This window comes from Sarcophilus harrisii, chromosome X, assembly GCF_902635505.1.
Source record: "Sarcophilus harrisii chromosome X, mSarHar1.11, whole genome shotgun sequence".
Classification (NCBI taxonomy): domain Eukaryota; kingdom Metazoa; phylum Chordata; class Mammalia; order Dasyuromorphia; family Dasyuridae; genus Sarcophilus; species Sarcophilus harrisii.
The window spans coordinates 78,269,739-78,399,016 of NC_045432.1; the positions used below are offsets into that span (position 1 = coordinate 78,269,739).

General features: G+C 48.1%; 1 protein-coding gene across 1 annotated transcript; it reads left to right on the forward strand.

Moving 5' to 3' along the window:
- The first annotated feature begins 42,914 nt into the window (after positions 1–42,914).
- On the forward strand, positions 42,915–121,633 carry CLCN5 (chloride voltage-gated channel 5). Its single transcript, XM_031944624.1, is given in 24 exon segments — positions 42,915–43,086; positions 52,853–52,917; positions 80,533–80,691; positions 97,375–97,526; positions 104,121–104,220; positions 105,154–105,341; positions 106,627–106,749; positions 107,973–108,002; positions 108,004–108,090; positions 108,092–108,181; positions 109,706–109,707; positions 114,478–114,574; positions 114,788–114,881; positions 114,884–115,006; positions 115,009–115,203; positions 115,206–115,235; positions 115,238–115,320; positions 116,738–116,771; positions 116,774–116,920; positions 117,960–118,187; positions 118,190–118,357; positions 119,607–119,690; positions 119,693–119,822; positions 120,422–121,633. Coding segments are annotated over 24 exon segments (2,529 nt in total). The 5' UTR covers positions 42,915–43,054; the 3' UTR covers positions 120,510–121,633.
- Positions 121,634–129,278: the final 7,645 nt, after the last annotated feature.

Sequence of the window (129,278 nt, forward strand, 5' to 3'; positions counted from 1 at the left end):
ATTGTACACTCTTTCAAAGTCCGACTCTTTTTCTCCAGCAAAATAACTGTTTGAACATGTACACATATATTGTATTTAACTTATACTTCAACATATTTAACATGTATTGGTCAACCTGCCATCTTGGGGAGGGGGTGGGGGGAAGGAGGGGAAAAATTGGAGCCAAAGGTTTGGCAATTGTCAATGCTGAAAAATTACCCCTGCATATGACTTGTAAATAAAAAAACTATAATAAAAAATGCTTAAAAAAAAAGAGATGCTCTTCTTCTAACTGTGGGCTAGCCACATCAACATCCTTTAATCCTCCCAGTGAAGCAGTTCATTGATTTCCTGACTGCACTGGCTGCCAAGGAGGTAAGAATTTTAGGAAGTTGCTTCTCTAAATAATAATTCCCATTTCTATAAATAGAAAATAATGACTCCCATTTCCATGGCATACTTTGAAACTTACAGAATGTTCTCAAAATCACAAGAACTTTGTTTATATATAATGAAGCTGAGACTCAGATGGGCATAAACTGAATGACTTCTTCAAGGTCACACAGCTAGTGGGTGGGAAAGCCAGGATTCATCCCCTGAGTTTCTATTTTTGATTAAGTCTCTTTCCACAGAAGGAATTGGACTTAACTCTGGGATCTGGGGGCCCTGAGTATAGTCCTTAACACCTACAGAACTGGGCATCTACCTTTAGGAAACCCATACTGGTAAATTCAAAGGTTCCAACTTCTTTCATTTACTTTTCAGCCATTTGTTTTAATCAAATTTGCCTATTTTAAATGTTGTCACCTTTCTATCGTGTGATTCTTCGACCCGTATCCTAACATACAAAACATACAAAAGTCTCACTCTTTCGAGCCAATCAATAAACATTTATTAAGCACTTACTATATGCCAGGTACTATGCTAAGTACTGGGAATACAGAAAGAAGCAAAAGAGTCCTTGCCCTTAAGAAGCTTAAAATCTAATGTGATCTATTGGATTTAACATATACTTTAACATATTTAACATGTATGGGACAACCTGCCATCTAGGGGAGGGGATGGGGAAGAGGGGAAAAGTTGGAACAGAAGTTTTCACAAGGGTCAGTGTTGGGAAAATTACCCATGTGTATGCTCTGCAAATAAAAAGCTATAATAATAAAAAAAAGAGAAAAAAATTTAATGCTAACATGCAAAGAAATATGTACAAAACAAACTACATAGAGTATAAATAGGAAATAATTAAGAAGTGCTTGTTATTGTCTCTAAATAATGTTCCTGAATTAAACTGAGTTCTCTGACTATGACTAAGGAAGAAAGTCCTAGTTAATTTAGACTGAACCTGTTAGCTAGTTAATGTTGTTTTCTTGGCTCTGAGTGTGTGTATGTGTGTGTGTGTGATTGTGTACACACAACACACAATGACACACCCTCACATCAGACTCCTTATGATGGAAAAGATGGATCAGCTTTTTACAATGCTGTCCTAGACAGAGGAAATCAAGTTAAATGGGCTAGACATTATCAAGTGTCTATTTTTAGGAACTATTACATCATAATCACAAGGGAGTATGCTTTTGCTTACTCCTGTCTCCACGCCCGAAATGTCCTCCCTTGCCCCGTTCTCCAGAAAGTTGTAATCGGGAGGAAAAGCCGTAAATTAGAGGTAAGAGGCCTGGCCTTGAATTCTGGCTCTAACACTTGGGAATAATGGGACTATGGGAAATCATTTGCCTCTTCTGAGCCTTAGATGCCTTATCTGTAAAAAGTGTTCCTGGTGCCTTTAGTAACTTCCCAGGGCTACAGATTTAGAGCTGGGAGGGACCATGGAAGTCATTTGTTTTAATGCTTACACAGACTCACAGGATTATTGGGTTCAGACTAGTCTCAAGACTTCCAGAAAGGGCTGCAGAAATCGAAGCTACTGGGCCATCCTTCAATGCCCAGATGAGTTCATCTCTTCTCTGAAATCTTTCCTATGAGCACCGCAGTCCACACTGAGATGCTGGTGGGACCGATCGCTGCCATTTACTTGACATTAGCCATGAACTCATAGTGTTGGTTTCCCACGTGCATCTATCTTCTTCCATCAACCAGACCTAATGACTTTAGGAGCTGCTTCTTAGCCAAACTAAATCCTTAGCTGAATTATAGCCAGATGATTATATTCACGTTGACAGGCAGGAGAGTGTCCGGAGGAGCACTACCAGTACAGTGAAAGGTCCCAAGACTGTGCCTTTGGAGGATCAGTAGAAGGAAACGGGTAAGTTGGCCTAAACAAGAGCAGAGTCTGGAAGACCATGAGAGCTGTCTTCAGATAGTTGGCAGACTGTTGTGGCTTATTCTGACTTATTTGGTCCCAAAGGGAAAAACCAGGAGCAGGTTTGTAATGAAATTGCAAAGGGACTGGTGGAGGCATGAGGTCAGATGAAACTTTCCAGGAGAGCTAGCTGTCCCATGAGAGAATGGGAGGACTTGTGAGGTAGTGAGCTCCCTGAACCTCCAGAACTTCATTTAGAAGCTGGCTAACCATCAGAGATGTTGTTGAGGAGATTCTTCTTCAAATGCGGGCAGAACTAATTAGCCTCTGATCGAACCTATGTAGCCTATCTACCTTCGGCCTTCTGGGACCGTATCTTACCCACTGTTGTCTCCTTTCCTCATAGTCTCACGGATGTCTACCGTGGAACGGGCACTCAATAAAGATCATGTCGTTGGTTGAAACGATCACTGCGTTGGCTTTGGCCATCGATTTCATTGTCTTTGGCCATCAGTCAGCATCCTGGTGAAAGTCATTACTAGGAGCTAACCTGAGATGGATTTGGAACAATCTTCTGAAGACTCCCCAATTCTAAAGATCTCAGCCTTCTCTTAAAGCACCATTTATTCCTTGACTCTGGCCAGAATTGCCCTTCTGTAGGAGACAGACTTATTGATGCCCTGTGTCCCAGCTATAGAACAGGCAGGGTCTAAGGGGACACACACACACACACACAAGTGAGCCCATGGAAGCCATGGTTTTAAATAAAGTGAAGGAGTAGCTCAGTATTCATGAGGAAAGATGTCTGCACTTTTATTTCAAACATTACAGACCTGGCAAGAAGGCCCAGAGCCTTCTGAACTCCATCCTTCATCTTTTACTTGTGAAGTTGATTTTTTGGACCCAAGTCTCAGATTTTACATTCGGGAGAGCTGGGGCCTTTCTTCTGGGTCAACATGCTTTCAGCTACGGAGCTCATCAGCAAAGTATTCAATTGATGTCATGCATGGAATTCTTTGGATCAAAATACTGTAATCTTCTTCTTCCTCCTCCTCCTCCTCCTCCTCCTCCTCTTCCTCTTCTTCCTCCTCCTCCTCCTCCTCATTCTCCTTTCTTGCCCTGTACCCACAGTTTCTTTAATGCTTTGTGGATACACAGGCCTTCTTGCTCTGGCTTCCTGCTCCTCACATCACCCCTAGAAAGATCCCTTCCTCTGTTGGAGATCTTTAAGTGAGACAGGAGACCCCTTTGTCCAGGGTGTTAAATCCCCTCTCAGGCTTTCAACCAGCTCCAATCCTTGCCAGCTCTAACTGTGGCTTTTCTTACTTGAATTACTCTCCGATCCTATTAGTCACTGAAGCCTCAGTTGCTTTTTCTGTAAAATATGGATGCTTGTTTTACATAACTTCACATGTGGTTTCCTAACTGCGGGCGGGGACAAGGGAGAGAACCTAGAACTCAAAAATCTTAAAAACAAATGAAAAAATTGCTTTGAATATAACATATATTATATTAAACAAATATTAAATTTTAATTTAATTAAATATTTAAATGTATTAATATTAAATATTAAACAAATAAATATTTGGAAAATAGTAAACAAATAAAATTAGAATTGTAAAACGTGGATCCTAATGCCCATTGTGAGGCTCAGATGAGGAAATGTATGTAAAGCCACAAATGAATGTCAGCTCTGACCCTAGAACTGCCATCAAGAAGAGCTGGGCTTGAGTCCAGTCCTACCTGTGACCCAAACTGGCTCTGGGACCCTCTTGATGGCCCAGGCCAACCCTCTAAAGACCAGAAATTACAGACGAGGAGCATCTGTACACGGATGAAGTCGTCATTATGATTCACAGAAGCAGAACAAACATTACACTACAGTGATCACAGTAACGACTCTAATGTACTCTGGGCAGCTTTGGTGTGTGATCAAAATGGGGGGCCTGAAATTTGTGGGTGGGGGCTGAGTTAGAAGAGGATTTCGGGGCTCTTCCACCCGCCAGCAGCATTTACATTGGGGTCGGATGCCGGGCCCGCCATCGAACGCCCATGGGATCGTGAGCAAGGACCTTTAGCTGTCTCCACTCCAGTTTTCTTGGCTCTAAAGGGATTGACCTTCGAGACCCTCCCAGTTCCACCTCCAGAAGCCAGTGGCCTTGATCCCCCACCAGGAGCAGAGTTTCAGAAATAGATTCAGAAGAAAAAGCTTCGCCCGGAGGAAGATGTTTCCTTTGAATAATATAGATGTGCAGGAAACAGAGAACAAAAGCATTTTGAACTTGTTTCTACAAAAGCAGCTGGACTAAAGTACAAAGAACACTGCCTTGGGGTCGGAATACTCGCTTCCAAGTCCCCAGCTCTGGGGGACTCTGGCCAAATGAGCCTCAGTCTCCTTCTCTTCGCCCATAAAGTGGGGCTAGTAACCTCTGTCTATTTCACAAGATCACAATGAGGATCCAATCAGATCAGTTGCTAGAAAGTGATACCCGGATGGTTTGGTTTAAAGTCCCTTCATCATCCCCTTTGGGATGTGCTCTAGCTTGCCAAAGTCCTTCCCAAACGGTGGCCCAGGAACTGAACATAGCCCCCAGAAGTGATTGCAGCAGGGGCAGAGAATCATGGGCCGATCCCAGGAACTGAACAGAGCCCCCCAGAAGTGATTGGAGCGGGGCAGAGAATCATGGGCCGATCCCCTACTCCGTCTTGGACACCATGATGCAGTCTTTTTTTAAAATCCTATATATGCATATGTATTTCTAAAATTATCTTGCTGTACAAGAAAAATCAGAACAAAAAGGAAAAAAAATGAGAAAGAAAATAAAATTCAAGCAAACCCCAACAAAAAGAGTGAAAACCCGCTCTGTTGTGATCCACAGTCTGTTCCCACAGTCCTCTGTCTGGGTGGGGATGGCTCTCTTCATCACAAGATCATTGGGGGCCAGCTAGGTGACACACAGTGTTTAGAGCACCAGCCCTGAAGTCAGGAGGACCAGAGTTCAAATCTGACCTCAGACTCTTAACACTTCCTAGCGGTGTGACCCTGGGCAAGTCACTTAATCCCAATTGCCTCAGGCCCAACTGCCTCAGAATACCAGAGAGGGGGGTGTCTGAAATTATAAGGCGAGTCATTAGCAGAGCCAGAATTGGAACTCAGCGTACGAAGCCCCTGCTCTGCCGGCAAACACTATTTCTCCTCTTTGCCCACCTTCTGTGCCATTGGAGCAAAGGCTCAGGCCAGAGGCCTGCCAAGCCCAGAGTGTCAGCATCCCCGCCCTCGTCTGATTGGCCAGGAGATAGCTTGCTCGGGACCAGAGCAAGGCTCAAGGTGCTAACAACTGAGGCAGAGCAACGGGAGCAGGCCCGAGGGGAGCTGAGCCTCCAAGGAGGAGAAGGATGCTGAGAAGTGGGACTGCACCTCTTGGCAACAATTCAGCCTTGTCTCCTGGAGCCCCAGAACCCTCCTGCTGCCCACTGAGATGGGCTTAGAGCTCCTCTTGCTCTTCAAATGCTCTATGGGTGTGTCTCTCTGTCTCTGTCTCTATCTGTGTCTGTCTCTGTCTCTATCTCTCTGTCTCTCTGTCTTTATCTGTCTTTCTGTCTCTCTGTCTCTGTCTCTGTCTGTCTTTATCTCTCTCTGTGTCTCTCTGTCTCTGTCTCTCTCCAGCCTTTCTCTTTCTGTCTCTGTTTTTCTCTCTTGTCTCCCAAGATCTTCAGGTCGCCAAGTCCATTTCCCTGTTCACCCCCTTGGTTTTCCTATAGCTTCTGACTCCATTGTGGAGCTCCCTGTTCTCCTCCCCCAGCCTCCTGTTTTCCTTCCCCCATTTCTGACTGCTCCTTCTCTGTCCTTGTGACTGGCTCTTCCTCCTCTTCCCGACTCCCCCCAGGGCCCCCCCCCAGTCATGTCTCAGTGCCCACTGTAGCTGCTGAGTACCTACCTCTAAGCCTGCAGCCCCCGGCCCTTCCCTGAGGACCCCCCTCCATCTCCAACCCTCTACGACAGCTGGCAAACACGGAGCTGGGAGGCGGGAGGGACACAGCGGCCCAAGACTCTCCCGGGGCCCCCACAGTCACATTCAGATGACGTCCCTATTGGAGTCCAATGTGTTGATGTATTAATAGTAATAATATTTTTATATATACATGACTTCTAAGTCAACAGACAGCCCGCAGGGGTCCGCACGTAAGCTTCCCGGCCTGTTTCTACCTGACTTGGACACTGTGTTCTTTGCCCAAACCAAATTTTCCTCATCACCTGCACCCTCAGAACAAACAGTTTGTTCTTCCCAGGTCTTCCTGCCTCCACTCTCTGTGCCGCGTCCATTCCCCCACTTCATCCTCCTGCTAGAATTCTCTCCAACAAACAGAGAATTTAGAACGCTATCCATCCTGCACTCAACAATCCTCAGTGGCTCCCTATTGCCCACCAAGACAAATTTGAAGCTTTCTCCCTGACCATCCTCTGGGGCCTTCCCAGCTTTCTAGTCTTAGCCAGGATCACTCCCCTGCACCGAGTCTAAACCACAGCCAAAATGGAGCTGCTGTGCTCTGAACGTGGTATGTGTTTTCTGGCCTCCACACTTCTGTGGGGCTGCCTTCCTCCTCCCTCAGTTTAGAAGGATTCAGAATTGGTGAATCGTCTTCCCGGCTTTGGCAAATGGCATTTCCAGGCCATCTCCCCCTGGGGACTCTTCCCAGGTACCCTCGGTTAGGGATGACCTTTCGGTCCCTACCCAGAGAACTCTGTTGGGCCCCCTCTGGGCACTTGTTAGGTACCCACAACTGAGTTAAAAGCAGTTCCTCCTTATTTTCCCCCGGGGAACAGCTTTCCCTGCCCTCCCATGGATCTCTGACCAGTAGAATAGGAGGTGGGAGCTCCCTCCCTTCCTCCAATCCCTTCCTCCCCCTTAGGCTCCGGCTAAGGGGGGAAGGAGGAGGGGTTACTGCCCCACCTTAAGCCCAGCCGGTCTTTGCATCCCAAGGCCGACGAATTCCGAGACAACCCTAAATTCCGAGCCTGGTTATCTGGAGATTTGGTTCTGGGAGCGAGTGGGGGGCTGGAGCGTGCTCAAAGGCCGCCTCTGGGGTTTATTCGTTGTTTTTGTTTCAGGCTCAAATGTAAAGGCCTCTGCCCGTCCTCAAGGCCTGCAGGAGGCCCAGCTGTGATGGTCTCAATGAGTCCTGCTACTGAGGCCACAGGGAGACTTCCGAAGGCCTCTAAAAAGTTCCCACTGATCCTTGGGCATCCCGAGGTGCGAGCCTGCGGTCACACAGATCCAGGCTCAAATGTGGCCTGGGACGCTCACTTAGCTGTGGGACTGGGCCAATCACTTCGCTACTCAGTTTCCTCAATTGTAAAATGGGGACGATGGCGACTGCCCCCCACTGGTTGCCAGGATTAAGTGACAGAATATTAAAGCGCTTGGTACATAGTGGGCTCTCGGTCACTGTTCCTCAGTGGCCCTGCTCCGACCCGGGCCGCTTGGCCCCCAGTCCCCCTTCCCAGAGCCCCCAGCGGCAATCCAGCCTGTCAAATGAGGGGGCAGCTTCTTCCCTTCCCCTCCCACCCGTTCGGAAGTTTGTCTTTCCATCAAGGCCAGAGTCTGGCCAGAGTCTGACACTGGACATCCCCTCATTGTTCCTAGGCCCGCCCTGCCCAGCAGGCCCGCACCTTGGAGCCCCCTTCCAGGGGCTGGGCCCCGGAGCCCCGGGGGCTTTCGGGAGTTTGCATTCAAACGCCTATTTTGTTATTGTAAGGAGAGCCAGGCCTGGGGTCAGCCCCCACACAGGGGGCTCCTTTTCAGCTTCTCCCCACCTCAGGAGACTGGCAGACACCCAACGGGAAAAACGAAAACCCTTTGCTTGCGCTGCTTCCCCCCAGCGTTCCCTGGGGAAATAAGAAGGCAGGTCAAGCTTGGGATATCCTTCCGCCAAAGGAAACCAAGGGGGAGACTTTATGTTCTATTTATTTCGTTCAAGAGCCACAAGTAGCAGCAGCAAGGGGCTGACGGGCTTCCTAGTCCGGACTGTGACATGCTGTGTGTGCGTGTATGCGCATGTGTGTGTGTGCATGTGCACACGCGCGTGTGAGAGCTCTGGTGGTGTGCTCCTGCACTCGGGGGTGCCGGGCCGTGTGCACGGGGGAGCCTGTGTCACCACCTTCATGCGCACACGTGTGAGTGGGGGGACTGTGTGAGTGAGTGTGACAGGCCACACGAAAGCCCAGCACGCCCAGAGAGTGGAGAACGGGGCGCCCTCCCAGGGAACAGGAAGCCCCCGGAAAGAAGGAGGTCAGAGGTTAGAACAATCACCAGGAGCCTAGAGCTAGAAGGGTTCCCAGAGGCCTTTGAGGCCCTCGTGTCACAGAGGGGGAGACTGAGGCTTTGAGTGTGTAAAGGACCTCACAGGATGGGACCTTTCATGACGTTCCCTGCTCTAGCGAAGCCCAACCAACCGATCGGGCGAGGGGAGGCGGGCAGTGCCAGCCGGGGCCATGTTCTGCAGGGACGTCCTGTGCCCGACATCCTGAGGTCAGTGGGACGGGCTCAGGCGGCACCACAGATCGGGTCCTCACTGCGGCCTACGGCACCGGGGGGGTCCTGTGGCTCAAGGGGGGAACGGAGACAGCCTCGGCTCATCGGGGTAAATGGTGTCATGCACTGGGAAGCAGAGTGAGTGGCTCCCTTTTTCTATAAGAACCCGTATTCCATCTCCTTATCCCTGAAGCTCCCATTGCCGGAGTGTTTCCAAAGCCATATGTGATGACGCAGAAAGACAGTACTGCTATTATCCTTACTTTACAGATGAGGAAACTGAGGCTCAAAGAATGACTTTGCCCAGGCCTCCCGACTCCAAGCACTCTACCCACTACACCACCTCGCCTCCTTATTTCACAGCCACTGAAATAATGAAGGAGCGGCAAGGTCCCTGGGCTTGCAAGCTATTATCTGCTTCCTAGAAATGCACCCCATGCTCAGAGAGGAGATCCAGGGCACAGTCCAAGGCACAGTGGGATTCCCTAGAGAGCTCAGGGGACCCAATATCTTTATATTATAGATATATATCATTGCTGAGGCAATTGAGGTTAAGTGACTTGCCCAGGATGACACAGTAGGAAGTGTTAAGTGTCTGAGACCAGATTTGAACTCAGGTCCTCCTGACTTCAGGGCTGGGGCTCTAACCACTGCGCCACCCAGCTGCCCCCCCCAAATGCATCCTTTTAATGGAGAATTCCCTAAGGCACTCGCATGGCTGCTGCTCAGAGCTGGCCAGGGACTCCAAAGCAGCAGAAGCACTGGTCACTCCCAGGACTCCGAAGGGACAACGGGACGTCTATCATTCTGACGCAGCTGCCTTGTGATCTGCACCCACAGGGACTTAGATCTCCTGCAGCAGCAACAACCCCCCCCCCCCCACTGAGAGCCGGTGGGCCGGTCATTGCACCTTTGCTGAAGGATGCTCAGAACGTGGTCCAAAAGCAAAGCCAAAAGCTCCCATGTGTGTTCCCATGGCCCCATTCGCAAGCATGGGCCGTTTTGGACAGCAGGGGCTGTTGCTGAATCCTACCACCAGGGGGCAGTAAAAGCACGTGCTGCTAGCGTGAGTGTTCTCAAGCTCAGCAGCCCCGGGGTGGACTGGGAGAGCTCAGGAATCGCTCAACAGGGACCAAGTGAAAGGCTGGAAGGGCCTGAGAAAAGATCTGGTCCAAGGCCTCAGTTTCCAGACACCCATAGAAGGAAAGGGGATTGTCCAAAGTCCCACGGGCATGGAAGGGGAGGCCCAGAGAACCGACGGCCTCTGGCTCCAAGTCCTTGCCTAATTCTGGACTGCGCCATGGCAGTTTTTTTTTGTTTGTTTGTTTTTTTTAAGAGCAGTTCACCCCCTGGTGGCCAACACCCAGTCTGCCATGTCCAGTTCGACTTGGTAGGACTTGGGGGAGGCAGCTTTGAAGACTCTGGTACCTTTCAGCCCATAATAAGCCTTGACTGACAGGACCCAGAGGCTGGTGAAGGCCCCTGGAGCTGGAGGAGGTCCTAGTGGCCAAGAGACCCAGCAAGGGGGGAGGCAAGATGAGATTGCAGTGTGTTGCTCCTCCATTGGGAGTCAACAAACATGACTGAAAGTATTTCTTTTTTTTTTTTGGCTGAGGCAATTGGGGTTAAGTGACTTGCCCAGGGTCACACAGCTAAGTGTCTGAGGCCTGATTTGAACCCAGGTCCTTCTGACTGCACTTCACTGAAAGTAATTTCTACAGGGACGGGCTGTGTACCACAAGGGGACAAACCGAGACCCACGATCCCGGCCTTCAGAGGCTCAAACTTCAGCAAAATGGAGGCTTGGATGGAGTTGGCTGCGAGTTCCTGCCCAGACCAAGCTCCGGGGCAGGAGGGCCGGCTTTCAGCCCGCTTGTAGCTGGGATAAGGAGCCCCTCCTGAGTCAGGAGAGAAGATCCGGGGGCTTTCTTGGCCAAGGCCGGGGCTCCATCAGCCCAAGGGGATGGAGACGTTTGGGGAAACGTGGCTCCTTTAGATCCGGAAGCTGCCGTGGGGACCGTCGAGCTGAGCCCCTGACCTGGGATCCGAGGAAAGTTTGTGGAGGAGGAACCTGGAGCCAGGAAACTAGGCCCACTTTTCCCAAAGCCAGTGGTCCTGGGGAGGGCGCCTTCAGGGTCTTGTCCCAGCGTGCGCTGTAATGGACACAGGCCGCCACTAGGGGGCAGGAGACCCTTTGAGTTGCCATGCCCAAGGGCCTGTCTAAACTGCACAAGTTTCTTGGGGGGGGCGGGGGGATTGTCCCGGAAGGTTCAAACTGGGCCTGGAAGGCCGGGGAAGGCTGCCGGAGATGGCCAAGATGGAGAGACTATAGGATGGCAGGAAGGGCAGCCGACTTCAAGCATGGGACGGTTTCTTGTGTTCCCCGTGGCTCTTTCCTAGGCCCACTCCTCTTAATACAAGCAACAAGTAACTGGGGAGTTCTCCCGGCCTCTGGGGGGCGCTCCTCTGGCAAACACCCAGAATGGCTCCCATTGGCTCGCCCATGACTTTGAACTCCCAGATTCATTGTCTGGACCTCTTGAAAAGGCAATTCAGTGGTGATACAGTAGCTAGAATACTGGGCCTGGAGTCAGGAAGCCCTGAGTTCAAATGTGACCTCAGACACTAGCTATATGACCCTGGGCAAGTCACTTGACTCTCTTTACCTCAGTTTCCCCCTGTGTCAAATGAACTGGAGAAGGAACTGGCAAAACCATGCCAGTATCTCTGCTGAGAAAACTCCAAATTGGGTCATGGAGAGTTGGACACGACTCATCCTCGAAAAATAATCTGGTTCCTTTTTTTTTTTTAATTTCTTAAAATTAAAAAAATATTTTTTAATGAAATTTCTCTCAGTGATGAATCATTATTGTCACAGTCGGTTCTCAGGCTGGATTCGGGAAGACCCCTAAGCTGTGTGACCCTGAACAAGTCACTTCCTCAGCTGTAAAAGGGGGATCCAATAATACCCACCTCCCAAGGTAGTTGCGTAGTGTCTTTCCCCTTTCCTTCTTCCCCTGCCTCAAGCGTCAGGCATCTAGTCCACTTTCCTGCCCCCATTTATCAGGGCAGGGATGATTACGGCCCTGTGCATATGAAGCAAAAGACTTACCCAGAAGCACACAGCTAGGCCGCATTTCCAGTAGGACTGGCCCCCAAGGCCTTCCCGATCCCCAGTCCAGCTCTAAGGCCCCCAGTCACCGAGAGCGAAATGCTACTGCAAAAAGAACTCAAAGTAGCCTCGGGATCAGCCAGGAGAGCCTCATTCTCCATCCTTCCCATGAACCTCCTCGCCAACCCCCCTCCCCCCAGCTGCTCTTATCTTCCTCTCCTCCTCCTCCACCTCCAAGGAGCTGTCCAGCCTAGTAAGGAGCTCAGGCTCCCTTCTCACTTTCTAATGGAGGCCCTCAGCCCCTTGGGGGCTTCAGGGATCGTCTCAGAACCGGCCTCTCCTCTCTCCAACCCTCTCGCCAGCGTTGGTTTTGCCACTTCCACGTAAAGCTAGTTTTCCACATTCATTTGGGGCCCTTTTATTTTTTCCTCCCTCCCTCCCCACCCAAAGAGTCTCCCTGCGGAGTGATTCTGATTTATTCCACTCCTCCGCTCAAGGAGTTTCAGTGGCTCCCTATTGTCCACAGGATAAACTACAAACTTTTCAGTTTACTATTTCAAGCCCTCTGCTCCGCCTGCCCTCCAGCCCTCTTTCATCACACCCTACATTCCCACCCGGCTGCTTTTAGGAGTTGTGCAAAATCATCGAAATGTATGGCACTTAGCCCTCTTCCAGCACCCTTTTTTTCCCCTGAGGCAATGGGGGTTAAATGACTTGCCCAGGGTCACACAGTTAGGCAGTGTTAAGTGTCAGAGGTCACATTAGAACTCAGGTCCTCCTGACTTCAGGCCTGGTGCTCTATCCCCTGTGCCCCCGGCTGCCTTCTGGGAGTAGTCTTACTATCTTCATGTGCTAATTCCTCTGAAGCCTCCTGCCTTCCTAGCTTACCGCCTCTCCCCCTTCCGTTTTCTTAGCCTTTCCCTACAGCCCTTGGGCCCCCTCCCGGACTTGTCTGTCTCCGTATCATTTCTTCAGGCCTCACAAATAACAGGCCAAATTAATCAACAGCTTTTAGATTTAAATAGAACCCAGAAAGAAAAGAGAAAATCTCCATGAGGGAAAACTACACTATGCTCAGCTCCAGAGCTTTCAAGACTGGATTTCCAAATATTAAATCTGGTCTTTCCACCCTGACTCCCACATCATTTCTCTCTTTTTTTATTATTATTATAGCTTTTTATTGACAAAACAAAGAAACGGGTAATTTTTCAACATTGACCCTTGCAAAACCTTCTGTTCCAACTTTTCCCTCCTCCCCCCCACCCCCTCCTCAGATGGCATCCGTGTTAAAGTATTCACGTGGCATTTCTCAAGCAGTCTCCAAACTTGTGTAACTAGTCATAATCAGGGCAGGGCAGTCAGGGCTTTGACCCAGGGTGGCAAAATTTAGAGGGCACTGAAAGTTCCATCCCGGCCTATACTTCCACAGTGGCTGTACCCAAGTTGAACTTCCTGTCCCAGGTACAAAAACTATTAATTAAAACTTTGTGTCAAGGTGGGGGGACGAGGGGAAAAGTTGGAACAAAAAGATTTGCAACTGTCAATGCTGAAAAATTACATATGCATATAACTTGTAAATAAAAAGCTATAATAATAATAATAATAATAATAATAATAAAATTAAAAAAAAAACCTCTATGTGACTGGATCCTTCATCAAAATAGGCTCCCTGATGGAATACAAAGTTTTCCAGGCAGCCTTGGATAAAGTGATCACAGGGAATCACGTTTTACCTGGGCAGGCTCATCTTTCCTAAGTGCAGAAAGACTTGAGAAGTTGCCATCTTGCAAAACTTGTTCCCAAGATCAAGGGGAGATATTACCGTACTCCCCGAGCCCCCCTGAGCCCGTGGAAGCAGACCAAGGAGGAGAATGACTACAAAATCAAAAAAAAAAAAAAAAGCTGGAAACAAGCCCCCTCGCTCCTCCCTAGCCCTTTACACTTGGTTCCACTGGGAACTCTGATTTCACCTGGCGCTGGATCATACTGGATTTTTTTCAGTTCCCATCTTGGAATATGCTTCTTTTCCTGGGTCTGCCTGGACAATAGCCCTCGATTCACTAGCGTGGCTTCCCCGCCCCCCCTAAGCCGCTTCTGTCTGAGACTCTTACCCAGGAGCAACCAGTTTCTTCCACTGTCAGCTGATAAATCAGGGTTTTCCATCTCCCCCCCCCCCACTTAAGACAGTTGAATCATTCCTTTTTCTTTGAGTTTTTCAAAGATACAGACATACAGACACATACATATGTCTGTCTATATGTCTATATCTGTAGATCACAGAGCTACTTAAAATGTATTATGCACTATACCACAATGTAGAGTTCTAAAATTATATATATATAAAATATATTTTATATATATATGTAAAAAATAAATATATTATAATTTTTAGATAACATAATTATATTGTTAATTTAATTAATTATATAATATTATTAATAATTAATTTAATAACATAATTATAATTTATATATAAATATATATATTTTTTATATCTATTTGCTGAGGCAATTGGGGTTAAGTGACTGGCCCAGGGTCACACAGCCAGGAAGCGTTAAGTGTCTGGGACCAGATTGGAACTCAGGTCCTCCTGACTTCAAAGCTGGTGCTTTATCCACTGCACCACATAGCTGCCCCTAAAATCATTTTTCAGGGTGCAGCCACCTACGTTCCTGGAAGGTTCCAGGTATTTTCCTCCTGGCTTTCTCCTCATTTTTCTCTCCCGGTTTTCTGTTGTCCCTTACCACAGTGGCCATCCATTACCTGAGATTCAATAGCGATTATTTTCAAATCTACTTGGAGATCCGGGCAGGCAAAATCCCCTTTTTCAATTTTCTTTTTTCACTCCCTGCCAATATTCTCCGTCTTTTCATCCATTTGGATTTTCTTCCGAGATTCGCTGATTCTGTGTTAAAACCCAGCAGCATTAAATTAAATCGAGAAAATAAATTGGAGCGGATTGGCGTTTTACTCTACTTTAATGCACAGAAAATCTTCCTTTTGCTCAGTGGAACAGAAGATCCTTGAGGGGGAGGAACAGCAGGGACTGTTCTTTAATCACTGTCTCCTCAGTGAAGAGCACAGAACCTGGCCCACATTAAACACGTTCAAGTCAACTCAATAATTATTTATGAAGCGCCTACTCTTAGGCGCAGGAGAAATACTCCCAGGTAAATTGAATGGATTTATTCCTCAAGAGTTCCCAAGCTAACCAAAGCTGTCTATGAAAATCTTCTGTGAGCCTTGGGAGGATATTACCCCAACATCTGATGACCTTTGACAGAATTGCAAACGGCCTTTCTCGATCCTTTTCTCTAGAATTTTGCCAATGGCATATAAAAACGTAGATGATTTGTGTGGTTTTTGCTTATATTCTTCCATTTGAATAAAGAAATCTAATGCCCCAATTAATGTTTTTGCTCCCTGTCCTAGGTTTTCTAGCAAGAAAGTCCTAGCATCCGCAGCTAGCTAGATTGTCGCTTCTTTGTAACCGACAATTATTCCTTTAATCTCTTTTTTTATTCCTTTAATTTCTTAATTTTCATGCCGGATCAAATAGAGGCACAGAGATGGCATGGGGGTAGTGGAGAGTGTTGGGTTCGTGGTAGAAAAGACCTGGGATCAGTTCTCTACTCCGACTCTTATTATTTGGATGATTTCTGCCAAGTCACTCTCTTTGTGAACTTCAAGTGACTCCTAAGACTTAACAAATAAGTCATAAATGAGTTGAGATCCGCGGTAGGAGAGAGTGATCTTAAACTAAGATCTGGTGGACAGTCTTGAGTGAGGAGCAATAAGAAGGTTCGTTTACCTGGAGTATAGAGTGCCCGGAGAAGGGCCATATCGGAGAAGACGAGAGGGCGGGAGGATTTTAAACGGCAGACACAGGAATTTGTGTTTCATCCCGGGAGTAATAGGGAACCACTAGAGTTTATTGAGCAAAGGAGTGACCCTTAGGAAAACTCCCTTTGGCAGCCACACGGAGGATGGCTTAGAGAAGGAAGAGATTGGAGGCAGGAGACTGCCTGAGGTGGTGAAGACATGGATCCGGATGATGGCTCTGTGAGTAAAGGAAGAGTGAGGAACATCATGCAGATAGAAATGTCAAGACTCAGTAACTGATCTGGTATGTGGGGAGACGACTTAGACAGGAATGGAGGATGACTCAGATATGACAAACCTCAGGAACTGGAAGGAGGGCAGTGCCTCCTACAGAGACGAGAAACTTTGGAAGGCGGCTTATTTGGGGGGGTAAAGATAATAAGTTTTGTTTTGGACACACGGAATTTGAGACGTGAAACGTCCCATAGGTAGTTGGTGATGGGGGACCGAAGCTCAACAGAGCTCAAAAGAGAGAGAGATTGGAGTCTGATGTATAGATCTGGGCTCTCTAGAGATACATGTGCATAGTTAGTGGGTTTGATATAAAGCTCAGGCAAAGGAAGGAACCATCCAGACCCATAGGAAAAAAAACAAAACAAAACAGGAGAGAATAGTGTCCTAGAGATGAGAGTGTTCAAGGCTACTCAGAGGTCAAGAAGGTTGAAGATCGAGGAAAGCCCATTCAACTTGGCGATCAAGAGATCGTTGGTAACTTTGGAGAGAGCAGTTTCAGTGGAAGCATGAGGTCAGAAGCCGGCTTGCAGATTTAAGGAGAGAGAAATGAAAGGAAGTGGAGGCAGCACTTGTGGAAGCTTTTAGCAGAAAAGGGAGATAATAGGTAGTAGGGATGGTCGTCTCAAATTGAGGGTATTTTGTTTTTTAGGATACAGGAGACTTGACCGTATCTGTAGTCTGACACCTGGCAAGGGGAGAGCTGGGATAATTTTCACTGGTCATGGGTTTAGAGCCCTCAGACACCGGGGAATCCAGCTCTTGGTCGTCACATCTGTCCCAATGAGGAAGAAGAGGAGATAACAGAGAACACTTGAAGTTTGCCCCTGGGGCCTGTTAGTTGGAGCGGCCTGTAGATTTGAGCATTTATTTTGACATCCACGTTGTCATTGTTATTGCTATAACTTGAATCTGTTTTTAGACTATGACGATTTCCCTTTGCACCCCGACCTTCTTTAACGAGTTGACTTGAACTTGTTGATCAACACCATTCACTCACACCATCATTGTTCACCTCTCCTTTTATCCCACTGGGTCTGCCCATTTCTGCTTTTGGACATTCAGTTTCGTGATGACCCAACGCATGGTCCACGTTTCTAAGTGAACTTGAAAAAAATATACCCAATGCCGACCGGTTTCTGTCCTAGCAGGGAAGGTCAAGGGGCTGGAGGATCACGGTCAGCTTCTCTCCTTTCAAAAATGGCAGAAAGACTTCAAGACAACAAAGATGTAAAAGGACATAAGAGCCATTTGGGCAAGCTGACCTGTGCTGGGATCCAGGAGGCTGGAAGATAATGGGGGAGCTCCAGAATATTCAGAACTAAGCTGCAAAAGACACAAGGCCAAGAGCATTTTATCCCATGGCACCATGATTCAGAAGGAGTCCTCCTTTCTCCTTGGGAAGGCTTCCTCCTAAGATATCCCTCTGCCTGACCTTGGAGGGCCTATTTTAGGCACTTGCCCTGGGCCATAGTTCTCCAGGGCTTTCTGATGATGAGCTGCCCTCTCCTAGTGTGACTGCATCTGTTGTAGGACTCTCTTCTATGCTGCCATCTTCAGCTGCCCTCGTCAACTAGACCTGCCGCCATCTTTGAGCTATTTCTACTTCTGGATATAGGCTCCTCTCTAGAAGGATGTCGGTTCCTGGAGGGCAGGCACTGGCTTATGTTTATTTATGCCCAGCATTAGCACTGGTCCTGACACAGAGTAGGCACTTAAGAAACGCTTGGTGATCGAATCAGTCATTGGCAAAGGGGCAGCTAGGTGTGGCACTGGATAGAGCTGATAGAATACTGAGTCTTGCGACAAGAAGACTCCCTGAGTTCAAATCTGGCCTCAGACACTTATTAGCAGCGTGAGCCTGGGGAAGTCAATTTACCCTGTTTGCCTCAGTTTCTGAATCTGTAAGACGAGCTGGAGACGGAAATGGCAAATAATTCAAAATCATTCAAATCACGGAGGGTCAGACACGATTGAAAAATGGCTCAAGAGCAACAATCGTTGGCAAAGAGGAGGGGTCTCCTCTTGGAGGAGGAGGAAGAGGAGGAAACAGTGGTAGGTGCTGGTCCTTCCAGAAATGAGGTTGCCAGTCCACCACTAGTGTGGTGACATCTTTTTGTTGACCTGATAATAATAGAGAGATTTGGTGTTTTGCTGGGGACCGTGTCAGCGCCATGAGGGAGAACGTCCCCAGACCTGTCAAACCACATGCCTACCACCCACTTCTGGTGATTCATAGGGGCAACAAGGACACAGCCAGAAGGAATCTCAAAAGTGTTGCTCAGGAATTGTGAACGGATCCAGTCGTTCTGGAGAACAATTTGGAACTCGGCCCAAAGGACTCTCAAATTGTCCATACCCTTTGATCCAGCAGTCTCACTACTGGCTCTGTATCCCAAAGAGATCAGGGAGGAGGGAAAGGGACCCACACGTTCAAAACTGTTTAGAGCACCACAAGAATGCTGGCAAAGATTTGGAAATCGAAGGGACGCCCATCGATTGGGGAACGGCCGCACAAGTTTTGGTACGTGAACTTGATGGAATATTGTTGTGCTATGAGAAAAGACGAGCAAGCTGATTTGGGGAAAGCCTGGTAAGACTCAGATGAACTGATGCTGAACAAAGTGAAAAGAACCAGGAGATCGCTGTATGTAGTAACAGCCACATTACACAGTGATAACCTCTGACTGACTTAGCTCTTCTCCGTAAAACAATGATCCAAGACAATTCTTGAGAAAGAACTGATGTAATCTGAACGCAAACCAAAGCACACTATTTTTACTTTATTTTTTTTCTTTTGGTATGTTTCTTCTTTCACAACCGGACTGATACGGAAATCTGTTTTGCATGATCGCACATGTATAAACTATTTAAAATTCTGACTTTTTTTGGAAGGGGGAAGGAAAGGAAGGAGGGAGAAAATTTGAAACTCATTTTTTTAATGAATGTTAAAAATTGTACTGACATGTAATTGGAAGAAATAAAATACTATTTTTTAAAAAAGAAAAAAAGTGTTGCTAAAGCTTGTCAGGCCTTGGACAAACACGCGAAGCCCTTAGTTTCACAGGTGGGAATAATTAACTAACATTATAAATAAATATAAAACTATAATATAAATTATAATACAATATAAAAATAAATATAAAATTAGAAATAACTAACATTATTGCTGCCCATCAAAGACAAGGGTTTCAGAAGTATGAGATTTCCTCCAACAGGAGGAGTCGGATGAATTGGGTGCCAGTCCTAGCCCAACTACTTGCTTGCTGTGTGATCTTGGGCGAGACATCCTTCCTCTCTGGACTTCAGTTTCTTTATTTGTAAAATGAAGACTAGTCCCCTAGGCTAATGAAATCACAGGCCTCTACCAAAACATTTCAAATACTCATGGACCCAGAGGCCAGATAGGAGAAGCCCAATAAAGGGCATTTAGACCAAGCTCAATGGAGACAGAAACAGAAGGGATATTGTCATCAGAGTATACTACAGACCACCTGGTCAGAAAGATGAAATAGATGCTAAGGCTGCTGCCGTGATACAGTAATGATGGGGTACTTTGAATATCTGCACATTTGTGGGAGTGTTCTCTGCTTCTGTCTGTCTCTTTCTCTCCTCCCTCCCCCCCAAAATCAGAGCATTTGTCAATTTCTTGAGTTGCCTTAATGAGAAGTTCATTCTTTAAAGTATGGAGGAATAAATGAGGGGACCGGCCACTCTGGATGTAATTATCATCTACCAGGGACAACCGAGTTCTGAGGACAGAATCCATGGCAGCTTTGGTAAGAAGTAGCACAAGGGAGCTCTTGGGCCACAAAAGCTAGACTGACAAGTAACCCAGATTTACAGGAACAGATTTCAAAGGCTTCTTCTCTGAAAGGAGAAGTCGGATCCCATGGCCTAAAATTCACCAGGGCAAGTCAGCCTAGGAGGAACGGGAAGTTTGCAGGAAGGACATTCTGAGGACACCAAAGGAAATAATTCAAACCAACAGATAAAAAGAGTAGAGTGGCCCACTGGAGACTGTTCCTTGCTTTGCCTGATGGCTGGTGGTAGGAGTTATTCCTGTCTCATCCCGGAATCCCTTTCCTAGGCCCCATAAAATAGAAGGAGCAGAGCCCCCCAGGGGATACATGCCAATAGCTAGTTCTATTATTAGTGCCCTGGAAAGGCCCGTTGCCATTTGGTTTCCAGAGCTGGTCTCTGTCTCCCAGGCAGTAGGAGCCCTGGATCTGCCACTAACTGGGGGAACCCTTGGGAGAAGCTCCCCGCCACTTTCATGCTAGTACGATGTCAAGACTGGAGGAACCTAACTCCAGGCCAGCCGTTGCTAAAGCTACCTTTCCTCAGCTCCCTCCCGAGGCCTCTTTTATCCTCAAAAACCTCCGGTCTCCCTCAGACAGAGCGTGGACAGTTGGGCACAGATCAGCAGTCGGGAAATCCTGCTTTGTGTGTTTGGATCAGCAGAGGAAGGAAGTGAGGGGGCAAAGGTTTTCGATTCATGGCATGGAGAAACCCTTGCAAGTGCAGTTTGGAGGCTGAGCCTGGTGGTTTTTCTGCCTCCCATGTGCTAGTTTGGAGAACAGCTATCAGCCCAGCTAGATGCATACTCATTTTGCTTACCCTTAGGAGTTCCATGGAGCCTCACTTACCCGACAGAGTTGGAAGTTCCCTTCTCCCAAACTTTCCCTATTCTGATTGCCCTCCCCGGACCCTCTCCAGACAATAATAATAATAATAATAATAATAAATATTTAGATGGTACTTAATATGTGCCAGGCACTCTGCTAAGTACTTAACCTCATTTGAGCTGAATAACAACCCTGAGAAGTAGGTGTTTTCATTACCTCCATTTTACAGTTAAGGAAACAGACAGAAATGAAATGATTTGCCCAGAGTCCCACAGCTAGGAAGAATCTGGGGCTGGTTTTGAATTCAGGTCTTCCTGACTCCAGGCCCAGCCACCTCATCACCTCAATGTCCATATTATATGGTCAGGCCCAGAACTGAGTACACTATCCCAGGTGTGCTAGTCTAAGCAGAGCAAAGGACAGTGGGCCCATCATCTCCTTATTCCAGGAACTCAGTCTCTCCTAATGCTACAAGAAGCCTCACTCCCGGCTCCCATCCTGACTGCCAAGGCCATGCCCCTTCCTAGAACTTCTAACAATTGTCCTTCTGGTATTCCTGTCTTTTTAAAAAATACATTTATATTGTTATCTTTTGCATCTCTCCCTCCCTGGGCTGTCTCCCAGAGAGCCATTCCTTAAGACAACGGCTTAAAAAAATAAATAAATAAAACAGGAAAAAGCAAAAAAAAAAAAAAAAAAAAAATTGCCATATAATCAACACGTTAAAAAAAATTGGACATTAGATGCAATGCTCTACACCCCTAGATTTTCTGCCTTTGTAGAGAAAGATGAGGGGTCTTCTTCAATCTCCACTCTAGGGTCACCTCTGTTCTTTGGAATTTCGCACCATATACTTTCCATTGTTTGGTGCTGGTCTTTCCAATGACGTCGTAGTCGTTGTATAAATTGTTTTCTCGGCTCCGTGTGTTTTATTTTTGTATCGGTTTGCGGAAATCTTCCCAGGCTTCTCTGCATTCCTCATATTTGTAGTTTCTCACAGGGCAGTAAAATTCCCTGTCCAATATCCATGTGCCTTCACTTCTTTAGGTATTCCCCGATGGATGGGGATCTCCTTTGTTTCCAATTCATAGCTTAAGTTTCCAGAACTTAGCCAAAAACATACTACAGAAAAAGCGCATGGAAACTTCTTTTTTATTTCTTTTTTTTAAATCAGTGACCTCCTTGGAGGATGTGCCTAGCAGAAAAATCTCTGTTCCCAAAGATCTGGACATTTTAACCACTTTCTTGGAATCATTTCAAATGGTTTTCCAGAAGCCATTTCCGGAAATGGCTTCCATTTCCATTTCTATTTCAATTCACCCCACAGCTGCCTCAGTACGAGCATTCTTGTCTCAGTCGGACTAGGAAAAACTCTCAGCGAGTCTTTCTTCCAATCTTCACAGACCGACAAGAGAAAATCTACAGAAATCTGGATGTGAAACCCAACTCAGCTCGGTTCTCCAAAGAGCAATTCTAGGTGAAACATGAGGAAGACGCCAAACAAAAGGAACGGATCTGAGAGCATTTCTCTGATCTCCATGACGGCAAAACCTTCGTGTTTGGACTATAAAACCAAAATCACCAATGGGCTTCTGTTAGGATTCTTATGAGGTACTAAGTCAGTTATGTAATTTTGCCTGGTATTAACAGTTCTCTAGTTCACTAATGTTCTTAGTACTTACTAGAGTTCCACAAGATTCACACCTTTAAGAGAGCGTATATAAGGAGGAGCCTCAATCAGGATTGACTCCGGGACATTCAGAAGTCGTTCCTTCTTCCACCTTTGTGCTGGCTGGAGACATTCGAAGAGAGCTAGAGGCAGAAGCTGGAGAGGCAAAGGACTAGGGGTAGGAGCTCTTGAAACCAAGGACAGAGATAGGCCTCTAAGAAAGCGAACCAGGCCCAAGGAAGGAGACAAGACTTGGAAAGAGACAATAAAGGATTTGGACTTTAACTCCTGGCTGCATTTGAGGTGATTATTATTTTGAGCTGAAACTAAGGCTGCTCCCAGAAGCCCCCCAAGAAACCTGCTCCCAGAGAACTATATTTTAGAGAAGAACATGACAGGCTTCATCTGAAGCAGTGGATATGCACCAGGAAAGTGGGCTGCTACGGGGTGCTGCTGTGCAGCCGGTCAGGAAGATGGGTTCAAATCCAGCCTCAGACCCTTCCTAGCTGTGTGACCCTGGGCAAGTCATATCATTCTGTTTGCCTCAGTTTCCTCATCTGTTAAATCAGTTAGGGAAGGAAATGGCCGACTACCTCAGGATCTAAGAAACCTTAAATAGGGTCATGGATGGTGAAACATGACTGAAATGCCTACACAGAAGAAACCTGGGTTGGCAGGAATACTATTTGATCAGCATGGAGATTGTTTTGAAGCTATCTGAAAGGGGGGAAGAGATAAAAGCATTGGACCAAAAAACTACCCCAGTGTCACTCCAGATGACTGACCGTTACCCCCTGTGCCTTTTGTCCCGTTTCAGAGATCTAAGGGTGTTCTCCACCCACGCGAAGGGGCCTTTGATGTCAGCATGAGCCGGGAACAGGTAAACTTGGGAAATGATTTTGTCGGGCAGCCTCCCCGTTTCCTTCCCCCCTAGGGTGCACCTGGAAGAGGAAGGAGGGGCCTCTGACCAGGGTTTCTCCTTTTGACTCTCGGATGACGATAATCTTTAGTCACTAAATACCAGTCAGACGCCCTTTGTGGGTCACCCTGGAGCCAGGGCCAAGTCCCTTGGCAGGGGGCCTGAGAATATGAGCAGCTCCATGGAAAGGGTCCCAGTTCTGCAAATCTGGGGGTATTCTTAGCACACTTGCTATAGGAGACAGAAACTTGAGGAGGGAAGTTAAAAACTGAGAGGAGATCTGGAGAAGTTTGGGGGGGGGCACTTGGGCAGAGCCTTGAAGGGAGCAGAGGGGAGGAGGAAGGGCATCCTTGGCAGCGCACGGGGATGGCCTGTTCTACACACATCAGACAGGGAAGGCCAAGCTGGAGGAAACGCTAAAGCTTGTTTGCCGGAATGGAGGTTCCATGAAAGGGAGTGAAGACCCGGATTGCTGGGGTGATAGTTTATTTTATGCAGAGGTGCTAGGGAGCCACCCAAGCTACTTGAGTAGGGGAGTGAAACATCTGGGGAACACTTGCTTAGCTGGCTGCTAAGTTCCCCATTGAATTTGATGCTCCAAAAGAGGCCACGCTGTCCATGTCCCAATATGTGCACGCCCCCCCCCCCCAATATGTGCGTCCTCCCAAGAGCCAGGCACTAAATTGGCACCGCGGACCCAACTGGGGGGACAGGGGCAGGAGCTCCAGGCTGGGGGGGGCCTGGCCTCAGGAGCTCCTCCTGGTGGCCGCTCAAGTAGGGGAAGCTTAGGCCCCGCCCAATCCGCCTGCAAAATGGCCGCGGGGGGGTGGGGTGGGGGTGAGGAAAATGTGTGCGCGTGCGCGACCTGGATCTGTGCCGGCGGAGCCTCGCGGGCGCGCGCGGGGGCGTGCGAGTCCTCGGCGGCGGCGCGCGAGCCCGCGGCGGCGGCGCGCGAGCCTCCCTCCTTCCCTCGTTCCCTCCCTCCCTCCCTCCCTCGCAGGCAGCGGCAGCGCCTGTCACATGAGGCGGGCGGGCGGGCGGGCGGCCGGCGGCCCGGGAGCCCGTGGGAGCCGCGTGCCCCCCCCCCCCCCCCTTCCCCCCCCCCCCTGCCCCCCCCCCCCCCCCCCCCCCTCCCTCCTCCTCAGGGGACGCCCGGGGTGGATGGAGGGGCGCCGCTGCCGGGGCCGCTGCCGGGGTCGGGGTCCGGGCTTGTAGCCGCCACGGCTCCAGGCCGGCCGGGCGAGCCGAAGCTGCCGTCACCGCCGCCGCCGCCGCCGCCGCGCTCCAGGTAACTCCCGGCGGAGTTGGCGTCGCCTCCCTCCGAGCGCGGCCGCTGCAGTGGCGGCCCCCGGGGGCGCCGGATGGGGGTCGGGCGGGGGCTGCTGCGGCTGTCGGGCCTGGCGGGCTCGGCGGGGAGGCCCGAGGCCCCCTCTTCCTGCTGCCTGTCCTGCGCCGCCTGCTCCCCGCTTCTCCTCCTCCTCTTGGGGGGCCGGCGAGGGGGGAGGGGGGCGCCTCCTCGGGCAGCTCAGTTCCCAGGCCGATGCGGCTGAGAGCTCTCCCGGGAAGAGGCCCAGCCGCGATCCTGGGGGACTTCCTGCCCTGGAAGCTGGGACTAATTAGGGGCGGCCAAGCCGGGGAGGAGGGGAAGAGTCAGCGCTCCGAGTGGCCCCGCCGCTTGGCCCCGTTTGAATGATTCCAGAAGCTTTCCATTTGCTTTCCCCATGGGCGAAACGGGCAGGAGCGAAAGGCGCAGAGAGACCCTGCCGTGCAGATCCCCAGAGACGGAGAGACAACCGAGAAGTTCTCTCTGGGCTCTGCCTTTGCCTTGGTTCAGGGAATAGCTCTCTTGTCTGCTGTTTCTCCGTCTCTTCCTTTCTTTTTTCTCTCTTTCTTTCTCTATGTCTGTCTCCCTCTTGATCTCTGTCTCTCTCTTCTCTTCTCTTCTTTCTGTTTATGTCTCCCCTTTTCTGTCTCTGTCTCTCTCTTTATCTCTCTCCCTTTCTTTTCTGTCTTCATCTCGTAACTCTTTCCTTTTCTCTTAATCTCGGTCTCTCTCTTCTTTTCTCTATATTCCTCTTTCTTTATCTGTCTCCTCCTTTTCCGTTTTCATCTCTTTCTTTATCTCTGTCTCTCTCTTCCCTTCTTTTCTGTCTTTCCCTCTGTCTCTTCCCTTTTTTCTCTTTATCACTCTCTTCTCTTTCTGTCTTTCTCTCTCTCTCTCCCCTTTTCTCTGTCCTTATCTCTGTTTCTCTTCCCTTCTTTTCTCTCTCTCTCTCTGTCTCTCTTCCCTTCTTTTTTCTCTGTCTCCTTACCTCTTTCTCTTCCCTTCTTTTCTCTCTCTTTATCTGTCTCTTCCTTTCTTTTCTCTCTGTTTCTCTTTATTTCTCTCTTTATGTCTCCCCTTCTTTTCTGTTTCTCTCTCTCTGTCTTTCTCTTCCCTTCTTTCTTCTCTTTATCTCTCCCTCCCTCCCCCTCTTTCTTCCCTTCTTTTCTGTCTTTCTATCTCTTTCTTTCTCTTCCCTCTCTACCCCTGTCTCTTTCTCTTCCCTTCTTTTCTCTGTCTCCCCTTTTTTGTCTTTTTCTATCTCTATCTCTCTTTATCTGTCTCTCCCCTTTTCTCTCTGTCTCTTTCTTCCTTTCTGTTATCTCTCTCTTCCTTTTCTGTTTCTTTTCCCCCTCCTTTTCTCTCTTCCTTTCTTTTTGCTCTCTCTCTTCTTTTTCTCTCTTTTTCTCTTCATTTCCTCTCTCCCTTTCTTTTCTGTCTCTCTCTCTCGCTTCCGTTTTCGCTATCTCTTTTCCCTTTTCTCTGTTTCTTTTTTTCTTTCTCTCTTCCTTTCTATTGTCTCTTTCTCTTCCTTTTCTCTCTGTATCTCTTTTTCTTTCTCTCTTCCTTCCTTTTGTCTTTTTCCCTTTCTTTTCTGGCTGTCTCTTCCTTTCTTTTCTCTGTCCCTCTCCCTCCTGTCTTTTTCTTCCTTTCTTTTCTCTGTTTCTCCTGCTCTCTCCCTTTCTTTATCTGTCTCTCTTCCTTTCTTTGTCCCTCTCCCTCCTCTTTCTTCCTTTCTTTTCTCTGTCTCTCCTTCTGGTCTCCTCTCTTCCTTTCTTTTTTTATGACTCTCTTCTTTTTCCGTCTTTTCCCTCTCTCTTCCTTTCTTTTCTGTCTGTATCCCTTTCTTTTCTCTCTCTGCCCTTTTGCTCTGTTTTTCTTCTCTCTTCCTTTCTTTTCTCTGTCTCTCCTGCTCTCTCTCTCCCTGTCTCTCTTCTTTTCTCTCTCTCTGTCGCTCCCGCTGTCTATGTGTTTCTGTCCCTCTCCCTCCCATCTCTTTCTTCCTTTCTTTTCTCTGTCTCTCCTGCTCTCTCTCTCCCTGTCTCTGTCCTTTTCCCTATCTCTGTCTCTCCCGCTCTCTGTGTGTGTTTCTGTCCCTCTCCCTCCCATCTCTTTCTTCCTTTCTTTTCTCTGTCTCTCCATCTGCTCTGTCTCTCCTCTTTTTTGCTTTCTTTCTCTGTCTCCCTTCTCCTCCTACATCTTTCATCTCTCTTTTAAAAAAGAGCTTCTGAATGGCAGTCTTCCCCCAAGATCCTGAGGCTTTGCAGTACCCTTTAAGGAGCGAGATCACGTATAGACTCTAGACTCATCCACCCCGGTTTGGTGCCCAGACTCCAGAGAGTCTCTGGCTCAGCACCCGGCTGCAGAGCTAGCCAGTTGTCCCACTGGTGCCGGTGGGCTGCTTTGCCCGCGTGCTTGCCCTCCGTGACCCAGAGCGAGCCTCCCCATCAGTGACTCGGTTCTGGAAATCGCGGACCCTAGACTAACCAAGCCTTCGTCCCTTTCTCTAGAGCAGCATCGCTCTTGGTGCGGGTGTTAAGTGTAGCCCCAGAAGCAGCGTTATTAAGTTCAGGAACTCCAGAGTCAAACACGGGAATAAGCCAGAGTCAGAGGAGCCGAGATCTGTAGCAGCCAAAGGGAGTGCCTCCATCCACAGAAAGGCTCTCCAGAGCGTTTCACGTTAGCTCAACAAACACTTTGACAACCTTATTGAACTGGGTGCTTTTTTAGCTCTAGCCACTCACTTGCAGGCACTGAACCACAACTTGAACAGAAATGAAAAAACCCAAAGCCCGTTTGCCACCCCCCCCCCCCTCCACAAACACACTGCTCGTTATCCCTGCTGGTGGAGGGCAGGATGGAGGGTCTCCACCACCCTCCTGAGCCTTGTGGGAGCTCCCGCCACCCTCAAGAGCCTCTCAAAAGCTGAGACTCGCATCCCCCTTGACTAAAGGGATCGGGACTCCGGAGCAAAATCCCTGGGACCAGCATTCAAAGGCTTCTTGCTTTGCTTAAAACAGCAAGAGGAGGCTCTGAGGGTTTGTGAGAAAGCTACTTAAGAGAGGGAGAAAGAGCTTTTGCAAGTGGGAAAAATAGCGGAGTTACCTTTTTGGAATTTCTTGCTTGGAAGTTTCAGTTTTTCCACATCTGTCTTCCAGGGAAGAAGGACCAGACAGCTGTGCTCTAGCACCAGGCAATGTACATAGCCCAGCTTTTCCCCAAGACTAGAGGTGCATTTTTTTTGGAGGGGGAGGGGAGCAAAAGAACTGTAACCCCCAGCCCAGGGAAGGTAGGAGGGGAGGATCTGGAGCTGGGGGAGGGGAAGGGAGAGGGAGGGGACCAGAAGAGGAGTGACTGCTGGCTAGCTCTCCTTCCACCCCCACCCCCCCAGCCAGTGACAAGCAGCCAGCTGCTTCTTAAACTTAACCCTTTGACCATATGGCAAGGACAAAGTGTATTCCACGTAGAGGAGCCTCTTCTGGCCTTGATCTTGTGGTGTTTCACAACAGGAACCCAAATGACACTGGGGGAATGAAATAGGGAAAACGGTTTTCTTGATTTTTTTCTTCAAAAAATCTGTGCGTGTGAAAATGTGAGTAATACTGTATTTTTTCTTTTCCTTTGTTTCGAACCCTTAATTGAAATCTCTAGCGACACGAGACGTAAACTCTGAATAGGGTTTTTAATGAATTTCAGCTCCTTTCCATCACTTCCCGCTCTGGTGACTGTGTTGCTTGAAAATATTCCGGTCCCTCTCCCGTCTTCCCCATTGAACTCCGCTTTGATCGGTTGCCCAGAATGCAGAAAGATTTTTCACATTAACTTTTAGCTCATCAGACTCGACTCTGCTAATGCTTGAACTCGGCAGTGGAAGGCTTTTTGCCCTGGATGGAGCAGAGTGATGTGGTCCGTGTTCCGGTTAGCCCAGATAGGGGACACGTGGGCTGATGGGGCTTGCTTGGTCCTGAGCTTGGGCTCTGGTGACTTTCACCTTTGCCCGGGGTTAAAGGTCAGAATTGAAGCCTAGTTCTGGACGTTTTCCCTTGGTGTGTTTCCCGTTCCCGTATTTCTGTAAATCCTCGAAGGGCCGTGTCAGACGTGCCGGTGGCAGGGAGGGTGGGGTTGGGAAACTGCTCAGGTGCCGCCTCTTCCACATAGCCTTTGCCAGGGCCACCAGTGGCTGAGGATGTCCACGTTCTTTTCTCCTCGAGTCACCTGTGGCTTTCCAGGTCGCATCCTGTAGTAGAACAGGAGCTGGCTGGCTTTACAGAATGGTTTTTCTTTTTCCTTCTTTCTTTTGGCTCCCCAGCACCTTGCATAGAGGAGACCACCAGATGTTTATAAAATTAAGTGCCACCCTTTATCTCACTGTTTTCCTATTGGGGGGAGGTATTTGGGAAACAGACTCTTTCAGAGGCTTTGGTTGTCTGGGCCTCAACTATTCCTTTTTGTAACTATTTGGCTGCAACTCAAGAAGTCTGTCGGTCGAACAGGAAATGTCATTGTAACACTGTCAGAATGAGCTCGGAACCACGTAGTGGGAATTCTTCTGCATGGCTCTTGAGACCATTGCTCGAATTGTAAGGTCCAGAGATACCCAAGATCTGTTTCTAGAATGGCTGCTCTTTGCCCAAACTTGGCATTCAGAGCTGCTGAGTTGTGATTAAAAATTCTCTAGATTTAAAGCCAGATGGATACTTCGCAGTCATCTGGCCTTTATCTAACAGATCAGGAACCTGGGGCCCAGACTTATGAAGTGGCGCTACCCCATGGCCTCTGAATTTATCGCTTCTAATCTGTCAGGAACCAGATAACTAAGTATAGAAACTGGATCCTGACTTCAAATCCAAGGTTCTTTCCATGTGACGGTTAGATTATGATGAAGTCCTCTATCTTACTCTTTTCTCAAATATTTGGGGAAGTGAAAAAAGAATAGCTCAAGTTCTTTTGTTGTCTGAGCCCATTTGGCCGCAGTTCAGTCGTTTGTTGGTTAAGAAAACTTCAGCAGTCGGGAGAGCGGCACCCTTTTGCTATCTACCAGCCGTCCTTGGTGGGCATCAGTGGAAAAGGGGCTCTTCCTATGGAATCGAAGCTTCGTCCTTTTAAGCACAAACGCATCCCAAGATATTAGGCGTTGACGTCCCTGCCTTCTTAAAAGAGTCTACGCTCATCACCCACCCACATTTGTGCTAATTCCTGGTTATCAGAGCTGAGTGCCAAGGCCTCCTTGGGGCAGGCCTCCGGTGGCGATGCCCTCGCCGCCCCCGTCCTGGGGTCTTTGGACTCAGTGCCCGCTTTTAACACTTTCTTTTGTTGCCTTGTTAGGGTTAGCCATCTCCTTTGCCCTCGCTGTCGGTGTCTCTCCCTGCCTCCTGCCTTTACTGTCCAGCTTCTCCTGAGCTAGGAAGCTCGATTTGTTAGAGCTGTGGATTATTCTGGGGAGGTTCTGTGGGAGGGCCTCTACCCATCTGTCTGAGGGCCCCTGGTTTTCCTTCCCCTTTCCCTCCAGGTTGGGGCCTGCGTTCCACAGAGCTGAGCTTTCTGTGATCCTGACTTCCAGATAAGGAATATCTCTGGACTTGAGATAGCGTTGATTCCTTTCAACCACACTCGCCTTCTTTCCCTGCATTTTCTCTTCCAGCCTTCCTGAGAGGTGACAGGTGCCCTTCTCTTAAAGGACAATCTCTCTCCTATCTTTCTGCCCGGGCCTCTACTCAGTTTTCACAGCAAGGTTTTGGGGGCTCCCCCTTTCTACACAGATTCTCTTTTCTTCCCCTCAGGCACGACATCTGCTCAGACTGATGGGACTGGACTAGTTTAGGTGGGTATCATTCTCTTTGTGGTGGAGGCCAGGAGCAGAAATCCTTGGTCTCCCCTGGCCATCGAGGCTGACTCGGGTTATTATCTCCCGGCCTTGACCTTTAGTTCCTCCCAGTTAGCCCTTCGCCGAAGACATCGGAGCCTCTGCCACTCACCGGGCAGCCCACCGAAGGAATAATGGAATGGGGGGAGATCGCACGTTTCCTTAAAGTGGGAGGTAGGGCTTGGGGGGGGGGGAGGGTCAGAATTGTAAGGCAGCCAGATGTTAGAGAGAAAAATCACTCCATTACAAACGTCCGATGTCTAGGCTGCAGGGGGGTTAGAATCGGCAGATTTTTTTTCACACATCATGATGCCTGTTGACAAAAGTAACACTGATCTTGCTGAGCTGGTGGTACGGGAGGAGAGCAGGGATCCCGAGGAGGAGGCCTAGAGCAGGCGCTGTGCTGGCAGCCTCGCTCACGGCCGTGTCTGTGGGCGAAAGAGAGCCAACCGGGAGCTCTGTCTGTGGGCACTCGGGCCACACGTGTGAGGAGAAATGAGAATTTATCTAAGCCCCTACCAAAAAAAGTGTGCGTGTGTGAGTACATGTACACGATTGTATATGAACACGTGTGTCTGTGTATGTGCCCGCACATGTGTGTGTATTTTTCCTCAATAGGATTAGATTGCGATGGATGAGTAGCCTTTTGGCAAAGAAATCCTTCATGTGGTCGTTCTTTCAGAAGTTGGTACCCTTTCCCAAATCCACGTGATGGGTTGTAGTGGGTTTGTGGTCCTAGCAGAGAAAATAAAGGCAGGCCCGCTCTTAGCTGGGGAATGAGATCATAGTGTGGGATTTGGGAGCTGGAAGGGCTCCTAGACATGGAGCATAACCCTGTCCTGCTCCAGATAAGGAAACTGAGACCTGTGAAAGAGGGTGTGTCGAGGCAGAGAGTGAGCTTGCCTCCTCGGGTCTGGCTGGCTCCTTCATCCCGTACCACGCTGTCGCTCTGCTTTGGGCTGCCGGCCCCCGCCAAGGACTGGCCGACGCTTTGTCGGTCGGGGCCGGGGAGCTGCACCGTGAGGGGAGGCTCTCGTTACTCTCAAAGCAAGCTGAAGCTGTTTTTCTAAAGAAAATCTCCACTGAGGTTTCGAGGTTCTCTTTTAGACTTGTTACTGAGTATTTTACCATTAAAAAAATAAGCTATGGGATCTCAGGTTTTAACCAGAATTATGATTCAAAACTTCCTGTTTCTATTTTTTCTACATCAGCAGTGCACGAAAATTTCACTGTGGGTGGCAGAGCTGTCAGATTTTTTTCCTTGTTCTTCCTATCGGGTACGAACACTGCAAAGCATGTCAGTGTCGTGGTCACGGGGCAGCCATTGGTACTTAGTTAGGGACAGGAGGCGACTTCCTCGGAAGTCTCACAAGTTCTGGTGTCCTTAACCGTGAATATAGCAAATAGCATTTCACTTTTGCCTCCTTAGAACTCCTGCCCTTACTTCCAGAAGGCTCTGAGGCCGGCAACAGGCCGCAGTGATATGAGGTAGGGGTGGCCCCGCCAAGAGACCCAGACTTTAGCCAGCGGGGAAGGTGGACTGCTTTCCAAAGGCCGGGGAAAGGGAGCCGGCCCCGGGAGCTCCCTCCCGGGCACCTGAGACAAGCTGATTGGGTGACCGGTCTGGCCTGAGGTTTGCTGGCTGTGGCAAGCCGACAAGGGCAAGACACTGGGTTATATAACGTTAACTTTCTGATCAAAGAAAGCATACATACTTGCTGGCAGACACCAGCTTTTTCCTGGAACTTAGCTCAAGGAGAAATTCATCATATGGCTGGGTCCTTGTGTTACTTGGGGGATAATCGCTTCGGTTGAGGTTTTGCAAAAGACTCAGAAATGTCGTTAGACCAGATTCTTGGATCGAGACCCTCCAACGTCAGAGGGTATAGCATTAAATCCTAATTTAGTGTAGACATTTTTGTGGGGTCCTGGGCTGTTTGGTCCGGGAGTTTGTTTTCTGATCTTTCCACTTAGTGCGTAGTTGGAGAAGCTGGAGGAACCGGTGAGCGACACGTCCATTACATGATCGTTCTTAAATATTAGGTGCCTGAAAGAAGCCAGAGCAAGTCGTGGGTTACAGTGGATTACTGACTGAGTTCTGGGAATACCCCGGCTCGGGCGAGTATTCCATGATGTTGCTTGAAGGGATATTAAGCATGAACAGGGCAGGGTCTTGCAAAAAACCAGGAGCCATCCCTGCATTTTTTTCCTAGGCAAGAAGCCAAGCCCTCCCCGAAGTAGGTCGTGGGAATACCTAGAAGGAGCATCCCTGGGGGGGTCTCCTCAACTGCCATGAAACCAAACTTCGGAGTTTCCCAAAAAGTATTTGTAGAAGTACTTGGTTGAGACCTCCGAGTTTTGAGCCATACGGTGTGGAAGACATGACTTTAGCTTGAGAAACGTGTCATGTAAGTGTCAGTGGCCCCATCTATAACGAACTGAACCTCTCCGTCTAGCCCCACAGAGTGTGTCTGGTTTTCCAAACTGCTGCGGGCTGATGGCTCCATCAGGGTAAGGGAGCCACAAAAGACCTTCCCAAAGAGCCGAGTGGCTTGACTTGTTGGATTAGGTGATATCTGCTGGGTGGCTTCTTGAAATACTGTTGATGGAGGCCCCGAATATTGGGTTCGTGGACGGGATTCCAGGCAGCTCTTTTTAGCACTCACTTAGCCCCCTGAGTCCACTGCTTTCCTGACTATCCTACAGGTCAGAGGCTAAGAGCGCCCCATAAGCAGAAAAGCTCTCATTTCTTTACCTGGTGGCAAGATTTCCAAGTAGGTCACTGACCTGTTATGTCCAGGCTCTTTCCATGGTACCGGAGTGGCCGTGCTATGGCTTGTCAAGAAAAGAGCCGGCATATACTTTGGAAGAACAGGTCGGTAAGCCAACAGATTTACCTTCCCCTTTCGTTGACTTGATGCTCCCTTTTCCCCCATGAAAATAAGGTGGATAAAACCAGATACCATCTCATGATAACCCTGGAGCCCTCGAATAGATCTCTAGAGATCTGTTTTATATCCATCTATCTCTGGTGTGTGTGTGTGTGTGTGTGTGTGTGTGTGTGTGTGTGTATGTATGTGTGTGTAAATATACACATAAGAACTTCATTTTTTCCCCTCAATAGTATTTGCTTTTTCTTTTTTTTTTAATTAAAGCTTTTTATTTTCAAAATATATCCATGGATAATTTTCATCACTCACCCTCCCAAAACCTTGTGTTCTGATTTTTCCCCCTCCCTTCCCCTCCCCTCCTTCCCCTGGAAGGCGAGTGATCCAATATCCCTTAAACATACACATAAGAATTTAAGAGAATTGATCATCTCGGGAAGCTGGATCAAATGGGTGCAATATGTTCTCATTTATAGGAGTCAGATATCTCAAAGGCTAAAAAGTCAGAGTGGCTAGCCCACCCTTGAGTTTATATGGCCACCCAGCAAAGGAGCTTTTTCTGGCCTGGTGGTGTGGAGAGACTTGGGGAGGGGAAGTCCGGAAACCTCAGATAGGAGGGAATTAAATTTCTAATAACCAAGTCTCTGGTGTGAGTGGAAAAGCATTTAAGTGCGCACTATATTCCGGGCACTACTACGCTGAGCGCTTCAGATATAAAGGGGAAAGCAGAGCCGGGTCCTGCCTCAGGCACCCCTGACCTCATGTAGCTCACTTCCCATGGAGGGGGGAGACAGGTTAGGGAGCAGGCTTCCATCAGGGCGAATGGCAAGGCCAACCCAGGTGAGAAGACCGAGTCTGAATTCCCATCTTCTATTCCCAGTTCTACTGGGGAAGGATATGACATTGAAACAGATGAATAGCATTTGAGGAGGTAGAAATCCCTAAGGCTAGGGGTATTAGGAAAGGCTTTCCACAGGCACTACCATTTGATCTCAGTCTTGAAGGAAACTGAGGCTTTTGAGAGGCAGAGGGGAGAAGAAAGGCCATTTCAGACATGGAGAAAGGCCTGGGCAAAGGCTCAAGAGATGGATGTTCGAATACTGAATTTGAGGAAGACCTAGGAAACGAGTTTGGTTGGAATGGAGAATGTGTGAAAGGGAATAAGGAGAAATCAACCAGGAAAGATAGGTCAGAACCCTACCCTGAGAGGCCGTCAATGCCGGTTTGCATGGGCTTCCCCATTGCACTGCATTATGGGACAGCCTGTTTAGCCATTAGAAGATGTGATTGAGAGTGATTGACAGAAGATACCTCCATCTCCCTTGTATACCTTCTCCAGTGTGTGCTTGCATCCAAGGCAGTTAACCGCCTTGGGACCCAGCTCCTCTTGGCCAGAGTGCGGTATGGCAGGGCAACTCCTTGGGGGAGGGAGAAGGGCTCGACCTGGAGCAGGGGGAGGGTTGGGGTCATTCCACCCAAGAAGGAGTCAAAGATTGCTCCTGAGTTTTGGCTAGAGAGGCTTCGCCCTGTGGAGAAGAGCACTTAACTGGGTGGGGAACTGAGAGGGAACCAGGACACCTTGTGTTATTGGATGATGGATACCCCAAATGGGGCAAGCTTGCCAGTGGCTCAGACGGTCAGGGAAACACCGGTCAGAAGGACTGGGTGGTTGGAGCTCTGGCAAGACTGTGGCGTAAAGAGGATCCTGGTCAGACAGGCCCCACTATGATGGGGGTTTCCAGCCCCCCCCCCCCCCAAAGGCAGGTTCTCCCTGTTCTTGAGCTCATTCCGTTAGTTCGGAAGCGCGTGTGTCTGTGTATGTGGGGGGTCTTTCTTCACATGGGAGTTTTGAAAAGCTGGTTATTTTTGCTCATCTTACGTTCTGGGGTCCAGAGAGCTGACCAATCAGTGAAAGTCTCCTGGGGCTCCCTCGCCGGAGGAATATGCTCAGTGGTGGTCCCAGCAGAAAGGGGCAAGGCTGTCCCGGCCTTGGAGGCCAGCCTCTCTTTGTGGGATTTGACACCGCCCGGAGCAGTCCCTTAGCTTCCAGGCCCTTCAGGGGGAGGTGTTGCTCCCTGGGGACCAACTGCCTCAGAGTAGAGTCTGAGGCCTCTGTTGTAGACTCGGGCCCCACACCCAGGGGAGGAGGGCTCCCGCCTTGCTTAGGTCCTCTGCCTTTGGAGGCCGGGCTCCATCTGACCCGAGGCTCCTTGACTTTGTCTATGCTGTGAACTCTGAGCAGTCTGGGTAAGCCCGGGGATCCCTTCTCACAATAAGGTAGTAAGTGCTTCAAATAAGATACAAAGGAAGTCTGTTCTGTTGAAATACTGAGCAAAATACTCATGCCCCACTCCACCCATGCTCCCCAACTTTACAGAGTCTAGGTTAAGGTTGAACCCCGGCTTTAGGGAGTCACCTACTCAGGCATTGGGAAGAATGCTGGGAGGCCAGTCTAACCCGTGTCCTCCAGCCCTCCCCTCTCCCCTCTCCAGAGCCCAAAAGCAGCTTTGCTCGCTCCTTTGGGTTAATATATTGTCTCTAGAAGGCACTGAGTTAACTACTGTTAACCCGGGGGCTTAGTAACACCAGCCTGAGCACAGGGTCCAAGCGCACATGTGACAGGCCAGTTTGGATAGGCAGGGAGGTGGGGAACTCTGGGTGATCAGGAGGGGATGGAGGCCTGCAGGGGGCCCCAGAAGGAGGACCAGCTAGGGGCAGCTGGCGTTGCTGTGAAAGGCGGGCTTGGTTACGGGGAGATGGAGTTCTACCTTGGCCCCCCAGGTGGGCCAGGCCCCAAACGGTCCCGAGAGCTCGCTGGGCCGCAGCCAGAGCCTGAAGGAGGGGCGGTGTGCTCCCAATCCTATCTAACCTTTTCACTGAACTGTTTGGGGGCCCTGAGAGGGGAAATCGTGTCCCCACGGTCACATACTTAACCGTTAAAGCGCTGTTCCCTTGCTTTTCACAGAGAAGGGAAATAACAGCATAGGGTTGCCACTTGTGTCAGCCAGCAAGCATTTATTAAGCACCTACTGTGTGCCAGACACTATGTTAAGCACTGGGGACACAAAGAAAGGCACAAGACAGTCCTTGCCCCCGAGGAGCTTACAGTCTAATGGGAGAGAGAACAGGCAAACACATGTGACCAGGAGAACAGGAAGTAAGCAGAAGGCACGAGAGCTTCCTGTAAAGCTGAGATGTTAGCTGCGACTTCAGGGAAACCAGGAGGATGAGGGAGAAGAGTGCAGGCCGGGGCAGGGGGCGGTCAGCAGCTTGAGGGGCATATTCGGGGCATAGCCTGGAGGCTGGATGGAAGAGTTCCAGGTGGGGTGAGTACATGAGGGCTAGGAAGGTTGCAGGGTGCTGCCAGAGGCTTTTACGTGTGGTCCTGGAGGTGATAGGGAGCCACCGGAGTTGACTGAGTAGAGGGAGGGTGACAAAGACCCAGGCTTCAGGAAGGGCAGTTTGGCAGCTGAGTGGGAAGGGCCTCAAGGCCCCCCCGGTGTCAGGCTATGGTGCTCGTCCAGGGGTGGGACGAGGAAGGCGTGCCAGGGGCATGTCCGAGGAGAGAAAGATGCCGCAGGTATGACTGCCTAGCCTGGGCTGCCGGCTTCAGTTTGGGTGGTGAGAGACGGGCAGGGGTCCGGGCACCTCCGAGGTGAGAGCCTGAGGGACGGGAGGATGGGGTTGAATGTCACTTGGCTGGTGGGAGCCCTTCATCGTCATCAGCACCATCATCAGTGACAGCTCCCGAACTGCCAGTTTGCCTCCTGAGCTGAGTGCCTTACAAATACCAGCTCACTGGCTCATACCAGGGAGGTCCTACCCCAAGCCCATTTTCCAGATGAGGATGCTGAGGTGACTTATCCAGGATCACACAGCTACTTAGTGTCTGAGCCAGGCCCACGCTCTACTGACCGTGTTGTGACCTAGCTGCCCATATTTGGCCCACACCAACAGTCTCAACACAGAGTAATGTGGGGGTACCAGAGGGGCCCAGAAAGTGCCCTGAGAGGTCCAGGTGGGATCTCAGGAGCTGTCATCACTCTTCACTTGGGAGGAAAGCAGCCTCAAGAGACTTTAGTGACTCATCCAAGCTCACTCAGTCACCAAGCATCCGCTCAATACCAGTTATTGCGCTAAGCCCTGGGCTCGTACAGATGGGTCAGACCCGGGCTTTGAACTCGATTCTTCTTGGGCCCCAATGTTCTTGGGCCCCAGTCTTGGATTTGGGTTGGAAAGGATGTGGAGGAAGTGAGCAGCTGAGCCAGGGGCAGGTATAATCCTGCACTTGGGGAGGCCAGGCAGTCTGAACAGAGGGGCTGGAAGCAGAGATGGGGAGCAACAGTGGGTAAGAGAAGGCCTTGAATGACAGAGGCAGGAGTTTGCCTCTACCTTGGGCAGAAGCACAGATTTTTGAGTAGAAGGGTGGCCTCCATATGGATGTGGCGGGGGGGGGGGGATTGTCTGGGGTGATGTGCATGTTCTTTGGGGAAGGGGTCACCGGGCTTCTTGGCTTCTGCTTGCTAGCCTTCACTGAGGAAGATCCGGGGCAGAGGATCCGGGTTCCGATTCTGCCGATGGTGCCGTGACCGGGCGAGTCATCTGTGTCGGCTGCGGTTTCCTCATTTGGCCCAAAGATCTCTAAGGTCCTTGCTGGCTTCAGATTTATGATCCAGTCAGTTTGATGGGGATGGCCAGGTGGTGCGGTAGGCAGAGCATGGGGCCTGCAGTCAGGAGGATCTGAATTCAAATGTGGCCTCAGACACCGTGGCTGTGTGACCCCAGGCAAGCCACTTTGCCCTGTTTGGCTCAGTTTCCTCCTCTGTAAAATGAGCTGGAGAAGGAGCCAACTGCTCCAATGTCTCTGCCAAGAAAACCCATGGTCATGGAGAATGGGACGCAACTCAAAGACCAGACAGCAGTGATAAGCTGATAGGGCCGCTGCGGGCATGGTGGTCCTGAGGGCCGGCTCTACAGCGGGCACAGCCACGGAGCCAGAGAGTGCATAGGGAGACACGTAGGGAGGCCTGGGGGTCAGGGTTGCTAATGTTCCAATCGTTGCTCTGACGTCTTGGGTGGCCATGGCCCCGGTGCCCCCCTCCCTCTGGCCTTGAGTTCCCTCCTCCGTACAGATGGTGGAGAGGGCCGGTTGGACTGTGATTGCTCAGATTCCCTCCTCTGCTCTCCTTTTGAGGGGTCAAGGGAAAAAGAAGTGGCTCTTTGCCTGGTTGGGCGTGGGCCATTTCATTTGCTCACTCCCCGTCCAGGGCCCTGTTTTACTCTTCTCATGAGAGCGAACCTCCGGGACGGGGACAGAGCTGTGACTGCTGCCCACCCCCAGCATGGCATCCGCCCTCCATGTCTGTTACGTGAACCCCGTACTTCTGAGAAGGGCGCCGGGAGCCCTGGAGATGGGGTCTGAGTGAGAGCCGTTCCCCCCGGCACAGTGGGATGCGCTCGAAGCTGCTTTTTCCCTTTTTGGGGGAAAGGTTCTGGGCGAGGGCCCCATGTGAATGTGCTTCACTGATGGGAAGCTTTGGCTGGCCGATCGAACGGCCCACCAGCCGGTGGAACTTTTGGCTGCTTCCAACAATTTTTTATTATTCGAATCTTAGCCATCAGTAAAGACAAACAAACAAACATTCCAAATGAGGAGCAGAGGCTCACGTTTCAGAAAGGAGACCCAAGCAGCCCGACCCTGACACGGCAGCTCTGGGGCCGGCCCGGCTGGTTCTGCTGGGGCCGAGGCCGTGCGCACCAGGGCCCGGGCTCTGCCCCTCCTTGCTGGGCGTCGCTCCCTAGCACTCTTTCCATATTTCTTGGCTTCCACTTTGTTGTCTTTGCACCGCCATAATATTCCATCCCATAATTTATTCAGCCTTTCTCCAGCAGTCGCACATGGACGTTTTCAGGTTTTTGCTTTTACAAATAGCTCTGCTGCTCTCGTACAGAGAGCTTTTTTCCCCGTTTGTGATTTTTTTTTTTTAAGGACCAAGTCCTAGCGGTCAGCTTTCTGGGTCACAGTTTGTCTCTGATCCGGGGTCAGTCTGACAACGCCGATTGTGCGGGGTGTCCCTTCTCCCCTTTCTCCCATTTCCTCCTATGCTTCTCTCCCTCCCTCTGCTTCTTCCCTCTTCTCCCTTTCAGTCTGTCTCCAGTCTCTGGTGCAGTGTAGATAGAGAATGCTTCCTTTGTACCTGTTTCCCTATATCCCCCACTACTGTTGAAGCCCATCTTCTTGTGGGTGCTGTTCTCACCACTCTAGCGGGTGCTAGGTGGCTGTCTGAAGGCAGCTCGTTCTACATCGATAATTACTATGAAGCAAACAGGAGCATGGGAGGTGCTAATAACCTTCCAACTGGGGGCCACCCCAAAGGAGGTGAGGAAGTAGGCCATACATAGTCTGCAGGGGGCACTAGCCCCGACCCTCTGATTCCCCCAGACCCACGTGAAGCCCTTCTTCTCAATTTGGGGTCCAAAAAAATCTGGTGTCCAAGGGAGCCGGCCCCCCCTTTCTGGAGGAGCGGCCGCAAGCTTGCTGGGTCACCAGCAGAGTTCCCAAAGAGTCAGTGGATCCAGAATGAGGACAGTGACCGGCCCACTGAGGCCACAACTGGGGTATTAGGTCAAGTTTTAGACTTCCTGATTTGAGATGTCCAGAGGAGGGGTGACCAGGGTGGGGAGGGGACCTTGAGGCCACACTCTGGGGGTGGACGGGGCCGGGGGGGGGGAACTGGAGGCTGACACAGACAGGCCGTGGCAGGGAGGGATCATGATGATCACCATAAAATATTTGAATATTTGAAGGGTTGTCATGGGGAAAGACGGATGAGAATCATGTTGCTCAGCCCCTGGGCCCCCCGACGGATGGAAGCTGGAGGCCGATTTTGGCTCCATAGGAGGAAAATGTTCCTAACAATTAGAGCTGTCTAGCGATGGAATGGGCTGCTTGGGGAGGGAGAGTTCCGTCCCTGGAAGTCTTCAAGAGCCGAGATGGCTGGCTGGCTGGCTGGCTGAGCTCTGGCTGGGGCTCCGGGCCTGGCTTGGCGGAGGGCCCCAACTTAGGGGAGGGGTTCTGGAAGCAGGTGTTGGTGACGCTTTCCTGATCCCTAGCTTGGTGAGGAGGGGACAGGCTGAAGCTGGCCCACCCTGCCCTATCCACAGGAGCTAGGTGTTCTCTAATGGGGCACCACCAAATTGGCTCCATTTCTGCTTGCAAATATGGCACTCTGTGTGTGTGTGTGTGTGTGTGTGCGCACGTGTGTGTGAGATGTGGCCGATTTTTCCAAAGAAATACAATGAGCCTAAACAGAGGTAGTGACTTCAGGGGAATTTGTAACCCTGCTTCCAAGAATTTGCCTGGAGAATTAGGGATGGGGAGTGAATCTGGGTCAGTTTGTTAAATGGTGAAAAAAACATCCTTTCTCTTGTAACTAATCAGATTTCCCCCCTCCTCCACAGATATTGCTCCCATCTCAGTTGGCCTGTGCTTGCTTTGTACTTGGGGCTCCTGGCAGAAAATACCGTTTGTGTGTTTGATATGCTGGGTAGGAATAGTAACTAGCCAGGGCTATGAGCCCTGTGGCCGGAAAGGTGTTTCTAGAAAGTGAGACAGTTGGGCCAGAGGGGCTGGATTTTAGCCATCCCCTTGGATTTTCTGATCCTATTTGCTTGGGGACAGTGAGGCAGGGCTGTTTGTTTTGGGGTCATGTTCTCCCAAGCAGTGTTCTGCAGCCCTTCCCAGAGGGCTCCAGAAGAGGGGAAGCTCTCGATGCTAATCCGAAGTCCACATTTTATATTTATCAGATCCTTCTTAAGTATAGCCGTGAGAAGGATATTTTTTTCTCTTTTGTTCTCCATGTGGTCTCCCTTTTTGCTGGGGCTGCTCTGTGTGTCCCCGAATTTTGTCCCCCTTTTTGCTGGGAGTGCTCCGTGTATCCCCGAATGTTTCCCTTTTTGCTAGGGGTGCTCCATGTATCCCTGAATGTTTCCCTTTTTGCTAGGGGTGCTCCGTGTATCCCCGAGACATCTCCAGGTGGGCTGACAGTTGTCTCACTATATTACAAGTCCAAATTCGCTTTGGAACCCTATTCTAGGTCACTTCACATAAATAGCCCATTGCCGGGGAGAAGCCTGTTGTCCGAAGACTTAATAAGTGGACTTTGGCTAGAACAGTTTAGCCTGTTCTCCTTTGACCTTTTGATACTGACGTATCCAAACTATATCGTCTAAAATGGCTGGAAATCTGACATTCTCAAAACAAATGCTTGCTGTGGGGAGGCTTGGCCGGGCTGGGCTGGACCGGACCAGCCCCGGCTGGCCTCCTGGAAACTTGGTGTACTCAAATGAACTGAGGCTCCAAGGCTGGAAAAACCTGCTGGGAGCCCATTCAGATGTGGACATTTCCAGTCCCTCTTGGCAGCCACATTTTCATTAGGAAAACGAGGCAGGCAATTAATAATGGTGATTCATGGCCTTTACTTGGAATTGGGAAAGAAAAACAGAATTTTGTTTTAATCTTTATTTCATATGTTAAGGAGTAGGTGTTCACCATAGCATTCTCCGTTAGCCTTGGATTCTGGGTAGTAGGCCGGACTGGGGGCGGCAAGGGTAGGGCCCCCTTGCTTTTCCTCTCGTTAGAAGCAGATGGGGCTGCCCCCCACCTGAAGGAAGATGGGCTAGTGGGGAGGGAACTGGGAGCAGGGAAGCTCTAAGTTGGGGTCTTGCCTCTCACACCTACTGACTGCAAGTCCCTTTACTTTGTGCTCAACGGCTCAGTTGATGGTGCCGCCCCACCTTGGTAGAGGGAGTTTCCACTCCTGGGAGTTCCCTCTCCTAAAGAAATCCCATCTAAATCCCATCTCTGGTGGAGGTGAGGTTCCCTCCAGGGCAAGTACAGAAGAATGACTTGGGAGTCACAGTGAGGGGCTTGGCTGAAACCCCAGGGTTGTCTTCATTCTCTAGGGCTTTTGGCTTTTAAAGCGGCCTTTCTGCTGAGGCTTCTGGTCCCCTGCTCAGAATCAGGTTGTTAAGTAATTTAAGCTAGAAGTGAATGAAAATGACAATGGCATTTCCCCCATCTGACTTCACAGAAGTCTGAAATCTTTCCACGGAGCCTAAGGGGCTGCGCACTTGGGCCCACAGCGGGAGACTCTTGCCATGGCAAAGACGCTCAGATTTTTGGGTTTCCTTGCATGCATGTCTTGCAAGCATTCCTTGGGACCTTATGTCTTGGGACCTAGCACTATGGGCCACCCGTGGTAAAGGGAGCTGGGAGCTGTATGGTGCCTCCAGACAAGACAATGAGGCGGCAGCAGCCATAGTGCCAAGGACCAAGCAGGGCTGGGGGTGAACCTCACCTGTGTCCCTGTGTCATCCCCTGCAGCCCAGATGTTCCTTCAGCCCCATTCCTGCCCTTGGCACACAGTACCCACTGCCTGCTTGGGCTTAGCCACCCCGATTCCCTCTTCCCAACATCCCTCTTTCGGTTGAGGCTACCGGCATCGTCCAGGTCGCTCTGGTAGTGACTGCCTAGTGCCCTGGAACTTCCTTCTCTCACACTTGGGTAAGGCTGAGCAGTTGCCATGGCCGCGGGTTCTGTTAGGCTCCTTCAGTTCTATTCCCTAGGCCTTTGTCCTGGGGCATACTCTCCTGACTTCTTGTCCAGATGAAGGGGATAGCTTCCTAGAATGGATCAGATGTACTTAGCGGCTGGAAGAGCCACATTCAAATCCCACTGTGACCCTGATTAACTTGGGGACCTTGAATGAGGCAGAAGCCACTTCCTTCCTTTTTCAGGTAAGGCTGTGAAGGCCCTTCCAGCTCAGATTTCTTGTCCTAGGAACTTTCCAGGGCACGGCCGACCCGACCACTTTTACTGATCACTAGCCCACAACTCGAACCCTCACGGTCGGGGAATTTCCGTGGGCCCGGAGCCTTACCAGGTTTCCTACGGGCTAAGATCTGTGTGGAATCTTGACTTCCTTTTATTGTCTTCCTTTTGCCACCGAGGCCCCTCCCCTCATACTTGTTTCTGCCAGGCTGGACCAGAATTCAAATCCTGCCATAGACACAGGTTCGCTCTGTGACTCTGGGTAACTCATTAAACCTGGCTTCCCCATTGTGATGAGGCTCAAATGAGGTCATCTTGTAAATGTTTTGTGACCCTTGAAAATACAAGCTGCTCCTACCCCACCCTTTCTTCCCCTCTCTGTGTCTCTCTCTCACATGCTACCTCCATTATCATTCTTCTCCTTTTTGCTGTCATCCTCTGGCCTACCTGACTTGTCAGTTCCTGTGGGTGGTAAGGTCACCAGTTCATTCATCTGGGGGGTCAGAGGCCCGCTAGCCTTCCCATCTGCCCCATCTGGCTATACCCTGAGGCCATGCGCTCTTAGGACCTAGAGCTGGCTGGTTTTTGTTTCCTTCTCCCTCACTTTGATCACGGGCTCCTTGAGAGGAGAAATAATCTTGGTTTTTCTCTTTGGTTCTCAGATGCTTGCTTAGCACATCGCTTGGCACAGAAGAAGGAAATCAATTTTCATTCATTCATTATTGGAAAATGTTACAGAAGAGTCTGACTGGTACTCCTCCTCCCACCCCACCCCCCACCTTGGTTAGCCCCTGCCTCAGCATTTTGTTCTTTCTTGGGCTCTGTAAGAACAGTCCCCTAGGCCTTAGCAGCATCCCTTGCTGGTGTCGGACTTCCCGGACCCACTTGGCCAGTCTGCTCTGGAGTTGCTTGGGGGGAATGGGGCTGGGGGGGCTGTGATTCCCCGGCTCACTCTCGGCCTATGGGGAAGCCTCCTGATTTCATGGCCAGTTTGGGCCTGTTCTGTCCACATTCCAAGCTAATCCCTCGCCAGCTGCCCCCCTTCTAAGCCCCTTGACAAAGGGAAAGACAAGGAGGGCCAGTGTTCCCAGGTCCCTGAGCCCACCCTAGCTTACCCTCAGCTCGGCCTCCGACTTTGCCAGTCGACCCTTTCTTCTCCGAGCCCCTTGTAGATGGCTGCAGTATTTCTCTCTGGGTCTGGCTACAAGTACACACCACACACGAAGCTTTGAAAGCCCTTGTTGTCTGCCTTCGAAGGTTTTCTGAGCCTCGGGTCACGTGCGCCTTGAGGCTCCTGTTTCTTCTGGGCCCTAGCCATTCTTTTGTTGTACTCCTGGCTAGCTGGGTGCCCCCTTTCTACTTTTTGGAAGCTGTGTCCCATTGAGAGCTGAGCTCTCTGAGCAGCAGAACTTCCTGGCCTGGGTGGTGGAGGCTGCAGATGCTTTGGGTGTCTCCCTCTCATTTGTTGATGGGGCTGGAATTGTGTTCTCAGTTTCCCCACTAAAGCCTCGTGTTTCGCTTGGGCCAGCTCTCCCTTTTTGACCCTCAGGCCAGGGGACTGGATCTTGCTATTCAGTACTTTCCCTGAGCTCTAACAGACTTCTTTTCCTAAAGTCTAGAGTTTGTGGCCAAAGTGAGTGGGTTTGGAGCCAAAAGTCTTGGGTTCAGATCCTTAATCTGCTACTACTTACTGTCCTGATGACTGTGGGCTGCTCCCTTAATTTCTTGAGACTTGGTTTCTCTATCTATAAAATGGCAAAGTTGGATGGAATCAGGAAGCCTTAATCTGGGCTCCAGGAACTTTTTTTTTCTCCTATTTTGATAGCTGGCTTAATAGAATAGGTTTCCCTTGTGATCCTGTTTTCTGCATTGATGTATTTTACTCCTGACCTCTGACTCAAATTGAGCATTTCCTCCCACTGTGAATACAGGCGCTTAACCTTGATTAGGAGGAGGGATCTAGAGGCTCCGTGATGCAACCAAGGCCTTCCAGGAGGCCTCTGAGCTCGCAACCCTGGCAAGGCCGGGATGGGGTCTCTGCCAACCCTGTTCCCAAGGCCTCCGGGAAGGCCTCAAAGAGTGCTGACCAAGGTATCCCAGGACCTGTTGGATGTTGGGCAGATCAGTTGACCTCGCTAGGCCTTAGTTTGCTCATCTCTGAACTGCATGGCTTGGACTAGGCCTCTGGCATCCCTCTTAACTGTAGATCTGTGATCCTCTGTGCCTAGGGAAAGAACAGCAGCTTTCCTCATTGCTTCCTCTGCCTCCCCAAAGTTGAAATTAGCACCCGATGTAGACAATGTAAATCAACACATGCTGTGTTCACTTTTTTCCCTTTTTCTTATGTTTTTTTTCCTTCATGGTTTTTCCCCTTGGTTCTGATCTTTCTCTTCTAACATGATTCATAAAGAAATATATATTAAAAAAATTAATGTACATGTATAACCAGAAAAAAAGAAAGCAATAAAAAGGAGGCGGGGGAGACATGAATGCCCCAGAGAATTCGGGGATTTCTCAGGTGCCCTGCTTCTAGCAGAACGAGCCCCTCACACACACCTGGCTAATTCAAGTTCCCTCACATCGCTGGTCCCCCCTTCTGGGCCAGCGTTGTGCTCTTCAGGGAAAGCAGAGTCCGGTCCCTTCGTTTGGTTTTTCTGTCTGTAGCATGTTCCTGTAACCATTATTTAGCAGTAACCTAACTGCTCTCCACCGTGATTGTACCCGCTGTTTGAGGGTTTTTGTTTGGGCACCTACTGTCTTGACAGTCCTAGCCCCGTGACCCTTTGATTTGGGCCATTTCTATTGAACAAAGTGTCTCCTGTTCTCGCCACATGTCCAATCCGCCCAAGTCCCCGAGACACTGCCGCTGTTGGTACGGTGTTGAACCCGGCCTTACGCTTCATTTGCTTATCCTCAGCAGGTCAGGGTGCCATGTGATACCAGCAGGCTCCATGGCGCCCCCCCCCCACCCCTGTTTCTTTCTGCCTGAATGCCAAGGTGGCCCTTTCCTTGAGCTGCTTTCTGACTGTAGTATCGTCATTTCACCGATTTTTGCAGATATTCTTCTTTCTTGCTCCAATTTCAGCTTCAGTCCCTCAGTGAGCTCAGTCTTCCATCTCCTACCAGACGCACTCTTTGTGTCCTCCGGGCCTGCCAGGAGCCCCTCTGCCCGCCTGTCGGCGATGGGGCAGAGTCTGCCCTTCCCTTCTCCTGGGCTCTCTCTGCTTCTTGCCCTGCAGAGAGCTCCTGGTGACACACGTGGCGTGGGTCCTACCCTCGGAGAGCTTACATCCTCTTGGGGAAACGACTCATGTCCACGTGAGCAGCCCCACGGAAGAGTGGGGATGAGGCTGGACGCTCCACTGACCTGCTTCCTGGGTACTTGGCAAGCTTCACACAAAGCAGCGTATGGCAGAGGTGGAATTGGAATCCGGGACTTCTGCCTCCCAAAGCAGCTCTGCTCACTGTTTCATGTCATCTGTCATGGGTGTCCGCTCTGCCACGCTAGAGCTCTGGGGGAGGGAGGCGCTAGGGGAAGAGAGGTTCCGCAAAAGCCTTGTGGAGGGAACAGTGGTGCTTGCTGAGCTGGAAGAAGTCTACAAAGGTGGCTTGGCACCCCATTGTGAAAGGCTTGAAAATGCTCTTTAATATATGTTAAAGGTTCCTACTGGAAGCCACTGGGCTGGAGCCGCCTGAACAGGGGAGTGGTTTGGTCACATGGGTGCCTTAGAGCTGTCACTTTGGTAGCTGGTTGGAGGATGGATTAGAGGCCCCCAAAGAGGAGGCTGTTGGCTTAGTCCGGTGAGAGGTGACCGCCTGTACCAGTGATGGGGTGCTGGCCATAGGGCTGGGAAGGGATGGAAGAGATCCTGCCCAGGTGAATCAGCCAGACTTGGGAACTGGGTTTCTGGGAGAGCAAGAAGTGGGGCGGGCAGGGGAGGATGAGGAGTTGGGAGCCTGGCAGGGTGATGGCCCCCGACAGTTAGGCAGCAGGGTGGACCCAGGAGGAAAGGTGAGATTTGTTTGGGGCATATTGGCCATGATGTATTTACGGGACATCTCATTGGAAACACAGCAGTTGGTGATGTGGGCCTTGAGCTCAGGAGAGAGCGGAGGGCCCTACGTAGAGATCTAGAAGCCGTCTGTGTAGGGGGTCCGAGGGAGAAGAAAGCAAAGAGGGCCTAGGATGGAGCTTGCCATTCAGGCTTCCTGGCTTGGCCTGGAGGGATTAAAGATGGGATGATTCGGGTAGCCTGGAGGTGGCAGGGGCCACAAGCCAGTGCTCAAGCTTGTGTGGCTAAGGAAGCCACTCTAGTATGGTCCTGGCAGGGAAATGCTAAGTTCTGCCAAAGGCTTTGAACAGAAAGAAGCTGATTTGATTGGTGGGGAGGAGGGAGTCTGGCTGCCCATGGGAAAGAAACTAAAGCAACATCCTGGGGTGGGAAGAGCTATGACTGGCCAGGGCAGAGCTGAGACTCCTCAGGGCTTGTGGCCTATTTAGTGGACCGCCTGCCTGCCTCCTGTGAAGCTGTAGCCCCGCAGTTTGTGGATGTGGCCATCCGTGTATCCTAGGCCCAAGCAGCCTGCCCCAAGAGCAAAAGGATGTTCCTCAGGCCTGTCTGGACCCTTGGGGGCATTTAGTGAACCAGGGTCCCAGGAATCTCTGCTGACTCCCACTCGGGGGTATGGTGGTCACTGAAACCAGGAAGTACCCAATCCCTTGTGTGCTCTCCCCTTTCTTATCAGATAGCAACTCATTGGGTCATTATGCCTCATGTGTCCAGGGAGAGCATCTGGCTACAACACTGAGCTTGTAGTTGGTTTTCCTGCACTTGATGGTATTTTGGAAGCCAGAACAGGGTGAGACCCCTTTGGGCAATGGGGCAAGCGGGGTGATTGCACTGCCCGAACATTGGAACTGTTTATTTCACTACTTTTGTCTCCCATTGGCTGCTGGCTTATCTTGGGTAAAACTCAGTGAAGTTGATTAACCGGTTTGGTGACACAGAGCTGGCAGAATTCTGGGATCTGTTTCCTTGCTAGGCCGCGTGGCATGACTGGCTTGACTTTCTGGAAATTTGCCTTTTTTCTTTCTTTTGTTCTCACTCTTTTTCTCTTTCTTTCCCTTTCTTTTTCTTCTTTCCTTCCTTTCCTTTCCTTTCTTTTTCTTCCTTTCTCTCTTTCCTTTCCTTTCTTTTCCCTCCCTCCCTCCCTCCTTCCCTTCCTTCCTTCCTTCCTCTCTCTTTCTTTCTCATTCTCTTTTTTCTCTCTCTTTCTTTTTCTCTCTTTCCCTTTCTTTTTTCTTTTCTTCCTTTACTTTCCTTTCTTTCTCTTCCTTTCTTCCTTTCCTTTCTTTTCCCTCCCTCCCTCCCTTCCTTCCTTCCTTTTTCTTTCTTTCTTCCTTCCCCTCTCTCTCTCTCTCTCTCTCTTTTTCTTCCTCTTTCTCTCTCTGTCTTTCTTTTTCCCTTCTTGCTTCCTTTCTCTTTCTCTTTTCCTTCCTTTCTTTTTTCTGTCTCTCTTTCTGTCTTTGTCTTTTTTCATTCCTTTTTCTTTCTCCTTTTCTTTCTTTTTGTCTTTCTTCTTCTTTCTCTCTCCTTTCTTTCTCTCTTCTCTTTCCCTCCCTCCTTCCTTTCTCCCTCCTTCCCTCCTTCCTTCCTTCCTTTTTATTTTTTGTCTACCACAGTCCTCAAAGCCTGAGGATACGTAGCTTCCCGTTAAGTAGATGGTAAATTATTCCTTAAACTAAATGAGAATTCTCTTCAGTAGAGCCTGCCTGGAGCAACCGAGCTGCTTCTCTTAAAATCAAATTAACTTTCTTTTTGAGGTGGCTGCCACTGGAGGCACTATGGGGGGGGGGGGGGGGAATCACTTCTGACAAGGAAACCTCATTAGTTTCAAATCGGTGCTAAGGGAGGGCTCTCCACTCTGGAGGAGCCTTCAGGATAATCGGGCTTCCCTCTCTTAGTGTGCAGCTTTACTTAAGCTCCACTTTGGGAACAAGGACTGGCTTTTGCCTCTTTCTGTATCTACAATACTCAGTATACTGAGGAGCTTAAGAAATACTTAATAACTGACTATCCAGGAAAAAAGCTTCCTAATGAGGGGAGCTGGAACCGAACGACAGGGATTCTGGGAGTCTGGGATGAGGAGGGAAGGAAGAAGGGCCTGCCTGGCCAGAGGTCCAGTGTAGGGACTAGCTCAAGGCCGGTGTGCTTTTATCATATGCCTATGATGCGGCTGGAATAGAGAACATATAAAGGGAAGTTCTGGCCACGTGCTTTGAGTTGAGCTTGCTATGGGACATCCAGGAGAAGATGTTCAGCTTCCACTTGGTGATGGAAGATTGGAGTTGAGGTGAGACAGTCGAGCTGTACATCGAGATTTGAACAGAGATGCTACTTGAACCCGCAAGAGCTGACTAATTCTCTAAAAGAGAGAGGAGGGCCCAGGCTGAGCCTTGGGAAATACCCATGCTGAGGCAGGTCATGGATGATTATCAATCCAGTCATCATCCATCAACAAATTTGACCATGGGCAACTTGGTGGTAAAATGAGAGGATTGAACTTCTGACCTCTAAGGCCCTGTTCAGCTCTACAGCTATAATCCTGTGATCTTATGAAGAAGCCTTTGTTAAACACCTGCCAGAGTAGGTGCTAGGTGCCAGGGCCCCAAAAACAAAGATCAGGAAAGGTCTCATGAGATTCTGCGAGGTGGAGGTGAGGAGGGAGGACCTGCCAGTGCAAAGGCAGGGAGATGGGAAATAGAGTCTGGAGGGATGCTAAAAGTACCAGCTTCTTCCCTGACGCTCCATCCCTCTTAGGTCCCTTAGCACCAGAAGTTCAGCCCGAATGTGATTATTTGACTTCGGGAGGGGTCACCTCTCAGTCCCAAGAGTCTTGGTGTGACTGAGTGTGCTTGGCTTCCTACAGGCATCCATTTAGCTGTGATTAGCTCGTGGCAGGGCGGGGAGCTTGTCCCAAGACCGGCAGCTGTGTTGGCATTGTCAAGCTCCCATTGGTTCAAAACTAGAATGAGCCTGTGACCTCACAGCAAGGACCGCTTCATTTTTGCCCTTGTTGCTCTAGCAATTGTGGGCTCTTAAACACATGTTGAGTGTTTAGAGCTGGAAGGACCTTTAGGGGTCATCAAGTCTGTTCCTTCAATTTACTGAACATGGAACTGAGGCCCAGAATGGGCCCAAGATTTCAGAGATTGCAAATTGCCAAGGTGAGATTTAAACCAGGGGCTTCTGTCCCCACATCTAGTGCTTCTCGCTCACGTCAACTGAGGTATTCCCAACATAGTGTGTACCTCCACGCTAAGCTCCCACTTAATGAGCAGGGAGAGAACTGGGGAAACTGTTGCGAATTCTTGTTCGGGATCCAGAAATGTGAGCCAAGGATTTAGAGATGGCCTCTTCTGAAAACTCCCATCTGCACACATCTGGACACATTCATAGATCATGAGGACTTTTCTCAAGAAGTTGCTCTCTTGGCCCTCGGAGCAGGCCGGAGAATTCAGCCCTTGCCGAGGGAAGGTTCCCCCCAGTGTATAGACAGATGTTCTTAAGCTGCTTATGAATTGCTCCAGCGTGGACACAATGGATTTTTCTTGTTCTTAAAAAGAGTCAGCCATTTTCATTAATACTGTGGTCCTCGGTTCTCTTTGTGAGCTTGAATTGGTGAAGGCCACGGGAATTTCCACAGCGTACTTCGGTCCCATTAGAGCTTGAAGGCCTTTTGTGGGCTAGCCTGGGAACCTCTCCACAACAATATGGTGTTTGAGAGGAAATGGCTCATGCCAATTGAACAAGCAGTTGACTCACATGTGAACTGCAATGGGACTAATTGGTGAATTGGAAATTTCCTGTACATTTAAATTCTCCCTTTCCAAATCCATTTTCATCACGTGAGCTCAATAAGAAATTATCTGGGACATTTATTTGCGACCTTTCCCTCAAAATGACCCGATGTTGCACGTGGTGAATGGTGAATCATTCACCTCAGAAAAATGAAATCGGTTTGATCTTAAGAGGCAAGAGGTGACGGGTTCTGGATGTGGCGGTCGCCCGCAAAATCTGCAGAAATATCAGGGAGAAAAAGGAGGAGATGCTGAGGGGGTGAAAGCAGCTCTAGCTTCGCTTGGAAAAATGGGGACTGGACAAAAGGAAAGATTTGCAAGTATCGTGCTTTCCCTGAGAAGGGCTATCACTTCACAGTAGCCTCCCTGGTTGAGAGGCCCAGAAATTGCCTTGCATCAGAAACAGCCTCCTTATCTTATGCTTGGCGTGCTCCCCCTCCTCCTTCTCCTCTCCCAATCATGGCTCCAGCCTTGTGGGCCTTTCCAGGGCTCAGCAGGCCGAGCTGCCAGGGCTTCCCATCAATGCTGAATGCATTTTGGGGATGTGTGCCCACCCCATAGGTGCCAGCCCCCCTCCCCAATACTTCTGCTCTTTTAAGGACCCCTCTTGTCTTCCTTTATACCCTAGAATAGATGGGCTCCTCTCTCGGAGGGAGATGAGGGCATGGGTATGTGTGTGTGTGCCCTAAGTCCAGCACATTCAACTCCCCTTGTTCTCCATATTACCTGGAGAGAAGTTCCTTTGGCCTCTCGTTCATGGTTCTGGCCTCCTGCCTCCATTTGGGCCTTCATTCAAGGCCCCGTCCAGTTACTCATCTCCAGCAGACTTGCCCCCTTTCCCTGAGCTCCATCTTGCCTCAGTCGCTCAGATTGCGCCCTATAGCTGCCATTGGGGGCAGCTCTTTGGCTGGGAAGGGTGTCTGGTGTTGATCCAGCACCCCCTCCCACACTGTGGGTGCTGAAGCTCTCTCCTTCCCCACCCTCTTCCCTTCTTCCCTCTGGCCCTTTGTTCCTTTTGGGTGGATTAGGAGCTCTCGGGAGGTTATTACTGACTTGCCCTCAGGCATAAAGACTTTTCTGGGGTGGGGGGGCCAGGGAGGTCAGGCTTCCCAGGTCCTCCCTAATGTGATGCTAACTTTTTAAGTGGGAATCCTGAGAAATGAATGAAAAAATCTTCATTTGAACTGCAACGAGACTTCATTCTCATCAAGCAGAAAAAAACCCTTGACTTCCATTTGGCCCCGAGACTGGACCAAACTGCATTCAAGTGCTGGGGCTTGCTGCTCTGGGGGAGGCTGGGAGATCTGGGAGATTGGGACAGTTAGCCTCCGGTTATCTGCTGATCACCAGGGGAGGGGAGCTCGAGGTCTGGGGCTCTTGGGAGGGAGTTGAGAATGATTGGAGGAGGGAGGGGGATAACTGCAGGGAAGAGAGCTGATCCTTAGGATTACCACAGATTTCCTTGAGCTTCCTTCCCAAACGGATTCCCTTTACCTAGCCTTAAAGGAATGGCGACTGGGACCCGGGATCTCAGGTGGAAAGGGCCCCCCAGGGGTGGAGGGAGCCCAAGCTCATTCAGTTCTGTTGTGAAGTCCTGGGGGAGGGGCAGGGGAACCAGGACCCTCCCAGGAGTAGGAGTGGGAATGGCTCCTCTTCCCAAACAATTGGGCCTAATGACCTCCTGGAGCCATTTGCGTTCCTAAGTGGATCTTTCTTCCCCTTTTTGCCTGGGGCTCTGTGCTCCCTGCCCTCTTTTAAAAGGTTGGGAAAACCCTCGGCTTCCCTCGGGCTCTTTGACCTGCCGAGAAGCTCTAGGGGGGCTAGCTAATGGACTACCCCACCTCCCAACTGAGCTTGTGCTTTCTTTCCAGGAGTTCCGGGTCCTCATGCTACCCCCTGGTCGTTCAGAGACACACCTGGACTGGTGACTCCCAAGGTAAGCGGAGGGACAGAGGGGCCAGGGAGCTGCACTAGGTTGACTGGGGGCAGCCACCCGCTGTGAAGCTTGGGGACTGTGGGCTGGGTGGGCGGATCTACGGAGATCGTGGAAAATGGTGCTGACCCGGACAGTCCCCCAGCCTTTGGGTGTATGATGGGGGCGAGGACCGGCCTTGGGATTTCTTAGGCTTTGGTAACTCCCAGGAGGAGAAGTCCCTTCCCCAAAGCCCTTTGTGGCCCTCTTTGGCCGGTTAGTCATCTCCAGTCAGGTCCTTTACTCTTTGCAGTTTGAGTCAGCTTGTCATCTGCCCTCACACATAGAGGCCGATGACAGGGCAAATCAGCAAGCATTTATTAGGTACTTACTGTATACTGTGTATATCGGAAGGAAGGCAAAAGACGGTTTCCGCCCAGTCTACAGGGGGTGAACAGCTCTATAGATACAGAAGGGATATGTTGAAGGAATGCTCCAGGGAAAATCTGCCAGGAATCTTAGGCAGGCTTCTTGGGGAAGACCTGAAGAAAGGCTCTGGGAGGTCAGGGGGCGGAGAGCATTCCAGGCCTAGGTCGGAGCCATGGAAAAATTCCTGAGTCACTAGATGGAGTATTTGGTGAGCAGGAGAGTCAGGAGCTCAGTGGCCCTGGGTCTTTCAGTACAGTGGAGGGGCAGAAGGTATAAGAAGACTGGAAAGGTAGGAAAGGATACGGCTGGGAAATTTGCATTTGGTCCTAGAGGTGCTAGGGAGCCCCTGGGAGTTCTTGAGTAAGGGAGTGACACGGTCTGCCTGATGTTTCCAGAAGGTCAATTTGATAAGTGGGTGGGAAGAAGCTAGAGGTAGCTCCACCCCCACCCCCAGCAGCTCTTGCTACAGACTGGGTGTGGCCAGGGCAGTCTACACCAACACTGTCCGGAGGGAACTAAGGGGCTTTGATGATGATGGCTGGGCTGGTCTCTGGTCTGGGAAACCTTCATTTTTGTGTACTTAAGAACCCGGCCCTTGATTCGAGTCATCCTTGTGTCCTAGGAGGTGAGGGAGACAGATGGTGATTGGGTGGGTACCCCGTACTGTGCTGGCAAGAGCGGCCTCTTGGCCGGGCTCTACCTCCTCATACTTGCTGACACCCTTGGGGGCTGTTCTAGGAGGAAGGGTTCCGGGTGTCCGCTGTGGCTTTGGGGGTGGAATCGCACCTTTGGCCTTTTCTTCCTTTACTCCCTGTCAAGAATGATTTTCCTCTGGGCCTGGGTTCCTCAGCTGGAAAATGGTTGGCTGGCCTGGAGCAGAACGGCCAATTTCCTCCCTGGGGCTGGGGCTTTGGTGGACAAGCTAGAGGTTCTCATAACCAGACGCTAGATTTTGCTTCCTTGACAATCTCCCGCACCTTATTTTGTGCGTTTGAGAAGCCGATTCTGAGCAGAAAGACTCCCGGAAGGGGCCGGGGCGCCTCCACAGTGAAGGTTCCTGCCTCTCTGTTGGGAGTCTGTGGCTGAACAGAGACTGCTGAGTGGAGAAGGGTTCAAGGCTCCTGCCTCTGTTCTGAGGCTGTGCTTGCTGGTTTCATGCTTTTCCTAGCAAACGGGCCCCCAGGCGGGGCCATCTTGCTTTTGTGTCCTGTTCCCCCCACCCCACCCCCGCTCCGAGCTGCCAGGAGTTGATGGTCAGTGAAGAGTAGGGGATTTCTTGGACCACAGCAGAGCTGACACATTTGTTCCCTTTTAGCTTCTAGGGACTAGATGATTAAGATGAATTGGAGAGAGAATGTGCATTGTGGTCAATTTAAAAGGCAAGGAGTAGGGCCTGAGCATCCAGTGGAAGTCCACTGGTTATTCCAGCCACTTTCTGGGCTTTCCACTGAGAACAGGCCAGGGGCAGCTTCCTGCCCTGGGAGGCCTTCTCTTTTGCTGCTCCTGCCTTCTCCAGGGTTTCTGGCTTGGCCCCAGCCACGTTGGGGCCGAGAAGCAGCAGGAGCCTCAGTTTGAACCCCATCCCCTTCTCTACCTAAATGTCCACATCCCGTGCCCTCTGATCGATTAGTCGCTGTTCTAGCAGACTTTGGCAACTGGCCTGACGCACCCGCAGAGAATCAGGTTGCTTTCCCCTTCCCGGGCTATGCTATTTTAGGAGAGATGTTAGCGTCAGGCCCCGTTATTTATTTTTTTTTTTTAAATTTCTTTTTTTTTTTAATTAAATCTTTTTATTTACAGAGCATATGCATGGGTAATTTTCCCAACATTGACCCTCGAATAATCTTTTGTTGCAAATTTTCCCTTTCTTCCCCCCCCCCCCCCCCAATCTCCCGATCTAAGCCTCGTTATTTCAAGAGCCGTCCTGTGGTCCCAGCGTGAAGAAGTCCTTTTCTGTTATTAGTGGTCACAGTAAGAGCTGGGAGCCTTTGAAGAAACTGGAAAGTGTATAGGGAAATTTGACCTTCTTGTGTTGGCCCACATGAAACAAGGATTGATGAAAACTTTCTCCGGATTTGAATTTGACTTGACCAAAAGCACTCTGGGCAATTTACTTAACCTCTGAACCTCTCAAGAGTTCCAGGCAGCTCTCAAAGCCTAGGAATTTTAGAAAAGGTCCCTACTTCCTTGGTAGACTTTGTACATTGGAGGGCCTTCTGCCTGGGAGATAGGAGGTATTGACTTCCACATCCTGGGAATTATCACAGGCCGGCAGATTGTTGTTGTTCCCAAATCCTTTGTGATAGAATGAATTCCTTGGCACTGGCAGTGTTCCAGCTGATCACACACCAGCAGCATTACCTAGAACTATGGGAAGGTGTGTAAGGTGCCCTCCAAGATTCTGTGGCTCCCTATCTCTGTCGGCGTCACACTGTCCACCTGCAACTTATAAAAGGCACGTGGTCCCAACTGTTGTATTAAGGGTATTTCAAGCAAAGACTATCTACCCCTCCTCCCCCCATTGTGCAATTTCCCTTTTTGTCTGAGCCTTTTTGATTTTGTGGGCAAAACCTTTTTTTAAAAATGTTGTTATCAAAATACCTTCTTTTATCTTTGTGATCGTCTCTGTCCTTCGATTCAGAATTTTCTACCTAGCTAGCCATAGTTGTCAAAGGTAGTTCCTTTCAATGTCCTCCAGCTTTAAAACTTGCATTCTGGTCATTTGGTGCTTATTATGGCATATAGTATAAAATGCTGCTCTAAGTCTGTTTTCTGCTGAGCAGCTTTGTGATAATTCTCATTTAGAAGAGAGCCCTTCTCCCAGAGTTTGTGTTTTTGAATTTAACAAACTACTACACACTGTTCTACCTAAAAGACATTTCTGGCTTTTAAGCAGTACTGGAAAATGTTGATGATTCTTGTCTGATGGGATAATCTGACCTCTAGTATAGCTGTGCTGTCTTCATTCTTGCTTCTCCTCTCCCCCATCATTTCCCCTGTAATTTCCAAGGAATTTTAGAGGTCCTCTGGCCCAGCCTCTCTTCATTTTACAGATGGACAAACTGAGGCCAGAGTGAGTGAAACTCCTTGACCCCGGTCACAGGCTGGAGTCATTAGTGGCTGAGCCAGGACTCAAACCCAGGCCTCCTGATTCCAAAGCCACTTTTCTTTCTATGGCTGCATGTGCTTCTAGATCTTTTATTTCTTAGGTGAATTTGGCCCACTGTAGTTTGTGTTGGCACAGGCTTTGCCCTGGTGATCTAATATTGGTAGTCTTAGTTTGTTGAGGAAGCTACTTGTTCTTTATCCTCTTTTTATGAAGCGCCAGGGTGTAGGTAATGAGCTTAAAGTAGGATATATGTTTTGCAAAACCAAACTCGTCCTCTCGCTTTAATAATTTAAAAGCATACCCAGCACCTCCCTGTAGGGAGTACAGTGGGAGATGGGTGGGAAGGATTTTGAAGTTCCAAACTCTGGTTTAATGGAAAGTACCGGATTTAGGGTCCAGAGAGCTGGCCTGATGCCCTGCGTCTGCTTCCTACTCTCTGTCTAATGCTGCCCAACGTAACTGTTTCCTTATGTGTGTAGTGGGTACGATAGTTGCATGACTGTTTCTCACAGGGCTAGAATGGTTAAATAAGTCCCTGTGCCAAATGCCATGGCATCGTAGGCCCCTAGTCTGCTCTCATCTTCTGACAGCAGCCCGTGGGGATGCTGGTGGGACCCGAGCTTGATTGGGGTCCTACTCTGCTCTGGGCTCTTATCATCAGAGGGCCTCTGGAGACAGGCTGGCCTGCGGGTGCTCTGGGTGGGGTTTTTGGCCACAGTCATTCTGGAAGACTGTTTAGCCTGGGCAGAGAAAGGTAGAGATTGGCATCAGTGAGGGGATGGCCAACACTGATAAAACCCTGGCTCTTTGTTGGGAATCACTGACTGGAACTACCTTTTACAGGGTGACCCAGTCGACTCGGTGTTCACTTTGGCAATCAGACATTTGCCGTAGGTTCCTAGAATCCCGTTCTAGAGCCAGAAGGGACTCTGGAGGCCGTGGAGTCCTACCAGTCCTTGGACAGGTGAGGAAACTGAGCCTGTGGCTCTTCTTGCAAGTCATGAGCCCGTCACCCCGCTCCCAACAGTCCCATTTGCTCATCCAAACCTGCAAGGCCAGTCCCGGGGCTAATCACACCTTCCTGTGGGGCCCTCTTCTCCTAAGTAACCTAGTTTTCCTTGAGGCCTGAAGGATGGTGTGTCACTTGCTGGGGAATTTCCTTGACTTTCTTACACAACCTCTGTAGTAGTTCCTGGACGATCTGGCCTTTATGGGTGTGTGGACTGCGAAGTGTAAATAATAACCCATTTGCAAAAGAGGTGTTTGGGCGGATGAATTAAGTCTTTGACTCCTCTTGTTTGCTTGAGGGCTCTGCCTCCATCTGCCTGGCAGCAGGAGCTCTGAAAACTCTGGAAATCTATAGGGTCTTTCAATTCATTTTAAAAAAACCGAAACCCCAGGTGTTTTAGAGCTACATTTAGCCATGGTTAGCAGTCAATTTATGAATCACCTTGATACAACTTGCTAATTGTGGTGCCCGGAGAAGCTGCAAAGGGACTATTCCCCCTCCTCCCCCCCTTACAAAGTTTTTTCTGCCTCCCAACTTCAGCTTGGAAAAATTACAGACATTTTCCCATCTCCTCACTTTTTCTCTTGTTCCTGTTTTCTTTAAACTTTCAGAAGATGGATTCAGACTTCAAATTGTTCTATGTGGTCCTGCCCAAGGATTAGGCACAAGCCTCATAAAGTGAGGTTGGGAAACATGCCCGTTTTCTTCTTAAAGGCACTGTGTGGTTTGCAAAGTTGGCATTTTTGAATCCATGCCCGAAGTAAGATTCCCAACCGAATCTGCTCTCCAGGTGCACGGCGTTAGGATCGGTCCGCCACCTCAGGGAAATGCCCACCGCCTTTGTCCATCTTGAACACTTCCTAAGGTGGCAGTGGTCCCCAGTGACCCGACCCAAAAGGACCTTGGTGCTTGAGCCAGTTAAGTGCTGTCTCTGTCGGTGATTCAGCTATTGCAAGCGAATCTACTATTTACAGTTGTAGATTTAGCATGCCAAAGGGACTGCCTGAAAGAGGGAACGATCTCATTTTATAGGGTAAGAAACTGAGGCCCGCAGAGGTCCTCTTAGGCTCAGTTCCTTTATTTGGAGAAGACAACCTGCCAGATGGCTCTTCAGCTGCTTGTTTGCTAGTTTGCAAAGTGCTTCATCTCAGTTGGCCTTCCCAATGGTCCTGTGAGGAAGTGACTGCTGCACATTCGATTATTGTTCCCATTTTGCAGAGAAAAAAACTGAGGTAGAGAAGGAATTTCAGTGACTTGTCTAAGATCACAAAGCTGCTAAGTGTCAGTGGAGGCATTTGAATTCAGTGTGCTTTTCAATAAATCATAAACTCAGCCCTGAAGTCAGGAGGACTGAGTTGAAATCTGGTCTCAGATACTTAATACTTCCTTGCTATGTGACCCTGGGCAAGTCACTTAACCCCAATTGCCTCAGCAAAAAACAAACAAAAAACTAAATAAATAAAAGAAATCATAGACTTTGATGAGCAGAAACCCGAGTCCTTGAAATCATTCCAGAGAATCCCAGGATGTCACAGCTCGAAGGGAAGTCATCATCTAACCAATTTTATATTCACTTTCTGAATGAAGAAACCCCCATTTCCCCCAAAGTGACACAAATTGCCCAAGATCAGATGGTAACAAAGGGTCCTAGCAGAGATGGGAAATTATATCCTCTAACTCCTCTTCGTGCTGTGCCACTTACAGATGAGGAAACTGAGGCGGATGCCCAGGTCCCACAAGTAGGCAATAACTGAGCTAGGATCCCAACCCTGCTCCTCTCTCACTCCACATAGAATGTTCTTTACACTGCATCAAAGCTTCTCTAAAGTCTAAGATGGCAAACAAAATTATTGTTAATTAAATGTTTAATTCATGCTTATTAGCACAGGCTGTTTAGCTTGAGGTTTAATTGCTTACTGGCGCCCTGACTTTCAGGCTACATCTCCCACTTCAGAATTAATTCATGGAAGCTTTTCCCCATTTCTTGGGATCGCTCATTTTCTTCATTCTTTACGGCACAGGGAATATTCCATTGCGTTCATATGCCATAATTGAGTCGGCCATTCCCCAGGTATTGGCCACGTGGTTTTCTAGTGCGGGAACATTTTATACGCCAACAGGTATTATTGTCTGTTGATGATATCCCGGGACCCGGGCGTCACCTGGGCTCCCTGGGCCATTTTCACGGTCTCATTTTCTTGTCAATTTTATGTAAGTCTCGTCTATGTGTGTCTTGGCAGGCCAACCAACTCTCAGATCGTCGAATACATTTTTTTTGTTCTTCTCAGATCAAATTTTCTTTTGTACAAAGGGCTATATCATCATCCTGATGATTTTTGTGGGTTAGCGATCGTCTTTGACCCCCCCCAGAATGACTTTTGGCCATCGCTCCTTCCCTTCCCTTCCCTTTCCCCGAGTATAGAAACACTGGCCCCCCTCAGGCGCTCTCAGAATAATGTGGGTAACTGGCATCCTGGCTTCACCCCTGTTTTTATTGGAAAAACTTCTAATGTTTCTCAATTACAAGTAACGTGAGCTCTTGGTTTCAGTTACATTTTTCCTTCGCCGTGTGAGAGAGCGGTCTATTTCTCGGCTAAAGTGTTTTGACCGTGAACGAGTATTTGTATTTTATTGAAGGCTTTTCCTGCACCCATTGATACAAGCATGTGTTTTAAATTGCTCTTGTTACCGATATGATTTAGTCTATTCGTTGTCTTCCTGTTAGACTACCTTCCATGCCTGGTATAAATTCTTCTTGGCCATGATGAATCCGTTTGGCGGGAAGGCCGGGGGAAGGACTGTGAGGGGGGAGTGCACGGCTGAACTCGCTTTTCCAGCACTTTGCTTAATAATTTTTACATCTATATTTCTAACCGATACGGGTTTGGAACGCTTTTTTTTTTTTTTTTTTTTTTTTTAAATTCCTTTTGTTCCCCAGGCTAGGTCTTAGGACCAGATTTGTTTTGTAGAATAAATGAGTAGAATGCTCCCTTGCCTGTTTTCCAAAACAGTTTTCTATAGCATAGGGATTCTTTGTTCTTGAACTTTTGGATAGAATTTTCTTGTGAAACGTCTAATCCCCGTGTTGGAGGTTTTTCTAGTGGCAGTTCATTTGTAGTAGTGAGTTTCTCTTTCCGAGGTTCCCTATTTCCTGTTGGATGAAGTTGAATATTTTATATTATTGCAGATATTCATCCATTACGTGGACATTTTCGGTTTTGCCTCGAACTAAGTGTACGTAATAGTTTGGGATCATTTTCTTCTCCCTTGTGATACCTCCTTTGGAATTTCTCATTTTGCTAATGTACTTTGCTCTTGGATGAGTCAGTTAGCAAGCTGAAGGGGTAGCAACTTATTTATTTATTATTTATTTTGTCATTTTGTCATTTTCCAGTTTCTTCCTTTCACCTTTTCCATTTTTATTCTTGTTTTTCGTCCTTGTTTTGGGTTCGTCTGTTTTTTAAATCGCCCTCGCTGCTCATTGAGCTTTGCTTTTTTCCCCTTGATTAATATTAACATTAATATAGAGTTGCCTCCTTGAACACCTCTTCTCCTGTGTCCTAAACATTTTGAAATATCATAGAATTATTTGTTGGAGATACTTGTGTGTATTCATACATCTACACATAAGTGTTAGAACAGTTGTAGAGTAACATTGTATGACATTATATATAATGACATATGTATCAAATACTTGTCTTTTTTTTTTTTTTTTTTTTAACAAAAATGTTTGTTTCTATAATTTTGTCTTGATCCTGCACATTACTTAGCCATCTGTTTTGGGTCTGTTTTGGTCAGTATCTTTGTTTGTATCAGCTTTCCCTGATGATTTTCATCACTTCATGATCTCCAAACCAAATGTTTGACACTCCTGCTTCTCTGCATCTCTAGGTCTGTTCTTTATGCCCTAGAGCCGGACCAACATTTGTGACAGCCCCGGGAATGTTGGAAAGCTCAGATGTGCTCTCCAGAAAGCTTCTCCATGAAAGTCCAGTTTTGTCTGAATCCAGGCAGGGTCTCTAACTACTTTTTGTATCTTTCTGTTTGATTTGTAAATTTTCTGAGAGTGGAATATTAGTTTCCTCCTGTTGATTTCTTGCTGCCTCAGCTTTTTTACCCTATAGGAAAATTATCCTTTACATATTTATTTGTTAAGTTGTTTGTTATATGTATATTCGAGGCTGATTGTGTTTTCCCCGGGATGGGGATGGGCCGGGGCCTGGAAAGGAAGCTGCATTTAATGGGAACCTGTGGACTCAGTCCTGCCTCAGACCCTGCTCTCACTGAGTGACTCAGTTTTCCTTTTTTAGAAAATATACTTAATAATGCTTCTGCTCCCTAAGGCAATGGGTCAGTGAGCTTGTGGTAAACAGTGCATTAATCACTTCAGGCTACAGAGGCAAAAATGAAATGACCCCTTCAAGGAGCATGTTTTGTGACAACAGGGATTTGTCCCCCATTCAGGGTCCTGGACTCCTTTTTTTGGCAGTCTGGTGAAGTAGCTTGTGGCTAGACCTCTGCTCAGAATTGTTTAATATAATTTATAAATGAAGCATGAGAAAAAAATTGTCTCAGTAAATATTTATTAAGCACCCACTGTGTACAAGCACTGTGCTAAACACTGGGAATACAGAGAAAGGCACAAGATAGTTTGTGCTCTCCAGGAGTTCATACAACATATAGACAACTATAGACAAATAAGCAAGGGAGAGACAGGCTATGTTAGAGCTAGTCAGCAGAGGGAAGTAAGGCATTCAGACTAAGAGAGACTAGGAAAGGTAGGATTTTAACTGGACCTTGATGGAAACCAGAGGAGCCAGGAAACTATATAAGATTATAAAGAAAAAGGTTATGTTGAAATAAAATGTAAATTTCCCCCCATCCCAGTTCATACACACCTTCTCTCCTAAAGTCTATTCATAGACCCAGGTTAAACTCTCCTGTACTATGGGAAATTGTGTTTGTGTGGGTGTGTTTATAAAAGGTATGTACAAAATACTCCCATTTGGGGTGGAGAAGTGGGGGAGAGGGAGCAAGGAGAGGCCCTACTGGGCAGTGATCAGGAACAGCTTGTCAGAGGATAGACATGTGCTTAAATTGAGCCTTGAAGGAAGCAAGAATTCTAAGAGACGGAGAGGAGGTGGCCTGGGGTGATGTGGGGGAACAGCCAAAGCAAAGGCACCGAGGTGGGAGATCTGTGATAAACCTGGAAAGGGAGATTATCAAATAGAGGAGTTTATATTTGACCCTTGCTTGAGTCAGGAGGAAGGTACTGGAACTTACTCAACTAGAGAACGACCTGGGCAGATCTGTGCTCATGGCATTGAGCCTTGGATTGGAGAGAACCACGGATGGAGGCAGGGAGACCCATAGGAGAGAGTGGCAATTGTGTAGGCTAGGGAGGCTGAGGTTCCAAACTAGGGGAGTCTGATAGTGGTGTGAGGATAATATATTTTAAATGTTATTTATTGGTGGGAGGTGGGGGAGAGTTCTTATGGAAAATGTTATGGATAAAAAAAAATGAAACTTCTATTTTTTCTATTTCTATGATTATTATTCTCTTTCTCACCAGTTCCTTAGTTTTGGCATTCTCAAGTTTGGAAATAGAAGTCACTGATTTGGGACTTGATATTGGCCCCTCGCTGACTGTCTTTCTAGTTGGTCCTGCTGCCCTACTCGGCTCATCCTCACGCTCCAGTGGTGTGAAATCAAGACTTACTCAGGCCTGTTAGTGAAGCCGAGGGCCCAGCTTGGGGTTTGTTGTCTTTCAGTTGTGTCTGAAAGTTGGGATTTTCTTGGCAGAGATATTGGAGTGGTTTGCCATTTGCTTCTCTAGCTTATTTTATAGATGAGGAAACTGAGGCAGATAGGGTGAAGTGAGTTGGCCAGGATCACATAGCTAGGAAGTGACTCAGGCTAGATTTAAGCTTGGGTCTTCCTGGCTCCAGGCCCAGTACTCTATTCACTGAGATGCCTGGCTGCCCCAGCCTAGCTTTAACAGTAGTGATACTTAAATGTGAAATGTAAAACAGTTTCCCTATTTCTCTTAATATTTTCTATTGTGACTTTAGCTTTGGCTTTGGCTAAAGAACACTACATCGTATTCGAACCTCTTAGTCTAAGTTTGTTTTCTTCTTTTTGGGTATTTCTTACTGGCTATATATTATTGGGGCTTGCTTTTTAAAAAACATCTATTGAAACTATTTTCCTTTTCTATGGGAAAAGATTAATCCAGTTAAATTCAGGGATATAATGAAATCTAATTTTTTTTTTTAACAATTGTGCATCTTGATACATAGTTTTCTCAGCACAAATTACAATCTATTCATTCTAAGGACCCAGTCCAAGAGTTTGTAAACTCAAGCATAAGCACTCTTAGGCCTTTGCCCTTCTTCTTCTAATCCCAGATATAAGTATTATTCGGAATTACCTGTTCTACCCTCTTTAAGATTCCCTGTTTCCTTATTTTCCTTCTCTGGATTTTCCCAATCAAGTATTAGTCATTATTTTGTTAATGTTTCTTTGATTGCCGATTTTGAGTCACCATTTATTCATTAGTCATTTACAGTTGCCTTACCCCACTGTGTTTCTTCCTTCTGGTAGATTTGACTATCAGTGGCCCTTGCTAGGGCCTATTTCCTTCAGTAGGGATGCCTGGAAGGTCTGAAAGTTAAAAACAAAAACACTAAGCTTTTATTAGAAAAAAGTCTGCTCTGCTTTGCTCCATAGCTACTTTGGGGATAAAGGTTGGCTTTTCTTTTCTTTTAAACTATATTGCATTCCAGTTTCTTTTGTCTTTTATTATCTTGGACGACAAATCTTGTACATTTTGAAATGGTGTTTTGGGGCATATGTTTTTTTGTCTTTCTGGCCATTTGTGATATCCTCTCTTGCTGAGATTTTAGCTTTTGCTGACAATATTTCTGGGTGACTTGAACTTGGGATTCATTCGCATCGGTGTCTTGTACCTTCTGTTGATTTGCACTCTTTCTTCACCTCTGTACTTCTGATAATGATGTGGGAAAGATTCCAATCTTTGATTCCCAACACCCCTAGTTAATGTAAATTACCCTTTGACTCACAAATCCTGGTCCCTTTGAATTCCAATAGAAGGTCCGCACCTGTCCCAGCCCCACCCAGATCTGAGCCAACTTTGGGGCTACACCCCAAAGCCCCTCGAGCTAAGTCTCTGACTTAAAAGGACCACACTGGGAACCCCTCTTTGCAGAGATTCCAAACATGGTCGCCATGTGAGGACCCTCTGTCCACTGCACCCTCTGTCCAGTGCCCTCCTTATCTCTACCTTTACCTATCTCCTACTTCTAAACTCAGTAATAAACCTCTTTTATTAATCTAGCTCTCTGGGCCAATAATTGCTTTTATTGGGAATTCCGCACCGCTACTAGACCTCATATACCTCCGTATCCTTGCGCCGAATCCAAGGGGGTTGCAGGGGAACTCTGTTTGACTCCCTGTACCCCAAACCTGCCACTAGACCTTAACTAAACCCTAATTTCATTTAGGTACCCCAAATGTAGACCTCAACACGTGGTCTACACCTCAACATTTGGTTCCTGACTTCAACAATAAGTGTTTCTTTCATGTGTAAAATTATCCAAAGGGGAAAAAGGGAGGAACCTGAATGAAGTAAAGGAACATATAATTGAGCTGTCCTGTATGTAGACTGTAGAAACATGCTAGTAGTGTAGTTTGTCAGAAGTCGGGGTTAGAGTGACTGACCTGGAAGTTATATATGCATTGAGATGACAGTTGAGACTCAAGGGAAAAGATAAACTTTCTGAGGGAGAAAGTATATATATGTATGTATATGTATATATATATGTATATAAAGAAAATCCAGTGATTCAAGTCTTCTGGTACATCCAGAGTTAAAAGTTGGGGAGCGTAGAGAGGAGGAAGAGGTACAGTCAAGGATACAGAGAAGGAGTTAGGGGTAGAGTAGGAGGAGGAGTGTCCGGATTAGGTAATGGCATATAAACCAAGAAAGGAAAGAGTGTCATAAAATAGGAGGTGGTTGGGGGCAGCTAGATGGCGCAGTAGATAGAGCACTAGCTCTGAAGTCAGGAGGACCTAAGTTCAAATGTGGTCCCAGACACTTAACGCTTTCTTCCTAGCTGTGTGAACCTGTGCAAGTCATATAACCCCAACTGCCTCAAAAAAAAAAAAAAAAAAAAAAAGAGGTGGCTGGCCAAAGAAGATTGGAATCGTTTCCCCAAATTCCGGGACCTCTAGAGGCAATGCATTGGGGCTGTGCTCCAACCCTACCCACATGACATACAATCTATCTTATTGGAGGAAGCTATGGAATATCATCCTGTCCGTCGCGTAGTCCTTCCTCATAGGAGGGTGCTTGAGGCTCGGCTGTAATTCTCCTTAAGTCTGGTTTCCAGACAGAGCTTCTACATTTTAGTAACAATTCATCCACCCCAAAGGATCCAGAGTTGTGCTCCTGTGTTCTTCCCCCCTTTTCTACTTCTTTTCACTTGGGCATCAAGGACAGGACTAGGAAAAGAATCCCATTCCCCTGATTGCTTTGCTTTGAATGTGCATCCACCCCTCCCCCTTTTGTTTTTGCCTCCCCTCTAGCAGAAGCCTTTGCCTTTAGTCCCCCATCAGCCTCCACCAGAGCCGGTCTGTCAGACCTGGCTCCCAGCTGCCCCTTGCTCTGATGTAAATAAGCACACATTCTCGAATTAAGGCCGAAGGTGTAGGTGGTATTTGTCATGGCACCAGACTGAAGGACCAGTCTGCCTCGTTCCACACAACACACCCTAAAATGTCTCCCTGAATTATTCAATGGCTCTATTCATGTTTCCTTGCCAAGGAAAGGGGGAGGAGACATTTTTAGTGGTTGTTTTTAATGTTTTTATTCCCCTTAAAATGACTTTGCCTTGTAAAAAGAGAATGAAAATAGTGTACTTTACTTGCAAGTCAGTATATATTCAGTAAATATTTCTTACGCACCCACTGTGTGCTGGGCACTCTGCCCTATGAACAGACCCCGGAGCAGCTCAGTCCAGTGGAGAGAAAAGACACAAATAAGTCTATTAGGAGCCGAGGCAGGGAACAGTGTAGTAAATGCTCTAAGCATTCAGAGAAAGGGGATGTCTTCTTGGCCGGGGAAACTAGAAGAAACTCAAAATGTGGAGGCTTTGGCTCCACTTGGTTAAAATAATATGCCCCAAATGAGATGAGGATTTGAGATATAAACTTCTTCATTGAAAATTAGTGTCCCAAGTTAGAAGGAGCATCACATTTATGTCTGGAGGAGTTTCTCTCTATTTCGAGAGGTGGCTTTGGTTCAAACACTCATTTTCATTTAAACGTTTGGAGCCGAGGGGAAAAAAAAAATCACTCGTGGCCTGGCTCCGGAGCTCTGGCAGTTGGGAAATCCAGGAAGCTATTAGTTTCATGTTCAAACACTAACATAGGAAAGGCAACTTGCCAGTAAAGTCCCTGGGCCTCAGTTTCCTCATCTGTCACAGGAGATAGTTGGACCAGATTAGCGTTTCCCACACCCTGTGGTAGGGTGTGTGTGGTACGTCTCTGAGAGTTTCATAGTTAGGGCTATTTTGCCCTTGAAAAATTAAACGTCGAATTATGCAAGTATCAAAAATATTTGTCTGGAAATTTTGGGGTATGGAAATAGGCTTGTTTTCTTGCAGCGTTTCTCTGAGCACCTCTCCCTGTTATACTAGAGAAGTCTTCTCAAATGATCCCCAGCTTCCTCGGACTCACATTTGTGCAGACTCTCTCTGTATATTTCAATCCTCAAAGTGTTGTCAGGGCAACTTAGTTCTGTGATCCTCCAGCTTTGACATTTGGGTTGCCCGGGACAGGGAGGGCCCCTGGGATGGGGAACCTTGGCACACAGTGGGTAGCATGAACATCTAAGGAGGAAAGAAAAAGAAATCTCTTGGGGAAGAAATCTGAAAAATGGTTGTTTTTATTCTAACATTAACAAACACCAACTAAAACAAACACTTTCATACACTTAGGAGGCCAGAGAAAAGCAGAATTCTGCACAGTTCTGTGACTCTCTGGGCTTTACTCGGGACTGCTTATGTGCCTTTGGAAGCTGAGCTGCTTGTCTGGGATTCTTTCTGACTTTCTTTTCTCTTTTGTGCATTTAAAAAATGCTTTAAAGATTCCCTTTCCCCCTTCCCCTTCCCCCTTTTCCTCTTTCCCCCTTTTCCCCTTTTTCTTCTTTCCCCTTTCTCCTTTCCCCCTTTTCCCCTTCCTCTTCCCCTTCCACTTTTCCCTTTCTCCCTTTCTCCTTCCTTTTCCTCTTTCTCCTTCACCATTTTCCCTTCTCCCTTGCCCCTTTTCCCTTCCCTCTTCCCCCCTTTCCCCTTCCCTCTTCCCCCCTTTCCCCTTTCCCCTTTCTCCTTTCCCCTTTTTCTCCCTTTCTCCTTTCCCCTTTTTCTCCCTTTCTCCTTTCCCCTTTCCCCATCCCCCTTTCTCCTCTCCCATTTCCTCTTTACCCCCTTTTTTCTCATTCTCCTTTTTTCCTTTTCCCCCTTTTCCCTTCCCCCTTTCCCCTTCTCCCTTTCTCCTTTCCTCTTTCTCCCTTTTTCTCCATTCCCCTTTGTTTTTTCCTTTTTTCTGTTTCCCTTTTTCCCCTTCCCTTCTCTTTCTTTTCTCCTTTCCTTTTTTTTTCCACTTGTGATCCTAGAGCCCCTCTCCTTTTAACTTCCTCCACCACATTAAAAAAAGAAAACAAAAAGAAAACAGCCAACATAACAACAAATACATATTGAGGGGCAAACCCAGTTCCTGCCCTGGCTGTGTCTGCGGCTGTCCGGAGCTCCTTGCCTCGCAGTCAGGTGGTCCTCCACAGTGGCCCGCAATCCCTGTGTCTATAAGATGCAGTGGTTTTATTGAAATTGTTCTGTTATTGCTCACTTCACTCACGTCAGTTCTTCAAACTTGCCCAGGGTTCTCAGAAACCAGCCCTTTCATCATCTTATGTTGCAACGATATTCCATTACATTCGTATACCATCATTTGTAGAGCTGTTCCCAAGTTGGTTCTTTGCCCCATCAGAAAAAGAAGTGCCGGAACTCTGTACATCTGGGTCCTTTTGCTCTTTCTTTGATCTCTTTGAAGTCTAGACCTGCTAGTGGTACGGCTGGATCAAAGGGTCCCTACAGTTTAGGAACTTGATGGGATTCAGAACCGGCTATGCCGTTCCAGGTGTGATCTGGCCAGTGTAGTTTGAAGAGATTGTTGTTTTCCTTTTCCTGAATGCCATATTCCACTTAACGAAAGCTATGGTATTTGTTAGCCAATTACTGGGGACCTTTCAGGATTCATGGGGAACAAATATTCTAGTGCTTTCGTTCACAGTCCCACCACTCCCAGGCCCATTTTTCAGTTCCCTTTTAGTTCACAACTGAATTCACCCAATAGCTTCCTAAGTGTCTTCCCAGCCCCAGTCTTCCCTTTCTCTAATCCATGGTCCCCAACCATTGCCAGATTACTCTTCCCCAAGTGTTTTCATCACACCATTCCCTCGCTTGATCAGCCCACCTTTGGTTTCCCATTGTCTTCTAAAACCAAGGCCAACAAAACCTCCCCTAATCAAGTCAATGTCTTCCTTGTCCCCAGTAAAAGGCCTCTGCTCATCCCCTTCTGTTTCACTTCCTGGAATGCCCTTCTCCTTCCTCTTCCTCTCTGCCCATGCAGGTCTCCTTCAGCTCAGACCTTCTTTCATCGAGCTTTCTCAACCTTGTCTTGGACTGCCGAGTTATACTGAGTTTGCGGGCCATTAAAACCTTTAGATCTTTTCATGTCAACTCTTAGCAAACACTCTGTCCTTGTGAAATCGATGTTTTGAACCCAATTGTAAGAGCTATGTTTCATCCCTTTATATTTGGCCAGTGTTCTAGCTTGACGAGATTTCAGGGTCTCAGGCCAATCATTCTACCATGGTAACAAGCTATCCCTTCTAATTTTCTGTCTTTTGCAAATTTTTAAAAATATTTGAACCATTGATTAAAACAGAAGTTAGCCCTGGACAGATCCTGGGGCACTCCACTAGAATCCTCCTTCTGAATTCACATGAAACCATTGATGCTTACTTGTTGGGTCTACCCATTTGACCAGTTCCCCCAAACCCTGACTAGCCTATTTTCTCCACATCAGAGGAGTAACACGAGAAATTTTATCCGAGATTTTGATAGCTAGGAGAATTCTACGGGTCGCATTATCCTAACCTGCCAGTCTCAATCACTCTGTCAAAAACAAAAATCAGGTTAGTCTGATAGGATCTTTTTCTGGAGGAGGCCCTGCTGTTTTTCTATGACTGCCACACCCTTTTCTGGATGTTCACAAGCTGTCCCTCTATGGATAGTCAGGATAGACAGGAGTCCTCAAACTTTTTAAATAAGGGGCCAGTTCACTGTCCCTCAGACTGTTGGAGGGCTGGACTATAGTAAAAACACAAACTTTATTTTCTGGGCCTTTAAATAAAGAAACTTCATAGCCCTGGGTAAGGGGGATAAACATCCTCAGCTGCCGCATCTGGCCCGTGGCCGTAGTTTGAGGACCCCTGGTCTAGAACTTTGCCAGAATTCAAAATCAAACTCATTGCCCAGAGCTTCCAAACTATACCCTTCTTCCGTTAAAACAAAATGAAGACATCCCTTTCCCTACTTCAATCCTGAGGCAGATCTGTTCCCTCTAATCATTCCCTGCGATCATTTGCTGTGATCACAGAGAGTGACTCATCAGCCAAAGGCTCCCGTATCTTTAGTCCCAGGGGATGAAGCTCATCTGGCCCTACTGACTTGAACTCATTCACAGCGACCTTATTATCTTAGTCACCTCCTAGTACCCGCTTTTGTTCCTTCCTTTCCCGTACAAAGATAATTTTTCCTTAGCAGAGAAAGCAGAAAGCAAAACCATTTAGGGAGCTAATTGTGATGGTCTAGGCCAGGTACATTATAGCTATAGGGCTCGATCTCTTCTGCTGATTCTTCTGGTACAGCCTGAGCTAAGAATGGTTTTTATATGTTTGAATAAAGTTTTATTGTGTGTAAAAACCATTCTGTACAGCTCAGGCAATGACTTGCTGATACCTGGTCTAGGCAAGGGAAGATGGCGGCCTGAAATAGCCTTGTGAGCGAAGGAAACAGCTGAGAGACTGTTGTGAAGAAACAATCCACAAACCTTGGCAAGTGATGTGAATGGGAAGGGAAGGGAAAGCATCAAGTAGGTGACTGAGCTTGTGAATCTGGGCAATTAGAGAATTGGGAACCTTTGGGAGAAAGAGCAAAATTCCAGGAAGGGTGGGTTGGGGGGGTGGGGTATGTGGTTCTGCTTTGGACATAATGAGTTGGAGACGTGTGTGGTTCATCCAAGTGGAGAATGTCCACTGGGCAGTTGGTAATATGGGATTGGAGCATGGGAGAGAGGTGGGGGAGAACGTGGAGAAAGGAGAGAAAATTGAGTCTAGAAATTGGACCTTGCAAGCTGTTGGTTTAAGCCAGTTCTCCCCCAAACTGTTTTCCATTTTGCCCAGTAGTTCTTGTTGAAGAAGAAACCCCTGACTTCAGAGTTTGTGTTCTTGGGTCACTAAACTATATTCATGAATTCTTCTTGTTCTAATCTTGTTTCTCTGGTCTTTTCTCCCGATCTCATCTCCTGTATTTTAAATGACTTTTGTTTTATGACACACTTTGAGAACTGGTCCCCCGTCATTGTTTTTCAAAAGTATTCTCCCTTGGTAGATCCCTGGAAGCCTCTGATGGACGTTAGGCTGCCTTTCCCGTACCCCCCAGCACTCTAGCTTGAGCTCACCAGATGCACGCTGACTTCCTGGAAGTCTTGGACCCCTACCCCACCCCGCCAACCACCTGGCGCATCAGAAGTTCCTGAGCGATGACTTGGTGCCTCCAGACTGGGCAGCTGGGACGCCGCTGCTGGCCCTTTGTTACTCTGGCTGACTTGTTGAGCCTCCAGGCCCTGCTCGTTGTGCTTAGAGCTTCTAAATTGCAATTTGCACGTGACATAAAAATGTCAGGGGAGCAAAATTTAGACCTTGACTAGAAACAAACCTGGCTCAAATTAGTTTCCCAGATTATGTGAACATGTCAGTATTGTTCAGGTAGAGGAAATGCAGACCTTTGCATGTGTACAGCTCAACGGTTCCCTCGAATCCCCACTGGGCTCCGAAGTCTGGGAGGGAGAGCCTGCCTTGCTTCATGCTTGAGCCCGATGGAAGTTTGTGGTTGGTCGCCAGTCACACGTTGTGAGTTGGAAGGGCCCTCTGCAGCCACAGGGGAGCCAAAGACCAACGCCATGTCTTTCTTTTTGTTGGGAATCATGGGCTAAGTCAAGCCTGTGTGACCGAGTTCAGTCGTTCGCTCTCTGAGAGCCTCCCCCCCCCCCCCCCAGATCCAGTGGGACACTAGACAGAACAAAGACCACCTGGGCCCATGTCACCCCGTGTCGTTTTAATTCTCCTACAAGAACTGATCACAGAGGAATGTCCTTGAGAGACAAAGTAGTGCTTCAAACCCTTCTACTTCACATTGTAGCGCTCAAGAAATATCTTGTATGTTTTTGAATTCAGATACGAATTTCCTTCCTCCATTTGATCCGGTCAGGCGCTGATGAAGTTCTGTTTCTTTCATCTTGAAGGAAGTCTCCACCACTCCCCCCCGCCTCCCCAGACAAGCGTCAAGCTTTTTGAAATTAAATATTGTTAGAAGGCAGTCAGAGCGGTCATCTCATTTCAAGCCAAGGTATATGTTGGTGAGATCTTCTAAATAGAAGCAAAATCCATTTTTAATGAGCTTGAAGGGAAATCACGTGTTGTAGCCAAACCTCATTTAAAAAGGGAGCTTCTGTGCTCCACCATCCAGAGGAAGAACACTGTTGCATTCAGTTATTTTTGAAAAGAACTTGGTGACACTGGATTATAGAAAGCTCAGATCCGTGTTGAAAGAGCGGCCAGAGGGCCCATATCTAGGCCAAGCCACACATGACCAAGGTCCTCCGCAACCAGCCTGACCATTTGGGGGCCTGGGGCCCAATCAGCAAACTAGATGGCGGGCCCCTCCCCGAGAGCTCATTGGCCAGGCCGCCTTCGGACTTAGAGGGCAATAAAAGCTGCCTCTTTGACAGTCTTGTTTTTCCTTTCCTTGACATCTCAAACATTTATCTGTTTCTTAATCTTGGGGTCCGGCTCCCAGATCCAAAGTCACTTTATCGAGCTCTATGCAAATAACGCATACGAGTGGCTATCTGGGGAGTCTGAGCTGGGAGGCATTGGCCTAGGAGAAGCCTGGAAGGCCCCACAGAGGAGGCGGCATTGGTGCTGGGACTGTCTTGAAGGGATGAATGGCAGGATTACTGTTCTTTTTCTTGGTTGGGGGAGATAGGGTTAAGATTGCGCTGCACGGTCAGCATATGCCTGTATAAAATATATTTCCTACCATCACAAAGCTTATAATTTGGTTGGGGTGATGAGCTAAATAATCAAAAGTGATAATTGCCAAGTAATAGAACTCCCTCTTTGGGGAGGCTTGGTGTGGGCCAATAGCGATCCGTGATTGAGGCCTGGAGAGTTGAATTGCTAGAGAGCGGGTAACAGACCGGGAGAGGGGAGTGATGTGAATGGGGGCCAGAGAGGGGAGGCCATTTTAGGGAGACAGGCTGCGAGTTTGTGGAACAGTGGAGTGGGATGCAAGGCTAGAAATATGGGCCAGGAGGGATCTGACCAGACGGTCACATGCCAGCTTGGGTCTGGACCCGATTCTACACACTATTTTTGGAGAGGGCCAGCAAGAGCTGATCTCAGTAATGCTTTCAGGAAGGTTATGATCGTTTGGGGCTGGGGACGGGGAAGAGAAGGAAGGGACCAAAGAGGTAGCTGTGCTGTGCTCAGCGTGAGGTAATTAGGATCTGCACTAGTACCGGGCCAAGGAGACTCGTGTTCTAACTTGGCTTTTTTTCCGGTGCTGAAACTCTCTAGATATGTGACTTTTTCAGTCTCCATAATTTGACTGTTCACATCGTGGGGGTTGCGCAGCTCAGACAGACAGGGCACTGCTTGTAAAGGCCTCTTACACCAACATGAATTGGCCTCTGTTGTCTTAATGATCTGGAGGAGAAAATATGAGCCGAGGCTCCCGACTGCTTTATTTCTGCCTCCTTAATTAGGTGTTCAGTGTGTCCAGTGTCCAGTACTGGGGACAGAGGGGAGGGGGGGTGAGAGCGTGTGTGCAGCAGCAAACTGCTCTCATAAAGAATATTGTGAACCTTCCCTGAGGATCTGGACGTCAGTTACAGGAAATCCGTACACGTGCCTCCCTCTTCCCCCCCATTCCCCTGGCCCCTGGTGCCCAGACAGTGCTCTCTCCATGCTCATCTTAGGTATTGGATCAGAGAGGCAGGTTTTAAGCTGGGAGAGACCTTAGATGTCACATGGTCCAATGCTTGCATTTAACAGAGAAGGAAACTGAGGCTCCGAGAGCATCTGGAGTCCATGCGTGCTCTGAGATTGGAACCAGGATTTCAGGGGAAGGTGTTGAGCTAGAATCCCTCTCAAAACAGTCTGAGTATATTCATTTTTTATTATTTAAATGGATTTAAACTTAAATACAAAATAGAAAAAACAGAAAAAAAAAATTGTCACGTGCACAGCAGAACATATGAGAAGAGTCAAAACATGTTTACAATAGATGGGACATTTCAAGTCAGCATAGATAATAATGGAGCGCATTGTGTTCAGAGCTGTCCATCTTTGCTTCCTGCAGGCTTTCCTCTGTTCTCTGTTGTGCACTTTTTCCCTTATTCTTTTTCCCCCTTCTCCCCCCACCTCTCCCAAGCAGACTTCAGTCGAGCACAGATAGATTTCTGTATCTATCTGCCTAGATAGACACACATACGTAGCTGCCTATAATCACTACCGCACAGCCCCAGGGATGTGTACTCATTCTGTAGTGGGCTTGTTCTGGGCCCTTCTCTGAAGGTCCAAGTCTTGGGTCTCTTAGGACCAAGTCTTTCCACATTTTTCCAAATCCACTAAGTCGTTTCCTGAGCCCCAGCAGTGTTCCAGCCTTAAACTGTCTAGTGTTTTGAGTAGTCTCAAACAGTATTAATATGGCTGACATGCAGTGTAGTTTCCCTCCTTTTTTTCCTCCATTTGAACTTTAACTTTTTCTGAAGTCTGAATATATCCTGCTGAATTTCGCCATTGGAGTCGTGACGTCCCTGGCAGCTGTCTTCTGTGACCTGGGTGATTGTTACCCTGTGAGCGGCAGAGGGAGTTACTGGCTTTGAGAAGAGCTAAGAACAGGAGATACTGTGGGGAATGGTCTTCCTCCGACCTCCGAGGCCCCTCGTCCTGGAGCAGCTGTGGTGACGTGACACTAAGGCTTTGGCAGTTTGGTTTGGTATTGGAATGGGTGGTTGCCCTCATCCCTGCTCACTCACTGCTCCCCTAGATGGGGCTGGAAGCAGCATCAGGAGCACCTCAGACAGCTTGGAAGAAAGTTTGCTTAAAATAGCATGAGTCCTTGTTTTGTCGATCGTTATGGACCTTAGTAGACGCACTAGAGGGCCTCACCTACGCTAGATCACCCCACACGTGTCTCCACTGCTGATGCTGGGGGACTGCTCGGCGTCTGGGGGGTTCATCCTTGAATTCAGCCCATTGAGCCACCCTAGGGGCTGAGGGAAATACCAAGAAATGGCCTTGTATAAGTTTTTGTTCTTTGTTTCTTTCTCCACAACATCTCTTGGACACATTCTGTTTTCTCCTCTGACTCAGGCACCCCCTTGGTACAGACCCTTATCTTCTCACTCCTGGACTATTGCAGTGGCTGCTGGGAAAGGGGGAGGTCTCCCCACCTCCAGTCTCTCTCCACTCCGATCCCTCCTCTATTCAGTCACCAAGTGATTTTCGATCGGGTCACCCCCCTCCCCCCTCCAGTGGTTCCATGTGATCTCCAGGAGCAAATACAAACTCTTCTGCTTGATATTTGCAGCCCATTCGTGCCTTCCCAGTTCTTATACTTTCCTTGCTTTCCCCTACTCTTTGGCCCATACCAGCCTCCATGTCTTTGCCCTGGCCACTTCCCATGCTGGGGGTGGTCCTCCTCCTCCTCCTCTTCCTTCTCTCCTCCTCCTCCTCTTCCTTCTCTCCTCCTCCTCCTCCTCCTTCTCACCTCTGCCCCTTGCAATCCCTGACTTCCTTCAGAGCTCAGGGTGAGCCTCAGCCCCTGTGTATGTGAGTTATCTCTCAGTCCCCTTCTCCTCTGAACTTCAGGTCTGTTTGTATTCTGGAAGGACAGTCATTGATAGCTCGGGTCCCCTATTAGAGGGCAGAGAAGGGCCTTCTCCCTGCTCTGGCGACCCCTCTATTTGGCTTCTTCACTCCATCCTTTCCCAACCATCCCTTCTCTTTCCCTAATTTTTAGTCTCTGTCTATCCATTGGCTCCTGCTTATTAATTCTCCCTGATCCCCCCCCATCCTCGAGAGAGGAAGAGACAGACAGAGGCAGGCAGACGGAGAGAGACACAGACAGAGAGACACAAAAACAGAGACCGAGAGATATAGAGAGACAGAGGGAGGGAGGGAGAGGAAAGACAGAGGAAAGAGAGAGAAAGAGTGAGTGTGAGGAGGGAGGGAGAAGAGAAACAGAGGAAAGAGAGAAAGAGAAGGGAAGGAAGGAGGAAAGAAAAAACCTCTTGCTTGGCCCTGTTCTTTTCTCAGGCTATCATTTTGTATCTCTTCCCTCACACTCCTAGTTTTTTTTTCAAAAGTTCTCCAGGCTTTTTGCTCGCACTTTTTCAAACACCCACTCACTTCTCAGCCCGCCTCACAATCTGGTTTCCACCTGGCTGCAGCTAAAATTGCTCTCTCCAAGGTCTCTTTGTTGATAAAGCCAACTGTTCTCAGTCCTCGTTTTTTTTGGCCTCTGTGAGGCCTTGAACACTACCTCCATGAAGCCTTGAACACTGCTTCCCCGGATGCTTGTGGTCTCACGTGGGCTGCTTTTTCTTCCCTGCTTTTCCTGATACTGCTCCCTCGGTCCTCCTGCCTATTCTTCACTCTCTCTTCTGCAGGATTATCTGCTGTGTTCTTCCCTTCTCCCCCTCGTTGGGGTTTGGGAGTTGGGAAACACTAGCCTCTGCCTTCTTTTCTGTCTCCGTCCCTCTCTGTCTTTGTCTCTGTGTCTCTCTGTGTGTGTGTGTATCTCTGTCTCTCAGTGTCTCTGTCTCTCGCTCTCCCTACCTTTTCTCTTGGTGAACTCCTCAGCTCCCACCAGTTCCCAGAGGCACCTCCAATTTACCTGCACTGAAACAGCTGATGAGCAGAGGCTGACTCGTTGATGGCTCCGGTTTACTTATGGTTGGTCTTGTTCAAAGGGGAGAAAACCAAGGTATTTAGAAAGAGAAGCTGGCTAGACCGTCTGAAAATGCTGTTTGGGGTGTGCTGTGCCTGCCCTTGTTTGGAGATTTGAGCTGCTCCCCGTTGGCCAGCGGATCAGGTTCAAACTTCATATTCTGTTTAAGGCAAGAGGAAGGAAGGAAGGAAAGAGAGAAAGAAAGAGAGAGACAGAGAGAACGCGAATGCTTCTTTTGGCTCGGTGATTTGCCACAGTGGGTTTCAGGAAGGCCTTGTGCACGTTCCCTAGTGGAGAAGCTAGCCAGGTTCCCGAGTCCTTGGAGTCGGGCCTTCACTTCCCCAGCTAGCACGATGACTTATCTCACACGTAAGCATTAAGGACACTTTCCAGGGCCAAATGACCACAAAATGGGAATGATTACAGTTTCAACTTTCCCTCCATTTCCACAGATCATATGGCCCAGGCTTGGCCAGAACGGTTTCCTGAAGGGAACACGTGGCCACTGGGTTCTGACTTCTTGCACAAAATTCTGACTTCAGCCTTTGTATTTGCCCTTGGAAAAAGCCCTCTATTTTGACCTTGATCAATATCAACAAATGGGAGCTTTCGTCATATAAAGAACAAGGATAACAGGATTGATTGCTCATAAACTCAGGAATAGCTTTTTTTGTCCTGATCAGTCTGCTCGGGCAGCAGGTCCCAGTGCCACCCTGCCCATCGGCAGCATCTTTTGATCTCTCTTGAAGGGGAGTGCCAAGACTTTCTGCCTTGATTGGTTCCGGGGGGGCTCCCTTGGGCCGTTTCAGCAGGCTGAATTCTCCTAAGGCAAATCTGCATGCCCCCAGAGAAGCCAATACAGGAGGAAGGGGGTGTTAACAGTTGGGGGGATTCCTGGAGGAAGAAGCTGAGGTAAGGGAGGTCCATATATTAGAGCAAGGAGGGAACAGCCTGTGGAGGGGAGGATTGTGAAAGGGAGCCACTGAGGGATGAGGATGTGGTGGAGCTCTATTGAGGAAGGCCGTAAATGCCAGCAGGAGACATTGCTGTTGTATCTTAGAGGTCCTAAGGAGTCAGCGGAGATTTTTGAGCAGGGAGTGACAAGGGCAAGCCATGATTTTTAGCTGTTGTATTGATTTGTGTCCAGTAACGACAAGCATTTGTTGAGTGCTTACTATGTACCAGTCACAGCCTGATCAAACCCACCCTGGCCGGTAACAGAAGGCCCCTCTTCCTGAGTGAGCCTGGCCAGCGGTGCACATCTGGAGCTGGCTGCCTTCTTCCAGGTCCCCCAGAACCCAGTGGGGCCGTGCCTTGCATTTCCCTGAATGCCCGTGTTGTGCATTTGCTTGTTTCCCCCAGCTTCTGCTTTTGTACGTGGCATCAGTCAGGTCAGCTAAATCGTCCTTCCGTGTTCCTTTGAATTTCTCTCTTCCCTGTTCCCCGGCCTTCACATTCATAAACCACAGTTTATTCCCTTGATCTTGGTGTGAGAAGTGCAAATGGCTTTAATTCTCCATGCAAATGGCTGGCAGACACGGCTGTTTATGGAAGATGGTGTTCTTGTTAAGTGCCCATCTCCTGCCCTATGTGTGTTTGGGCTTCTGGTTTTCTTTGATTGTCTCTGGTTCTCTTTGAAAACTGGGCCATACTCCTCAGTGAGCGGTTTCCAGGCCTGCTTCTGGCAGCGGGTGAAACGTCTGGCACTTGGCACCGGAACCTCGCCGTTGGGCCAGGCTGGGCCGTGTTTGACGTTCTCGAGCAGGGTCTTTGGGAACCTTTCCCTTGGTATCTGGCTGTTTGTTTTTTCTAACTCCGGGAGGTTTTTCCTGGCCATTTTCAGGATTGTTGTCCTCCTGTTGTCTTCCTTCATGATTTATCTGGGATGTCCAGAGGAGGTGCCACAGTCAAGAGAACACTTGACCTGGAATCAGGAGTGGAGCTTTCGCATTGACTAGCTTGGAGACTGTAACCTCCTTTTGCCTCAGTTTCCTCAGCTGTAGAATGGGAATCCTAATAGCACCTAGTTTCCAGGGTTGTCAAAAGGATTGAATAAGATCATATTTGTCAAGTGCCCAGTGGCCTGCACGTAGTAAGCACTTAATCAATGCTCATTCCCCTCTCTTCCGATTATTTCAATAATTCTGTGACTGGCGGAGAGATACAGAGTCTCAGCTCTTGCTGTGCCCAACTCTGTTGTCCGTATGCCTGCCCGGTTGGTGCGCCTGTTCTTGTCTGTGGCTTCTCTGCCTGTGCCAGAGTGTTGGGGACCGTGTCCTACTTATTCTTCCCATTACGTGTGTACATTTGGTGTCTGCTGGCCAGGGGAGATCCCTCCTTCTTAGTAACACGGCTCCGTGACCAGCCTGTTGGGGAGGCTAGATTTGTCTTCTCCAGCACCAGCCCCGATCTTGCAGCCAGCTCACACCTACCATGTGGCCCTGCACTGCCCACTGGGCGGTCCTCACCCACAGCTCTGTAAAGACTGGCATTTTATGATTGCTAGCCATGTAAAATCACCTGAAGAATATTGGCTTAAAAAAAAAAAGCCGAGGTAGCTAGTTGGCTCAGTGGATAGAGCACCAACCCTGAAGTCAGGAGGACCCGAGTTCAAATCTGGCCTCAGATACTTAACACTGCCTAGCTGTGTGACCCTGGGCAAATCACTTTAATCCCAATTGCTTCAGCAAAGAAAAAAAAAGCCTTTAGTTCATGGAAAAGTTTGGGATCTTTGCCCCAGAAAACCATGTAATTTTGCCAAGTATTTGTTCATCTCCTCTTCTTTTCCTGTGCAAATCCGAACCTGGTTCAAGGTCCTTTTGAAGGGTGCTCCAAGTTGCCATGCTGATGGATCAGCTCTCTGAGCCGAGTTGAGCCTGGACAATAGCTCTTTTTCATCCACTTGGTTTTGCTGTGTGGATAGTAAGGCTGAGCTCTGGATGGTTTGTGGTGCTGGCTCCACTCCTTTGGGCTCGGGTGCTCCTGGCATGATGCCATCTGGAGGCAGACTTTTGGGAAGGTCTTTTATTCTAGCTTTAAGTCCCTTAACCCAAGCCACTCCCGCTTCAGACTCTCCTTTTATTATTTGTGCTCAGATTCTTCTGGGGTGCCAACAGTCTCCCCATCGCTAATTTTCCCAGACATGTTGCTGTTTCGTTTTCTGCTCTGGCCGTTGGGGAGCCTCTTCGGCCTTTCTTCTCCCCAGCAGTGGTGATTGCAAGGGCTTCCCAAGGTGGCTGTGAGGAGATCCAGCCCAGTCAGCACGGCTGTGTCCCGACTCTGCCTCGGCTCCCTGGCTTCCCCAGCTTTTTTACCGGTCTCCAGTGCATCCTCCCAATCCCTTTCACATGTTACCTTGTGTCAGTGAGTGTTGGTGCCTGCAAGGAACATTGGCCCTTCTAGAATATGGTGGCAGTGCTTGGCCTTGATGACTTTGGCTTCAGCTGTTCATCTTCAGTTCTGACGTCAGGATGTCTGGGAAGGTCGGGGTCCAAGCAGAACCTTGGCTGGTGTCCCTGTACGTTGCCACCCCCGGTCTTGAGGTCTGCCTGTTAACCCAGCCGGATCACTTGGGGCCACCCGGGGGCTTCGCTCGCCGGAGGCCCAGCCTTGTCCTTGTCATTGGTGTGGGCCCGCTGAGAAGGGGGAGGGTGGTGCCCGAGACCCTGTCAGTCACCGTCTTGTCTTGTCTTGTCTCTGCCGCCCTCCAGATTCCGAGAGTGACGCCATGGACAATCCGGGCTTTCGGAGAGGGAGCTTCAACAGCTTCCGCAGCAGCAGCAGTGATGAAGATATGGTGGAGATTTCGGGGACCACCTTGGACTTCTCCATGACAGATGACGTCCCTCCGCTTGACAGAGACCTGGGAGGTACGCCGCCTGCTGGGGCCTCAATTCAGTTCCAGGTTCCCCTTCTTGCTCATTTGTGTATCTTCCCCTTCCCTCCCCTCCGGCAGACCACCTGCTTCTTGCAAGCAGGGCCTTGCAGTGGGATTGCTCCCTTTCTTTTTGGCCCAGCACTTCAGACAGTACGGGCTGCAGAAACTTAGTTCTCATTGGCTGACTTCATCTATGGGTGAGTGGCCAGTGAGTGCTCCTTGTGAGCTTCCTGTGTGCCAGGCACTGTGTGAAATGCTGGGGCTACAAAGAGGGAGAAACGCAGGCCCTGGAGCTCATAGGGTCACAGAGCCCATCGGGCCAGACCAGGAAGGGCCTCCCTGGAAGCCGCAGAGCCTGGGATGCCGGTGTTGGCCCTGAGCTTCTTCCAGTCAGGATGCTCACCCCTCCACCTGCTCCCCTGCCCTGGCCTCTGGCTCGAGTCCACTCTTCCCTTCCTTCTTCTCTGGAGGCTGTTAGGGGGCACCTCAGTGCACAGAGCACCAGGCCTGGAGTCAAGGAGGCCTGAGTGCAAGTGCAGCCTCAGCTGCTTACTGCTTTTGTGATCCTGGTGAGTCACTTTACTTCTGTCTGCCTCTGTTGCCTCATCTGTAAAGTGGAGAGGATAGCAGTCAGATAAGAGAATTTTTCTAAAGTGCAGAGCGTAGCGTCTGGCATGTAATAGGTGCTTTATAAATGTTTATTCCCTTTCTTGATTCCCTCTCTAAGTGATCCCGTTCTATTCCCATGGGTTCGGTGATCACTGAAGCCTGTGTGGGACTCCCAGATGCATCTTTCTAGCTCTTTTCCCTCCATTTATGTTCCCCCCGTCCAAACAGAGTGGACTCTCCATCCCCCTCTGCTTCCTCCAAGCTTTCTTATTTTGGACCAACACGGGTCCCATCACTTGGGCCCAAGGGACTTAGTGAATCCTCCTTGGCTTCCTCCTGCACTTCCCTCCGGCCCCCTGTTTTATCACTTACCAAAGCCGGTGGCTTCTAGCCTCCCTGGACCTGGGATTTCCATCACTTTGTCTCCTTTCCAAAACCACCACTCGGATTGAGGCCCTTCCCAACTTCCCCTTAATCTGTCACAGCAGCCTCCTCACTGACTTCCCTGCCTTCATTTTCCTTTCTCTTTCTAACCCTTTCTCCCTCTGACTGCCAAAATCACCTTTCTGAGACCCAGGGATGAGGCATTCTCTCCCCTGGGCTCAGAAACCTATCATGGCTTCCCAGGGCCTCTGGGAAAAAGTCCAGACTTCTTACCCCTCCTGACCTTTCCTGCCCCCTTCACAGACTCTGCAGGCCAGACTCACATTCCTGCCTCCATGTACTTACATAATCCATCTCCCTCTTAGGGCTGCCATTTTTGTCCTCCTGTGCTTTCACCTGTGCTTTCAAATATCCTCACTTCTCTTAATGGCTCAGCTGAGTTGTCATCTCCTCCAGGAGGCCTTCCTACATCCTTCCCTCCCCACTCTGACAACCAGGATTCTCTTCCTCCTAAGTGACCTCATCTTTGCACAAGTTGCCCAACTGAGGGACAGTTTTCTCCCTGTCCTTGTGTCCCCAGCACCTTCTGTGCAGTATGTGCTTGAGAAGTATTTACTCAGGAAGGGTAAAAGACCTATTGAAGAGGGCAGAAAAACCCCATAGTGCTGGCGGGACTGGGGGGCAGGACACTGACCACTTGGATAATGGGTCCCACGCATATGGCAGAGGTAAATGCTTTCTTCTTGCCAGAAACAATGACATCAACAGTATTCTGTTGGAAGTGACCAGGCCCCAGGGACCGCCGGCTCCGTCTGAGAACCGTTTGGATGACGCTAGGGGCCAGAGGTGTGTGTTGGGGTCAGCCTTGGAGAGCAAGAGAAAAGTAGAGTCGGGGTGGGGAGCCGGGGAGAGCCGGCGGGCTGAACCCTGTCCTTTCTTTTCTTAGGAAAGGAAACTTTATGGCAGTGTTATATTAATATATGATTTAATAGCTCGAGTGAGTCCATCATAAGTGTTTCCTGTTCCTTGTCAAAGGCACTTATCGAGGTCCCCCACAGCACGTCCGGGGCCTCTCCTGGAAGCCGTTGGCCCACGTGGAGAGCCACGGCATCTCGGCCGCTCGTTCTCACCTCTGTGCGTCTTTTGGAGAGAGATTGGGTCGGACAGGAATCATCGCCTTTCCATGCCAGGAAACTGATGCCCGGGGGAAGGAAGGTGTGCACCTTGAGGCCGGCTAGTGACTTCCTGCTTCTCGCGGGATTTCCTCCAGCTAACAGAGCCCCCAGTCTTTGCAGTCAGTCAGTAGCCCCAGCGCCAGACCAGGTAGCAGAAGCACGTCCAGACAATCCGGCCCCACCGTAGGCAGGGCCAATAAAGCGGCTCTTGTTTGCCGGCTGGCCCGGCGAGGTTGGCGCCTGAAGAAGGGAGAGAGCCATCACACCGAGCCTGATTAGAAATGCGTCCGAGGTGGCGCATCTGGCTCCAGACTGGCAAGAACAGAAGCTAAAAGAGCTGGGAAGATGGGGAGAAATCAGGCAGGCAGCCTCAGGAGGTGGCTCTGGACAAAGGGGTAGCAGTTCAGGGTTTGGGGCCAAAGCCGGTGCCTGTTGCCCGTGCCCTCAGTCTGTCACTTAGGTGTGGAACACCACTGCTGTCAAGAGATTACTGGATTTTCTTGCCATACTGGGGGCAGAAACAGGGGAGGGGGAAACAGGGCACGCCATTTGGCTCTGCCTGGTTTGGGCTCTTTAGGGAATAATGAAACAGCACATGGAGCCCATGCTGGCCCACTTAGGACACACACCTTGGAACTTTCCATGCCTGATCCTCCCTGGGCTGAGCACTAGAGGGCGCCGCCGCCCCTGCCTGCTGTTCCTGCTAGGAAGCCTGCTGGCCCCAGGCTTCTCAGGTTCTAGAGCTGCCCACTTTCGTGAATTCTGGGAATCAAGCAAAGCGTGAACTTCCATCTCGGTGCAAGAGATGGGAACGGGACACTGTCCAGCCTGCTGTTTTACACTAGCCATCCTCTCAACCTTCCCTTGGTTTTTCAGTTATTGAAACCATTCTCGGGGGTCTTCCCCTTAAGGGGAGGGCCCATGGTCTTTCATCTGTGTACCCCCACCTGGCACAAGGTCTAAGTGCTTACCAAGAGGCCGTTGGGCCTCCTAGTGGCCCTGGGATGAGCCCATGTGAGCCCTGCACTATTCTGCTGCTCCTGGGCCACTTCCCAGAGGATGGTCAAGGGAGGGGTGGGAGTGTCAAGGAGGACGGCGTCAGTCTGTCTATGATGAGTCCTTGTTTTGTGGAGGGAGAGAGTTTACACTGACCCCATATCTTCCAGGCTTCTGGGGCTGCAGAGATGTCCAGGCAATGCATCAGCTGGCAGAGGAAAGACAGCTGCTGGGTTCACCAGGAGATGGCGGGTCCAGGTGTTGCTGCTCAGTTGGGCAGCTTTGCCGATGCCCCGTGGCCTACTTGCTGCTCACTCTGTTGTTTCACTTAAGCCCAACTCGAAGAATCATTACTTTTCCAAGTCATTGGAAGGCCCCTGAACCTTCTCGGGTAACCTGGGGGGGGGGTGTCTGTTGACTGGACTGCGTCGCCATCAGAATGCCCCCGGGATTCCTTCCAGGGTGACTGGTGCCATGCCCGAGCACTCACGCCTGTCTGAGATTACCGTTTGCTGATCTTGTTCACACCATGGACGTGCTGTCTTTCCAGGACTTTTCCCTGAAAGCAGAACACCCTCAGATTTCCTGCTCGTTCCAAGTACTTTGTGTAGACCGCAGCAGCAAGCTCAGAGCTGACCCTATTGGAGTGACATTTCAGGGGCTCAGAGACAGGTGCCAGGCGAATAACTGTGCTCCCTTGGCATATGGCTAAGAAGATGCCAGTAGAAGCTGGCACCCAGGAAGGGGACCTGGGATGGCAATTCTGGAGAATGTCCGATGGACCTCGGAAGCAGAGATGCTTGTGGGAGGGAGGCCCAGGAGTGAAAACGGAAATGTTGCTTAGGCAACGTGTATTCTGCCAGAGTTAGAATGCTCCGAGGAGCTTGAAGGCACTTCCAAAGCCATCTAGTCCAACCCCCTTTTATATAGAAGGGAAAATTGAGCAGCCAAGATGGTAAAGCATTTGCTAAGGGGCATGGACTTTGTGGTCCGCTGCCTGGTTTTAGTAGGAACAGTCCCTTCAGGACACCAGGGCCATCTGAAAAATCCTGAATGCCCTAAATGAGCCACCGTTCCTACTGTACCAGAACGGCCCATCCCTCTACCTGAGGTAGGGAGGCCTGGCATTTGAGTTGGCTCATGCTGAATAAAGAAAATGGCCCAGAGAGTCCTGCGGGCCCCTTGCGCGATCGCATTTTGAGACTGGGCCTGTGCTTTGTTGTGTTGCACCGAAGCTGGGCCTCTGAGCCCCTGGCCTAGGTACTCTTGGCCTTTTGGGCAGAACCAGTGCTGGCTCTCCCTCTGCCTAGTTGGGGTCATGGCTCCCTTGGGCAGTCTGGGGAAGAAGCCCGGGGACAGAGCCTTCTGAGAGTAGAGGCAGAGCATTTTGAAATCATCAAAAGAAACATTAAGTTTCAGGCAGAAATTAGGAAAAACCAAGATGGGATTTTTTTTCCCCAATCTATGTTCATGGACTCCCAGAAATCTACCCATACACCCCGGCTCAAGAACCTCCAATCTCTAGTGAAGTCAGAAGCCTTCCTTCTGTCCAGTTAGAAGCTAATTAACAGAAATAAGTGTAGGAAGGACCCTGGTAAGAGCACAGTGGGTAAAGCACCAACTCTGAATTAAAATCTGGTCTCAGATACTTCCTAGCTGTGTGACTCTGGACAAGGCATTTCACTCCATTTGCCTCAGTTTCCTGCTCTGTAAAGTGAGCTGGAGACGGAAATGACTAACCCCTGCAGGATCTCTGCCAAGAAAGCCCCACGTGGGATCAGCAAGAGTCATACTTGCCTGAAATGACAGCACTGAGCCCCTGCTAAATAGCCTAGATGAAGTAAGAAGCGAATGGGGGCCTCTGGGCCACTGGCTGAGAAGGCTGGGGCTCCTGGATAGCCACCAAGTACACTTGTTAGACATCGAGGTAGGGCAGTGTGGTGGGAAGAGCCTTGGAGCTTTGAGTCTGACTTTTGCTTTTGGTTCCCTGAGCAAGTGACTTGCCCTTTCTGAGACTCAGTTTCCTCCCCTATAAAAATGAGGGACTTGGTCCAGGTGATCTTTCAGGGGTTGCCGGTCTGGGATTCAGTGTTCTCAGATCTGCTGGGGTCTAAGCTGAGCCTGGTGCTCTGAGCAGCCAGACTTCTGCAGACTGATCTGTCCCCCTGCCTTGAACTCACTGCCCGCCTGGGCAATGGCTGCCCGCGAGTCCCTTTGTTTAGCTCCCTGTCCCTCCCCTGCTCTTGCCATGTCATCGCTTGCCTTGCTGGCCTCCGGCCTGACCTCCTGGAGTTTGGGGGGCTGAGATGTGAGTCCCTTCATCCAGCTCCCCATCCCCTCCCCTGCCCTTGCCGTGTCATCGCTTGTCTTGCTGGCCTCCGGCCCGACCTCCTGGAGTTTGGGGGGGGGGGCGGGGCTGAGACGAACCTTCTCTCCTTCGGCCCAGTCGGCTGCAGATGGTTGATTTTTGCAGAACCCGTGACTGTGGAGGGCCGTTAAAGGGCTGTTAGCAGAATGAGAAATGGGTTCGATGCCTTGTCATTTGAGCCATTGGAAAGTCTTTGGACCTGAATGGAGCCTTCTGGTCAAGTTGTTCCAATATTGATTTTTCCTGGCCCCTCACCGTATATTTTTCCTGGATTCAGTGAATGCAAATGAGCCTTTTCTGGTTTTGATTCCATCCTTCAAACTGAGATCCAAAAGTTGCTTAAATGAAAGCATCTTTCTCTTGAGAGCTTCGAGTCATTTCCTATGCAAGCCCATGAAACCTTTGCAACCCCCCTCCCTTGGGCAGCTTCCTTCCCCCCTCTCCCACCACAAACACTTTTCCTCTTTTCATGGAGACAAGGCGAGGGGCTCCTCAAAGTTCTCTCCGGGAGATGTGGTTCTAGGGGCCTAAAGGGCCTGTGTCTTCCCTGGGAAGCCCTCAACACTGTACCACAACAGAGCTTCTTCAATGATGGTAGGTGGCCCGAAGTGGCTAGACTGTGTCCACACCGGCGTCCTTATCTGGATTTCATAATGCTAAAAGTTGGGGGGGGTCCTGTGGGGTGTTCTGCATCTCGCCCCCCCACCCAAGGACACTGACGTGGCTAAGTCTGGGGAGGGGCTCGCTCCCAGCTTTTCAGTGCATCGCTGGCCAAGACCTTCAGTGGGGGAGGTGGCCACCCCCGTACACCTGGACAGCCTCTTCTCCATAATGGTAACTGCTTGTGCCTGAGCTGTACACTCTGTGTTCCTCCACCCAGGACAAGCACAGTGCATGTCCGTTAATTGATGAAAACAGAATCGTAGGTTTATTCTTGGCAGAAGGGGTGAGGGTTTCTACGTATGTCTCTGAGCCCTTCCTGCCTAGAGTGGGCCATCAGCTGGCCTGTCTGAGCTGGGACTTTTTTTTTCCTTCATGCAAATTTGGGCTCTAACCTATATTCCCTGTATAGGGAGCCTGCCTTCCCACAGTTGTTCCCAGTAGCTGCCAATGGGTGGAGATCACCCTCGCCTCCGGGGACTGCCTCCCTGTGACTACTGAACCAAGGTCAGTTCAGTGTACCATAGTAGACGGGAGCATCTTGTTTTACTGAACTTCGCGGTCCTTGATTGAGTTGGCAGCCTGTCGCCACAGGGTACACAGTAGTTAAAAGCAGTAACAAATTGGAGAGGGGAGCAGAAGGAGCCGTCATTGTGGCCAAGGTATGCAGACGCCACTCGCTAAAGCCTGTTTCAGTAAGATAGAAAATATTCTTGAAATTGGATGTTCCTGTGAGATGGGGGCGGAGGGGCGAGGTGGCTTTGGGGTTTGACTGGGGAGGGGTGGCTGGTTTTGTGGATCTTTTTTGTTACCGAGCCCTCCCCGTGGCAACCAGAGGGTTGGTCGGGATGCTTGCCCCCAGATGTGGTCCTTGGATAGCTAGGGAGCCGCTTCTGATGCCCAGGAAGGCATTGGAATGGGTTGTGTGGCTCACGGGCATTGGCAAGAGAAGGGTCTAGAGAAGGTATGGAAGCACTCAGCCAGGTGTCCCAGGGCGGACACTGTTCCGTGGTCTTCCTTGCAGCCGGCTTGGCCTCCCGGGCCTCGGGTGAGGGCCGCGGTGCAGTCCTGACCGTCCCATAGATCGGGTTTCTCCCCATTGCGTGCTTACTGTTTCTCTTCCATCTCTTGGATGGTCTCATTTCTTCCTCCCTCCTTAGACCCTGTGCCCTCCCAGACCCCAGGATTCTCTCCAAAATGGCACAGCTGAACTTGTACCCTCGGCACCAGCACGCCGTCTGGCACACAGGACGGACTTTGAAAGGAGCAAGCCCGCCAGATGGTAACATTTTCAAAACGCATTGTGTTTGATTAAGGACATTTACCTTTGCCCAAGGGTTCCCATCAAGTCAGACTTCTTAGAGCCAGACCCCAAGGAGCCCTGGTGAGGGTCTGGGAAGTACTGTTCTCGTTGCCAGCTGCTGCCGGGCAAGTCGGCCACTATGGGGGGGGGGGGCAGGGAGCATACTCATTCCATGTGGCTGATGTAGCATTTTCCGGTAAGGGGGGACATGAGCTTGGCATGTTGAGGGAACGGTTCTGAGGAATCTCAGAACTCCTGAGGGAGTGTCTCCATTTTGGCGCGTTCCTCCCTGCTGGGAAATACAGACGGTTTTGTAAAACAGCCATCTTGTCACACAGAGTGAGCCCAGCCGGGCCCTGAAGCTCTCCGGCTCTGTCCGGGATTAAAAGCCAAGGCCACCAAAGATGGGGTGCCGTTGAGCAGCTCCTCAGTGACCTAGATTATCTTCTGGGGGACTGCACCGAGCTTAATGCTCGCACATCGGTGTCCCTGCCACGTTTAGCTGGTAGGTGATCAGACTGAGATGACTCTGGGAAGCTGATAGCTCACTGGCCAGGGCACAGAGTACTCTTTTTTTTCTCAAGAGCTAAGCTACTAACTAGTTGGGTGGCCAAGCCTCAGTTTCCCCAACTGTAAAATGAAAGGGCTCACCTAGGAGGGCCCTTTTCCACTCCAGTCACCTGAATCGAGGAGTGTCAGCTTTGCAATAATAATACATAGAGCCGCTGTTGGGCTCCCAGCCCTCCAAATGTTGCTTTGGGCCAATGAGGGACAGCCCCCTGTCCTGCTTCCCCTTCCCCCCCTCAGGCAGCGAGCCTAATCATTAGCACAAGCCACGAATAGGTTAATATGTGGCAGCAGCTCTTGCTGATGTAGTCGTCGGGGAAGGGGGAGCAGACCGCGGGCTTGACCTTAAGTCATGCAGAACAAGCTGGGACAGATGGGTCCAGCCTCCGGCTATCCAGGGTTTGTTCTTGCTGGAAGGACCTAGTCAGGTATGAAATGAAATGCTCTGGCTGGGCCCTTCCTCACCCCTTGCCGTCCCCTCCTGGATTCTGGCCTCCAGGTCCTTCCAGATTCCAGGAACGTTGTCCTCTGCGGTGGCAAAGGCTGGTGAGCCTCCTGTGCCATGTGAACACAGTTTGAGAAGTTGTCACAGGGCACTGAGAGCCAAGGTTGGTGAGGGAGGGAGGCAGATACATGTTCCTAGGGGTGAAAGCAAGCTGCTTGATTGGTGCTGGCCAACCCCAGAGAGGTCCGGCACACTTCCGAAAAGCCTGACCCCAGCCCTCTTCCTGAGGTGAGCCTGGAAACGTCCAAGTCTCCTGGTTCAAAACCATCTCCTTACTTTGGAATCAGATCTGGCATTTAATGAAGCCCTATTTTACCCAGACGTGGATTTCCTCTTGGATCTGTACAGAAGGTCATATGCCCTCCTTTCTCCCCCTGGGCCTCGGTTTCCTCATCTGGACTTGATGACCTTGAAGACCCCTTGGAACATGAAATCCTCAAACCCTTCGACTCCGGCTCTCTGTTTTCAGTGTTTTGGTTTTGCTTTGCTGTGAGAGAAGGGACGGTCCCCAAGGCCCCGAGAGTTAATGTGTAAACCTGCCCCTTCACAGACTCAGGGACGCATTCCAGCCCCGGCCACTTAGAGGGAAATCTGCTTTGTTGCCCGGCCTCCTTTTGTCCCATAAATAAATGCCTCCTGCTTTCAGGAGTCTAGCTGTCCCTGGGCTGGGTCACTGCTTCCTCTGCCCATGTGACCTTTGCCAGCTCTGAGGAGGCCTATGGGCACCATTAAGAATATTGTCCGTTCAGGTACAGATCCAGCAGAACTTCTCTTCCCTGAGTGTTAAATCCTTTTTCTGTGGAAGCCCATTGAGAATAGTGAGATCAACAAGGCGCAGAATGCTTCCCGCATAGGGATGACTTCCCCCCGGTGCTTCTCGGCGGGCAGTTGGCACCCTGTCATTTCAGGCCCAAATGAGGCCAGTTGGTATCTTGTTCTGTGGGCCCTCTGGATTTGGGCCGACTTGTTCAGAGCCATGAACTCAGCCTCTTCTTTCTTGCCCCGGCTTTCTATAGAACAGCCTTGGTAGAGGAGCTTCCCAGGGAGCCGGTGCCCTTCCTTGATATAGCGGCCATCGGGGAACACGGCAGCTGCCTGCCTCCTCTCCCTGGCCCTGGCTTTGCGACTGGTCCGCCGTTTTGTTTAGGCATCTGTGGGCCCGGCTAGCTTTCCCCTTGTGGTGATGGCGGTGGCAGATGGTCCACTGCCCCCTCACACCCACATGTGCTTTGGTTGTTGCTTCTGATTGAATGAAATAACCATTTAAACGATAACAGGGGAATTGGGAATGGCCGTCTAGGTGGAGCTCCGGGGGCTCCTGTCCCTCACTCTCTTCTACGGCTTACAGAATCCTTTAGGAGCTGATAGTTCCCCCATTATCTGCGGCCCTCTCCAATTTGCAGAGCCAGGCTTTGGTTCGGCCTGGCCGATTGAAGGCTGCCTGATTTTGTCATCAGTGGCTGCTCCCTCCAGTAGTAAACATTGGCTCTCCTCTTTACGAGCTTGCCTGTGGCTCATGTTACTTCCCCCCTGGTTTCTCGGGGCCTAATGTTTAAATGGGAATCGGCAGCCTGAGTTGACTGGGAGCCACTGCTTGGTTCTCTGTGGCTCTGGCTCTGCCAGCATCTAACGGAGACTATATCTTTAAGGTTTCCCTCCTCAGTAACAAGCCTCCTTTTCCCCGGGCTGGTCCAAGGGGGTCTGGTCTGTTCACGTGAGCCAGCCAGTGACATCACATTGGAGTGCTGGGGCTCTGGAGGGTGGCTGGCTCCTGGGAGACAGGGCTGATTGCAAGTGCTCCCCTCCCCGATCCTCCCCGGGCGGGCGGGTGCACGGCCGGCCGCCCGCCTGCCCAGCGGCCACATGCAGCCTGCTGTGTTGGCTTCCCACATGAAGCAGGACCCGTAAAGGTAAGCGGATGTTGCTGCCCCTGCCCACCGCTCCCGGGAGCCCAGCGTGGGGTGGGGGCCTGGAGGGATGCGTGTTCAGTAGGCAGCGGGAGCTCCGACTCGGTCGCGGGGATTGAATGGCAGGAGGGACGGTGCCGGGCTCAAGTTACTGAATGAAGTCATGTTGTCTTTGGGCGGGGGGCTGCCGCTGCTGCGGCTGCAGATACAAGTTGGGGCGAGGGGGGAGCCTTCCTTCTGTCTTGAGTCATTCAGAGATCAAGTGCCTTGTACCTTTGTCTGCTACATCCCGAGGACCATAGGGAGCTGCTGACGCTTTGAAAAAAAAAATCAATTTCTCAGGCTTCTTTGCCTGGGAAATGCAGGCTGAAATGCGGAATCTGGGTTTCTGGGTGTGTTGGCTTGCATGTGAATGGAGAGCCAGACCTGGGAGCCTCCATCCTGCCGGCTGTCCTCCTCCCTCCTCCCCACCCCACAGCCTTTGTTTTTATCTCAGGAATCTAGCTTATCGCTCTCTCTGGGGCCTGCCAGGACTCCTTCCCTGCTCCCTGGCTCTCGGCCTTGCTCTCAGTCAGGTGCTCGGCAAGACGCTGCAAGGACTTTGCTTTGGGGATTTAAGATTAACTTCTCCTTGGCAGGCCTGTGAGATTTGGCCTTTGGCCCCTTCCTCTCAGATGTAGGCTGGTTTTACTGCCACCAGCTCACTGGGGACACTGAGCCGCAGAGAGCAGGTATGGCTTTGGCCGGGAAAGGCAACTTTTGTCCTTCCTCTAAGAGAATGAGGGCCCAGAGCCGGGAGTGAGCTCAGCCGCCCTTCGCGCTCAGATCCGCAGAGTGACCACAGTGCCAGCTAGGCGACATTGTTTCCTGCCCCTGCCAGGGCCAGTGCCGCATCAAGCTAGGAACAGGGAGTGTGGCGTCTGCCAGGCCCACGCCCTCTGCTGCTCGTGAGAGCCGGCCGCCCTCTCTCTGGACCTGGAGGGGCTTCTCCGGCCCCTCCCCCAACCACCTGCCTTTGACTCAACTGGCACTCTGCTCCAGCTCCTTGCAGCCACCACCAAACCGAGACAGGGGAAAGCTTTGGTTTTTGGACTGGGCCCAGCCTAGGACCAGGTAGCAACCCCCCTTCCCCCCCCCCCCCCCATGCTGCCCCTCTTGCCTTGGGTACTTCATCTCCAGCAAGGGCTTGTGAAGGCAGGCCCAGTCTCCCTTCTTTGACCTGAGATTGCCTCCTGCCATCCCGGGACTTCTGAGAGTGGGAGGCTGGGCCAAAAGGTGCGCTACCTCTGTCCTAAAGCTAGTAAACTCCTCTTCTCCTAATTCCCCCCCCACCCCCCCACTTTCCATTCTTTCCTTTCCATCCACCTCCAACTGCCGCCCCCTCCCCCTCACAGAGTTAGGCTTGCTCCTTCTGTTGTTCAGGATCTTCCTTCTCTTTCGCCCTCTTGCTCTTCTGCCCCTTGGCTACTCCCTCTAGAACTAGAGAAAGGGCACCTTTCTCTCCTGGTGCCCAACACATTGCAGCAGGGTTAGTGCTGTAGCACCTGGTGCTGCCTCTGCCTTTGAGGCTGCTGCTCCTACTCCCTCCCACCCAAGGAGGTGTGTGTCCGGGCTCACACCCGGAACCCCAGACAAAGCCGGTCACACCCTTGAGCTCACCGTCCCTCTGATCTCAATCAAGCAATTGGAAATTCTTCTTTTGCTGTAGCCCTCTGCTCTTCCGTTCCCCCCATCCCCAACTCTCTTTCCTCCTAAACCAGCCCCGAGATGCCACACTCATTCTCCATCGTTGTTTTGAGATCGCCGGCCACGATGCACTTTCTTTCAGGCTGATGGCACGCAGTCTGTCCGGGCCCGGCGAGTGCAGGTCCTGCAGAGGTTACCTGGCTGGGTCATCTCAGCTGCGCGCCTTGGCTCCCATCCACGTCTGCCCATAGCCAGAGGGGCACAGACAGAGATGAGGAACTGTGGCCGGAGCCCATCTGCTCAGCCCAGGGGGCACAGAGACAAGGAACTTTAGTCAGAGCCCATCTGCTCGGCCCAGGTCCCGGCTCATCCCTTCTTTGATCCATCTTTTCCCCAGGAGAGCGCTGAGAAAAGTCTTGTTGTGGTCCGTTCTGAGCGGCTCTGTGGGTCTGTGGCGTGCTTTTACGCTCATCCTCTGTTACCTGACCTGGCTTCCATCTTTGGTGTCTTATTTGCTAAGAATTAGTCACGGGGCTGCTAGGTGATCAGGACTTACAGCCTGGGGCCTGGAGGCAGGAAGCCTCATGTTCCCCAGTTCAGATCTGGCCTCAGCCCCTTCCTAGCTGCCTGACTCCAGACAAATCAATTCATCCCGCTTCCCTCAGTTTCCTCATCTGTCAAATGAGTTGGAGAAGGAAATGACCAACTACTGCATTATCTCTACCAAGAAAACCCCCAATGAGGTCGTGAAGAATCGGACACAACTGAAAGGTCACAACAGCTGCCTGTCTCCACTCTTGGTAACCCCCTGCCTCAGACCCCTGGCCTCCACTGGGTAGCAGCCTGGATCACCAAGGTCTGCAGTTTCTCACCCGCATGGGCCACACTTTCCTGACTCCTGATGGTGGCGGCATCATTTGTTCCTATTTGAATTGCTAGCAATGGGTAGCAGGAAGCTCACCAGTTTGCACACACGGCTCAGAACGGGGGCAGGGGGCAGTCTTCTGTAGTAGTGCTGGTTTCTGGTTCACCTCCCCACCAGTCAGCAGCCATCACTATTCTTCTCTCCTTGCTCCAGCCCTCACCCCACCTGTGGCTCCCTGGTACCTTTCTTTGGCCGACAGATAGTGCCCCCCCCCCCCCCAGGGGCTGTGCTGTCCCAAAGCCTCCTTGCCAGCTGCTGCCTAGCTCAAGAACTCAGCAGCCCTTCTTTTGGGAGAAGGCCTCGCTGCCTGACAGTAGGGCAGAGCATGCTGGGGAGATTGGATTGGGTTCTGGGAGACACGTTAGAGAAAACCACAGAGGATTCAGTGAAGGGGGGGACAGTGGGGGGGGGGGAGTTGCAAGTTGGGCTTTAAAGGATGAGCAGGAATTTGGTAGATAGAGGGAAGTAAAGGCATTCTGGATGTGGGAAATACTGCCCCTGAGGGCCTAGAACCCCCATGTGGGGGCAGTGTAATGGCCAAAGTGGGGACCGGTTTGGTCGGGCTGTAGAGCCACATGTTAGGGAGTAATAAGGGAGAGGGCTGGAAGGGCGGAGGGGTGCCCGAGTGGTTGATCGCAAGTGCCCAGCCAAGCTGGGTGGCAATAGTGTCGCCAAAGATCTCTGTTGTGGGAGAATGCCCTGAAGAGCAATTCTGTTGGGGGGCTTAGGAAGGAGTGTTCAGGAAGGCAGGCAGTCTAGTGGCTGACACTTGTCAGGCACTATGCTAAGGGCTTTACAAGGATCTCATTTGATCTCTACAACAGCCCTGAGCTGGGTGCTGTTACGATCCCCATTCTCTAGATGAGGAAACTGAGGCAACCAGCCCAGAGATACCCAGCTAGCAAATGTTTGAGGCCCAGCGCTTCACCCACAGGTGATCAAAGGCCTCTAAGGCTGGTGTAATAAGGGGCCAAGGGCCAAGAACAGCTATGTCCGCCAGTGGTGAGGTTGGTCAGCACTTGATCCTTGTTTCTCCTTCCTCTCTTGAAGCCAGAGTCTCTATTTTACAAACAAGGAAACAGGCTTGTTAGGAGGGGCAGCTCAATGGAGTCATAGTATATAGAGAGAGCTAGGCTTAGAATCAGGACGACTCCTCTTCCTGAGTTCAAATCCAGCCTCAGATACTTCATAGCTGGGTGACCCTGGGTAAGTCACTTTGCCCTGTTTGCCTCAGTTTCCTCATCTCTAAAATGAGCTGGAGAAGGAAATGGCCAATCAAGAAAACCCTAATGGGGTCAGGAAGAATTGGACAGGACTGAAAGGACTTCATAACTTCCCGATTCTCTGCTTCACAGAGAGGCAAGACCTAAGGGAAATTCCCTCATTAAAGGGTCAGGAAAAAGATGAGACATCAGGGGAAACACAAGTCAAGATGAATGGAAGGGAAGAGATGGGAACTTTGATGTCAGTGGTTAGCAGGGCCAGAATCTTCCATAAGGTCCAGAAAGATGAAGATGGACAGGAGAACTGCTGGGTTTGGTGGCTGAGGGAGCCTTTGGACAAGGCCATTTCACTGGTGGGGTAGAAGCCTGAGGATGGGGATGATGGGGAAATGGAGGCCTTGGGATTGCTTTTTCAGGACAGTTAGTAATAAGATGGGCTCAGGTCCATTTGGCCTAGAAGGGTCAAAAGGAGGCTTTTTTCTTAAGACTGAGGAAACTGGAATATGTGAGCAGAGGGGAAGGAGAGATCCCAAAAGATGACTGGAAGAGAGTTGCTTCCTGCTGAAGCAAGGCCCCTGAAGGACATGGGATGGGCACTAATGCCCACTATTCCTTCCATGCCCGGATGGAGGGAGGCAAGGAGTGGGGGGGGGGGGTGGAGCAGACTGATGAATAATTAGGAATACTTGAGGAACAGCAGCTGAAAGAGCCTCAGGTGGGCTCAGCCTTTCAGTGAAGTAGAGGGAAGCTGGGCCTGTGGTAGGAGTGCTGGGAGGACGGTCGAGCCAGCGGGATGAAACCATAGTTTGGAGCACTTGCTGGCAGTGATGGGAGACTGTAGGCACTAAGAAGTGTTGAGGAGGAATGGCCATCTAATAAGTTGAAGGAGTGGAGTGGATCAAGGAGTCTGGGAGAGTACATCACGATATAAAATTGGTTAGATGGTGACCTCCCTTCTAGCTGTGACATTCTGGGATTCTCTGAAATGATTTCAAGGACTTGGGTTTCTGCTCATCAGTCTGTGATTTCTTTTATTTATTTGTTTGTTTGTTTAGGTTTTTTTGTTTTGTTTTGTTTTGTTTTTTGCTGAAGCAATACGTCATGATAGGCCATGAGGTGCCACGATGGGTAGTGAAAGCCAGAGTTAGGAGATGGGCTAGAAAAGCCAGGAGGGGATCACAAATCAAAACATCAGCGAAGGCCAAGAGTGAGAATGGGAAAGCTTGTGCTTCGTGGGAAATGCCCAAGAATCTCTTGCTCTTGGAAGGGTGCGACCTCCCCCTTCTAAGAAAGCACAGTGATGATAAAAGGGTGGCCAGGTCAGTTTGGGGTTGAAGTGGAGCAGACCAGAAGGTGAATGCGATGCTTTGGAGAGCACATGACCAACTAGACTTTGTGATCCAGTGATTCCACAGAAAGGTCCTGGGTCTACACAAAAATATTCACACCCACCCTGTTTCTAGGGACTCCAAATTAGGAGCACTCTTCTGGTCAGCCTCTGGAGACGAAAAGAAATTAGAGTCTTTACAGAATATGGTGGCGCCACCCAAATGGTAATAAATGTGCGCTGCCAAGGTAATATGGAAAGCCTTCTCTAGGCTGGGTTTGAATGGAAGTCCCAGGGCAAGAGCCGGCAAGACAGAGTGAGCAGGATGTGCCTTTTTGTAAAGAAAGAAGGCCAGGGCAGCTGGCTGGTACAGTGGATAGAGCACTGAAATCAGGAGGACCTGAGTTTAAATATGGCCTCAGACACTGTGTGACCCTGGGCAAGTCACTTAACCCCAGTTGCCTCAGCAAAAAAAAAAAAAAAAAAGAAAGAAAGAAAGAAAAGAAAAAAGGCAAAGCCAGAGATAGTAACACAACTTTTGGATAATTTGGAATGGAAGGGGTTTGAGGCCTTTTCAATTTCATTGCATCCTAAGGGTTTGTATAAAATGTTACCTCCTTCATTTTATACCTTTGCTTTTTTGTTGATGATTCCCAGTAAAACAACTAAAGTCCAAACATAGGAACCCCTCCATTTTCCTTACCTCCTTGGAACCAATCAGTCATCGGGTCTCCTTGGGTCTCCCTGCTGTGTCTCCTCTTGGCAACATCTCACCCATAGCTGAGTTTCAGCTCTTCTCGCCCCCTCCCCACACAGACCATGGAAATATCAAGCCTCGTTTCCCCAATACTGTGACTTTGTACAGACTGCTTCTCATTTCCGAGTAATGCTGACTTTTGGGTGTGGGCTTCTCGTGAGGTGGATTTGTTTTCCTCCTCCCATGCCTGTCCCAGTGCTGGGGACACGGCCACGTCCCAAATCCTTGTTGATCTGTTAAGAAGCCAACTAGCGTGGACGTGTATGTTTCCTCCTTTCTGCAGAGTTCATGTCATACAATGGAGGAGAGACGAATGTTCCAAATAAGATGATGGACTTCTTAGAGGAGCCTATCCCCGGAGTGGGGACCTATGAAGACTTCAATACCATCGACTGGGTGAGGGAGAAATCCAGGGACCGCGACAGGCACCGAGAGGTAAGGCAAGGGTGGTCGGTCGTGGCCAAAGATGTCCAATGGGAAGAAACAAAAGTTTAATTATATTTTTCCCCCTCCTTGGATTTGAGTGCTCTGGCCTCCCTCAGCTCTTATAACCTCCAGATGAGAGGCCAGAAAGAGTATCAATTACCCTTCAGTTCTTTTTCATGATAGAATGCCCACTCTGTGAAATCTCCAAATTTGGCTCTGAGTTCATGTTTTCTTCATCTTGTGTGTGTGTGTGGGGGGGGTGTTTTGGGAGGGTGTAATTTGCTCTGAATCATTCATATGTGATGTTCCCTCTTGCTGTGGGACGTATGTGACTGACGTGGATGCCTGGGATCTGGGGAACTGACTATATGACAGTGGAATGGATGGAGCAGAAGGAGCTTTGAAAGCACCCGTCCCTAGTGTCACTGGGCTACCCTGGGTGCAGCTTCTGGGGGCTTTGGTGGGCTTTCAGATCTTGCTTCAGCTTCTTCAGAGATACTGGAACAGTGAATTTTCATGGTTGTTGACAACATTACGTTTGCAGATAGCTTCCCGAAGAAAGGGCAAACCGTAATTTGTTACTACGATCCTAGCAATCCGTAACGTATTTTACGAATAAAAGAATAATGCTTTGAATTGGAATTAAGTATGTCCTTTGAACATTTTTCAAAATTAGATATTTTTCTGGAGGGAGCTATCTATATCAGATCAATAACTTGTTTTTGTTTTGTTTTGTTTAAGAATTTCCTTGAATTGGGGCAGCTAAGTGGTGTAGTGGATAGAACACCAGCCCTGAAGTCAGGAGAACCCGAGTTTAAATCTGGTCTCTTAACACTTCCTAGCTGTGTGACCCTGGCCAGGTCACTGAACCCCAATTGCCTCAGGGAAAAAAAAAGAATTTCCTTGAATTGGTGGAAGGAACCTCAGCTGATGCCATCTAATAAAAACTTCTTGGGTTCTCCTCCTTGGCTGCCAGACTAGCAACGTTCTTCCCTTTTGAAATAATGGTTGCAGTGCTGATATATTCCCCCAGCTCCCAATCCTTGAGAATTAAGATGGTTTCTTTTCTAAAATGTCCATTTCCTCCAGCCCTCTGCCCAGTGGAGGTGCTTCGGAGATGTCTGTGCATATATCCCTAAAGGAATGGCCTTACCAATGTCCCAGCTTTGTGGACATCCACCTTGGGTTTGAAGGCTCCTGAGCACGTGACCCACCAAGTGGAATTGTGCCCTAGGAGCAGCTTTCCATAGAGCAAATGGACTCTGTCTTTCCTTGGGAGGATTTTCCTCTTCGCTGTTCAGTAGTCATTAATAAAAAAAAAAAAAAAAAAAAAACTCCAGCACGTTTGTCTGGGGGTCAAGGAACAATAGACTGACTTTACAAGCTTAAAAGACCATTCAGAGACCATAGTTCTTTTTGTGATTGTCAGAGCACGTGCTCAGCCTCCCCATTTTAGGATTGGCTTTCTCACTGACAAATGATGTCAGCAATTTAGCGTTCCAAATTACGCCGGGCCTTGTTTTAAAAACTTCTGATTTTCCAAATGATTGGAAATAATTGGCTTGCATTTGTGGTGTTGCTCAAAGTCTTAAGAGTTTTAAGTGCCTGGACTCACAAATCAATTCAAGCAAGAAGAAACCTGGCACAAATTGTGCCAGATTGTGTTCTTTTTAAAAAAGTATTATTTAGTTTTAATATTTCCTTTTTAAATTTTGAGTGTGTATCCTAAAGAGATCAAAGAGAGCTCTTTTGTGGTGGTAAAGAATTAGAAATTGAGAGGATGCTCATTAATTGGGGAATGGCTGAACGGGTTTTGACATATGATTGTGATAAGAAATGATGAGGGAGCTGATTTCCAAAAACCATGGCAAGACCTATAGAAACTGATGCAAAGTGAAATGAGAACTGGGAGATCATATGTGCACAGTAACATCAATGTTGTAATGATGATCAGCTATGAAAGACGTGACTACTCTGATCAATACAGTGACCCGAGACAGTTCCAAAGACTGCCAGAGAACTAATGAACTTTGAATGCAAATTAAAGTATAATTTTCCCCATTCTATCTTGCCTTCCTCTTCCCAGTACATCTTTCTTTTTGTCCCTCCATTTTTTTGGATAGAAGGAGATCATTTCAACATAATTGACTCACACTGGTGCCTTCTATCTATGTCGATAGATATACTGCCTTAATAATAAGGTTCTCAGGATCTTAGTATCATCTTCCCATGTAGGGATGTAAACAGTTTAACTTTATTGGGCCCCTTATGATACTCTCTTATGTTTACCTTTTTTTATTTTGATTTTTTTATATCATAGTATTTTATTTTTTTCCCCAGATACATGACAAGAAAATTTTTAGCATTCATTCTTTTAAATAATATTTTGAGTTTCAAAGTTCTTCCCTCTCGTTCTCTTCTGAAAAAGGTAGGCAAGTTTGATCTAACTTATACATGTGTTATCACGAAAAACACATTTCTGTATTAGTTACAGTGAGAGAATAAACTCATCAAAAAGGGGGAAAAAAACGTGAAAAAATAGTGAGAGAGAGAAATATGCTTCAATCTTGTATTTAGAGTTGGTCAGTTCTTTATTTAGTGATGGATAGCATTTTCTTTACTAAATCCTTTGTACTTGTGTTAGATCACTTTGTTGCTAAAGAAGAGCTGAATCAGTCCTAGTTGATCATCACACGGGTTTTGCTGATACTGTGTACAATCTTTTCCTGGTTCTGCTCATTTCACTTTGCTTCAGTATAAGTCTTTCCTGGTTTCTGAAATCCAGCTGTTCATCATTTCTTATTGCAAAGGTAGTATTCCATTACATTCGTATACCACAGCTTATTCAGCCATTCCCCAGTTGATGTATATCCTCTCATTTTTCAGTATATTGCTGCTACAAAGAGATGCTATAAATATGTTTGCACATGTGGATCCTTTTCCCTTTTTTTAATGATCTCTCTGGAATACAGACCTAGTAGTGGTATTGTTGGGTCAAAGGGCATGCACAGTTTGGTTGGACATAGTTCCAAATTGCTCTCAAGAATGGTTGGACCAGTTCACAAGTCTATCAACAATGCATCTGTGTCCCAGTTTTCCCATGTCCTCTCCAACATTTATCATTTTCCTTTTTTATCATCTTGGACCAATCTGATATGTGTGAGTTGGTATCTCAGAGTTGTTTAAATTTGCATTTCTCTATTGAGAAGTGATTAAAGCACTTCTTCTATACCTATAGATGGCCTTGATTTCTTCATCTGAAAAGTATCTGTTCATATCTTTTGACCATATTTCTATTGGCGAATGGCTTGTATTCTTACAACTTTGGCACAGTTCTCTACATATTTGAGAAATGAGATCTTTATCAGAGACACTTGCTGTAAAGACTTTCCCAGATTTCTGCTTTCCTTCTACTCTTGGTTGCATTGGTTTTGTTTGTACAAAAGCTTTTTAATTTAATATAATCAAAACTATCTCTTTTGTATTTCATAAAGCTCTTTATCTCTTGTTTGATCAAGAATTCCCATAGGTCCGACAGTAGACTATTCCTTGCTCTTCAAATTTGCTCATGTTTATCTTTTTATACTTCTCTTGAGTCTTCTATTTGAAAGTCACATTTCCTCTTCAGCTCTGATCTTTTATCAGAAATCCTTGGAAATTATTTCATTAAGTATCCATTCTCTACCCCACACCCCGAGGATTATGCTTAGTTTTGATGAGTAGGTTATTCTTGGTTATAATCTGAACTCCTTTGCTTTTTGGAATATCATGTTCTAAGCCCTCTGTTCCTTTAAGTGAAAGCTGTTACTCTCATATGAGTCTAACAACTGTGGCTCCATAGTATTTGAATTTTTTCTTTCTGGATGCTTGTAATACATTCTCCTTGATATGAGAACACTGAAATTTGAACACTATAATATTTCTTCCTGGGAGTTTTCATTTTGGGATGTAAATTAGGAGGTGATTGGTGGATTCTTTCAGTTTATCTTCTGGATCTAAAATATCGGGGCAGTTTTCCCTGATAGTTTCTTGAAATTTGATGTCTAGGCTCATTTCTTTGGTTGTGACTTTCAGGCAGTCCAGTAGTTCTTAAATTCTCTCTCCTTGAGTCAGCTTCTAGGTTAGTTGTTTTTCCAATGAGATAGTCATATTTTCTTCTATTCTTTCATTCTTTTGCTTTATTGTTTCATGGTGTCTCATGGAATCATTAGCTCACATTTGCCCAATCTTAATTTATAAGAAATTATTTTCTTCAGTGGGATTTTTGTATTTTCTTTTTTGCTGAACTATTCTGCTTTGTTAGGAGTTTTGTTCTTCAGTGAATTTTTGTGCCTCTTTTACTGTTAAGTTTTATTTTATTTTATTTTAATTTAATAGCCTTTTATTTACAGGTTATATGTATGGGTAACTTTACAGCATTGACAATTGCCAAACCTTTTGTTCCAATTTTTCCCCTCTTTCCCCCACCCCCTCCCCCAGATGGCAAGATGACCAGTAGATGTTAAATATATTAAAATATAAATTTTACTGTTAATTCTGTTCTTTTAAGATGTTATTTTCTTCAGTGTTTTTTCCCCTCTTTTACGAAATTGTTCATTCTGTTTTCTTTTTTAATTTAATTTTATTTTTTGAATAGGCAGATGAGGTTTTTTGCTTCTTGTGTTACCCAAACTTAAATCACTGAATTGGGTGTTGCTTCAGAGACCTGGAAAAGACCTTATAAGGAATATAAATTTCTTGACTTTGAGCTCTGGAAACCAGGCCTTGATAAAGCCTTTTAGATTCAAATGGAGCTTCTTGATTATGCCTTAAACTGAAATCACTCTGACTCTCACAGATTGGCCAATAATGGGCCCCAACCTTAGTCTCAGTTGGTCGTTGTTTGGGTTTTGTTGGCTCGGAGTAAATGTAGATAGCAATTGTTTCTGTTCTGGCAAGAAACCCAGAGGGTCTTTCCCTCCCAGATTGGGTTGTTGTTGGTTGTTTGGGATTTTGATGGTTTTGTTTGTTTGGGTTTTTGTTTTGAGTAAGTAAAAGTAAAAGGTCTTTTTTTTAAACCTCATTTCTTACCTAGCCTCAGTCATTGAATGTGTGTTACCTCAGCCAGACTAAGACCTGAGAAAAACCTTAGTTTAAAGAGGTCGTCCTCTGCATCTGGGACCATCTCCTGTCATCCTGATCTATGTCTTGTCATAGAATTGGAGGAGAGGGTGAGGCTAGTGACTGTACAGCTGGCCCTCACTTCAATCCAGTGCACTCACAAGCCAAGATATCACCTTCCTCATGACATTGGTCCTCTTCGAGAATGAAGGACAAACAATTCTTTTTATAATTTTCTTGTGTCACTCTCTTTTCTTTTCCCAATTTTTCTTCTACTACTCATCTCTTTTATAACTCTTCCAGGAATTCTTGTTGGGCTTGGGGTCATTCTAGCATTTTAATGTGATTCTTTGTTCACAATTGTTTCTATACCATTTTCTTCTTAGTTAAAAGGCTGGAGCAGAATCTGTTATGCTTCGACTGAAGTGAAAAAAGCAATCCCGATCTCAGATCAAGCAAAAGCAAAAATAGATTTAATTAAAAGAGATAAGGAAGGAAACTACATCTTCTTCTTCGTTTGTCTTGATCTTTCCTGCCACCATAGTTTTTATGGTCAATTTTTATGTTGTTGTTTGTTCATTTTCCCATCCTATTTCTTGACTTTGAACTTTATGTTAAAGTTGGGCTCTGCTTATTTAGGGATAGGGAGGTACTCTCCCAAGTTTCAGGGTTTTTTGATGCTGCTGTTTTCAGAGCTGCTTCTAGGAGTCTGCCTGCGGGTTATTGGTGCTTCAAGGTGATGTGATCCTGGGAGAGGTATCTCAAATTCTGTTCTTAACAGCCATTGAAGCAATGTTTTAGATGGTATCATTTATATTATAGTGCTTCCAGTCTATCTCTAGCCACTTTAGGACTTGGGTTGGTTTTGCAAAAGACCAATTAATGCTTAAAACCACACAGACCTTTATTATGGTTCATTTCTTGAACTCTCAAGGGAAGAGTTATGGCCTAACATGAGCCTTCTGAGGAAGGGATAACCAAGGATGTAAGCAGGGAAGGTATTTCTTGGTCTGTGAGATTTCAGAAAAGGGAAGAAGTGGAGTCTGGGTAGGAGGCAGGGCCATGGCAAGAGCAGAGAGCCTGCTTCAAATTGAGAGGTTGGGGCTTTGCTTGCTCAATCTTCTTTTTCATAAAAGATGGGGATGTTGGGGTGGGGCGTGAGTCAGAGAGAGAAAGTAAGATAGGGAGAGATCGATAACTGAGCTGATGAAATTCATGGGCATTGAGGGATCAGGATGGGTTGTGACAGAGGTCAGGGACATCAGAAAGTGGGACTATTCCACTGAATCCCTATTTGATAGGTACTTTGCAGGTACTTCTGGGGTAGCCTCCAATTTCTGGGGAAATTGGGCATTTAAAACATAACTTTTGTGTTAAGTCTAACTCTCTTTCAGGAGACAATAAAATGCTTTGTTTTTGAAGGAATATCGACAGAAATACAAGTGAGTGAGTGTATCAGACCCTCTTAGTGCGTAATCTGTTCTGTGCAATATTTCTCTGCAGATCACCAATAAAAGCAAAGAGTCTACCTGGGCCCTAATTCACCGTGTGAGTGATGCCTTTTCGGGCTGGCTGCTGATGCTGCTTATTGGGCTCTTGGCAGGTATGGCCAATCTTCCTATCATGCTGAAGGTCCGAATGCAGTTGAAGACAACTTGGCCACTAAGTTCACTAGCTGCGCAGGCAGGGCCGTTCCTGGTGAGGAAGGGGGGGCAGAGCTGGGAGCGCTCCTCAGTGTCATAGCTGTATAGCACAGACCCTCAGCAGAGCAGATTTAGGAGCATGTCCCAGGACTATGAGATTGAAACCATCACTCTCGCCTGGCTGGTGGCAGATTGATCTGAGGAGCCAGGGTGTTCATTTCTCCATTTACAATGGCAGATAAGGATGGCCGCTCCGGAACATCTGAGCTCACAATGATCGCTCTGGTCTGGAGTTCAAGGGCAGGCTGAAGAAGTGGAACGTTGGAGTTGGGCGGGTTCAAGGTGGATGTGGAAGTTAGTGAGGAAGCAGGTTTTGGAGGGTGATGGTGACCCAGGTGCAAAAGCAGCCCCAGCTAAGCGAGCAGATGGAGGCACCTGATTCCATGTGGAAGGCTGGTCATCTCTGGAATCACTTTCATGTATCTGATGGTATGAATAAGGTACCGAGAGAAGGACAGCAGCAGTCACTTATTTTTAAAGTCTAAAGGTCAGGAGAGGTCAGGATGAGAGTCAGAAGGAGCATGACAAATAGGATGGCTTTGGTGTGCAGGACGCCCTAAGACTTGATAGAGTCGGGAGTCGTTAGTTAGGGTTTGGGTTACCCTGTATGTTTTAGAAAAAAGGACCAAAGTGTACACGCTTGGAGGAATGTTTCAGCTATGTGGGGAAATGCCTGTGTTTGCTGATGTTTGCCAAGTTCGAGCGGCAGAAAAAATTGTTTTAAATCGAGTGAGATATATCTGTGTTTAGACTTTGGGTTCCTCACCCCTTTCCTTCTGTAAATAAACTGATCAAGGAAGCTGATATCTGAGCTTGGCCTTGCCCTCCATCAGGTTCCCTCGCTGGCTTGATAGACATCTCTGCTCATTGGATGACGGACTTGAAGGAAGGCATATGCTTGAGGGGCTTCTGGTTTAACCATGAACATTGCTGCTGGAACTCAAAACAAGTCACTTTTGAAGACAGAGACAACTGCTACGAGTGGAACACCTGGTCCGAGCTGATCATCGGCAAGTCCGAGGTAGGGAGCGGCCTGCAGAGGCGGCTCTTCCTCGCCACTGGTTGGCGGTGACGCCCGATCACGTGGCGGCATCTGCAGCCCTTGTGGGAAAAGGGCCCAGCTGAAATTTCGCTTTCATTTTAATAGCCAGTGTTGCTGTCTCTATTTCCCCAAGTAATTTTAGCAAACTCACCCATGGCAACTAGCAGTGGGCGAGAGCTGGCTTTATCATTCTCCCAGCCATTATGTTGCCAAGTTTTATGAAGGAGAGAGTTTCCTCCCTATTCTCCCCAGTCCTTTACCTTTCTTTTACTACTTCAAATGAGATCACATCTGAGGCATCTAGATCATGCAGTAGGTAGAGCACTGGCCCTGGAGTCAAGAGGACCTGAGTTCAAATCCTGCTGCGGACATTTAACATTTGCTAGCTCTGTGACCCTGGGCAAGTCACTTAACCCCAGTTGTCCTCCCCTCCCCCAAACATTGAGATCACACATTTATAGAGTACTTAGCATAGTGTCTAGCACATAGTAGTCAGTTACAAAGTGCTTGTCCTCTCCCCTGCCTCCTAGTGTGAGCCGAAATGCCCTCACCACTGGATTACAGTAGTTTCCTAAGCTATCTCCTTGCCTGAAACTGGTTTCAGCACCAACAAATTCACAGGTCTGGGCCAAAACCAGGAAATCACGCCAGCATCCACATAGGTTTCTCAGGATTCAGAATTGCTTCTGTTGAAGAATAGGTTCCTTCCCTACTTCCCTGCAATGGTGGCAACTGCTGACACATGGCTGAAATCAGCTCTCCCCCCTCCACTAGGCGGGGATGCTTTCTTTGCTAATAACAACTGGGCTCCCTCTCTGCACCCCAGCCCATGTTCTTAAGTGGAAACGCCCTAAGAGGCCCTCCAGGGCTCTCGAGCCTAGTTAGCTCTTGTTCACTGACAGCCCAAGTTGTTTTACTGTAATAAAACATCTTGTTTTCAGTACAGCTAATGCTTTCACCAAATGAGCTGACAGTGTGTTTCTGCACTCGTCTCTTGAACTCTGGAAGGGCTGTCTCTTGAGGGTTCATGTAAATCCTGTCTCCTTCGTGACCTTTCCCGAAAACCATTTTTCTAGTTTCATGCCTGATTGAGACAACCTCATCCAAGCCTAAGCCTTCTAGCCTTCTCTCTCTCGTCTCTCTCTCTCTCTCTCTCTCTCTCTCTCTCTCTCTCTCATCTCTCTTGTCTCTGTCTTCTCTCAGTTTCCTTGTTTCCTTCTCTGTCTCTCACTCTCATTCTCTATCATGCATGTTTGTGTTCCAGGGAGCCTTTGCCTACATCCTCAATTATTTCATGTATGTCCTCTGGGCCCTCCTCTTACGCCCTTCTGGCCGTCTCCCTCGTCCAGTGTTTGCACCCTATGCCTGTGGCTCTGGAATCCCTGAGGTGAGTGCCGCTCGGAGGTGGGAGAAATTGTCCATCCCTGGCAAACGGTCCCCAACGCCTGGAACACATTTGCAGTCCCCAGCCTGGAAACAGCTACAGTCCTTTTCTCAGAAAGCCATGGCGCAGTTCCCAGGGCCAGCTCCTGGGGGCCCATGTAATCCAAAGTCTACACAGTGCAGTGTGTACAGCTCTTTGCTAGGATCCTGAAGGGAGAGTTTGGGGCTGCCAGAGACCCCAGCAGTCCCTTTGTCCAAGTCACTCCTTGTTCATCAGAGGAGGGAGGGAGGGAAGGAAGGGATGGAGGCCCGGAGAGGGCAAGGGTACATCCACACAGCACAGGCCAGGAACAGATTCCAGTTCTTTCTGATACACTGTGCTGGTTGTGAGATTCTGGTAAAGTCCACAGTATCTGAAGGCCTGAGAAACTGGAATCAGTTGTTCTCTCAAGACACAGGCATTTTATTAGAATTGTGGTTCTCCTTGTGTGATATATCATCAGCCCTCTCTAACCTTTGTTCATGAGTGGCTGGTACACTACAAATGGCCCATCTCAGAAACCGAAGGAAGATTTTCTAGCCTTTCTCCCAGGAGCTCGGCCTTCCAGATTGTTTTGCTCAAACTAAGAGGCTGCCTTCCTTGACTGAGCCCAAACCGATAGAATTCTTTGGCCCCAAAAAGGCCAAGGAAATTGAGGTTGGCCGGGCATTGCTTTTAGGACTCTCACACAGCTAATCCGACAGTTGGATTCGATGTACAATTGATGTCATAGAAGAACCAGTTCAATTAAACTGTATTCTTCATTCTCCTTCTGTTCAGAATATCCGCTTCAGTAATTCCAGTGGGATTGGGATAACAAAGCATGTTGTTTCAAAACAGCCTCCACCCACTGCAGGAAAGTGCAGTTGGGCTCCCTTATAGATTGATTCTCTTCCCCAACAATGGCCCCTGCTAGAAGTTGCCACAACAGGGATCGGTCCTTACCATCAGCTCCCTAGGCCCTTGAGGATAGGAAAGCTATCATCACCTTGTTGATAGGTTTCTTGCCCCACCCTCTTGGCCTGGCCACAAGTACAACCAGAAGAACATGGGAGTCTTGGAACTTATTGGAGAGGCCTTGGGGAGTGTATTGGGATGCTGTTAAGGTGGGGAGTGCTTCAAGGTTCTTGTTGCTTATCCAGTGGTGGTCCAGGAATATCGACCTTTCTTTTAGCTTGGACTCACAGATCAAGACAATTCTGAGCGGTTTCATTATTCAGAGGCTATTTGGGAAAGTGGACACTGATCATTAAAACCATCACTCTGGTGCTGGCAGTATCATCTGGCTTGAGCCTGGGCAAAGAAAGGCCCCCTCGTCCATGTCGCGTGCTGCTGTGGAAACATCCTGTGCCACTGTTTCACCAAGTACAGGAAAAATGAAGCCAAGCGCCGAGAGGTAAAGAAATAACAAAGGGCCAAGTCTCAGGTGGCCTTCACGGGCTTGCCCCCCTGGACCAGCCAGGGGCCAGCTGCTATCTGGAGGGCCTTGTATGGGAAAGGGAGGGGCTTCCGTGGTGTTCAAAGGGCAGATGCAAGGAAAGCACTTTTTAAAAGCAGGAGTTGGCTTTGCCTGTGGAGTCTAAATCCTCTTTGGGTCACGAGTGCTCAAGGCAGTTGTCTGTTGGGTGGGATTCCTGCAGGGAGGTACACAGCTGGACTAGAGGAGTTTGTTCTCAGGTCCCCTAACTGAGTCAAAGATGGGATGATGGCTGACCCAGTTTGTCACCCCAACTTAGCACATCTCCATAGCTTTTCTCCAGGATGGGAGTATGTAATTGGGGGCATAGTGTGATCAACTACAAGGGGTTTTAAGGCATTGCTTAATTCCTGCCACTAAGAATAGTAGTGTGCATGGTTCTTTGGATGCTAGAAAGGAAATGACCTAAAAGCAAGAAAGGCTGAGAAAGGGAAGAGGCCATCAGGGAAGGCCGGTCGTGGAGAGTTGATTTGAGCTGGACAATCCTTCTCAAGGGAGGGGGGACTGGAGATGCTTTCACAAACTATCCAAGTAATATCAATGAAATTGGGTGGGGAAAGAGAGACTCAGTCTTCTAATTTTGTCATCTGGGCACAAGCAGAAAAGGCTAATCAATGTTGCATGTGCCAGCCTTTTTAAAACTTCGAAGGCAGCTCTCTCCTGAGTCTCCCAGAATGCCTCCTGTCTCTGATCCCAAGTTTACATCCTTGCCTCATGTGGGATGGTCTGAAGGCCTTTCTGCTTTTCTTTCTTTTCCCTTTGTTTATTATGAATTTAAGCATCACCAAACAGGACATTTCAGTATAAAAGGAGAACAGAAATGGAGGATTGCATATGAAAGTACTTTAATAGTTCTTTTAAAATCTATACATATATATGTGTATATTACATTTAATCTGATAGAAATAAAGCTTCCCTGCTTGTGCACAGCCCCATTTGGACTTCCTTCTGCTCTTTTTTGATGCATTTTTAAAAATGTTTCCCTCAACACTTTTTTCTTTCCTTCTGTTGTTTTTCCCCTTCAAAATCACTACCTACCAGCTCCCTGTTCTCATCCACATACTCGAGCTCCTGTCACAGTGCACCTCCTGCCCAAGAGGATTCCTGATGTTTTCTCTCTAGACACTCTGTCAGTGTCTTTCACAGAATGGGGTGCCCAGGACCAGTCATGAGACTCTACATGAGCTGACCAGGGAAGAATTCAGAAGGCCTCTCGCCTCCATCGCTTTTCAGTGCAGCATGACATAATGGGTAGAGCTCTAGACCAGGGTCAGGAAGAGCTAAATTCAAAACTCACTTTTGACACTTATTAGTTCTGTGGCAAGTCACTCCACCTCCTCCTGAACACCAGAGATGGTAATTTGTACTTGTCCCTACCTTGTGGAATTATCAGGAGACTCAAATGAGATGATAGTATATGTCAAATGCCCTGTGTACTTTAAGGTGTTATTATTATTGCTGTTCTTGTTATTCCTCGGCCCCAAAGATCACACTGACTTTTGGGGCCATTGTTTCTCACTCTGCTTGCAGAACACAGCCATCCCAGAGTTTTTCTTTAAGAAATATGTTTTATTCATTAGCTCTCCTTCCTACTGCCCTGTGTTGATTGAACACTTTTTAAAATTATTATTATAGCTTTTTATTTACAAGTTATATGCATGGCTAATTTTTCAGCATTGACAATTGCTAAACCTTTTGTTCTAACTTTTCCCTCCTTCCCTCCACCCCTTCCCTAGATGGCAGGTTGACCAATAAATACATGTAAAATATGTTAAAGTATAAGTTAAATACAATATAAGTATACATGTCCTAACAGTTATTTTGCTGTACAAAAGAGTCGGACTTTGAAATAGTGTGCAATTAGCCTGTGAAGGAAATCAAAAGTGCAGATGGACAAAAATAGAGGATTGGGAATTCTATGTAGTGGTTCCTACTCATCTCCCAGAGTTCTTTCCCTGGTGTAACTGTGAACACTTTTTTTAAATGAAAAGAAAATCCTCATAAAAACATGCTGATGTAGACAAATAATTCTCCCCACTGGCCACATGTAAAAATGTCCATCTGCTCTCACCCTACCCCTACCCCTTCTTGTTCCAACAGCAAGCAGGCTTGAACTTCAGCCCTCAGGCTTGTGTTTCTCACTGCTTTCATCCCAGTTCTGAAGTCTCTCAAAACTGTTTTTCTTTGTAATGTTAGAATTGTAGAAGTCATTCTCATGTTGCTCATTTCACTGCATCATTTTATAGATGTCTTCTCAGTTGCCTCTAAAGTTGTCATTTCATGATTTCTTCTAAGACTCTAATATTCTCCTACACTCATATGCCACAACTTGTTCAGTCATTCTCCAGTAGATAGGCTCTCCTTTTTGTGGTTGAGTTGTTTCAGTCACATGCGACTTTTCTTGACCCCATCTGGAGTTTTCTTGGCAGAGATACTGGAGTGTTTTGCCATTTCCTTCTCCCTATCATTTGACAGATGAGGAAGCTGAGGCAAACAAGGTTTAGTGACATGTCCAGAGTCACACAACTAAAAAGTGTCTGAAATCATGTATGAAGTCAGATCTTGCAGACTCCCAGCCTGACAGCTCTCTGCATTGCAATGCTAACTAGCTGCCCCAGGCCCTCCTTTACTTTCCGTTTTTGTGCTGCTGTAAACATCTTTGTGCATATCCTTTTCTTCTTCCTTTGATCTCTCCAGGATATAGATCTAGTATATTCACTGAGTCAGAGTATGCACAATTTACTACCTTTGGGGCCTTAGAACCAGATCTCTTTTCAGAGTGGCTGGAGTTTACAATTCTGCCAACAGGGTATTCAAGGGTCTGTGTTGCACGGCTTCTTCAGCACCTGTCATTTTCCATATTTGCCAATTTGAGGGCTGTAAGGTTATTTTGGTAATGTATATATGATTTAATAAAATACTCTATTATTTTAATTTAGATTAAATTTTATCTAATTTAATGTAATTAATCATTTTAATTTACGTTTATTTAATTATAAACAATTTGGAGAATTTTTTCAACTGGCTATCGGTAACTAGGAGTTTTTTCTTTGAAAACTTCCTGTTCCTATATCAATTGGCAAATGGCTCTCATAGAAATTTGAATCAGTTCCTTATATATCTTGGAAATGAGAACTTGATCAGAGAAACTTATTTTCCCAGTTACCTGCTTCTCTTCTAATTTTAACTGCATTAGAGTTGTGCAAAACCTTTAATTTTATATAATCAAAATCATCTCGACTGCTTATTTAGTCAGGAACTTTCCCCTATCCCTAAATTCAACAGTAATTTCTTCCTTGGTGCTTAAATTTGTCTATTTGGAGCTCACTCCCCAATAATTTTCAGATTAACTGCTCTCTATTCTTCCCTCCTCTAGTATTTATGAAGTTGATTATAAAGTGAATAGAAATAAATGTAATCTTAGTATACTCAGCCCAACATTTCAGTCCCTCAAGATCATTTTGGATCCGATCCTGTCATCTGGTATGTTAACTGTTCCTCCCAGTTGTGGGTCATCTGCAAATTTGTTAAGCGGGCCATCCATGCTTTTATTCCTAGTCATAGATGGAAAGGTTTTCTAGCAGGGGCCGAACTGAGAGTTCTGGGACTCTAACTGGACGCTTCCTTTCAAGTTGACTTGGAACCTTGGTTTCCCATACCCTCCAAAGAGATGACTCTGTGTCTCCTTTCATTTTCTTTCAAAAGAATCAAGTTGGGGGGGCAGCTTGGTGGTGCAGTAGATAGAGCACCAGCCCTGAAGTCAGGAGGACCTGAGTTCAAATTTGGCCTCAGACACTTAACACTTCCTAGCTATGGGACCCTGGGCAAGTCACTTAACCCCAATTGCCTCAGCAAAAAAAAAAAAAAAGAATCAAGTGGTTGTGACATCATTGACGTGTTTTGAGGTTTGCCAAGACCTTGTACATACATTTTTCATCTGTGCCTCCTAACTACCCTTTGAGGAAGGTTCTGAAACATTCATTCTTGTCCTTTTCAGTTTCACAGCTCAAGAAAATAAGGCTGAAATGGTGAAGTGGTCACATGGCTACTAAGTGGTCAAAATGGGATTCTGAAAATGGACCCCTCAGCATCAAGCTTGGCGCTCTTGCCAGAACAATATCTTGCTGTCTGCTCACATTATATTGTATTTGGATCATAGATGGCTTTAGAACTGTTGGTGGGGGTTGGTATAATATGATCTGTCCCCTCTTCCACCAAACTACCATCTTCTTTTTCAGCATCTTGGGTTTATCAAACACTAGGCCGTTATAGACATTTGCTTTGAAATGTGGCTTTCACTCATCTGTTCTGCCTTCTGTCTTTTCTCCAGTGTAGTGATAATTGTGATCATTCCTACTATAGAGTAGGATCTTATGTCAGACCATACCATTCCTCCATCCTTATTTTTCATTCTTTTCATTGCTGTTCTTTTCCTTATGTTCTTCCATATGACTTTATTTTTCATTGCTGTTCTTTACCTTATGTTCTTCCATATGAATTTTATTTTATTAAGTTGTATGAAACATATCCATTGATATTGCTTTTAATCTCTAAATTAATTTGGATAGAACTATCAAACTTTACAGTGTTAGTGCCTCCTAAGCATGAATATTAACTACTTCTCCAATTATTTGGTTCTTTCTTTATTTCCATAAAAATTGTTTATAGCTGTAGTTATAGAAGTCCTATGTATGACAGTACATTAATTCCCAGATACTTAATACATTGCCTCATTTTAAGTGGCTTTTCTCTCCATTTTCCTCCTTTATAATATATGTAGAAGTATTGACTATTTTGTGGATCGTTTTATATCCCACTATTTTGTAGAAATGATATATTCTCTTGATTGATGGTTTTTGGGCAGATTTTCTAAATAAACCATTGCATCCCATAAGTAGAGATATGTTAGCCTCTTCTGATTCACTGTTTATTCTTTTATTTCTTTTTATTTTCTTACTGCCATAGCTAGCATCTCTAGAATAATGTTAAGTTGACATGCTCGCTCACCCTGATGTTAGTGGGAAAGTTTTCTTCAGTGTGAACACCCCAATCTTTCCAAGTGACCCCTTATGTGGGATGATCTCAAGGTCATTTTCCTTCTTAGTCACCTTCTTCTGGCTGATCTTGTTTATCAAAAATCCTGCCTGAATATGGAACCGAGACCTAAATGGAAAAACTCCTGTAAATGTGGCCTTTCTAATAATACTAATAGTTTTTATTTTCAAAATACGTTGCAAAGATCGTTTTCAACATTCACCTTGCAAAACCTTGTGTTCCAGATTTTTCTCCCTCCCTGCCTTTCCTCCACCCCTCCCTAGGCAAGTAAGCCAATATAGTTAAACATGTGCCATTCTTCTAATCATATTTCCACATTTATCACATTTAAGCAGCTTTCCTATCATGCTTCTGCCATTTTGTTCTCATTTCATCTGTAAAGGATTAAAGCCATAATCTTATGATTGTTGATTGATTAACTGACAGTCTGGTGGGTCCCTGACTCAGTCATCATTTCTAAGCTATTGTATAGTCTTAATATTATCATAATATTCAATATATATTGGCAGGAGTCAAATGAGTGTGTAGTATGATCTATATCATTATATGTAATAGTTCCTAAAATATAATATCATAGAAGGTCAATAGATGGACTGAGGAAGATCCCAAATATTGGCGCATCCTCTGAGCTAGTACAGACATGGTGTTGAGGATAACTCATGGTATCGGTAGCTCGGCTCTGGCACTTCTTTTGTTTTGAAGGGAGAGAGGTCTTACCGAAGATGCTTGTGAAGGCCTCTGACTCTATGTAAGGAAGAGCCACCTGACCCTAGGCATCAGAGTGTTGAATGGCAGTTCTGACAAGGGCCCTGGTCCCTTCTTCATTTGGGTGCTTTTAGAACCTTGCTCGTGCCTGACTTTCTTATAAAAGAGACCTCTAGCTGCTTCAAAGTCTTAGATTAATAGGTCATCAACAGTGGAACACTTTACAATATTTAAGATCGTAATGAAGCAGGGTTAGACCCTCACTTCTTGCTGTTCCTACATGGATCAAATTAAACTAAACCAGATTTTGATCGACAGAAAATGGGAGATGTGGCTGATGGTGGTAATAGTAACAGTATTCATCTTATGAACCAGTAGTAAGCTTTGAAATTGGATGTCACAGGAAAGGAGTGGACTATCTTCACGGAGCTGATGCTGAGTCTTTGGTTTTGTAGGTTTTGTGTCGTAGCGGCAGCAGGTGTTTCTGTAGCCTTTGGGGCTCCCATTGGCGGGGTGCTGTTTAGCCTGGAAGAGGTAAGGCAAATGTGATCGGTCTCTGGCAAAATCTTGGAAGTCCCTCTGCTTTCCGTGGCAGAAGGAACTAACTCTCTGGGGGTGCTGGAAAAGGCATTGGAGCCACGTGACTCCCAAATCCTTGGACCTGTGCGATCCCATATCCCTCCCACCCCCAACTGTTTGTGTTCTTCACAAAAATACTTGGCACTTGGGTGCCTGATTGGCTTTGTCTTTTCCCTTGCAGGTCAGTTATTATTTCCCCTCAAAACATTGTGGCGGTCTTTCTTTGCTGCTCTGGTGGCAGCATTTACTCTGCGTTCCATCAACCCTTTTGGGAACAGCCGCTCGTTCTGTTTTATGTGGAGTTTCACACTCCATGGCATCTCCTGGAGCTCGTGCCATTTGTGCTCTTGGGGATCTTTGGGGGCCTCTGGGGAGCCTTCTTTATCCGAGGCAACATCGCCTGGTGCCGAAGCGTAAGAACACCCAGCTAGGCAAGTATCCAGTGCTGGAGGTACTTATTGTAACGGCCGTCACGGGCATCCTGGCTTTCCCCAACGAGTATACACGCATGAGTACCAGCGAGCTTATTTCCGAGCTTTTCAATGACTGTGGCCTCCTGGATTCCTCCAAGCTCTGTGACTATGTGAGCAACTTCAATACCACCAAGGGGACCAGCTGCCGGACAGGGCTGCCGGCAAGGGGTCTATACGGCTGTGTGGCAGCTCTCTCTGGCTCTCGTCATGAAGATTCTTATCACTATCTTCACCTTTGGGATAAAGGTGAGGGACCTTCGTTTGTACAAGCTCTGCCAAGATGTCCTGTTATCTACTTTGGGGGTCTATTAGGGGGCTTGGGAAATATGGCTCTCCATTGGCCTCCCACAACCATTTTTGTGTGTCCTGGATCTCACTAGAAAATTTCCCCTCTGTACCTTATGTCCCCCAACTTAAGGTCTTATGAAAAGTCAAGTAAGTAACATGCTCTCCTTGTTTTTCTGTCCATCATAAAGGACAGGAGATAGCACTAGATGGTGGAAGGAATTGGGAATTCTCTGTATTTTTTGGTAAATGGTTTTAGTACATTTTTAGCTCAGCAGCATCGGAGTGACAGTGCTGAGCCTTCAAGAAGTGACCTGATATCTTCCCCAAGCATTCAGATTTGTTTTTATAATTGATGATCAGGACCACTTCTGTACCCAGTGGACCAATATTGAAACTTTTACCAGCAGAAGTCAGTGTATTCAGCTTTTATTTCCACTTCCTTTGAAAATAGCCTCACTTCTTTTTAAATTTTTTTGACTCATACCCCAAAAGAAAGAAAAAGGGAAAAATTTCAACAATTCTTCCCCAACTTAAGCCTAAGCTATCAGAAAAAAGCCTTTTCTACCAAGACACTGAATTATGTCTGCGGCCTGCACTCCCACCACTACCACCACCACTCTGGGAAAATGTGAGCCAGACAAAACAGTAAGACTAGAGAAAGTGGCTCTGTTCAGCCCAGAACATCATCTGAGATGATATAATTCATCCCTGCCATGGAATGGTTTTTGCCATATGGCTTCATTGTTTAGTTTGAAATGAAGCCCAGCCATAGTCAAATGGAAGGACCAAAGTCTACTCCAAAGCCAGACGCAAATTCTTGTATAATTTTCTGTTGACCACAAACCCTCTGAGCTGGAAGGAACCTCAGGGGCCGTTTCTATCATGGTCGTCCCTACCTGCTGGGGTGTTATAGATGGGGTCCCTGGGATCAGGGCTGGGTGGGGCCCGATGACCCTTTCAGCTCTGAGTTTGAACAGCCCTGTGTGTGAGCAGTAGGGGTACGTGCTGCCATCATAGCTCCTATTTCTAAGCACAAAGAATTGGGTATGGAAAAATATCTGCATATGAGAGCAATTCCCAGTTTTTCCTTTTCTTTAGACAAAAGCTCTTTACCGTGCATGGTTTTGGCCCCTAGGTCTCTGGTATGGAGTGCTCAGGTTCTGCCCCATGTGGCTCCCAGTTCAAGGCAAAGTATCTAGCCGGAGATCCAGTGGTATTGGAAGGCATCTTCAAAACAAACTTTGTACTTTGGAAAAATGATTTTCTGGGGCCACACAGCTAAAATGATTGTCAGTGCTTAATTCTACCCCAAATGGATAGGCTCTGGCCTTTTTGAAAGTCATTCCTTATTAATCATACATTCCTTCTTTTGAAGGTCCCTCTGAGTCTCTTCATTCCAAGCATGGCTGTCGCGCCATAGCTGGGAGACTCCTAGGCGTGGGAATGGAACAGCTAGCTTTCTATCACCACGACTGGCCCATCTTCAGCGGTTGGTGCAGCCAAGGAGCTGACTGTATCACCCGCCTTTATGCCATGGTCGGCGCAGCAACCTGCTTAGGTAAAATTTGATGTTGGTTTGGGCCAAGTGCTGAGTATTTCGTGGTACCTGGAGGAAGCGGTAGGCGGTAGCTCAGTACAGTTCACAGGCCATCTGGGTCAAAGTCTGCTGCTGCTGGTGAAATCTGGAGCAAGTTAGCTCTGCTCTCTGGGCCAGAGTTCTCCCTCTGTGAAACAAGATGGTAGTAGTCCTAGCTTGCTGTGAAGTTCCAAATCTGTGATGTGAAAATGAAGGTGGCAAGACAAAGTGAGGATTTTGAATGAGTGTTAATATCCTTTGGGAGTTTACGTTTTAAAGCGCCTTCAGAAAGAGTGTGTAGACACTGTCTTGGGAGTCCATCAGATTCTCGGAATTAGAGAGGATCTGAGAGGTTCTTCAGCCCATCCCCTTCCTTCTTCCGCATACCTTGGTAGCCACGGTGTCCATCCTGTCGGAATAAAGCGTAGGTGACCCTTGATTATGTTGGTCTTTCTGATTGGCGTTCTATTAACCTTCTTCTTGCCCTTTTACTAGGTACCGCTCTATAGTTTCCTAAAGTAGTATTCTGACCAAGTCACCCTCCTAATTGAGAAGCTCCAGTGACTCCAGGAGCAGATACTAAATCCTCTGTGTGTAAAGACATGGAAAACCCTTCCCAAGCTGACCCCTTCCTCCCTTGCCAGTCTCCTTCCACTTGTCTCTGCAATTCTATCATCCTGCCCTTGGGCTGGCTGTGTCCCCTCAGTCTGAAGTGCTCTCCCTCCTCATCTGAGGCTCAGCTGACACAGTACTCACTGCAGGAGGTGTCCTCTGTTAGTACGTTCCTCTGTGATGACCTCCCTTTTACACAGACTGTCTTGTGTGTACATTGTCGTTTGCATCTTGTGTTCCCCGGTGGCATGTAAGCTCCTTCAGGCCAGGGTGTGTGTTAGGCCTTTTTTCAGGCCTTAGGCGCACAATTGACTTGACAAAGTAGGTGCTTGATAGATGTTTGTTGACTGACTAAATGGATTTTCCTAGTGACACCCTAATGTATCTGTACAAATACCGCACTTTTCAGGTGGAGTGACACGTATGACTGTGTCCCTAGTCGTCATCATGTTTGAACTCACCGGAGGTTTGGAGTACATCGTGCCCCTGATGGCCGCAGCTATGACCAGCAAGTGGGTGGCGGATGCCATTGGGCGGGAGGGCATTTACGATGCCCACATTCGCCTCAACGGTTACCCGTTCTTAGAAGCGAAGGAAGAGTTCACCCATAAAACTCTGGCAATGGATGTGATGAGACCCGTCAGAGTGACCCGACGCTCATGGTCCTCACACAGGACAGCATGACCGTGGAGGACGTGGAGACGCTGATCAGCGAGACCACCTACAGTGGCTACCCAGTGGTCGTGTCTCGAGAGTCTCAGAGGCTGGTGGGCTTTGTCCTCAGGAGAGACCTCATCATTTCAATTGGTAAGAGGTGAAAGGTTGGAAATGTGGTCTGTCCTAAAGCAGGTGCGTGTTTGGTTCACTGATGATGTCGGTGACTTCGATGTGGTAAATGTTGGGCTGTATTCTGAATAACCGAGGTCTAACAAACCCTGTTCAAGTCCCCACTGGCGTCTTACCATAACTAACTCCTCCACATAGGGAGCTGAGGGTGGTTAGCCAGTAACCACTGAGGTCTAAAATGGCCACGTGCAAATTGGAAGCCGAGACACAACGAAGACACTGTGAACCTGTAATAGAGATCCTCCCGTTATACTCTTGGCCCAACCTTTGGCTTCACTTATTTCCTAAACAATAGTGGACACAGCAGGATGTGGTCAAGCTCCATTCATACTTGGAAGAGCTGACTTTGAGTCCTGGCTCTGATGCTTTCTTACTGTGTGAACATGGGCCTAGTCAGTGTCCCTTTCTGAACCTCAGCTCCCTCATCTATAAAATGGGATAATCCCCTTCACACTATACCTTCCTTTCTCAAAGGATGACTGTGTAAATCTGAAAGCCTCTAGAAATGTGACTCCCTTAGCACCACTTGTGTCTCTCTTCTCAAAAAGTCTTGGGTGCTCCCATTGCCTCATCAGCCTGACTCTAGCCTCCTTCTCCACCCTCATTGTACTCTTCCCATGCACGTGGTCTAGTACACCATATGGCATGTTCTGGGCACATTCCCCAACTAGTTGTGTGGCTCTTACCTTGGGGTGCCCTTCCCCACCCTTTACCCACCTTTCCACCACATGCCATCGCCTCTGGGAACCCAGGGAGCCCAGGCAGCCCTTTAGACAGGCCTTTATGGGACATGGGCATTGGGGCCCACATGATGTTCATCTCTGCACAGGGCTTCTCTTTCTCCTGCTGGGAGCAGGAGCTGTGTCTTACCAACATCTGTCTCCCTTAGCACCAGCACGCAATAGGTACCAAAGAAGGATTGAATAACCCCATGCTGTAGTCCAAAATAGCGACTCTTCCTGAAAGCCGAGGATCTCGGCAAGCGTGGTCTGAGGAAAGGAAGCCAGGATCCCACATGCTTGTGACCTTGCCTCCCTTGCTTTACACCTCCAACCACGGGGTGCTTGGCAGCTTTACCGTCTACCCCAGGACATTTCTTAGCATAGAAATCATGAAATCGTTGGGAGACAGATTGCTCATGTGATGTCACTTGATGGGAAAAACCCTCCCAGCATTTCATGACACGTGGATTTTTTCCTTTTTCAAATAGAAAATGCTCGGAAGAAGCAGGATGGCATTGTGAGCACATCCATCATCCATTTCACGGATCACTCGCCTCCACTGCCTCCACACGCTCCCCGTCACTCAAACTTCGCAACATCCTGGACCTAAGTCCTTTCACGGTCACGGACCAAACGCCCATGGAGATCGTGGTGGACATATTCCGAAAACTAGGGCTTCGCCAGTGTCTGGTCACACACAATGGGTGAGAACGTCTCCGGAAGTCAGAGATTCTAGTCTAGGAGAAGGCAGGGGTGTTCCTGGGCAAGCATGTTGAGGGATGAGAGGAATCCTAGCAGGGTGATGACATCCATTGGCCAAAGAGATGGGTTTCGTGTTGCCCAACGTAGTGTGGGCTGGGTGTCCTTCAGCTCCCTTCAGGAAGTAGAAATGCTTCCCTGCCTTTGTGACACGGCTTTTTTACCTCTTCCACGGTCCTGAGCAAGACTGTGAGGCATGAACATGGAGGGAGGTGAAAAGCAACCTTTGCTCCCAAAATGACCTTCGGGTGCAAGTCGCTGTCTTTAAGAAGTGGGAATGGGAGCAGTGGGCTGAGTACAGAGAATTGGTTATGCCAGATAGCTTTCCCCTTCCTCTGTCATGCCCAGGGCCATGTTTGGGCCTTTAAAAGCATTTTCTCTGGCTAAAAAGAAGGTATCTAGACCATGGTAGTGTTGTTTTAAGCCCTTCCACTAATAGCTTGGGCTGATGAATGCAGAGAACCAAGGAGGGAGGATGGATTGGCTGCTGCTGAAGCACAGGTAGGAATGGTCTTTTGTCTTGACTTTTTCATTTATAATTTAGGCGGCTTCTGGGAATTATTACCAAAAGGATGTATTGAAGCACATAGCCAGATGGCCACCAAGATCCTGATTCCATACTTTTCAACTGAAGTTCCAGATCTGCACTGGGGATCCACCAACTAGAAGATGGGACACTATTGCAATTGTTCAGAAAACCCAAGTACCCAGTGCAGTGACGGGAGCATTTCCCATTTGGAATGAGGCTGACAATCACATATTGTTGGTGACTTCCCTCCCAGCTAACCCATTGCACTACAGAATCTTCTCATTTGGAGAGCATGCTCCCGAGGCATTTGGGAAGTTACATTGCAAAGATTTCATGAAGGAGTCAAAGAAAATTGCCATAGGAGGATGCTCTTCCTTCCCTTCCTCTCCCTTCTTTTCCTTCCTTCCCTCCCCTCCCTTCCTTCCCCTTCTCTCTCTCTCTCTCTCTCTCTCTCTTTCTCTCTTCATTCCCTCCATTTGTTACCCTTCTCTTTTTCCCCTTCCTTCCCCTTCTCTTTTCTTTCTCCTTCCTTTTCTTACCCTTTTTCCTTCCCCTTCTCTCTCCTTCCTTCCCTATCCTTCCTTCCCCTTCTCTTTTCCCTCTTTTTTTTTAATAAGATCTTTATTTTTTTAACTTTGGTAACTAATGATTAGCCAGCTCAGCCATCACTAAAACCTCTGCAAAGGAACCTCTTGGCCCTTGGCCCCCTCCCTGGTCTTTGGTCCTTTTGGGGTCCAGACCCACCAAGTCAGAGCTCTGTTCGGGTTTGTCGACAGCCGGGAAGAAGCGAGGAGTCCCGTGGGATTCTCCGCAGCTTGGGGGAGGGGTGCATTTCCAACAGGTGGTCCTGTGCCTGTTAAACTATTTAATGGGATTCCAGATTCTCGTTGTCCCCACATATAGGGTGTAGGTGGGGGATGGGAAAAGCTCGCCCGCCTCTCTTTGTGGGAAATTCCTGGATCCTCCCAGAATGCTGCTTGATTCACCCTCTTGCTGTACGCATGGGGAGGCCCTTCTGTAGCTTGCTTACTTGTTGCTCACACTACTTATATCAAGAGCAAAAATGTTATATAGCTTTCTCTCTGCCTGCAAAAAGGCTCCCTCTTAATCAGCTAGATTTGTAAACAGCAGCAAAAATGATTTCTTCCTTGTTCCTGAAACAAATGCCATGTGACAATTGATTCATTAAAGGACGTTGGGAGAATAAAAGCTTTTGTGGAGATGTGATAGGCGTTTTTAAGCATGGAAAGGGGATGGGACATTGCCAGCAGTGGGTGGAAATCACACATGGGCACTTGTAAGCAAAATCTTTTAACTGGGAGGGAGGCTGAAATGAAAGAGCCAAGAAGCAGCAGCTTCCTCCTTATTAGGGACCCTTAAACAAAAACTGGGTGCTTGCTTCTTGGGGTATTGGAAGGGGGGTTCTTGGTCAGCTGTGGACTAGTCTGCTTGGACGAGATGTACTTGAAGTCCCAGAGATTCTGTAACTGCGGTCACGGTTCTAAGATCAATCATAATAACTGACCACAGAGACCTCAGCTACCATCTCTGAGAGTGGGGGCATGGGATACAATTCACAAGGACTAGGTCACTTGGTCCCTTCCTTTGCCTATGTCCACTGGGCTTTCGGAACTCCCTATATATTTAGGCATTTGGACTGAGCCTACCATGGACTCTCCTGGGAAATCTTCAATCCTCTAAAGTTTCTTATGATCCAGGTTTGAACCCTCGTCCCAGGAATCCCTAAACCCTCAAAATTCCCCTGGGCTTCATGAGGGTGGCACTCAAGGGTGCTATGGTAAAATCAACAGTCCTTTCGTTAGAATCCTCTGAGAAAGTTATAGAGCGCCTGGTCTTTTCATTCACTGTTCGGGAGAGGGTTGCTTCCCTTTATTTTACCCACACGTAGGTCTCTTCTGATCCCCATCAGATAACCCCATGGGACTTGGTACTATCGCTGACAGAAAACATCCCCATATGCACATGGACCAAAGGTGGCCCACACTGCTTTTCTTGGCACACTGATTCTCTCCCTTTGGGCAGGAAGACAATGGCTGCCGTGAGCCCCTTTTCCTTCTCATAAGTTGGCCTATGTGACTTGAATTGACTTCTGTTTGGTAAGTGTGTTGGCTGGCATTTCCAAACATGTACCACCCCACCCTACCCTCACCCCGACAAACACACACACCGACACTCATGCTCTCACACTCTCTCAAACTCACATTCACACACCTCATACACACTCACATTCGAGCTCCCTCTGCTCAGTGATGGCCAGACCTTGGTGCCAGTCCATCTCCCCAGCGTCCCAAAAGGACAAAGGTAGTTCTACCTCAGAATTCCTTTTCAGAGGCCCCAAACTCTCCTTAGAGATTTTACTCCGGATTTTGCAATTCAAATCCTAGCCTTTGGAAGTTCTTTTATTGCATATAATTATTTTGGAAATGTCAGGCAGTCACAGGGCAGCAAGTCTCTCTTTAAATGTCAGAAAGGCCTTGCCCAGGTAAAATAGCAGTAAGCTTCAGTAACACTCCATTTTCTGCTGCTTTGACTTGGTCAAGCCATAGGCTGCATGCTGAACTAACTGCCTCGTGGAGTCACCTGGAAAGTCAGGCCTCTCCCCTGCTGATGTTTGCAAAGACACAAAATCAGGGGTCCTGTCTGTCACTTGGTGTTCTCCAAATGCTTCCTTCAGGTCCAGGTCGGCTCTTAGTTCTCACGTCTCTCTGAAATCTTTGATGGTTGAGGCAGCCCAGAGATGCCACTTCCAAGCCTGGAACTGTCTGTGTCATCTGTGCTGGGGGCTGTCGTGTGGCTCCCAAGCTTTTCCACACTTTGGCTTTTTTGTTTTTACATTGTGCTTATTTCTTCCTTGCAACAAGGAAGTCGCATTAAGTAAACCAAATAGATACAGCAACACCCGTGTCTAAAGGATGTGGACCTTTAGTCTGTCAACTGTTTAGTGAGAAGAGAGGCCTTGTTTGCCCATTGCTCACTGCCTTGACTTGCCTTGGCTCTTGGGTGTTGGTTCCCTTTGCATTTTTATTGTTGCTATTGCTCTTCTCTCTTTCCTATATCAGTTCAGAGGGCTCTTTCAGTGTTTCTCTGAGTGGCTTGAAGAGCACAAGGATTTCCCACAACTAGTGTGAGTCACAACTAGTTGCCACTGTTCCTACTTGTTTTCTGGGGTTTTGCTCGAATCTCTTGGGTCAGCGGTACCTCTCTTCCTGACGTCGATCTCTTTGGAGGCCGCACCCAGGCGTGGGATCGCTGGCTCGCGTGCGCCTCTGAGCTCGGCACAACTTTTCCCACTTGTCACCCAGACGTAGTCGTGGCCTATGCAGCGTGTCCATCTTGACACACTTACAACCCCAGGGAGCTCAGATTTGTCTCGATTGTGGCTGAAGCTTCCTGTCAACTTGCTAGTTCAGCACATTCACAGAGCCTCTTTTCTTGGCCTGAAAGGCAAATGTGGCCTGTAGTTAACTGTTAAGCCAAACAGATGCAGGGAGCTCTGACAGCCCAGGCCAGCGGCCACATGGCCCTAAGTAGGGAATTTTGTGACCCACAGATTAATGAGCGAAGGCTCATCTGGTTAGTGTAAAAGCAGCCGACTTGTTCTGGATGGGAGAGGAGGCTCGTGCTGGAATGCAATTGATTACTTTTGCAGAGTTCTGGCTTTCCAATGAAGAATATATCTATGGATGGCCAGCCCCAAAAGGGATGAGGGGCTGTTGCTTATTCTTTTCAAAGGAGATCTCTTGTTCATTTGTGTTTGCACATTTTCATGGATTTGAAGTAGGGAAGATAGTTAACTCCCACTTATGGAAAATGGTGGTATATTGGGCAGGAAGCATGGAGGGTGGAGAAGAGGGGCAAACTCCATCCAAGAGGGAACACTTGGGGAGGGGAAGCAGAACTTGTTTAGACTAATCATATGAAACAGCCCCTTTCTCCCTGGCCTCAACTTCCCCTGGCTTCACTCTCCTGTCAGCAGCCTGGGACCCAGCTGCACGGTGGGAAAGAGGCAACCATCCCATGGCTTCTGTGGATAATGCTCTGCTGAGATCATCTCAAGTCACTAATCCAACAGCAGAGCAATTCAATTGTTTTGGCACCAAACAGCTGGATCTGAACAACTCTTGGCAGGAAGAGCCGAGAACAGGATTAAAATCTCCAATGAATCCTCAATTCTGTTAGAACATGAGCATGAGAAAGTAATGGTGAATTAGGATACTTTGAGACACTGCAGAACTTGGAAGCAAAAGCCCTGGGAGCTCGTTAAAAGGAAAGAAAAAGGTTCTTAAAAAGTTATTGCTGAAGAGTTCATTAGGAGATGTTGCTATTATGCCCCATGTGCTGTATGGATCTAAATGCTTCACGAGGGGTATCTATGTGCCCCAGGTGATTTTTGTGCCGTGAAAGGCACTTTTCAAAACTCGAATTATCGTTAGTGATCAGAGACTTAGCTGCCCCAAGCCTAATTTCCGAATGCTTGAGATCGGAAATGCCCAGTGTTTGTGTTTTGCTAAGTATACAGTCCAACAAAGGAGGAAGGAAGCTGTTTTGTCTCTTCCCGCTCATGTTTAGAGGGAATGTGTCAGGAGGTGGATGTGGGGAGACATTCTGAAAGGGCATGTTCAAGGGAACCTCGATTCTTTTAAGAACTAATGTGTTTCAAACATAGAGAAGAGTTTGGAGTAACTTGGTGAGTATTATGGGAAATAAACAGTGCCAGTGGGAAAAAGTGCCACTGAGTAGGTACCGTTCCCAGCTGTTTGGCCTGGAAATGTGGGAAAATCTCCCCTAGCCCTTTCCCCCAGGCCTGGTATCTCCAAGATGTAATATTCCCATGCTTCCAGGACAGTGAGGTCAGAGCAGAAAAATTCATTAAGAGGACCAAATGGGAGAGGTGAGAGTGGAGTTGAATTCAGTTGGGGCTTGACGGTTTATTTTCACAGGGATGGAGGCTCACACGGGGAGGGCCACCTGCACTCGGATCACCAAGCTGTCCTCAGCTGCCACATGTTTTTGCCCAGTCTATAGCATATGTTCCCAGGCAGAGCAATTTCCTAAGCCCTGTGTGAAGGGGACATTTTGTTAACTGCATCCCAATTCCAGGCATTATTAAACAAAGGCTTTATGGAACCGAGAAGGGTTTACACAAAAATGTTCACTTGGCATTGGACCACGTGCATTTGGACCTCCCCGGATGGTAACATATGGTGCCGCCCTCCCTTGGGTTGGTATGGTTGAGGGAGCTCTGTAGCCAACTGCATGGCAGTGGAAAATCAACTCCAAAAGCCATCGACAATAAAAATAATAGAGTCCTGAGTCTCCCTTTTATATACTTCAGAAGAGGAACCAACAATTCCAATACTCCAGAGTTTCCTGATGGAATAGGAGGTTGCTGCAATAAAGGTGAGATTTAACCTGTTTACTGTTTGTTCTTTATTTGGAGGTTCAACCTAAATGATAAAAAAAAGTTTGTTAAAGATCTGATTGTGTTGCTTGTTACATGGAAAGAATTTCTTGGAATTGTGGGCGTTAGCAGCTTGAGAGGATGCCAGAAACTCTTGCTGGCCACATCCTCATTTCTAGACATCTGGATTCTGGCTTCATTTCATGGGTGATACAGGAAATTAAAATTGCTTTCTTTCCACTGTGCTCTCTAATTTTGCCAAATCACCCCAAAAAAAGAAAACATTGCAAGACTGACCTTTACACACGTGTCCCAAACCTTGGTGACTGAAGATCTGCGTTTGAGAAAAAGCAGATTGTCATTCTCTAAAATTCATAATTTTTAAATGGACCCTCACGGCCCCCTCTGCTCTCTCCCCTCTTCCTGCCTTTCCAACCCTCAGTTCAAATAACTCTTCTCTTTTACTTGAGGAGTTTACTGACTGAAAAATAATTTATTGGTAATGAGATAGAAGGATAAAGGGTGAAGGAAATGGTGTGGATTCATTTAAAGGAACCAGAATAAAAAGGTTCATCCATTGTGTGAACATATACTTCAGAATATCGAGGCAAATAACATGTTAAGCATTCATCTCAGCACTGGGCCATGATCTGTGGCAGCCTTGATTTACGGTGGAAAAGAGCTAGAATTAGAGTCCAAAGACCTGCATTTGAACTCTGGATTTATCGGAACGTGGTTAAGCCCCTTTTTCCTTCTTTAGATCTCAGTTTCCTCCTCTGGAAGATGAAGGGGTTGAAGTAGTTATCCTTTGAAGTCTATGACCCTATGTCAGACACGTAGGAGATGAGAGTCTGAGATCGGGCTTGTCCTGGGATGAGAGTTCTTTAATTTGTTTTTAAAAGACTGTCCTGAGGAAGAGATAAGAACTTGGGGCAATTGAGGGGATGGAGGTAACAAAGAGGGCACTTTTGGCTTGCTGTCATTGGGAAACACTTTCTAATGATGAGAGCTGCTGAGAGCTAGAAAGGACCGCCAATGCGTTGCTTCTCCTCTTGGAGGTCTTGTCACAAATGTCATAGCAGGGACAGCTGTTGTGATTGGCTCGAACAGACGACTGCAAGGTCCCTTTCTTCTCACAAATCCTGCCTAGACAGATCTAGTTCTCTGCCTGTCTCACCACATAACTAATTCCTCTATCCTTTGGCTATTAGTATATATCTTTAAGAGAGAGAGAGAGAGAATGTGTGTGTGAGACTGTGTAGGGGTGCGACAATGTTTTCTGGAAAGTGACCTCAAATCCTTTCAGTGTGATTTTCTGTTAGTCTAGATAAGCTCAGCGTCGTAAATGTTCTTTTCTTTGAAACTGCCCTTAGAACCCTTGCCACAAACCACACGTGGACAAGTTCGTTGCTTAATAAGCCGGTGAGCCCACCTTCTTCTAGTCTTGCATCCAAAACCCTGCCTTATCATCACCAGTATCTGAGGACAGGGCTGCCACTTTGTCATAGGCACCAGGACCAGTACAGGCTAGGGCCTGTTTTCTGAAGCCCAACATAGATTTCAACTCGGCCAAAGAAACCAAACGTACCCAACTGGCTCTTGAAGTTTCTGAAAGTTGGGAAGAGTTCTACAGAAACCAATATTTTACTCATATCTGTAGGTCAACCGTAACTCAGCATCCAGAAAGTTAATGGAGTTAGAGTTACCAGAGAAAGCACCGCACAGAATTGTGCCAAGCAGTTAATCATATGACAAAGGGTTGCCAACCCTTAAGATTCTTCCTTAGCTTTATTCCATCCTTCAGATCCGTGGGCCCTTCTCCAGAGGCACAGCCTGCACTGTGACTCTGGCTCAATGTCACATGAAATGGTGTGAAGTATGTGGGGTTGGTGGAGGGGAACTGCTCTAGGGACTAGTTTTGTGGGAATTGAAGCATCTGGTGGGTACTACCTACCTCACAAGGATACTGGGAGGAGAAGGTGGCCATAAATGGGAAATAGTTTGGAAAGTAAAGTTATTAAGTGAACATCAGGTGGAATTCTGAATAATCCTAAATATTTGGGGGATAGCTGGTTGGGGCAGTGGATAGAACACTGATCCTGGTATCAAGAGAACCTCAGTTCTTATATGGCCTCAGACACTATGTGACCCTGGGCAAGTCATGTAGCCCTGATTACCTTCCCACCCCCCTTCCCAGGCCAAATGCTTCCACTTTTTTCAGGCTTTGAGATTATCACTCCAGGTAGAGCTCAGATGGCTTTCTTTCTTGCTTTGTCAGTTTACTTGGTATAGTAGTCATTCATTCTGGTGCTTTGATGTCATATCATGTGCTGGCAACATAGAATCTCTACAGCAAGAGTTTTTTTTTTAACATCAAATTAATATTTTAGGGGATCCATGAAATTGAATGGGGGAAAATTGTGTATTTCAACTGACCTTAAACTAAAATATAGCATTTCCTTAAATTATGAATTTGGTTTTATTTTTTAAAAACATATTTTAAGAAGGGGTCTTTTTGTAGCTTTCGCTAAAGGTCCAAGGGAGCTAGGACACACATAAAAACAATGACAAATGCCCAGTGTACAGCAAGGAACTGCTACACCTGCAAAAACAGAACCCTTAAGTAATGCCTAAGGAAACAGTAGATAATTTGGATCATTATCATTGATTCATTAACTATTGTTTAATAGAGAACTACATTCAAAAGGATATTCCAGCCTGGACCATTAGAATTTAGATTTACAGTTCCGATTGATGGGTGATGAACAGAACCAGCTATACCCAGCTAAAGAACGCTGGGAAATGAGTGTAGACCACAACATAGTATTTCCATTCTTTCTGCTCTTTGCTCGCATTTTTGTTTTTCTTCCCAGGTTATTTTTACCTTTTTTCTAAATCCGATTTTTCTTGTGCAACAAGAGAACTGTATAAACATGTATACATATATCACATTTAAGATATACTTTAACATATTTGACATGTATGGGACTGCCTGCCATTTAAGGGAGGTGGTGGAGGGAAGAAGGGGAAAAGTTAGAACAGAAGTGTTTGCAAGGGCCAGTGTCGAAAAATTACCCATGCAGATGTTCTGTCAATAAAAAGCTATAATTAAAAAAAAAAGAATTTAGATTTACCCATTAGAAGACTGTTTGCTGAATTCTACAAAAAAGCATCCCGATGTCAATTTTCCAAATGAGAAAGGTCACTGTCTTTTTTGCCCCAGGATCCCGGGACCTCATTCTGCCCACAGACTTTGTATTGGCATCTCTCCCCTAACTTGTGCCCTCGGTTATATCATATGCCATTGAAATGCTGCTGCTGGGACCTTGTTGCTGCTGCCCAATTTACTGGTGTGATCAAGGAGAGCTTTAAAGAAAGTCCCACCCATGTTGACAAATCTCCCCCACAGGCCTGGCACACAGGACTCAAAATGCCGACATTGGGATTCAG